At 37.2% G+C, this 112,410-nt stretch overlaps 8 protein-coding genes and 1 non-coding gene across 9 annotated transcripts; 6 read left to right on the forward strand and 3 right to left on the reverse strand.

The window, feature by feature from the left end:
- The first annotated feature begins 2,209 nt into the window (after window positions 1-2,209).
- LOC147555371 (ammonium transporter 1 member 1-like) lies at window positions 2,210-4,067 on the forward strand. The gene has a single exon (XM_086664099.1). It carries the CDS (start codon window positions 2,339-2,341, stop codon window positions 3,887-3,889), a length of 1,551 nt encoding a protein of 516 aa, XP_086520225.1. The 5' UTR covers window positions 2,210-2,338; the 3' UTR covers window positions 3,890-4,067.
- Window positions 4,068-20,683: 16,616 nt separating this feature from the next.
- On the forward strand, window positions 20,684-22,370 carry LOC147555372 (uncharacterized). Its single transcript, XM_086662897.1, has one exon. The coding sequence runs from the start codon at window positions 20,799-20,801 to the stop codon at window positions 22,305-22,307; it is 1,509 nt and encodes a 502-aa protein (XP_086519023.1). The 5' UTR covers window positions 20,684-20,798; the 3' UTR covers window positions 22,308-22,370.
- A 415-nt stretch (window positions 22,371-22,785) lies between these two features.
- LOC147555373 (uncharacterized) lies at window positions 22,786-24,846 on the reverse strand. Its single transcript, XM_086662898.1, has 2 exons — window positions 24,366-24,846; window positions 22,786-23,553 (listed from the first exon to the last, which is right to left on the reverse strand). The coding sequence occupies exons 1-2, from the start codon at window positions 24,759-24,761 to the stop codon at window positions 23,017-23,019; spliced, it is 933 nt and encodes a 310-aa protein (XP_086519024.1). The 5' UTR covers window positions 24,762-24,846; the 3' UTR covers window positions 22,786-23,016.
- A 14,705-nt stretch (window positions 24,847-39,551) lies between these two features.
- On the forward strand, window positions 39,552-40,449 carry LOC147555374 (RmlC-like cupins superfamily protein). The gene is made up of 2 exons (XM_086662900.1): window positions 39,552-39,667; window positions 39,783-40,449. Exons 1-2 carry the CDS (start codon window positions 39,552-39,554, stop codon window positions 39,991-39,993), a joined length of 327 nt encoding a protein of 108 aa, XP_086519026.1. The 3' UTR covers window positions 39,994-40,449.
- Window positions 40,450-46,757: 6,308 nt separating this feature from the next.
- BAM1 (beta-amylase 1) lies at window positions 46,758-51,170 on the forward strand. Its single transcript, XM_086662899.1, has 4 exons — window positions 46,758-47,726; window positions 49,408-49,618; window positions 49,720-49,830; window positions 50,026-51,170. The coding sequence occupies exons 1-4, from the start codon at window positions 47,026-47,028 to the stop codon at window positions 50,836-50,838; spliced, it is 1,836 nt and encodes a 611-aa protein (XP_086519025.1). The 5' UTR covers window positions 46,758-47,025; the 3' UTR covers window positions 50,839-51,170.
- A 663-nt stretch (window positions 51,171-51,833) lies between these two features.
- LOC147555376 (uncharacterized) lies at window positions 51,834-52,634 on the forward strand. The gene is made up of 3 exons (XM_086664086.1): window positions 51,834-52,009; window positions 52,099-52,221; window positions 52,319-52,634. Exons 1-3 carry the CDS (start codon window positions 51,956-51,958, stop codon window positions 52,409-52,411), a joined length of 270 nt encoding a protein of 89 aa, XP_086520212.1. The 5' UTR covers window positions 51,834-51,955; the 3' UTR covers window positions 52,412-52,634.
- Window positions 52,635-59,497: 6,863 nt separating this feature from the next.
- On the forward strand, window positions 59,498-60,290 carry LOC147555377 (uncharacterized). Its single transcript, XM_086663937.1, has 3 exons — window positions 59,498-59,650; window positions 59,741-59,863; window positions 59,964-60,290. The coding sequence occupies exons 1-3, from the start codon at window positions 59,597-59,599 to the stop codon at window positions 60,054-60,056; spliced, it is 270 nt and encodes an 89-aa protein (XP_086520063.1). The 5' UTR covers window positions 59,498-59,596; the 3' UTR covers window positions 60,057-60,290.
- Window positions 60,291-70,488: 10,198 nt separating this feature from the next.
- Window positions 70,489-70,561, reverse strand: TRNAR-UCU (transfer RNA arginine (anticodon UCU)). Its single transcript has one exon. It is a non-coding gene; the product is annotated as a tRNA-Arg (tRNA).
- A 10,265-nt stretch (window positions 70,562-80,826) lies between these two features.
- Window positions 80,827-81,675, reverse strand: LOC147555379 (uncharacterized). The gene has a single exon (XM_086657726.1). It carries the CDS (start codon window positions 81,673-81,675, stop codon window positions 80,827-80,829), a length of 849 nt encoding a protein of 282 aa, XP_086513852.1.
- Window positions 81,676-112,410: the final 30,735 nt, after the last annotated feature.

Here is a 112,410-nt window from a genome sequence, read left to right on the forward strand (position 1 = left end):
AAAAAAATATTACTGGCTACTACAGTTCCGTAGTCGATCCTTAGATATAAGAAACACAACAATCTCTTTCATGGTTGGAAGGACTTCTTGTCAACCGATCTGAATCACAAAATTAATCCACTTTTTTCTCAATTTTCCATTGAGATGAGAAAAATACTATTCAGTTTTTTTTTCTTTTCTAGTTGGTTGAAAGTGAAACACAATTTATTTGCAACTGACAAATCACCCCGACCCTTCAAATATTAGAGGCTTGAAATAAATTGACATTTTGTGTTATCACTTTTTCGTTCATTAGAGGCTTGAAATAAATTGACATTTTGTATTATCACGTTTTTGTTCATAAAATTAGACATTTTCATGGGAAATATGTCTCTCAAATTTTACGGATATCAGATAACTTTTGTTTTTGGACTAAAATGAAATTACATTTTGAAATAAAATTCATTTTGTTTGGACCAAATCCAATCGTGAATTATCCTTAAGGGTAGCACTTAAATTAGAACCTCAGAAGTCTTTTCAAGTCCGGTAATATAGGAAAAAGGTCTACAAAATCCAGACATTGACTTGGGCACAGTGACAATATAACAAAAAACAAATGGCATTGTTATTAATGAAACAAAGGTCCTAGAGTGTCCTACCACGTGTCTTGAAGTCATGGACTCATTGAACTTATAGCGAAGTGAAACTTGTGATAACTAGGACTTCCTCTCCTGTCCTGTCCTGTGTATCTACTTAAAAAAAAAAGATTAGGTATTGGATTTTTAATTCTTAGGTGGAGATAGTAATTTTGTGATTTTGTTGAAATTATGTTATTTAGAGGATAAAGGGTAAACGGCACATACGATAGTTTGTGTGACTTGTGGAGGAAATGCATATTTTCATGAAGTTTATTGTAGTTGTGATTATTTTCATGATGTATTTATTAGCTTTATATTCAATTGTTTGAAGTGATTTCACTAACTTCAAAATATTTATGAAAAACTTAAGTTGTTTGACTAATATTTCGATTGGATCCCAATAGATGAAGGAAGTCAAACTTTTACTTCTATACAGTAAGGAAAAATTGTGCATATGGTTTTAATAAGACATGAAAGTAGCAAGGTATATTTCGTTCCGTTTTATACCGATTTTATTTTTCTTTATAAATTAGAAATATTTAAAATGGCGCATAGGAACATGGAGGAAACCTACATACATATGACTTTTTTTTTGGATGAGATACATACATATGACTTAGACTTTTAGTTCTATGTACCTTAGCGCGACGAGTTTAATGCCTAAACTGTATTGTATGAAACTTGATCTCAAACTCATATACTGAATGCCAGTCTTGCAATAATGGAACTAAATGCCCTGAAATTTGCCGTGGTGGTGATGGAGAGATTCTTATACATATTTGTCAATTTGAAGAACAATATTCATTTCCATAATTGCATGATTCTCATGTACATTTTATATGCATGTTGTTATGTTAGGGAAATTCCTAAACTTGGCCAAGTGCCACCCCAAAATGACATAAATGGACATGAAGAATATATGAGGAAGGCATGAGCAATATTAATTACAGTTATAGTTCACATTAATGTTGATTTAATTAGTCAACTATACTTTCCTTAAAAGGCAAATGTCTAGGGGATATTGTTTTGGATAGGGGAAACGAATGTGGGAGGAAAAATCTATATCAAGTCGGAAGACATTCAAGACGTCAATCACATTCAATCTTCATCTTCTCCACCACCACGCCACTAAGTTTCTCTGTCTCACGTCCTTCTTTCTCTCTCAAAGTGCTCGCAAAGGGAAGTGATTCTTTTCACCGAAACTGTGAGGGAGAGGTTGAGAAGAGAGGAGGAATGGTGATAGTAGGGCGGTCAGAGTGTGTTGGTCGAAATAGCGGTGCTTTTTTTTTTTTTTTTTTTTGTTGAACTTCGAAATAGGGGTGCTGGTACAAAGAAGAAGCAAAATTTTTTATGAAGGGTAATCGGCCAACCATATGTCAATGTCAGTGCCCCTTCTTCGACTGATTTTCCCACCCAAAACTTTGTATACCCCACAACCAAAACAATACTCCTCCAAACAACAACCCCTAAAAATACCTAGTTATTACTTACCATCCACAAACAAAAAGCAAGTCCAATAGACCAACTATTCCACATAATAGTGGATTTGAAAATTCATGTAAGAGAAAGAGTGGTCCCTATAGTCTTGGAATCTCAACTGTCTCCTCTCACTTTCTCTCTCTATAAAACACTCTTAACCATATAACAAATTTCCTCCCAAATCTCCCCCCTTCCTCTGTTTTCTCTCTCTCTCTAAAAAAAACTTCACAACCAATCCAATCATGGCTTCCCTTTCTTGTTCCGCCACCGATTTAGCCCCACTTCTCACCGCCGCAACCAATGCAACCGCCGCAGCAGCTTACATCTGTAACCGATTCGACACAGTTTCAAACAAACTCACTGATGCAACTTACGCTATTGATACAACTTACCTTCTTTTCTCAGCTTACTTAGTTTTCGCTATGCAATTAGGGTTTGCTATGCTTTGTGCTGGTTCAGTACGAGCTAAAAACACCATGAATATAATGCTCACAAATGTCTTGGATGCAGCTGCTGGTGGTCTATTTTACTATCTTTTCGGATTTGCTTTCGCATTTGGTAAACCCTCAAATGGGTTTATTGGTAAACATTTTTTTGGTTTAAGAAATTTCCCATCTTTAGATTTTGATTATAGTTATTTCTTATATCAATGGGCTTTTGCTATAGCTGCTGCTGGAATAACAAGTGGTTCAATTGCTGAAAGAACACAATTTGTTGCTTATTTGATTTATTCATCATTTTTGACTGGTTTTGTTTACCCAATTGTATCTCATTGGTTTTGGTCATCAGATGGTTGGGCAAGCCCTAATAGAACTCATAATTTGTTATTTGATTCTGGGGTTATTGATTTTGCTGGTTCTGGTGTTGTTCATATGGTTGGTGGTATTGCTGGTTTATGGGGTGCCCTAATTGAAGGACCAAGAATTGGTAGGTATGATCATACTGGTAGATCTGTTGCTTTAAGAGGTCATAGTGCTTCTTTAGTTGTTTTAGGTACTTTTTTGCTTTGGTTTGGTTGGTATGGATTTAACCCAGGTTCATTCTTGAATATCTTGAAATCTTACGATAATGGCGGAACCACCGTCGGAACTGCTAATTATTATGGTCAATGGAGTGCTATTGGTAGAACAGCAGTAACAACAACCCTAGCTGGTTGTACGGCTGCTCTTACAACTTTATTTGGGAAGAGATTACTAGTTGGTCATTGGAATGTTACTGATGTTTGTAATGGATTATTGGGTGGTTTTGCTGCCATTACTTCTGGTTGTGCTGTTGTTGAACCTTGGGCAGCTATTATTTGTGGATTTATAGCTTCAGGTGTGTTAATTGGATGTAATAAACTCGCCGAAAAATTCAAATATGATGATCCACTTGAAGCTGCACAATTACATGGAGGTTGTGGAACTTGGGGTATAATTTTTACGGCGTTATTCGCTAAAGAAGCTTATGTTAATGAAGTTTATCCAGGAAGACAAGGTAGACCTTATGGGTTGTTTATGGGTGGTGGTGGAAAATTGTTAGCAGCTCATATTGTGCAGATTTTAGTGATTTTAGGGTTTGTTAGTATAACTATGGGACCTTTGTTTTTTCTTCTTCATAAGTTGAAACTTTTGAGGATTTCAAGTGAAGATGAAATGCAAGGAATGGATTTAACTAGACATGGTGGATTTGCTTATGTTTATCATGAAGATGATGATGATCTTTCATCAAGAAAAGGGTTTATGTTGAGAAAAATTGAACCTGCAACTACAACTCCAACTAGTGAGATTACTAATTCACCATCAGTTGTTTAGTTTGATTTTGACTTTCTTATTGTTGTTTTTTTTTTTTTTGGGTTTGTGGAAATGGTTGTGAATGAAGCTTTTGATCTAGTTGGGTGGTGTAGTTAAAAGATGATCAAAATGTGGACTACAATTTATGAATGTACTCTTGTTTGTTTCCTCTTCTCCAAAGATAATGGTGTTCCACAAACTTTGTTTCTTGTTTTTTTAGTTTTTTTTAATGTATTGATCGAAGATTTAACGAGCTTAAGATCAAACTGTGATGTTTGTCTCAAATAATGACTGCAAATTTTCACACGCGATTTAACAAGACGTGACAATATATAGCGTACAAAGACATAATAATTTAACAAAAATGAGTGATGGAGCAAAAATCCAATCTAAGCCGCCTTTGATTTTGGCCTCATTTTGAGAGAGAGAGAAAGAGGACCAAAATCTAGGCCATTGTGTGAATTCCAGTAAGGATTTTCGACCCTTCGATCATTTTTATTAATTTAAAGTGAAATTGTAATTTTTAGTTCAAATAACAAATCCAAGATAATTTACAGGAGTGTTGTCGTGTGTACGGTGGGTACCACGTACGATAATATAACAAATCCAATTTAAAGTGAAATTGTAATTTACACGTTATATTGTTTGGACATACAATATAACCTTGATTAAAGTAGTAATCAAATTCATGTAGGTCTTAGATTTGAGACACAAATCCATGTAAAATTTTTTAACAAAATAATATCACTTCACATGATAGGGTTGTTAACTTCGACCCAAAACCAACTCCACGACAATCTTTATATCTAGTGAGAAATCTTTATGTACAACGGATGGTCGATCCTTTTCTACATATATATATATATATATATATATATTTTTCTACTTACATGAATAGGCTTAAATGGAGGAAACAAATTGAAGTTTGAAACTTTTAGGAAAAAGAGCTTTTGTGATTTTGTGAATCTAAATCTTTCTAGGAAAGTTGTTTTTTCAATTCAATGGCAAGTACAAGTTTGAAATTCAACCATGAAAATGAGTGAAGTACAAAAAAAAGAACAATTTGATTTTTGTTCTTCCACTAGTTTTCCCAACAGGATTGGCTAAATTTGAGCATATCAATTAGGAGAGAACATAAAATACAACTTGCGTTAATAATAAAGGCCGCGGCTTTGGGGAATAAAGAATAATCTCCGGGGAATAAATTCTCTAGGGAATTCATCTTTTTCTGTATATTCTCGGGAGAATACTTTATTTTAGTCCAAAATCTCACTTGATTAAACATTGATCCCTAATCTTCATCTTCTTTATCACCTTCACCACCACAACTTATGTAAAAAAAAAAGCTTCGAACCACCACCATTCCGACCACCATTGCCACATATTCTCTTTCCTCTGTAACTTATGTTACCGTCTCCCTCTTGTTGTTTTCTCTCTCTCTCTTTAGATCTCTCACTGTCTCTCTCCCGCTCTCACTCTAGATCTCTAGATCTCTCTCTTTCCAATAATCAGAGAACAATCCAAACCCTAAATCAAAACCACACGAACAATATATTAGAAAGATGGATTCACGGATCTAGTACTAGCAATAAGTTTAATTTCAGATTCTGTGTTAGTTGTTAGATTATATAAATGTAACAAATTAGAAACTTTAGATGATTGAAACTCAACCTTCAAAATTGAAAGATTTGGTCATGTTTACTTCTCATGATCTCATCAATGGTATAGAAGGTAATTGTGACAAAGGAGATAAATTGATTGATGTTTTAACATTAAGAAATAAATCTCCATCTTCTTTATCTTCTCCAAAATCCCAGCCACCTACTCTTCCACCTCCAATTCAGTCACCCACGGCTCAACCACCAAATTCATCACCACCCAAAGCTCAACAGCCAAAAACCCACACACCATATCCTTCTTTTCACCATCCCTAATTAGAACCACCCCACCCAAGTCTTATCATAACCTTCTACAACTTAGGAAGAACAGTAAATCAAGTATGAATCAATTAGGGTTTTGCCCTTTTCTTACCTTTGTTGTTTTGGGTTCTTCATGTTTTCAACACCCAGGATATCATATGTACATGTTTTGCTATTGAATATCATATGTTGTTAGACAGAGAGAGAAGAGCAGCATGATAGAGAGAAGAAAATGAAGATTTTGGACCTAAAAACAATGTTGCGAATTCTTGGATTAAAAGAAAACTATGCACCCAGAGTCAAACTTGATCGACTAATTTTTTATTCCCCGGAGATTTTTCTTTATTCCCCAAAGCCGCGGCCATAATAAACTAATCCAAAAAGAATCTTTTCACAACATTGGTCTGGCAGTCATAATCTAAATTGTCACAGAGAATCAAATTGGCAATAAATCTAGTCAATTATTCTAATATAAATTCTCATTGTATTTAGAAAGCAAAGTTTCCCTATCATGTACAAAATTTTTTTTGTAGATGTTCTGTCTGACACTTATCTCGGCTAAATCTTGTATGTGTCCGCTGAGGAAAACAAAGAGACAATTTTCTTAAATTCCTATGGTTCATTACCGAACAATGAACCCATCTCTCTCTGCACATGATATCAAGCTAATCTTTATGTCTTTCATGGCTTATTCAAATTTATCTTCTCAACCAAAATTTGTCTCCAAATGTTTGTATTGTAGTTAATTTCTCAAATTCACCAACCCTCTTAGAAGTATTAAAAATACTATCAAACAAGATTACAGGTACATTATCATATCGTAGACAAATGTAAAGAAAAAGTAAGTATGAGACGAAATTGAAAACAGAGAAAAATGTGATTTTTTTCGAATTTCACATAGAATTCATTACATTTATTATTACTACATTTCTTTTATTAATGTAAAATTGCAAAGCTAGTATGTTAATTTGTACTTTTATTAAGCATCAAATCATTCCTAAAAGCACAAACAAATGCAGACAATTGATAAAAAAAAAAGACTTAGGGCACATGCAAGAAACATGTGTCTTGAGTGGTTAAAATTCAATAGCATCTCCTCCATCCAATATATTTATGTTTAAAAAGAGTTGCTTTTTTACCAATTAGCACGAGATTCCATGAAGTGGATAACAACAATAAAGAGTTAGATCCTGGGAGAAGAGAAGTTTTTTGAGGAGAGAGAAGGTCTGGAGTGACGTCAGCCCTCTTCTCCCCTTTCCACTTCCAGCCGAAACCAATATCCCTTCAAACCCTAATTTCCAAACCCCTATCCTACTTCATTCAAGCCAAGATTACACTCCACTTCTTAATAATCACTCACCAAATCACTCATATCTCCCAATAAATCACGCAATCAGACAATCACTACTTTGCTGTTAGTGATTATACCTCCCCCCAATAGCTTCGGTTCAACTTCCAGGGAAGTCATCAATCTCTGCATGCATGATTACCCTCTTCCCCAAGACATTCAAGCTCGTTGGTGGAGCATCTTGTCGTGAGAGCAATTAAGGCTAGCCGACTGCAACCTCGAGAACAAACCAACCACGCGTAAGCAGCATTCAAGGTGCGTTATCTTCCAACCTTTCACCTTCTTTGACTTACCTCTTTCTATCTCCTTCTCTCTCTTATTTTGATTTGTGTGGGAGTCGTTTCATCTTCGGTGTTTTCGGCGTTTTCTCTCTCTCTTCTCTGTTTTAGTTGTCATTCCGGCATGTCTCTCGTCTTGTCCGACGAGTAGACTGCTCGGTGGTTGGGCTCCAACCAATCCTTGAGCATGCAAGGTGATTATTGGCCGAATTACCGTCTTGGGTTCATCACGGATCTTCCTTTAAATTCTTTAACCAACAGCAGTTTCGGTTCTAAGTCAAGTTCTCTTCTTCACCCCTCAAATACTCTCTCTGCCTTCTTCTTTCTTGTTTTCATTCTCTCAACCTTGAGCCCTCAAACCCTCAACTCTTCCAATCTCCGCATGGCTACTCATTTCGCAATATCACCTAGAGGTCGTCTCTCCCTTCGTTACCAAAAGCCCTCAATCAACCCAGAGCTTCAAGAAACCACTGAGGGTTTTGTAGCAAGGTGGTGCTGCCCTGAGGAAGCATCTCTTGCTCAAATCCGAAGGATGCTATACCCACTATCTGTGTTCTTCAGGGACTGTCACTACTCAACTATCGAGGGTCATAGAAACACCTTTCTCATCAAGCCCAAGAGTCTGTTCGTTTTGAACACCATCAATGCTGGTCGTCCATGGATTCTAAGAGGTCAACTGATGGTCCTCAAACAGGTGGAACTTCCACTCAATGATGAGGTCGATGATCTCTATTTTGAACCAATGAGGTGCACATTGTACAAGCTCCCCCTCGCCATTCAAAATAAGGAGGACCTGGACATTATTTTTGAGCGAATGGGGAAGATCATCGAGATCACCCCCAGGAGTTTAGGTTTCATCAATAACAAAGTGATAAAGGTTCACTTTATGTACGACGTCAGAACCCCTCTCCTTGCAGTCATAAACTTCTTGTTTGCCGATCGTGAATGCACCATTAACATAAGTTACCAGAAGTTCCTGGGTGCCATTTGTCAATCCTGTAGGATTATAGAACACCCAGCCAACCAATGCCCAGACTATGCACCAGCTCTTCATTCGGATGAAGAAGACGATTCCAGCTATGAACCAATGGAGGATATGGAGGAAGACCCTCAAATCCAAACCCCAGACGAACCAATTCTAAGAGCACCCCCCTCATCCCCTGTCCAACCCACGAACCTCCCCAATCTGAGACTCAATTCCTCGGGTAAAAGGGTACGAACCAGCTCGTCCCACCTATCCATCAGCTCATCGGATGAATCCCCCCACTCCCCACCTCTCAGAGCTCGACTTGTTTACGATTTGGAAGCCCAAACCCTGATGGAAGATTCTAACCTCCTCTATCAAAGCCTCAATGTAATCACGGCTCAAGGATCGGAAGGAGCCCATGGACCACTGAATTAGTCTACTTTGGGCTTCTTGCTTTGTTTTTTGCTTTGTTTTTGTCCTGTCTAGTTCGGTCTTGTTGGTTCTTGTTTGTTTTTTTGTATTTTGGTGGAGCTGGTTCACTAGCAAGAGATTTCCCCTTTGGGTTGATTGTAGGGTTTGATCCCACCTTTTTGGATCTCTTGCAAGTGTACCAACCTCTTTAGTTGGTGGCCTGGCCTCTTTGGGCCGTGGTCTTGTGAGGTGCCTTCAGTTGGTGGCTGCCTCCTTTGTTTCCTGGGCTCTGTTAGGGGCGCGTCCTGTTGTTGGGCCCGTTCGGCCCTGTGGTGTTGTTTTGTTTCTTAGTTATTCAGTTACTTCTAGTTGCTTTCTGGTTGTTAGTTCCTGTGTGTTTGTGTTATTTGGTCTTGGGCCGCGATTGTCTTTTTGGGCCCTAGCTATTGACCCCTCGGATGGACAATTCTCGGACTAATACCCTGACCCATGAGACGCTCCCGAGTGACTCGGATCATGTCTCGTTCCAATCAAAGCCCCTATCAATGCTAGCTTGGAATGTGAGGGGGTGTGGAAATTTCCTCAATCGTAAACACCTCTGGACCTTGCTTAAAGAACACAACCCTGATTTAGTCTTTCTCTCCGAGACTAAATGTCTTAATACCAACATCAATAAACTTCTTAACCTTCACAACCTCTACAAGAACTTCACCATCGAACCCATCAATAAAGGAGGGGGGTTAGCTCTCTTTTGGAACCCCAATTTAGATCTCACGGTGATTCAAGCAAACCAAAATTCTATTCACGTCTCCTTGAAAAAAGACAATTCGAGCAAGGAAGTGCTCATAACCTGCTTTTATGGGTGCCCATATTACAATAATAAACTAGGCCCGTGGGAAAACCTCCTAAACTTTAACCCAGGTATTTCGACCCCGTGGCTAGTCATTGGAGACCTGAATACCATCATGAACCCAGCAGATAAAAATGGCCCTCCGAAACCTCTTTCTTCCAAAGCAAAGCAAATTCTTTCCATCACCCATGAGTTAGGGCTCCAGGATCTTGGCTTTAGCGGTAACCCTTACACCTGGTCCAACAAACAATTTCACGGTAAACTTATCCAAGAACGTCTAGATCGAGCCCTTGCCAATTTACCCTGGATGTCCTCCTACCCTCACTCCCGTATTCGGCACCTCCAGGGTGTGGGGTCAGATCACCTGCCCATTATACTCTCCACCAACCCCCCCCTCCCCTCTGGCTCCAAACCTTTCAAATTTCTCAGAACTTGGATGACTCACCCAGACTGCAAAACTTTCATAATCGACAACTGGAACGAAAACCCCAATCACATCCAATATAAACTCAACCAACTCGCAATCAAGTTAGCTCGTTGGAACAAGGAGGTTTTCGGTCATGTGGACCAAAAAATCAAACAAATCACCACGTCCATCCAAAACACTTGTAACCCAGTTACCCTTCAGATCCTCATGACCCAGCTGGAAGAGGTCTACAACCAGCAGGAAAGTATATGGAAAGAAAAATCGAGGGTGGCCAATATCCAGCTTGGGGACAAAAACACCAAATATTTTCATGCTAAAGCCATCACCAGAAACCGGAAAAATAACATCACCTCTATCAAAAGAGAGGACAACTCTTGGAGCACTGATACTACTGAGATTTATAACATTTTCAACACCAACCTCCGTAACATATCTTCCTCCAGCCCCCAACCTTCCAATGGCATTATTAAACAGTTGTTTTCCAACCAGATCTCCCCGTCCCAGAATGCGATCTTATCAGCTGCCCCTTGCGACGAGGAAATTCGCAAAGCCACTCTCTCCCTCAAGCCTGAGGCAGCTCCGGGCCCGGACGGCTACCCTCCTTTCTTCTATCAGTCCAACTGGGACACGGTAAACAAGGACGTGATCAAGATGGTGCGGTCCTTCTTCCTAACCGGCCTTCTCCCACCTTCCACGAACCACACCCATATCTGCCTAATCCCAAAAACCAAAAACCCACAGTCTACGACAGATTACCGTCCCATCAGTCTCCTGAATACCACCTACAAAATCATCACCAAAATTCTGGCTAACCGTCTCAAATCCGTCCTTTCGGATATCATTTCCCCCTTTCAAGCGGCCTATGTCCCAGGTCGTCAAATTACTGACAATATTATCATAAGCCAGGAAATTGCCCACTCTTTCAAAAACAAGAAAGGATCAAAAAGCTTCTTTGGTTTAAAGCTTGATATGTCGAAAGCCTTTGATCGAGTAGAATGGCGATACCTGGAAGACATCATGGAAACCCTGGGTTTTGACAATCACTGGATCAAATTGATCCACACCTGCATTTCATCTTCCTCTCTAGCGGTGCTCATTAATGGTAGACCTGGACCATCTTTCAACGTCTCTAGAGGCTTAAGACAAGGTGACCCACTCTCCCCTTTCCTCTTTACTTTGGCCATGGAAGGTCTTAGTAGACTGCTTGACTCCCCGGAATCCCCTCACCACTTCACTGGCTTTACCATTCCCCGTTCCTCCTTCACTATAAATCACCTTCTGTTTGCAGATGACTGTATTATTTTCGGGCGGAATACCCTTGAAAATATCACCAATCTAATCAACATCCTTACTCTGTTCGGGTCTGAATCGGGCCAGATCATCAACTACAATAAATCCACCATATTCTTCTCCAAAAATACACACCCCAAATTCAAGAGGATGATCACCAAGTCCCTCAAAGTTCACCAAGCCTCCTCCCTTGACAAGTACCTTGGCACCAAGCTATTTATTGGTGCAAAAAAACAAAAAGCTTTTGAGTCCCTGATCGACCAAATCAACAATAAACTTTCCAAGTGGCAAACAAAGCTCCTCTCTCAAGCTGGTCGCACGGTGGTCATTTCGACTATCTCTGCGGCGGTTCCCCGATATCAGATGCAGTGCTTCGCCATCCCAAAAGGCATAAGCGCTCGCATAGAGACTATTCAACGGTCTTTCTGGTGGGGAAAAATCAAAACCATTCACACCATTAATTGGGCGGCCATCTGCCGGCCTCGGAAGGCGGGTGGTCTGGGCCTTCGGAACCCCTTCCTTGATAATGAAGCTTTCCTCTGCAAACTAGGATGGCGTCTGCTTTCAGATCCGCAGACACCCTGGGCTAGACTCCTCAAAGCCAAATATTTTCCCAAGACTCCAAAACCTCTCACCCCGAAAACTCAACTTTCCTGGGTTTGGAAATCATTAGCCACCCCCCTGAGCAAAACTGCCAACCTTACATTCTGGGACGTCAACCAAGGCACCGAAATTAATATTTGGGAGGACTTCTGGATCCCCAATCACAAACCGCCTACCCCAAACCTAAACAATTGTCCTTTTCACACGGTGAACCAACTGATTACGGATAATAAGTGGAACGAAAGCGTGCTGCAACTCTATTTCAATGACGACATTCGCAAAGCCATCCTTAGCATCAACCTGCACATTGGAGCTAAGGATACAATGATATGGTCGCTTACCCAATCAGGCAAGTTCACGGTAAAATCTATGTATACATTTCTGAGTAACGACAGCGAAGCACATGATACAATCGACTGGTCTTTCATATGGACCATCAAAACGATCCCGAGAATCAAACTCTTCCTCTGGAAGTGCTGCACCAACAGCTTACCGGTGAAAGACAAAATTGGAAAATACATCGGTAACAACTATATTTGTGCGTTCTGTGAAGAGCGGGAATCTATGTCACATTTGCTGCTCCACTGCACCTTTGCGCGCTCTATTTGGTTTGCTTTCAATATACGCTCGGATGTAGTACCATCGACTACAGAATGGATTAGGTCATGGCAGCAATGGGACGACTCAACTATGGCGCTTCTCGCAAAAATCATGTGGTTTATCTGGAAAGCGAGATGTGAAAAATGTTTTGGTCGCACAACGAACACGCCACATCAGGTGATCAGACTGATCCAAAGTTTCTCTACTAGCCTCCAGGAAGATCACAAACCCATCAGCATGGTTCGTCCGGAGGACCGGCAGACTCCCCTCGACCACTACACCAAAATCAATGTAGATGCCTCTTTCACCAACTTATCAGATCGGGCAGGTATAGGTTGCATCATTCACAAAGCCAACGGAGAATTTATGATGGCATCAGCAGAACCGGTTCGGGGACAGACGGCAGAGGAATGTGAAGGTTTGGCTATGCTGAAGGCAATCCAATGGGCAAAAGATCTTAACATCCACCACCTGCATATTATGAGTGACAATCAAAACCTCATTCAGTACCTCCAAAAAGGAAACTCATCTATCAACTGGCAATCACTCCATCATATGAAGAGTATTATAGCATGCTGTCCTCACTTCGAGACTATCAAATTTCACTACTGCCCACGCCAAACCAATTCCAAGGCGGATGCATTAGCTAAATGGGAATGAACTCAAGGGATTAGTCGTACGTGGCAGTCGAAGGAAACTATGTTATTTGATTTGAATTTCTAGTTGGTTGTAGTAGGTTTTTGTCAACAAAAAAAAAAAAAAGCACGAGATTCCTTCCCCATTTTTTACTTTTATTTTTCTATTAACCTCAAAAGCGAAATAATTATACCTAATTTCTAGAAATTAAATACTCGTTTAAAATTATTCAAACGTTTAAGGAAGCGAAAAAAGAATGTCATTTTTATTGGGTTCGGTTCTTTTCATGTGAATAAACTCTTACTTAAAAAACGATAAAATGACTCATAAGAGTTACCGAGATTTACAATTCACGTAGTTAAAAACTAACTAGTGAGGCATTGACTAATTGAGGTATCTCCATCACAACACTTAGTATATATCCCCGCTCATCCACTACCGATGTTGCAGTGTTAAATAAAAAGGGTAAAATTGAAAACTAAAAAGAATAATAAATAAAGAACTCGATGCCTAGCCATGGTGGTAATGAATATAAATCAATGGATCAAATTGATGATATGAGCAAAGGAGACTAGATAGAGAGAGACACTGATAAGAGAGAGAGGGAGGGGAGGAGGACCACCAAGTTTGGACAATCATCGAGGGAAGAGGCAAATACCAACCAACCACTCCAAGTGGGACTAAAAGCCAAAACAAAATTTAGAAGATTCCTTGTTTTCAAATTTCCATCAAGTCCTAATTGTCACCCCAAGTCAAAGTCATAGTCCTATAAAGTTGCTTTTATCTTACTAACAACCACAAGCTTTACAATAATGGTGTGTACTTATCTTCTACTTCTTTGTACCCTTGTTTTGTTTTTTGCTATTCATGTCCCCATTTCTATGGAAGTCTTGAGATTTGTGCTCTATAAATTTCATGACTTTTATCACTATAATCTCCGAGGTAATATAATTTTTAGAATTCTAAATGCACCCTCGCCCAAGCGCCTTCGGATTAGGTCGTGTGAGCATCCAACTGAGGTGGGTGCCCATTTCACTAGAATGATATTAGACCTGTCCAAGGCTCACCTAGGCACCTCCTTATGAGCACCCGAGTGAGGTGGACATCCACTTCAAAGGAATTAGTACACACCCGTCGTCAAAGGCACATCGAGCACCTTTTTAGTTTGGTGAGTACCCACGTGAGGTGGGCGCCCACTTCACTAGAATGAGCCTAGCCTCGTCCAAGACACACTATAGTGCCCTTGGCTTGGTCCTCATGAGCCCCCAAGTGAGGCGGGCACCTACTTCACTGGGATGAGCCCTAATCCGTCCAAGGCCCACCAAACGCCTTTAGTTTGGGTTAAGTGAGAACCCAAGTTCAGTGGGAAGACACTTAACTGAGATGAGCCCAAACCCGTCCAAGGCACACACAGGCGCCTTGGCTTAAGCCATGTGATGTGGACGCCCACTTCACCGGAATGAGCCCACACCCGACCTTATTAACAACCTGGTCTAAAAATAAAAAGCACTCTTGTGTATATCTTTTTCTCTATACCTTTCCATGATATATCGGGCTACTCTGCTTATAGTTTATTGATTTACTCTAACAGAGAAATTGATACGAACGGAAGAATGACCACCAACTGGCTCCCTTTTTTTTGGCTTTCAACAAAAAAAAAAACTAGCTCTCTTTTTTCCCTTCAACACACACAAAAAAAAAGACTGGCTCCCTTTTCTACTGCATTGATACAATCCCTTGTTTCATTTGCACTTGATAAACTATTTGGAAAAGATAACTAACACTTCTAAAGCAAGGTCAAGAACGAAAAGAAGACCATTTTCAAGGGCCACGAGAAATGCAACAATGACCGACGAAGAAGAAATAAGTAAAGCGGTGAAGGGTATCACTCATGGGTTGGAACTTGGAACAGATAATTGCGAGGCTATGTCAGTAAGAAAAGCAAAAGAAGAAACCACTTTTGGTGGGTGGGATGAGCTCGATGCGCGAGGTAAGAGTGCTGATAATGCAGCTAGAAAAAGGGCAACTCGAAAACCGGAGGATCACATATAGTAGAGATGAAGGGAAAGTTGAGTAAGAGAGGCAGAAACAAAAGCACACCAATATTACTGTTTCCCCATTTCTAGGTTCATGGACTAAAGTTCTATAACAAATTTACAACTACCTATTTGGTTTAACTCATAGAATCACACAAGTTCATTCCAAGTTTACTTCAAATATGCTTGTTTTTCGGCTCAAAGGGAATTATATTTTTCGTATCTGATATTAATCCTCCAGTTAGTACAAGGCAGAAGATCAATACAGAGATTAGACAACAATGCATTGAAGTTAAAATCAAAACATTAGATATTAAAAGAAAAATGTTTTTCAGTATGATTGAGAGTATATTTCCCCAAGATCGATGATTGTAGTAGACTGCATCATGACTCCATCCTACGAAAGTACTCAATTAGATAGGATGGCGGTTCCACATGGCGAAACACAATATCAGAGTGGAGTTTATGAACTCGTCCAAATTGATGGGGTACCTTCTTTACAGCTACAAAATAACTTGCGTTGTTAATATCAAACCATAGTATCTCGTCATTAATCTTCACGAGAACAATGTCGGTTGTATAATAATCAAGTACTTCAATAAAACATATAGTTTTGTTGCGAAGAACGGGTTCTAAACTAACCCTATAATTCTTCATCCATATTCTACTACTACTACTACTACTAGTAGTAGCAGTAACATTCTTGTCTGCTGCTGTAATAATATTCCTCCTCTTCTTCAAGGCCCATAATTCTAGCCATCTCCTACTTGATGATAAAATCATTAATCCCAAGTCTCCTAGGAAGATAAAACCACTTTTGGTGGATGGGATGAGCTCGATGTACGAGGTAAGAGTGCTGATAATGGAGCTCAAAAAAGGGCAACTCGAAAACCAGGAGGATCACATAGAGTAGAGATGAAGGGAAAGCTGAGTAAGAGAGGGAGAAACAAAAGCACACCATTACTGCTCAGGTTACTGATTGCTGTTTTCCCATTTCTTGGTTCATGGACTAAAGTTTTATAGCCAATTTACTACTACCCATTTGGTTTAACTCCTAGAATCCCACAAATCATTCCAAGTTTACTTCGAAAATGTTTGTTTTTCAGGTCGAAAGGAAATATATTTTTCCGTATCTGATATTAGTCCTCTTGTCAGCATGGCTCATAAATTGTAAAAGAATATTTCCCAATACAAGGTAGAAGATCAATATCTAAAAATGTTATTCACAAGTCACAACGATTGCAGTAGTTATAATGTGTTATTGTATCACCGCTATTAGCTACGAGTCCAAAAGCTTTCCTCATGACTTTAGCACTTCCACTCGGACAATCCGTTGTTTCATTTACACTTGATAAACTATTTGGAAAGATAACTAACACTTCTAAACCAAGATCAAGAACGAAAAGAAAACTATGCCACAAGAAATGCAACAATGACCAAGGAAAAAGAAGAAATAAGTAAAAGCGGCGAAGGGTATGAATCATGGGTTGGAACGGACAATGGCACCTATCACCTATGTCGGTAAGAAAGCAAAGGAATTAGATTCTTTGTATCCGATATTAGTCCTCCAGTTAGTACAAGGCAGAAGATATATCAATACAGAGATTAGACAACAATATATTTAAGTTAAAATCAAAACATTAGATATTAAAAAAAAAAAAAAAGAGTAAAAATGTTATTCACTATGATTACAATAGATATAATGTGTAGAGGGAATATTTATCCTACTAAAGCACTCAATTTGAAAGGATCGCGGTACCACATGACAAGGATCAAAATCGGAGTGGAGTTTATGAACTCGTCCAAATCGAGGGGGTACCTTCTCTACAGCTACTAAATAACTTGCGTTGTTGATATCAAACCATAGTATCTCATCATTAATCTTCACGAGAACAATGTCGGTTGTATAATAATCAAGTACTTCAATAAAACATATAGTTTTGTTGCGAAGAACGGGTTCTAAACTAACCCTATAATTCTTCATCCATATACTGCTACTAGTATTCTTGTCTGCTGCTGTAATAATATTCCTCCTCTTCTTCAAGACCCATAATTCAAGCCATCTCCTACTTGATGATAAAATCATTAATCCCAAGTCTCCTTCACAATCAACCAATTTATTCTTCAAAGAACGCGATTGAATATCATTCATCTCGGTTAGGTCTTCATCTTTGGGTATATCAATAATGTTCCAAGAATAACTATTGACATTTAAAGAACATATATTTTCATCTTCTGTTAACCAGTTAATCGATCCGTGAACTAAAACCCCAGTATCCTCAAGATATGGAAAACCTCTAGGCCTAGGCAAATAGGAGTAATCAACAGTTGTATCCAAAGTAGTCCATTCCCACATCTCGGCATCAAACACATCAAAGGGTGATTCAGAAGAGAAGCGAAAAATCTTGTAATGTAGTAGTACTGGATCACCATTATCGACAACGACAATGACTACCTTGGTATCGAGACAATTTAGGTTAGATTTAGGTAACGGTATAAATCTAAATTCATTTGTTGCTGGTTTGCAAATGAAATAATGTTTAGGGTTGGCATAATTCCCGCAGTACACCAAACAACAAACGAGACCATCAGAAGAATATGAAGAGACAATTCGTAAATGGTACCTATAGTCGTGATGGGTTCGAGCTTTGAAAAAATTTAGGTAATGAAGTAATGATGTAGGAACTAGTGACTCTTCATCTTCTTTATGTTGGAAGAATTTGTTGTTGAAAGTAAAGAAGGGGAAGTAAGTAGTACCACAATTGTGACCAGTGACAAAATGTGACATGGTTTCAATAACATAACCATATAGGGTTAGAGTCCTTTGAGAGTGGAATTGTTTGAAGTTAGAATCGTTACACAGAAAACCTAATTCCTTACTAGACCAATGAAAGTGACTAAAGATCTCGTATATCATATCTCGAGGAAGTTCTTCAATTAGTACTTTCCTAGATGAAGAAGATGAAGAATCAGTACTACTACTACTAGAGGACCACAACGACAAAGGCCATGAAATAATTCGTTTTCTTCTGTCTTCTTCTTTTTCATCAGTTTTTGCTTTATAATATACAAACTCCATTGATTTACCTTCAATGTCTGTCTGTTTTTTTTTTTTGGTCGATTAGGTTATGTAATCACAACAATCTTAGAAACTACCGAAATCACAATTAGAAACTATGAAAAATCAAACAATTTTGGATTCGGAGAGAAAGAGGGATGGACCTGGATTAGAGAAAACCTCGTTTGATTTTTGAACTTGATGAAGAAAGATGACGACGAAGAAGAAGAACCTCACGTCCTTGCTTAATTTGCATGAACAATGATGAAACCCTAGGTGACAAAGGGAATGAATGAGGTGATGAAGGAAGAAATGTCGACCTGCTCTTTCTGATTTGGGTTTAGGGTCCATGGGTTTTAGTTTTACCCCCAAAATTGATTTTCATAAATCCCATATTTTTTTTTATCACTTTCATACTCCGCCAAGTTCCGTCATATTTAACACTATAAACAGTTAAAGTGTTGTACTCTAAATTTTTTTTAAGATCATCAGAAGAATATGAAGAAAGTATTCGTATTTATAAGATCAATTAGGTTAATTGAAACAAAAAATCAATCTGCATTACAATTACTTAATTCAATCTTTAAATCAATTAGACGGACTCTTAAAATCAAATATCATATCATTAGCAAGAAGAACTGCTAACCTATCAAGCTACAAAATGAAGACTACTCGACAAGTCGAAGATATTTTATGCACTTCTTCAATTATGTTATTTTGTTTTACTACTTTACTTACTGTAATTTTTTTTTTTTACTTGGTTTATTGTAATAGACTCTTTATTCCTAAGACCAACGTTTTGGGAATGCAAAATAGTTTACGGGGTGTGAAATTTTAAAGGGCATATGTGAAATTTTAAAGAGAATATGTGAAATTTTGGAATTTTCCGGAAACAAATTATAAGAGGAAATAAAATATTGCTTCTTCTTCTTCTTCATCATCAACTTCGGCCACCATTTCCGACCACCATCTCCGCCCACCACCTCCGACCACAACCACCACCATTTATAAGAGAGATTAGTTAGTTATAGAGAGAAAAAGTTAGGGAGATTTGTTGTTTGGACCCCCTTTCGTATAATTGACTTGCTGTTTGAACTCCCTTTTTTCAGAGTTGCACTTTGGACTCCCTTTTGACGGAATCAAAAAAGAATATTCCGTCTCTGAAGTTATACTTTAACCAATTCTCAGATTATCCTTATATAATTACTATTGCACTTAGGACCCCCTAGTTTATTTAACTGACAAGCTGATGTGGACGGAGATTGGGGTCCAAAGATTCAGTCCATATTAAAGGGGGACCGTCAAAACCCGACTCTTAGCCTGGTTAAAATGGAAGACTTTACTTCTTCTTCCACCTTCCACAGTGAGTTCCCCTTCTTCTCCATTTTCACCATCACAACCCTAATCACCCAATTCACCCAATGAAGAGGATGACTAAAGTTTGTTAATCAAATCAACTGTTCCGTTTATTCTGAATTGCTTCCCAGACTCAGTGAAGTAACAACATATCTACAAGCCCATTAAATTTCAGATGCTAAAGTATTCAAACTTAATCAAACAAGCCCAAAATGCCCAGATATAAAAGCTTTGACTGAAGAAGCTTCTGATATTGATAACGGGTTCATGTCATTCATCGGGTCGGGCCGGTCGGGCTTTTAAACTCTCTGTCCAGTCGGGCTTTCAGGTTTACGGATAAATTAGAAAATCCTCACCCGTCCAATTCCGTCAAACTTTTCGGGTTTCTCGAGTATTGGGCGGTCGAGTATCGGGTTTTCACCAAAATTTCAAAATATCTCGGTCGAAATGACCAAAATATTTCTATTTCGATGGTACCGAAATTTTTATCGAAATTAAAATTTAATTGAGTTTCTCTTACGATGTTGTGTCAAAGACATTCCGCACTTGGACAACAATATATGTATTTATATCTATATCATACACTTCAAATACTTTAAAAATATATTTATATATGTTATACATGCATACGTAAATACACACAAGCAAGCATACATATAATGTGCATAGGTATTATCGTATAAATGGAACACATTATTAAGCGGGTTATGTCGGGTAAAGATTATCGGGCGGGCTCGGGCGGGATGTCGGGCTCGGGTAGCACCTCAAAACCCGTATCCGACCCGTTGATTTCATCGGGTCGGTCGGGCTAAACCCGCCTTTGGGTTTCGGGTACCCGCGGGCTCTAACGGACTCGGGTACCCGTGACGAGTTTCGGGTTTGCGGACTTTTTTCCAACCCTAGTTTAGGTGTAGATTTTTGGACTAGGAATCCAAAAATTATTTTAGTTTTTACTTCACCAAGCCCAACATTACTCTTATAGCCCAACATTACTCTTATATTTGGTCGGTGAAGAGAAATTATTAGTATTATATATACAGTAGATCCTTTCTCAATCGACCGAAAGAGGAGAGAGCGAGTTTATTAATCTTCTTCCCCAATCCAGCCATCGAATTAGGTAACTGTGAATATTTTTCTTCTTCTCCTCCTCCATGGAAGGTAAAGAAATGGAGTTTGTACATAAAGTCTATGCCACTGAAGAAAAAGAAGAGAGAAGAAAACGAATCAGCTGCCAAATTATTCCATGCTCTTGGCCTTCCTCCTCCTTAAAGAAGAAGAAGAAGGTAGAAGACAATAGCTACGTGCCTTCCTCGTCCTCGGATCAATCTAGTAGTAGTACTGATTCTTCTTCTTCTTCTTCATCTAGAAAAGTACTAATTGAAGAATTTCCTCGAGATATGATTTATGAAATCTTTAGTCACTTTCCTTGGTCTAGTAAGGAATTAGGGTTTCTGCATAACGATTCAAACTTCAAACAATTCCACTCTCAAAGCCGAAGGAATCAAACCCTATATGGTTATGTTATTGAAACCATGTCACATTTTGTCACTGGTCACAATTATGCTACTACTTCCTTTGATTTCTTTTCTTTCAAACAAAAAGAAAAAGAGGAAGAAGAAGAGTCACTAGTACTTGAACCTAAATCAACAATTCCTAGACTAATTTTTTTTGAAACTCAAGTCCATTACTACTATAAGTACTACCATTTACGAATAGTTTCTTCATATTCTTCTCATGGTCTCTTTTGTTGTCTGGTGTACCAAGAGAATATTGATGCTCTAATGACCAAACCTACAGATTATTGCATTTGCCAGCCAGGAACAAAGGAATTTAGACTTATACCCTTACCTAAATCTAACCTAAATTGTCTCGATACGAAAGTGGTTATTGTCCATAATGGTGATGATCCAGTACTACTACATTACAAGATTTTTCGCTTCTCTTCTCAATCACCCTTTGATGTGTTTGATGCCGAGTCGTGGGAATGGACTACTTTGGATACAACTGTTGATTACTCTTCTTTGCCTAGGCCTAGAGGTTGTCCGTATCTTGACGATACTGGGGTTTTAGTTCATGGATCAATTAACTGGTTAACAGAAAATGAAAATATATGTTCTTTAAATGTCAATAGTTATTCTTGGAAGGTTATTGATATACCCAAAGATGAAGACCTAACCGAGATGAATGATATTCAATCGCGTTCTTTGAAGAATAAATTGGTTGATTGTGAAGGAGACTTGGGATTAATGATTTTATCATCAAGTAGGAGATGGCTAGAATTATGGGTCTTGAATAAGAGGAGGAATATTATTACAGCAGCAGACAAGAATACTAGTAGCAGTATATGGATGAAGAATTATAGGGTTAGTTTAGAACCCGTTCTTCGCAACAAAACTATATGTTTTATTGAAGTACTTGATTATTATACGACCGACATTGTTCTCGTGAAGATTAATGATGAGATACTATGGTTTGATATCAACAACGCAAGTTATTTAGTAGCTGTAGAGAAGGTACCCCCTCGATTTGGACGAGTTCATAAACTCCACTCCGATTTTGTTCCTCGTCGTCGTGTGGTACGGTCACCCTTTCCAATTGAGTGCTTTCGTAGGATAAATATTCCCTCCACACATTATATCTATTGTAATCATAGTGAATAACATTTTTACTCTTTTTTTTAATATCTAATGTTTTGATTTTAACTTCAATACATTGTTGTCTAATCTCTGTATTGATATTTCTTCTGCCTTGTACTAACTGGAGGACTAATATCAGATACAAAAAATCTAATTCCTTTGGTTTCTTACCGACATAGGTTATAGGTGCCATTGTCCGTTTCAACCTATGATTCATAGTGATAGGTGCCATTGTCGTTCCAACCCATGATTCATACCCTTCGCCGCTTTTACTTATTTCTTCTTCTTTTTCCTTGGTCATTGTTGCATTTCTTGTGGCATGGTTTTCTTTTCGTTCTTGATCTTGGTTTAGAAGTGTTAGTATCTTTCCCAATTGTTTATCAAGTGTAAATGAAACAACGGATTGTCCTGAGTGGAAGTGCTAAAGTCATGAGGAAAGCTTCTGGACTCGTAGCTAATAGCGTTGATACAATAACACATTATAACTACTGCAATCGTTGTAACTTGTGAATAACATTTTTACTTATATAACCCGAATTAATCGATATTGATCTTCTACCTTGTATTGGGAAATATTCTATTACAATTTATGAGCCATGCTGACAAGAGGACTAATATCAAATACGGAAAAATATATTTCCTTTCGACCTGAAAAACAAACATTTTCGAAGTAAACTTGGAATGAATTTTGTGGGATTCTAGGAGTTAAACCAAATGGGTAGTAGTAAATTGGCTATAAAACTGTAGTCCATGAACCAAGAAATGGGAAAACAGCAATCAATAACCTGAGCAGTAATGGTGTGCTTTTGTTTCTCCCTCTCTTACTCAACTTTCCCTTCATCTCTACTCTGTCTGATCCTCCTGGTTTTCGAGTTGCCCTTTTTCGAGCTCCATTATCAGCACTCTTACCTCGTACATCGAGCTCATCCCATCCACCAAAAGTGGTTTTACCTTCTTTTGCTTTCTTACCGACATAGGCGCCATTATCCGTTCCAACCCATGACTGATACCCTTCACCGGTTTTACTTATTTCTTCTTCTTCTTCCTCTGTCATTGTTGCATTTCTTGTGGCTCTTGAAAATGGTTTTCTTTTCGTTCTTGATCTTGATTTAGAAGTGTTATTTATCTTTCCAAATAGTTTATCAAGTGCAAATGAAACTACCGATTGTCCAAGTGGAAGTACTAAAGCCATGAGGAAAGCTTTTGGACCCGTTGCTAATAGAGTTGATACAATAATAGCCGGAAGAAGCCAACCGAATGCACTGAAGACCTGCACTGGTTTAACAATATACGCTATTAGTCACCTTTAAGTTGATTTTTTTCCTATCACTTCATATAAGGACACAATATAGATACGTTAAATGAGCAATTAACAAAGACAAATCATGGATAAACATGAGCAATTAACAAAGACAAATCACAACCTAAAGTATGAAGATTGAACAAGAAGGTTTACTCGGATAAACACACTATTTGACTCAAAACTTAGTCGTTTATAATATGATCCCCAAGGATTAGGATCAAATTGACGAATTTGTTCGCTATTATTAGTAGCTAAAAAGCACATAAACGTAATAGGAAAATGGGGATTTATGATTCATGAAGTTGGTCCGTACTTCTACGTCAAGTGATTATTCTCAATTGCTCACCTTACCGAGTTCCATTACCACTCTCCGCTAATGTTGTTCTTTTCTAAGTTAGATATGAAATCTAACTCAGAGGTCTAAATTGACTCGAGTCAGATATCAGAATGTTTGTCTTTGTTCGACTATGCCTATATCGTTGATTCAAATTTAGACGAGTCACACAATGAGAATAAGAAACCAAAAAATACCACCTTCCTTCCATTTATCATTTTTGTTATTATTGTGTTCAAATTATAGGGTGGAAAGTTCAGAAATTTCATCAATTGGCTATATCAAGTTTTACTTAGAACCCTAATTTTTGAATGTTAAACAATGACAAATTAAAACCACATATCTATCAGAAAACATAACATGTAGTTTAATCAAAACAGGAAACAAGAATTAACCTAACTAATTGTAAAACTAAACTATGAGTAGTAATCAAACTTCAAAATACCTTGATTATCCAAATATTATCAATAGCTTCTTCAAAAATTCCTGAACTTTTTTCACCCATCTCTGAGGAGCCATTATTACCATCCGACCACCAATTCCTTCTTCTTCTTCTTCCAAATCTTGTATCAAAATCATCTCCATCTTCATTGTCTTCGATTGGATCATCTCCTAAATCAAATTTGAACCTATCTGTCCAGGAAGTTTCAGTATTTGAAGTTGAATCCCAGTAGGAACCACTACCAGTACGAGGTCGTTTCTTGGTGGAAAAGCATCGAATTGTCTCAGAAAAATTAGGGTTTCGGTTAATTAAAGAGAAACTAAAGTGGGTTTTGGGTGGTGGAGCTAATGAGGTAGGGATGAAGAAGGTAAAGAATGAGGGGAGACCAGTAGACTCCATTAGAGCCTGTAAAAAGCTCACTCATTTGTTTTCATTTGCTTATCTTCTTTCTTCATAGACCAACCAATCACACAAAAAGAAAAAATTAGTATGGAATTTTGACTTTGCCCCTTATAACAATTGATAATTGAATTGACTCCCATAAATGATTTTGGACATAAGTACCCTCAACACCTTCATTGAACTACAATAATGCCCATTTTATAAATATTGGTTCATACTGTTGTAAATGAATCCCACTTTGGAAGTGAGACGGAGTGTTGTGCTCCTCTTAAGAGGTTAAGTACCGTTCCCTAGTAAGGTCTTTTAAAACCGTGAGGTCCAGAAGTGTCAAAGCGGACCATATCACTAGAAACTCAGAAATCTAGTTTGTACCATTTCATAACTTATACAATAAAATAAACGAATATAACAAGTTTTTTAAAACTCAAATAAATATATTTGAGGTGCGAAGCTCCTTTGGCTAGTCTAGTATGCTCCAACTAAAGTCCACTGCCTTATAACATTTGGGACAAATGAAACAGCTAAAGGTGATTTGCGCTGCAGTTTGTCTTCACAGGAATAGTGAACAAAGAAAACAGAGTTAAGATATAATCTTTTCCATTACGATATCTCTTCACATATATATTGAGAAGAGATGTGATGTACTACAAGACATGATCCTAGTCCTACCTCCAAAGTCTTGTATATATTGAACAATGAAAAAACTCTTCCACTCAAAATTAGTATTCGAAATTCAATTCACACGTAGTTAATGGTCTTCTTAACAAAAAAAAAAGTGCTAAACTACTTCAAAAGAAACTACATTTATTTACTTATATGACCAATGTTCTTTAAACATACGATTCCACTTTGTTCTGTCGTTACAAAATCTTTTCTTACGTTAAAAAAATATCTTTTTCAAGAAGGCGTAATCAGTACGCAACCCTAAACCCTAACTACGTCTATAAAAGCTCCATAATCCAACACTCTCACTCCGAGAGTTGTTTCGTAAATTTGTTGTATGAATAGAATTATTTTTCGAAAGCCATCAAATTAATACCAAGCGGTGCTTACAAAAAATTGACCTAGCCGCACAATCTCTAGATTTAAAAGGTCATATATTTTCCCAATCCCTATGTCAACTTCTTCGGAAAATAATTCCAGTTCTGATTCTTCAAGTGAAGAAGTTTCGCTTTCGTTCGGGAGTAGAGAGGGAGAGTCGAAGAACCCGTTTAGGTTAACAATGAAACCATCACCAGCTTATTTCTTCCCTGATTTTGATGATCAAGTCAGTGTTGCCATGGACGTTGATGATGCTGAACCATTTGATATACTCGGTGAAGCTATTGGTCACCCGGAGAACAAACTCGTTGATGCTGATTTCTTCAACTCTTTTGAAGATGACTTTGATGATTCTGATATCAATTGAATTTGAAGTATCTTTGAAACCCTAGTTTTTTCATGTGAGGTTCGTAATGTAGAAACCTATCTTTTTTTAATTTCGTGTGTTTTGATGGTTGAAACAGTTTTTACTTGATATAATTGAACTTGGTTATGATGGATTTATGTTCTTGATTTTGTTTTAAGATTTGGGTATTAGGGTTTCGTTCTTATATTAGGGTTTGGGGTTATTGATGGTTGATATAGCTATAATTGTTGAAAATATTGCTACTAGGTATAATTGAACTTGATAATGATGGGTTTTTGATGGATTTATGTTCTTGATCTTGTTTTAAGATTTGGGTATTAGGGTTTTGTTCTTACATTAGGGTTTTGGAGTTATTGATGGTTGCTGTGGCTATTATGTTTGAAATAGTTACTACTAGATGTAATTGAAGTTGATGATGATGGGATTTGATGGATTATTGATTTTGTTTTAGGATTTGGGTATTAGGGTTTTGTTCTTATTTCAGGGTTTTGGGGTTATTGATGGTTGCTAGAGACTAGAGTGACATGTTGATGATTGAAACAGTTATTACTTGATACAATCAACGTTGCGAGGGGTTTGTGATGGTTCTGTGTTTCGAATTTCGTTTTAAGATTTGGATGTTAGGGTTTTGTTCTAAGTTTAGGATTTTTGAGCTATTGATGGTTCCTACGGCTCTAGGGTTTCACATTCTAAATGTCATTCCATGTTTACTTTGAATCTGCAACACACATAGGTAAAGCAATTACTTCATTCATAGGATCCTCAGATTATAGCAAGTGATCCGTAAAAGTAAAGTTCTGGCTAACGTTACACGATAGAGAACGCTTGTTCCCCATTGAGGATTAGCTTTTCGTATGGGTGGAGTCGAATAGTGCATAGATGTTAGAATGTTTTGATTAAACTGACATAAATCAGTCTTTTAGGGAAAAGTTAAGACTTGTACAACTCCTTTGTGACAGAGCTAGGAAAGTCGATGTCTAGTTGGTGATAACGAGATGAAGGTGTAGTATTGCTTGCTTATATGTTCATCTCAATCCTTAATGGAAACTATGTCGATCTTCAACCTTATAGTTTGCCAACGTATATGAATTAGTGAAGTAACTTTTAGCAGCTTCGAAGTGGATACTAGAATTTATTTGATAAAAGACCTAAAAGAACATAAAGCTTGAAGGATGTCATGTTTGTCGAGCTAGCAGATGAGGGTTAGTTCTGGATTAGTTTGTAGAAGCACTGAGATGAGCACTTCCATCTATTCTATTGAATCTTAAGATTCATGACCCTCCCAATTTGTGTTTTTCAATTTGTTGTCGGATAGCTCTCCGCCACTTAGAGTTTCTAGTTCACACTGCAGAGAGTACTTTAGGTCTAAGAATTATACCTCTATGAAGAAGGTAAACTTAGAGGGTAATGCCATTAAGGGTTTGCTCGATCCATAGTAAGAGAAGGTCCATGGACTAGAAGTCTAGAACAATGGTCATATGCGATAAGTTATATATGCAAATGTTACTTTGTTTAAGGAATGAGCCATAGCTGCATCAGAGTTTCTTGGACTCTATACTCGATATATATTGACTAGAGAACCGGAAAGTCATTTTGCTCATTGACTGGCCAGTCTGGTTGATGGTAGCAAATGTTGTCATGTGGCAGATTTGACGGACTGGACTGGGTTAGTCTGATCGACGATAGCGATTCTTCGTGGGAGTGAGATATGCCTACTAATTGTGCACTCTTCCTCCAAATATTTGTGTCGTCTCACACACTGTTACTTTGAATATTCGTTTCTTTTCCCCAAGTAATGATTTTTCTAGTTCATAGTTCTGTTTCTTGTTACTGATTTTTGTACTCAAATACTTGGAACAACAATACTAGGGCATGGTATGGGTCTGTATAGTTTTTGTGCTCCTTCCATGTTTGTATCAGCTTCATTAATGATTTAGGCACCACCAATACCTAGTTCCACATAGTCCAAGGTTTTTTTCTTAACATGGGTCGGCCTAGCCCGAGTTATTTCCATTTGAACGTCTAGGTGCCACCGAAAAAGTATTTTGCCCGCGAAGAAAATATCTCTGTTCTCCAAGTTTCGTTTATATTGTTTATCTGTCGATATTTAAAGTCAGGTCGCGGGCCAAATGACAAAATAAAAGTTGATAAAAAATAATAAAAGTGAACTTGAAACAAGTACCTTCTAAACAATAAACCCTAAAAAACTAATTGGGTTTCCTCCGCACAATTTCACCACAAATGGAGTTAATCAAGCAGTTAGAAACAAGTAATCCCTAAAACACAAATTCATCACTATAACCTAAACAAACATAATTCATTAACTTCCCAATTTCATGAAATTCAAAATTGAATTGGAATTGATTGAATTAAACAATCCAGCTTGTTTCTTCTCAGTAGAAGTTCCACTTCTCTGAAGAATTTCAAGTTCAACAAAACCATTACCTAGGGAGGTCTTAGACGAACGTATCGACGGAGCCCCCTACACTACATATTAGTCATTCTCATGATTTACATATTAGTCATTCTCATGATTTTGTTTGTGTCCTTTAAGCTTCCTATTAGTTATGGTGTGCGTAGCACTTTAATTAGTTTCGCTAAACTACATGTTAGTAAAATATTTGTTCTTTTAGGAGGGGTAGTGGTTGGGGACTTTGGGGGACATTTTCATGTCCCTCAATGTCCGTGTTATTGGTTGGGGACATTTGAAATGTCCCCAAATGTCCGTGTTATTGGTTGGGGACATTTCAAATGTCCCCAAATGTCCGTGTTATTGGTTAGGGACATTTCAAATGTCCCCAAATGTCTATGTTATTCGTTCGGGACACGAAATTAGGGACATTTCAAGACAAATTGGTTTTGGGGACATTTGGAGACATTTTAGTGTAAATTTGGAGAGCTTTTGGAGAGAAAATGTCTCTCAAAATATGGAAGACACTTGGGGACATTTGAGTAAGGAAGATAATAAAAATAATTATTATTATCAAATCATATTATAATAATATTATCTTATTATTATATTACTACATTATTATATTATTATATTATTATTATTATTATTATTATTATTATATTATTATTATTATTATTATTATTTTATTTCTATTATTATTATATTATTATTATATATTTGAGTAAAGAAGGTAATAAAAATAATTATTATTATCCAATCATATTATAATAATATTATCTTATTATTATATTACTACATTATTATTATTATTATTATTATTATTATATTATATATTTGAGGAAGGTAATAAAATTTTATTATTATCAAATCATATTATTATAATATTATCTTATTATTATATTACTATATTATTATATTATATTATATTATATTATATTATATTATATTATATTATATTATATTATATTACTATTGTATTATTATTATTATTATATTATATCACTATTATATTATATTGTATTATATTATATTATATTATATTATTATTATATTAATATTTAACTATATTAAATAATAAATATTTACCAATTGTCCATCAATGTCCACAGATATCTACAGATGTCTACGAAAGTCGAAAAATATATATTTAGAAATATTAATTAATTTTTTTTATTTCATATGGTAAGACAGTAATAATATTAAAATAATAAATATCAACTAAATATCTATCAATGTCCACAGATATTCACGGATGTCTACGAAAGTCGAAAAATATATTTTCAAAGTAGTAGGGCAAATTTATTTCGTATGATTAGACAATAATGATTACATTAAAATAATAAATGTCTACCAATTGCCATCAATGTCCTCAGATATCCACAGATGTCCACAAAAGTCGAAAAATATATTATTGAAATATGAGTACAAATATATTATTTCATATGGTTTGACAATAATGATAATATTAAAATAATAAATGTCTACCAATTATCCTTCAATGATGAGATAATAATAATAGTAATAATAATAATAATAATAATAATAATAATAATAATAATAATAATAATAATAATAATAATAATAATAATAATAATAATATCTACTACACATTTTGTCCATGGATTCAATATGTTGAAATGTCCCCAGGACATTTTGTCCATGAACCAAATGTCTTGAAATGTCTCTGAGACATTTTGTCTATGAATCAAATGTCCTGAAATGTCCATAAAGACATTTTGCCTACGGACAAATGTCCCGAAATGTCTTGAAATGTCTCTGGAACATTTTGTCTCCGAGTATCCTCCAATGTCCTGAACCACTACCCCCCCTTAGTGTCCGTTTTGAAAGGAAAAAATTATCTAAAAAATTCTCTAAGCACTTAGTCTACCAACCATACTACCCCAACGAATCTTTTGTGCATAAAAATAAATATAATAATATCATTTAGATATAAATGTTATATAAATTGGGGGCCCTCGGCCGCCTAGGCACAGGGTCGGTCCTGAACAAGACCAAAAGACACATAATTTCAACGAAAAAAACAAGAAAACAAGAAACCCCGGTTAAATAAACCACCATGGATTTCCAAATGGTATCATCTGCTTTAAGAACAAAACTTTTAATCATCATTTGGCTACTGTTAGGGCATTGATCAACAACATTGTTTCTTCCTCTTCTTCTTCAGAATAGAGAGAAAATAACGAGAGAGATGTTCCATTTTCAGAAAGTAGAGAAATAGAGTTGATGTTCGAAAAGAGAAGATGAGGAAGGAAAAGGCATAAAAGACCTAACATTTCTCGCGTGTTGTCAAACATACTTGCGGGCGGACCTTTAACAAGTACTAACGTGCGAATTTAAATGGCAGGTCAATCGACTTCGAGTAGCGGGTAGGTATCGAGCGGGTATGGTGGGTCGAGACTCAGGTACGAGGCCTTACCCGTGTCCCGATCGCTTTCACCCGATATCGAGGCCCAGGTAAACCTGAGCCGAGCTCTTCTCGGTTAACGGTAGGAAACCCAAAACCCGGTCATACCAATTCTTAGCCCTAATAACAACCGTTTGAATTTTGAGTTCCCAGTCCTAAACCCGCCCGTACCAATTCCTAGCCCTAATAACAACGGTAATGCTAACTTGCTAAGTTCACGGAGGTTTGTTCAACAAAAAAAAAAGTGGGAAGTTTTATAAGGCCTCCCCAATTTTGTTAGAAGGCCTCCCCATGAACCATTTTACTTGGTAAATTATCATTGAGGGGGGCCTTTTAACAAAAATGAGGAAGCCCTATAAAATCTACCGGAAAAGGTCACCAATATATGGACAAACAAAAGTTTTATGTGGACAACCATATTGGGTGTAAAAATAACTTTCCCCTTCATCATCTATAACTGTCTTCATCCTCTTCACCCTTTCTCTCTCTAAAAATTTACTGCAAAACTTTCGGGAGGTGAAAGGGAAAGTTGGGATTTCATGGATCTGATTAAAGAATTTCGATTTTGTTTATTTTGTACCCATAGAAAAGGGCGAAGAATCCCAAAGAAACAACTTCAACGGCGTCAACTATAACATTAGTAACGTTTGCTTCAATGGCATACTCATCATCATCACTTGTATCTTCATCCTTCTTAAGAAAACTTAATCTTGGTTGCCAGAAAGTTCAAAATTTCCCTTTCGTCGGATCTGTTGTGTCATATTCCTCCACCAAATTCGACATCTCTTTCAGTTTTAATACCTAAAAATACAGTTCATCACCAGAAAAAAGAAGCAAAACAATCAAATAATAAATCTTCATCACTCATCTGCTCCATTCGATATGTGGATTGTTCGTGGTGAAGATGGAAATCTTAGCTCCATTCAACTCCTCCAGTTGATCTTAATGAGTCATGGATTGCAAAAAGCTACATCTACCATGACCAAGGAGAAGAAAAAAATTCTATGTCCATTTATCTATTTGTCCACGTAAAAATTTCGTTTGTCCCTTAATCAAATTGTTTGTACACCCAATATCATTTGTCCGTATAAGAATTTTGGTTGTCCACCTATTGGTCACCCCGGAAAAAAGTTCACCGAGGTTTTTTACAAAATATTTTGACGAATGACTTGCATGCCCACGTGGCCTAGAGTTGAAATTTGACTGTTATCATGGTCGTCCGAAAATGGACGGTTCAGATTAAACTCACACATATCTCTCGTATAAAATTCTCTTTCTCTCTGGAACCTCTCAAATTCTTCTGCAACTTTCTCTCCAGATCTCTCCCCAGATATCTCTGGGTGCTTCTCAACCCCCAAATCTCTCTCAAACCCTACATCTATATAAGTGTGGTTAAATGCTTCTTCCCCTTGGACAAAAAATAACTAAAATTGGCCAACAAGAAACTGACCCTCCATTAAAACCCAGAAAGAATGAATTTTTTGAATGATCTCAATCGGTGTACAACCCATTCATCTTTCGGCCATTAACAGACATTTGGAAGCTTTAAAATCTCTGCAGTGAAGAGTTAATTTTTCTTGATCTTTCAATCTCTAAAGAGTTCAAGGTAACATTTCTTATTGTTTCTTGAAATTTATATTGATCTGTACAAACCCCAGGATGGAATGCACTCCGTAATACAATTTCACAAGGAAAACAGTTCTTGATAATGGGTCTTTAGCAATTGCTCATTTATTCATGTGAAAGGACCTTTTTATATTGATAGTGATATTGAGATTCTTAGGTTTGGATTCTTGGAGCTAATTGTTTTTGGTATTTAGGAATGTGTCTTAATCATCTTCTTGATTATTTATCATTTTAATTATGATAATTTTAAACATGGTTACCCCTTGAATTCTCTGTTCCCCTCTCTTTTATTACATGAGTTTTTCGATTTAATTCAAAATCTTATAGTCTCTCTGTTTATTGAAGAATGGATCACAACAACTCAGCCTTTTTCGGTTCAAATTCCATGGAGGATGAGCTAAGCTCTTCGATCCGATCTTATAAACTAACGAGTCTAAAAGTGGTCGATCAACCACCACATAATGGGTAGAGGTTAAAGGAAATGGAGATTCTCCATCAAATACTACGAAGACGGGTCAGTTGCGTCTTACCAAGCTATTCTAGATGTCGTGGTTGATGGTGGAATCCTTGAATATGAATCTGAAGGGTCTTTCAGACTCCTCGTTTTACTCGTTTCCCAACACAGTTAGAAACTTCAGCACTTCATTATTCCCAACTTCGGTGGCCGCGAAAGGTTAATGGAGGACAACTATTATATGGTAATGTCCGAAGGCGTATTGGAAAATGAGCCCTCTCGTAGGTGCTGCAAGATAGTCATGTGCATACATGGGTTTGACGAAATTACGACTATATGGTCAGAGAGATTTGAACGTCTCATGGATGATATGGGATTGGTTCGCTCGGTCACAGATGATACTTTCTATATGCATTTAAGTGTGGAAGGCTTTAAAACCATTGCTATGATGCACTTCGACGAGATAATCATTACGGGGATGATAGAACCCTGTAATGATTATCTCGTCGAAGTGTATCATAGCAATGGTTTTAAGACCCTGTACACTTAAATGCATATAGAAAGTACCATATGTGACCGAGCGAACCAATCCCATATCATCCATGAGACGTTCAAATCTCTCTGCCCATATAGTCGTAATTTGGTCAAACCCATGTATGCACATGTCTATCTTGCAGCACCTACGAGAGGGCTCATTTTCCAATACGCCTTCGGGCATTACCATATAATAGTTGTCTTCCATTATCCTTTCGTGGCCACCGAGGTTGGGAATATCGAAGTGCTGAAGTTTCCAACCGTGTTGGTTAGCGAGTGAAACAAGGAGTCTGAAAGGCACTTCAGATGCATATTCAAGGATTCCACCTTCAACCACGACAGCTAGAATAGCTCGGTAAGACGCAACTGACCCGTCTTCGTAGTATTTGATGGAAAATCTCTATTTTCCTTCAGCCTCTACTCCATTATGTGGTGGTTGATCGACCACTTCTAGAGCTCCGTAGTTTTGAAGATAGGTACGGTGTCTGGTGATTGCTTCCTTTCAAGGTGTAGTATTGCTTATATGTTTATCTTAATCCTTAATGGAAACTATGTCGATCTTCAACCTTATAGTTTGGCAACGTATATGAATTTTTGAAGTAACTTTTAGCAGCTTCGAAGTGGATATTAGAATTTATTTGATAAAAGAACATACAGATTGAAGGATGTCATGTTTGTCGAGCTAGCAGATGAGAGTTAGTTCTTGATTAGTTTGTAGAAGCAGTGAGATAAGCACTTCCATCTATTCTATTGGATCTTAAGATTCATAACCTTCCCAATTCGTGTTTTTCTATTTGTTGTCGTGATAGCTCTTGCCATTGCCACTTAAGAGTTTCTAGTTTCACACTACACAGAGTACTTTAGGTCTAAGAATTATACCTCTATGGTCTAGAAGGTAAACTTAGAGGGTAATGCCATTAAGGGTTTGCTCGATTCATAGTAAGAGAAGGTCCATGGACTAGAACAGTGGTTATATACGATAAGTTGTATATGCAAATGTTACTTTGTTCAAGGAATGAGCTAGAGCTGCATCGAAGTTTCTTGGACTCTATACTCTATGTATTTGACTAGAGAACAAGTCATTTTGCTCTGGCTAGTCCGATCGATGGCAGCAAATTTTGTAATGTGGCAGCTTTTGACGGGCTGGACTGGGCTAGTCTGATCGTCGATAGCGATTCTTTCGTGGGAGTGAGATATGCCTAGTAATTGTACACTCTTCCTCCGAATATTTGTGTCTTCTCCCACACTCTTACTTCGAATATTTGTGTCTTTTCCCCAAGTAATGAATATTCTAGTTCATAGTTCTGTTTCTTGTTACTGATTTTTGTATTCAAATACTTGGAACAACAATACTAGGGCATGGTATGGGTCTGTGCAGTTTTTGTGCTCCTTCCATGTTTTTATCAGCTTCATTAATGATTTAGGCACCGCCCATACTTAGTTCCACATGGTACAAGGTTTCTCCTTAGCATGGGTCGGTGTAGCCCTAGAGCCGTTTCCACCTGAACAGTCTAGGTGTCACCGAAAAAGTCTTTCTCCCGCGAAGAAAATATGTGTCCTCCAAGTTTTGTTTTTACTGTTTATCTGTCGATGTCTATAGTCAACACTAGTTTATTTAAACAAAACTGAGATTCTTAGTTTAGCATAAAAAGGAATTTCAATGACTCAAAATAGTCTGAAGAACAAAAGTAGTCGTAATTGTTAACATCACACATATGACTTAAGTATATCAAGCATTGTTTATTAACATAACCATTCATGCTTTGGAGAATAATGAATAGGATGAGTATTGTCAAATGAAATTTTCATAACCCAAACAAGTTTTCTACTCTTTTTTTAGTTTTAAATCCTAAAGAAATGTCTGAGACGTCGGTGAGAGTAAGTATACCAAGTTTTAGCTATCTCTCCAGTCGGAAATGCATCTGTTATGCAATACAGAGATCCCAGGTTCGATCCAATGGAAGTCTAAATTCAAAATCATTTAACTTGGGTATAAATGAAGTAGTTAGATGGGCTTCAAGCTTATAGTTTCATTGGGTTTTAGAGTTGTAGTATCGGCGGGCTTAGGCCAGTAGTTTCTATATAGTTTAAATTCGACAGTAATTGTGTTTATTATATTGTATTGATGTATCAATGTCCGTATAATTCGTATAATCATAGTCAATCCAGAAAAAAAAAAACAAATAGTTATGTCTTGAAATAGAGTAAAAATAATGACATGTACACACTTTATAACTTCATATTTCGAAATATCTTCGGACATTTTGAGAGATTTGGATAATTAGTCGCTTTGAGATACCTACCTTCATGACTCGTGAGTACATTCATATCCTAATCCATGTGCATGCACAGTCTCTCTATATATTGTTTTGAGTTAATTCCTATATGGCCCCCTACTTTGTGACCAGCTTCTTTTATGGCCCCCTTTTTTTCGTAAATTCAAATATGGCCCCCTATTTTCATGGAAATGTCCTAACTACCCTTCCTTTAAATTTTTTTTCAAAATAAAATAAAAAAAAACAAACATAATTCCACCTCACTTCCCTCTCCACCACTTATCTCTCTCCACCTCACCTCTCTTTCCCAATCATCTTTCTCTCTCTCCAACTCACCTTTTTCTCTCTCCACCTCTCCTCTCTCTCACCACCTCACTCTATCTCTCTCCACCTCACTTTATCTCTCTCCACCTCACTCTATCTTCTCCAATGAAGGTCGCCGGCCGGAAAATTTTCCGGCCGGCGACCTTCAACCTAAAAAAAAAATTTTTTTTTTTTATCTCTCATCTCCCTCTCTCTCTAAAAACTCCGGCGAAGGGGGTTCCCTTCGCCGGAGTACGGGTCTGTTGAAGAACCCCCTTCGCCGGAGTTTTTAGAGAGAGAGGGAGATGAGAGATAAAAAAAAAAAAATTTTTTTTTTTTTTTTTTAGATTGAAGGTCGCCGGCCGGAAAATTTTCCGGCCGGCGACCTTCATCGGAGAAGATAGAGTGAGGTGGAGAGAGAGAGAGAGGAGAGGTGGAGAGAGAAAAAGGTGAGTTGGAGAGAGAGAAAGATGATTGGGAAAGAGAGGTGAGGTGGAGAGAGATAAGTGGTGGAGAGGGAAGTGAGGTGGAATTATGTTTGTTTTTTTTTTTTTTTTTTTTGAAAAAAGATTTAAATGAAGGGTAGTTAAGACATTTCCATGAAAATAGGGGGCCATATTTAAATTTACGAAAAAAAGGGGGCCATAAAGGAAGCTGGTCACAAAGTAGGGGGCCATATAGGAATTAACTCTATTGTTTTTTCACTCTCAACTGCCGCGAGTTGTCCTAACATTTTTCTAGAACAAAAGGTAATGTCTGTAATTTAGGTCAAAAGTATTAACCCTAGGGGCCTATCAATTGAACTCAAAAAGAAGTTCCCAAATTAGCTCCAAAGATTGAAACCAAAAAGATAAGGGTTCACCCATCTTGAGTTCATTCATTATTCAACTTACAGTTCTTGGGATTTACATTGACCTACTAAATATTGTAAAATACTAGGATCCCAAAATACTTTATTGTATGGTGCTAGTTTTTTATTTTATTTTTTCATATCTTTACTTCACAAACTAAATTAGTATATAAAGCTTTTCCGTATCGATTTATTATTTGTGAATTTGTTCCTATCAAATTAGTCAGAATTTGCAAAGCAAAGTTGCGTGTCAAGTAATCATATATTTCAAGTAATCATATATTTCACATCTATTTCACATTGAGATATATCTTGGTTTCTGATGGTTAATAAGTAAGATCTCAAATCTTAACGGTTATCAATATTGTAGTTGCACTTAGACGATGTGAGTGTGCAGTTCTATTTTTTGCAAAGGTTCTATGAGCTTAAACAAATAATCTCGACAATTAGTTTGAACGTGCACCAGACCTAGACCTCCAAATGCTCTCTCAAGTGATGTGGACTATTACTATTCCGCACCTTCAAAGACGAGTCATCCTTGACTGTGACACCATTTGTAACATCGTTCACGAAGTGTTTAGACTCTTTGCTACAAGTGCACTTTCAAACTTATTATCTTTTGGGTGGGCTCTTGCGGGCTTGGGCAAGGGTCTCAGAAACGAAGACAATATCGTATACCGTTTATGCTTCGACCGTTAGAGATGATATCAGGGCTAATGATGGCTCTTCGTTGAGGGTGGGGAGATTGTGATACTCCTAAATCGCTCGCGAGAGTGTTCAGTGTCGGGGCTATATGTTTACTTTCAAACTTAGTAAGTGTCAAGGTTTTTAATTTGGGCGGGTTAATAGAGTTTTTGCCAAGAACTAAACCCGTACATGTGTGTTGGGGTGTGGAATGTCAAAAGCGGAGACGTATCATTATCTACTAAGACTTGGGAAGTCGCAAGTGATATTAGAGTTGAGGGCGGCTCTTCATCTAGGGTTTGTGATAGTCTCCCTGACATCTCCTTCACCCCCATCATTCGCGAGAGTGCCTAGAGTCTAGGCTATAGGTGTATGCTCAAACCTAGTAAGTGTCGAGGCTTTTTTGGGGGGCTCGTGGAGCATTGCCAAGAACAAAGCCAGTTACCTGTGGGCAGGGGCAGAACCAGGATTTCATATCAGGCAGGGTAAGTCTAAAGTCTTTATAAAGTAAACTTCTACCTATAATACATGTTTTACAAGATACAAGACAATATACAAATAAACATAACATTAGATAACGCAGACGAGTACCAAAATATCGATAGATCTTTATCAAGTATTCTACATTTTAAACAACAAAAGAGTTTCTCAAGAAAAAAAAAACAACAACAAAAGAGTCACATAATTTTATTAAACATTAATATAAGGTCCTCGACTCCTCCTGTTATAATTATTCAATAACACTTCAAGTAGAAAAAATTACCTATAACAATTGGTCACTTAGTTTGAAAGTGAAATGAAAATTAAAAGAGGAGGCGAGGCAGTTAAAAGGGTTTTGAACTCGTGACCTTGGGTTGGAATCTTAGAGAATCAACCATCAAAGCTAAAGTAATTTATGATCATTAGTAGTAGCTTAGGTTACATATGTGGAGACCAGGTCGGGCAACTGCCTAGCCTGGTCTCCACATAGTTCCGCCCCAGCATGTGGGTTTGGGCATGGGGTGTCAGAAGCAGCCAAGCAGGGCAGTATCGTTAAACTGTTCAGGTTTGGGACGTCATACCATGAATACGAAATTTTGTTCTTGGTGAAAACTCCACGAATTTATCTAAAAGATCTCGACACTTACTAAGTTTGAACGTGCACCTATACTGCATTCATCTCCCAAACAACGTGACATTATTACAAAATATGTCTGATTAGAAAAGTAGAAATGGGATTTCTCCCTCATTTGTTTATAAATTGTTTTCATATTTCAACTAATAAATACTAGAATCACTAAAACTTAATAAAAGGAGTAGATTAGTTACTTTGTTTGAAGTTGGAAGGATTTATAACTTGGCATTTGCTCTTAATACATGTTAAAGAGAACTCATTAAATATATGTAACTTGTATAAAAACAACATTTATTACTTGTGAAAAATTTAGGTCAAATATGTTTGTCACCCATTAAAACAACCTAAAAGTTCAACATTCACAGACCTGAAAATCTCACACCCCTTGTCCCTATAAAATTTGTTCCTTAACACACAAACAACACACCAATCACAACAAACTAAACTTTGTACTCTTTCTACCTTCTTCATTGTATTCTTTCACTACTATCTTCACTTCAACACTACCTACTTCTTCTCAACTAGTACTACTGCCCCCTCTACCACCACCTCCTTCTCCTCCTCCTCCTCCAGGACCCCCACCACCACCTAGCTCCTCCTCCTCCTTGTTCTTCTCCTCCTCCACCACCACCACCACCTCCTCCTCCTCCTCCTCAACAAATACTGCCTTTGTTGCTACCTCTTATATATATTTCATTTCATGGCTTCAGGATCAAGCTCAGATTCTACTACATCAAACCCTAACCTTACTATACTCATCGAACGAAACCCTTCGAGTTCTCGCTTAACCGAATTGGGTATTAAGTCATGGCCAAAGTAAGTATTAACCAAAACACTTCATTATATCTCTTATAAATTTATGTTAAATTTTATGCTTGATTTCTCATACTTTTTCTAACTATATTCTTCTTCTTGTTGAACTTTTTTCAAGGTGGGGTTGTCCTCCAGGAAAATTTCCACTCAAATTCGATGCCGAAGAAACATGTTATTTACTAAGAGGAAAGGTAAAAGCATACACCAAAGGATCCTCACACTTTGTAGAGTTTGGAGCTGGTGATCTTGTCACCATTCCTAAAGGACTTAGTTGTACTTGGGATGTCTCAATCGCTGTCGATAAACACTACAAATTCGATTCTTCATAAACATTTGCAGGGATGCACAACGATGGAGTTATACGCACACGCCAATCTTCTCTCCGAAGTTATAATTCACTTCTCATTTTCTTTTCCATTTAGAGTTTATTTTAATTATTATATTTTTTTAAGTAGAAAATGCTATGGAAGAAGAAAGCTAAGCGGAAATCTCGTGTCGCTTGATACAATTCATGCTTTTGATGTTTCTGATCCACTAAACCACGAATTGCAACAATTCACAAAAAATTTCTACCCATAATTTGCTTAGTTTTTCTTCTTCTCTATCATTACTCTTTCTAGTATAATATTTTATGTAATTTTATAGTTTTTCAAGATAGTTGTTATCGTTTTCTGAAAGTTCCGATAAGTTTTACTCTTTTTGATCGAACGGATGTTGAAGCTGAAAATTGTTGTTGTAATGGAATCTAGTCAAAAGAATGAAACAAAAAAAATATTAGTAGTCAATGCATATCCTATTCAAAGTAATCTTATTTACTTTCTTTTCAATGAGCTTTTAATGTTTCTTTGACCAGTCAGATTTTAGGTCATACTCTTTATCTTGCACATATAGCCATGTAAAGTAACTAAAAGTTTTATCTAGGGTTTATCTGTTGCTAATAAGTTTTTTCATTGGAACAAAAAAAGAAAAGTTTTTTCAACTTTTTGATCGTACCCATATTTCTAGGGTTGATGAATCAATGAGTTTGCACCATTCATATCAAAATGGATGGCAGGATATGTGTTATTAGCCAAAATGCAATTTAGCCCGAATTCAATCTGACTTCATGCCGAACGGTAGTGTGGCATGTTCTAATTGGTCAGGCGGTGCGGAGAGAAAAACAAACTGACCAATTGGATCCCGGACACACACCACCATTCAGTCTGTGGTCGGCTCCACACACACCACCATTCAGTCTGTAGTCGGCTCCAAAATTTGGGTCAATTAGCATTACGCATCTATTAGATACTCTTTTTGATAGAATATACTATAAAAAGCTGCAGGAATCCAAGTTCTAGGGTAAGTAAAAAATGTTATTACTATTGTACTTGAATATGTGGTATCTTTTTCTAGGGTTTATCTTGATTGATCAGGTAGATTTATATTGTGTGTGTGAATGTGATTAGGTTGACTGACATTCTTGTGTTTGTTTGCCCCAAAAGATGAACTATTCTTTACTATTGTATCTATTGATTTTCTCTTATCTTAATGCCCAAAAGGATGGAACATTGAACTTACCACTACTATATAAAATGATACTTATTAAATGAAAAAATTTGTTCAAACTAAATTTAGTGTTAATTAGGTTAAGATATTGTGTTTAGAGTAATTTTAGTTTAAAATGAATGTCAGTGATTGAAGACTTTTTCGTATCGAATTTTGACATTGAGGTCGTAAAGAGCGAAATTATAACCGAGTTCCGACTTAGAGAGAGTAACCCATGTGATCAAGTAAGGATTTTTTAGCTTAGTTTATACAAATATTTCTTTGGGATAATACTTTTTTTCCAAAGGATTGGATTATGTTAAACATATAATTAACCTATAGAGGTGAGTCTAATCATTTCTTAATGATAAGCAATTAAAACATATTAAGAATGATGTATTTTAGGTCTATTTATTGGTTAATAAGCCTATGAGGTTCCAAAGCAACCTTGAACTAGTTTCATGGTTAAAGCATCAAATTTATATGACATTTGATTCTTTGATGCTAATACATTTAAGATAAATTTCTATGTTTTTACGTTTTAATGGTGACGGTGTGATTCATAAGTTTGATTCTTTGGTGCAACCCAATTTTGTCATAGGCTCCCTTTCTCTATTAGCACCCCTCGGATAGGGTAGTTTGAGGCCACTCAGGACTATTCCTTGTTAGGTTTGAAGAACCTGGACTCGAACCAGTCCGACTGCCTTCTATGTGGGTAGTGGGCTTCGAATTGCTCAGTCTGAGACCTACAGAGAGTGTTAAGAGAGGAGGGGGCCAATGCCAAAGTTTGGGGGCGCCAGTGGACTCTCAAAATTCTATGAGGTGTATTTAAGAAAAGGAAAAATAAAAAGGTGGCAACCTCAGAACTTCCCTAGCAGTAAACATGTATAAGCCCAAGTTTAGATACATCTTCAAAGGTGGAAGTTTTAAAGGCAGAACAGTTTCAATAATCAATATGCTCTATGAGCACCTTTGTCAATGACTTGGAAACCAAAAAAAAGAAGGGAGATTTTATAGGCCCCTCATTTTTGTTAAAAGTCCCCCCATGATTATTTCTCAAGTGAAATGGTTCATGGGGAGGCCTATTAACAAAAATGGGGAGGCCCTATAAAACTTCCCAAAAAAGAAACTAAACTTTAACAGAGTTATTTGAGTCTAACATTAGGTTATTTTTAAACAGTTTTTATGTGAATCCTACAAGTGTTCCTCATATAAACAATTTCTCGACATCTTTTTATTTAGGTATTGCACTACACCGTGGTGGTTTTTTCGACCCACGAGAGCTGAACTTCTGAAAGGGTAACGCGACAGTTCATACTTTTCTTTAGTCGATTCTACCATGTATTCTGGAGAAATTAGCCATAAAATATATGTATGTAATTATATAACTTTTATATTGTGAATTTATAGTTTTACCCAAGGACAGATAAAATATTCACATGATAAGATTTCAATCAGGAACTAACTTATATACTTCTATGTTAAGTCAAATTCATTTGACTAGCTTATAGTATAAGAAAAGGTTAAGCTTACCTTTTAATTTACTTTTACGTGTTTTGAAAGCACTTTCGGTTTACTTTGTTGTTACAAAATTCACCCCGTGAACCCAATTGTTGCTTCAATTGATTTAGTTGCCCAACTTTTTGTGTTAAATGAGATCGAAAGATCGAAAGTTAAATCCAAATTATCCAATGATTTAATTTCACGTGATTTGTTGAGAGAAACGAAGTGTGGATCTGAATTTTGGTATAATTTCGCGACAAATAAGGGTAGCAACCTTTTATTTTGGTCGCGATTTTGGGGCATAATGAATAATCTCCGGAGAATAAATTCTCTAGGGAATCTATGTTTTTCTGTACATTCTCGAGAGAATATTATTTTTTAACCCAAAAATTTACTTGATCAAATATTGCCCCTCTAATTTTCATCATTTTCATCATTTCCATCACCATCACCACCACAACTTTTCACTACAATCATTTTGAGTACCATTTCCTCTTCTCTCTCCTTTCTTCTCCTCTCTCACTTATTGTTACCCTCTCTCTCTCGGTCTCTCCTTCTCTCTCCCTATCTCTCTCTATTGATCTCTCTATCTATGTCTCTCGATCTCTCACTATTTCTCTCTCAATCTTTCATTGTTTCTTGATCGATCTCTCATTGTTTTCTTTTCTCCCTCTCTCACATAAATACACTGTTCCAGCGAAGGGAAGTGTTTCCTTCGCCAGAACAAAACCTCGAAGAGGGTTTTTGTCGAAACCCTTCGAGTATTTTGTGGCCACGAAATTTTTGCTGGACACAAAACGTTTTGAGACCTGACCATTTCGTGGCTGCAGAACGTTTCGTGGCTGCAAAACGTTTCGTGGCTACAAAATGTTTCGTGGCCACTGACTCTGTGATCTCCACAGAGAGATCTATTACATACTGCAAGAGAGAGAGAGAGAAAACAAGATAGAGGTTGCGAGAAAGAGAGATAAAACTGCGACAGGAAAAAAAATTAACCTACAAAGAGATATGTCTACATCGAGAGGGATGAGAGTGATCTACAATGAAAGAGAGAAAGATCTAGGGTGTGAACGACAAAGAGATAGTCAATGAGAGTGAAAGAGATGGTGAGAGGGAGAGAGGACGAAAGGGAGAGAGAGAGAGAAAATGAAGATTATGGATCAATGTTTGACGAAGTCAATTTTTAAATTTAAAGAAGAATATGCCCTCTAAATCAATTTTTATTGACTTATTTTTTATTCCCGTATAATTTTCTTTATTCTCCAAAACCGCGACTTATTTTCATTGTTATGAGCATTAAATATTGCTTTTCATTCCTTGGTCAGGGTGAAGTCCGTGACAGGGCAAAGTCTGTGACAGGAGTACATTTTAGGAAACACTGATTTTGTCCATGAAGCAAAATATTCATGGTCTACCATTTTTCACTTTAAAAAAAAAAATAAAGTGAAGTTTTGAATGAGAGGGTGGAAAAAAAAGTATACTTGGGTGAGAAAGAGATGTTAATAGGTATCTAGACTGTCCTAAAGTTTAGGCGAGACAAATCAATGACAATGCAACTATATGTCTATGTCATGACAGGTACGTAAGATTAGAAAAATGTTCCGCTTTAAGAATTTTTTTATTTAGTTGAAATCTTTGAGAAATATTATTGCTCTTGATATATTGAATGATATATACTGTTGAAACTTGTTTAGATCATCTGCGTCATATTAAGGTGACGTTTAGTTCGGTTGTGTGAATGTAACTTGTGGTAGTGTGACTAGTCTAAATCTGAACACTTTACTTATTTATGTGGTCAAGGGCATAAAGTCTTGTTAGGTCATTCAAGACAATAATTTTTAATTCAACCGATTTTCATGTGTTTCAAATCTGACTTGAAAACGAACACAAATCAAACATTCAAACAAATCGAGAACACAAATTATGTGATTCTAGGTCATAGTTTAGTTGTGTTTTAGGCTTGTTCTTGTTAAATTTGACAATATCGTATTTATCACATCTTTGGTGAATCACATCTTTGTATGACTTGTATTTATTCCGTCTAAACTGATGTCATAAATCTGAATCATTTTGCTCTAGAATACAACAGTCGTTTTAAATTATAGTACATTAGAGTATACTCTTAATCCAAGTTTATTTCATCTCTTACTCAAACAAAACCAAAATTAACATAAATCGTAATCTCACACTATCATAAAGGAAATAGAGACTCCTTAACTATTGTGTGACACAACCATTTGGGACCCTTCAACAAGAAAAGAAAAAAAAAACCATTTGAGACCATTCAAATGATTCATTAGACATAAATGTGAGAGAGAAAGAGACAAACACTTCCTTGATGAGGTTGTAGTCTCATCAATTTGCCCTAGTTTTTTCCACTTTTCATGACCACAAATAATCGCGTGGACTACAAAGGCGTGGTGTCCAATAATACTTCCATGAAACTTTCACCCCAATCCATTTCTCATCCACACTTTCAGGAAACCGACAAAATCTCTTATAACAATGAACCGACACGTAATCTAACTCTGAAGTAACAATATGATCCGACACGTGCCACCGACCTTATCGCCCACTCTCATATCAAGATACACGTAAACCCGTGCCTTGAATTATCAAACGAGAACTTTGGACGGGCGCAATAGGGCTTTAGACGTTGCCACGCTGGTTCAAAGTTGACACTTGGCTCTAAGACACTCGATAGATAATATCAGGGCGAGGGGTGAATGGTTGATGTGTTGTCGCATCGTATTGAAATTCTAGTTGTATTGCATTGGAGATGCTCTTAGTAGGACACCATCTCTCCCATTCAAGCGCGTTTAGCATTTCTTTTTTTTTTTTGTTAAGAGCGCGTTTAGCATTTCTTACTCCACTCATGTGTTTCTTTTGTTGAATAGGGGTGGTAATTTGGTCCAACCAGACGAATTTTAGCACAAACACAAACCTAGTGTGATGACTTTTACTCATCTATTTATTAAACGGATCGGAGATGGGATGCAGATAAAAAGAATTATTGAATTCGAAGATTAAGTAGTAAAAGGCTAAAAGCCACTTCATTCCGATTAAGTATATTATATATCATAAGTTATATATTATTATTATTATGTCTTTAAATTTGTGTTCTAAATTATTTATATTATGTAATTAGTTGTATGGCTTATAAATTTACTTTCACCATAATATAATACTCCTAGTTTTAATTAAAATAACTTTTAATTGAATAGGATGGAGCAATAATAGTTTCCAATCGGTGTATATGATAGTTAAATATCCACCTCCCTGATTATTAGGACGAATATGACTCTTTACTAACTGGATATAGTTGAGAAAAAGATGAGACATCCCAAACTCAACTTGTTGACATCATTATCCTTGAAGTTTTGATTAGGTGCTTAATTCATTATCTTCCATTAGAATTTTTATTGAGTTTTTTTATTTAGGGTCGACGTTCTTTTTCTTCGTTACCCTATCTAAAAGTCTTATAGGCACATTTTGTAAGTGTTATAGGTGCATCTTTCCGTCACCCTCAAATTTATCTTGGCGTGTCTATAACACTTATGAGAGGCGTCTACAAAACTTCCCTTGTATCTATATTTTGATTTTTCTTTCATGTGATCAATACTTTTCTTTTTTGTTTAACAAACATATAATTTTGTTGAAGTAAAAAATAACCAATCTGAACTATCATCTACATTTGAGTTTTATCACGGTAACAAAAATAACCACTTTCGTTTTGGACTGTCAACGATATTGTTGAAGTAAAAAACAACTCATGTATAGAGCTTTGAGGTGAAGTTATAAAGAAATTCTCAACTTTTTTTAACAATAAAATTCGAACTGAGATGTTCTAAGTATATATATACTCTAATGTTACCACCAAGGCACCACCTAAATATGTTTCACCACATTTTGGTTTTTGTCAAGAAATGAAAAAAGTTTGCACCAAAAGAAAAAAAAAATGAAAAAAGTTATTTGACTTTTGTCAATGGGGTTGAATTTTATAGGCCCCTCCGGTTATTGACCTTATCACTTTTATTAATGACACGTGAAATCCGACTGTTGAGCTATTGACAAGTGGCAAATAGAGAAAGCATGATAAATAAAAAAATGGATTAAGAGATAAACTAATCCGAAAACTAATGCTTATATATAGTAAGTAAACTCATCCACCACTTATTTCTTCCTATATCCAAATTCCAAACCCAAATCCAAAAACACAACACAAGAACACATCTTGATTACAGTAACACAACAACAAACAAACCCTAGAAATCATCTTCTCTCTCTCTTCAATCTTCAAACTCTTCACTTTCTCTCTCTCTAGAAATCAACTAATGGCGTTGAGTTTATCTCATCAGCTTGGATCTCTCGCCGGTACACCAATTCAAACGAACGATTCCGGTATCGGATCTAGTAATAACACTGATTCATCATCATCATCATCAACGGGACTGATAAACGCATCAGCAATTTGGAAATCACAACCGACGAATCTAACGAATTTAAAGTGTAGAATCACAAATCAATCAGGTCAAGAGATCGACGGTGGTTTATTATCATCAACATCACCACATGGTTTATCTCCTCCTTTAAGTCCGTGTAGATCTCCGGTTATGAACGGAATGATGAGACCAGATTTATCAGTAGCTTGTCAAGCATTTGCGACGACGGAGATGATGTCGTCGCCGGTGATCGAATCAGAAAAGATGAGGAAGTTTAGAGAAGGAGGTGAGAGTGCGCAGGTTAAGGGAAAAGGAGTGCCGGTTTACGTGATGATGCCGTTAGATAGTGTGACGATGGGGAATAGTGTGAATAGAAAGAAAGCGATGAATGCGAGTTTAATGGCGTTGAAGAGCGCCGGAGTTGAAGGAGTGATGATTGATGTGTGGTGGGGATTGGTCGAGAGGGAGTCACCTAGGGTTTATAATTGGGGAGGATATAAAGAGTTCATGGAGATGGCGAAGAAACATGGACTCAAAGTTCAGGCGGTTATGTCTTTTCATCAGTGTGGTGGTAACGTTGGTGATTCTTGCACGTGCGTATTTTAGCATCTTCTTCTTCCCTTTTTATCCTGCGCACTCCTTTTATATATTTGTTGCTGTGTTTTTCTTGACATGCGTATGCTAGCTTATACTCCTGCGTAGTTTAGCATGTTCACCCTTTTTATCTGCCTAAAATTTCTGTGGTTACATCATTGCTCTTTTGCTTGGGTATTCAAATGCATATGTTTGCATTTAGTGTACATGTTAGCATATTCTTCTGAAGTGGTGATGCTTTGCTCTAAAAAGTCGGTCAGAATCAGAGGTGGACAACCGGATCTCACCCAAACCATCAAGAAAGAAAATTGGGCGAAATTTGTCTGTATATGTCAGATTTCGACCGACATTTTTGTGGGGAGGAACATTTTTGCGGTTGATTTGGTTTTCCTGTCAAATCTGCCTGAATTTCGGTGGTTGTGTTATCGATCTTTTGCCTGGGTATTTTTCACATGCTGATGCTAGCGTTTATTGCACATGTTAGCGTATTCTTCTTCTTCAATGGTGATGCTCTGCTCTAAAAAGTCGGTCGGAATCCGACGTGGACGACTGGATTTCACCCATACTATCAAAAGAGAAAATTGGGCGAAATTCGGCCGTCCACGTCGGATTTCGACCGGCATTTTGGAGCAGTGTGACATTTTTCTCTTTGAGTAAAGAGACACTGGACTGAAAAGTCTAAATGAAATAAGCCGAAAAAAGATCTTGGGTCCAAATTATCGGCTCGACTCACACTTTTTGGCCGTTCCAAATTGTTGTCGTTGATGGTAATTTCCTGCTGATTCCGCCCCACTCTTTTCGGCATATTATCATTTTTGTTTTTCTTTCCTAGTGTTTTTAACATGTGCATGTTAGCATTGTAGTTTTATGTTGTTGCACTTTTTTCTCTTTCCACAATAGGGATTAAGTCTTAGAAAAATATTGGGTAGGATATATAAATTGAATTAGAAAAGGAGTGATGATCTGGGATTTTTGTGGTTAGTTGAGCTCCTTTTGCGTGACGCTTTTATCTGCTAACTTTTAGGTTGTTGTCTAGTACATTGAATACAAGTTTGGCTAAATTTTTTTGTCCTTCAATGGATTTAAGTTTTATTATAAAGTTTTATGAGGTTCAATTTTCTATGTTCCATACTTCTATGTGAGATCATGTGTAGATATGTCGATTCAATTTTTCATTAGGTACTTATATCTGATATCATGTGAATCTTGTGCATGTCACAATCGTAGTTTGTCAAAAAAAAAAAATACATATATAGGCCATACACCTTATATTGGTAAGACTTATCTTGGATCTATGTTCGTGTTAAACTTTTCTTATTGTGCATTAAAAAGTCACGATCTTTATGTGTTCTTTTCTTCTTTTTCTTTCTTTTGATTTGGGTGGTTGTTGTTTCTTGAACTTTTGGTTATCTTTTGCTTAGGTTGATAGGGACCTTTGCTAGTTGTAGAAGTCAGAGTTTGGTTATTTGGTTAACCAGTGATTGCTTTGTAGCTTTTTGTATTGATATGAAAACCCTGTAGAGACAGTTTTATATTTATCTTTACTGTAGGAAAAATATCTAGATCCCTAATTGCTTTTCACGTGTATAAATTTGTATTCGTTAGACGTTACGCCCTTAATTAAAGTTGTGGACACTTGCTTTAATTCTGATAGTTTTCCTTTTCGCTTTCATTGTTTAGTATACCGCTACCCAAGTGGGTGACCGAAGAGATTGATCAAGACCCTGATTTAGCTTATACGGATCAATGGGGAAGAAGGAATTACGAGTACTTATCACTTGGTTGTGATAACATTCCAGCACTCAAGGGTAGAACACCTATTCAATGTTATGCTGATTTCATGCGATCTTTCAGAGACAATTTCCAACATCTTCTTGGTGACACCATTGTCGTAAGTATTAATTTAATTTTGAGCCTCAACTCCTTGATAGTTCATTCTATCCAATATTTGTTATCATATGTAGTTGACTTGCTGCTTTGCGATTCATTCAGGAAATTCAAGTAGGAATGGGGCCAGCAGGAGAGCTTCGATACCCTTCATACCCAGAGCAGAATGGTACATGGAGATTCCCTGGAATAGGAGCTTTTCAATGTTACGACAAGGTATTCATAGTTTCTTAAGTTTGTAAGCATCTAACTCGAAACCATTGGCAATAACTGGAGACATCTCTGATGTCCATGTGGGACTATGCTCACATTGTTAATCTTCTGAGTATGACTCTATGTCGGACTATAATTTCCTTCGTTTCGCAATTTCGCTTTAGTTAGTGCTGTATTGACTTGCTTAAATTTATGCAGTACATGATAAGTAGCCTTCAAGCAGCGGCTGAAGCTGCTGGAAAACCAGAATGGGGAAGCACAGGTCCAAGAGATGCCGGTGAATATAACAACTGGCCAGAAGACACGCCATTTTTCCGCCGTGAAGGTGGTGGTTGGGATAGTCAATATGGTGAATTCTTCCTGGGTTGGTACTCTCAAATGCTCTTAGACCACGGCGAGCGAATATTATCGTCGGCACAATCTGCATTCCAAGAAACAGGCGTTAAGATCTCAGTAAAAGTTGCAGGAATCCACTGGCATTATGGAACCCGATCTCATGCTCCAGAGCTTACCGCTGGTTATTACAACACCCGATATCGTGATGGATACCTACCCATCGCTCAAATGTTGGCCCGTCACGGAGCTGTCTTCAACTTTACGTGTGTAGAAATGCGTGATCACGAACAACCCCAAGATGCACAATGTGCTCCAGAGAAGCTTGTAAAACAAGTAGCATTGGCAACTAAAGAAGCCGGAGTTCCCCTAGCAGGTGAAAACGCATTGCCGCGATACGACGAAACAGCACACGAGCAAATACTCAACGCCTCGTCATTGAAGTTTGACGAATCTAGCACAGAAGAAGAGAGAGAAATGTGTGCATTCACTTACTTGAGGATGAACCCAGATCTATTCCAACCAGAGAACTGGAGAAAATTCGTGTCGTTTGTGAAGAAGATGAAGGAAGGGAAAGAAAGTAAAAAGTGTTGGGAAGAGGTAGAAAGAGAAGCAGAACATTTTGTTCATGTAACTCAACCATTGGTTCAGGAAGCTGCTGTTGCTCTGATGCACTAAACCAAAAAATGGATCAAATCTTTAAACCGATATCGGTTTTTGCCTATATTTAGTAAGGCAGAGATCGTATACGTAATGTGGTTTAGGGTTTATGTTTTAGGCAAAATAAAAGGTGGTGTGGAGTCATGTGGTCTAGGGTTTTTCGCTCTTCATCCTCACGTCCCCTTCTTCGGTTGTTGTGTTATGTGTTCATATATTAACGAAAAGTGTAGGCAAAGTTCAGTTCTTGGAATGTTTCAGGGTGTTGAAACAGAAAAAAGAGAGATGGTTTTAGGTTGCAACTTTGTATGCCATTGTAATATCAAGTGAAACGGGATGCTTTTTTGCTTTCATATTTTTGCCGTCTATGATTATTGATGTTTTAAAATTATAAATTGGTAACACAACTGCTCCGTGTTCATCTTGATAAGCACGATAACTGCCGACATACTATACGACAAAAATAGCCTAAACGAAATTAAATGTCTAAATTCAACATAAACTACTTTATTTATATCTAAATTCAATATTCTTGGATTTGTATTTCCATGAGATCGGACTTGGGACTTTTAAATTACAAAGTATATGCACTTACCAACTGGACTATTGTTGACAATTGTCATAACTGCTGTAAGAACAAGTCATGCATCTTAAAAGGCCACACAAACGATGGTAAAGGCCATTCAAGATTAATTTACTTTTCATAATACATGTGTTATTACTATTTAGGCCTATCAAACCAACAAATAATATTTGCATTGTCAAGGTCTATCAAACCAACAAATCAGATGGTTTATATGCAATCCAACGGCTGAGATGAGACAGCTTAGATTTGTGTATAAGTTGTATTTCTCTATGAACAAAATTTTGGCCTTGGTTTTAGCCAAAGATAGAGCGCCACTCAAAACACAACACATGGAATAAATCCGCATATTTTGAGGTCAAAGTCACCTTTCCGCACTTAACATGTGGCACTTAAAATAATAGAAAAGAAACCACTTGGCACACATATAGCTATCCATGAAGCACTATTAATACTCATAGCACAAAGAGTTAGAAAGGAAGAAGAAATTAAGAAAACCTAACTCAAAATCCATCTCCAATTTCTAGTTCCATTTTTTATTTGTAAGAGAGAAAGATGTCAAACCCTCAACAGAGCTTCAATGCTGGTTCAACCAAGGGCCATGCACAGGTTAGAATAGTTATTGTCTATCTTACCCTTCACTTTGATTTGATTTTACATCATCTTAGTATGTTTTGCCATTTATATCTATAATATAGGCCAAGACTGAGGAGTGGACCCAATCGGCTAAGGATACAGCCAATGCAGCCATTGACAAGACAGCATCGAGCGGTGGCTCGGCCCAACAGAAAAAAGAAGAGGCTCATGGCTTCCTCCAGCAGGTAAATTATATAAATATATAGAAGAAATAACTATAAATAAATCATAAACTAGCATTTCATTGATATATAATTTGTGATATTTGTGCTTATTGTGTAGACCGGAGAGCAGATGGTACATATGGCACAAGGTGCAGTAGAAGGGGTAAAGAACACACTTGGTGTTGGTACTGGCAATTCCCACAAAAAATAGATGAAAAATAATCTACTTTTTTGTTGTTAGGTTCTTTTTGTTATCCATTTAGGTTTCCTTTTATAAGGGAGCTTCTACATTTGTTTTGGGTAGAGGTCTCTGTGTTTATGATATTTCTTTATGTTCTTTTTTTTCCCTGTGAGATCTCACTTGTTGAGGTTGTAACAAGGGCAAGGCCCTAATAATCCACTATGGAATGCAAAAGTCTTTCGTTTCGGGCTTACATTGAACTTCTTCGATTTCTAGTTTAGCTTTCGGTATACTTTTACAAAAATGTGATTTGAAGAATAGAATTGTAGCGCCCCAAATCCCAAATTTCAAGCTAACCGCCTTGAAATCGAAGATTTGAGACCTTCAAACTGGATCCACGAGCAACACCTATCATGAGTGCACAATCAATACCTGAAAAACAAAATAGTTGGGTTAAAACCCGACCGCAGTAGATTTCCTCAAACCTAAGTCTTGGGTAGGCAAGCTCAATCCCCAATCAAGGAAGCATTGCATTCATATTCATTATTGGCATTATCTGAAATTTAACGGTGACTACTAACATAATATATCAGATTTATCCAATCCCCCTCGAAACTAATAATTTATGTCCTTTGATTAATTATTAGGTTTTCCGGTTCTCGTATTTTAATCTAATACTAACCCTGATAATACAACGATCTTTTTTTTTCAGCAGATAGAAAATATCATGCCTTTAACTAAGGTAAACCTTTATAGCCACAAACTTGACATGTACGTCGACAAACACATTATGTCGAAAGACACAATCATCAAACTCTCGTTCAGGTATCTCAGACCAATACACAACAAACATTGACTCTTATCAAGAATTACAAACAAGCTCACCAAACAATTCAAGTCAACAACACATGACAAGTCAGAAGCGATGATGCTCATAGTAGATCCTCACGTGCATCGCAATCTCAAACAAGCAAATAAAAATAATAATTAACAAACATAGACTCACCACTAGAAGGTATCTACCTAGGAGATACATTGCCTAAAGAACAGAAACCATGTGAATTATCTCAATAAATTCGTCCATCGGAGATTGTTCTGACACCTTGTACGAAAACAATTGTAACTCTTCACTCGGAACTCGGATTAACGAACCGTTTGAACTACTAAAAAGTAGACGAACAGACCTTTACAACCATATAAGAATCACACTTAGATTCATTATATATCTACACCAGATTCAATTTTAATATAAACCGACGTGCAGTAGACACTGTTCTGACACCTTGTACGAAAACTATCGTAACTCTTCACTCGGAACTCGTATTAACAAACCGTTTGAACTAATAGAAAGTAGACAAAGAGAACTTTCCAACCATATAAAAATCACACTTAGATTCGTTATATATCTGCACCAGATTCAATTTTAATGTAAACCGACGTGCAGTAGACACTGTTCTGACACCTTGTACAAAAACTATCGTAACTCTTCACTCGGAACTCGGATTAACGAACCGTTTGAACTACTAGAAAGTAGACAAACAGAAATTTCCAAACATATAAGAATCACACCGAGATTCTTCATATATCATCACCAGATGTAAGTTGAATTTAGATCGAAATACTGTCCTGTCTATATGTTTTATGAAATTCTAGATAAAACTAATCTGTAAGCCATTTAATCGTTATTTCATGTGATTAACAATACTATACCTATCATGGAATAAATTGAAAGAGCCTACAAAAAAATTAGGAGATAGGAAATCTACCTCTTTTCGCCTTAGATGACTTTAAGACCACAACCATGGCTTGTTCTCTCACTAGAGAACTCTATTTCCATCACTTTTCTTCTTTATTCCTCCTTCCTTCACTAAGGAGCGGCTGCACCCTCTTTCTTTTCTATAGGGTTTCCTCAAAAGTGAAGAGAAATAGGGTTTTTAAACCCACTAGTATTTCATCTAAACAAAACTGACCTAGACTTTTATTATTTCCACCCAATTCGGTATGTCATGAAAATAGGGGTGTTACAAGAATACTACGGTTTCTTATAATAAGCATGACATTAACGTTAAAATAGAATCCACATATCAATTTTCTTGCAACAAAAAGAAAATGAAAAGAAAAAACGAAAACCCATCAACGGAAAAATGAACTCAAATCTTATAATATATAAAAGATGTTGGTTCAATGAGAGGCCTTCATCCCACATGGCAAATAGAAATAAGTAATCAATTCATTTAAAAGAGATCTTGTCGTGTTAGTGTGCCAAATAGACTTTCCATTTAAAAGAGATCTTGTCGTGTTATTGTGCCAAATAGACTAAAAGTAAGCACACCCGGTGAGACTCGAACCCACAAGTCAGACGCCTTATCCATTAGGCCACGGGCAGGGACGGATCCATGGGGGTGCGAGGGGGTGCGACCGCACCCCCTAGATCCTCCCAAAAAAATAAAATAGTAGTAGCAGTAATTCTTTTTTAATATGTATATTGGTATATCCGATATATTACATCTGATGTAACAAGATGACCAGTAATCTATCTGCATTTGTTATGTTTTTTTTATATTTATGCGTTTACACCTTATATATACACCGACCGTGTCTGTTGTTGACATGAAGTAGAACTTGGCTCAACGATTGAGGCCTTGTGTTCTTGCTTGTGGGAGCAGTTGGTGCTATGTTCGAACCCTACTACTTGTAGTATTTTTAACTTTTAATATTTCAACTATGTTTAAATTCTTATAAAATTCAATTCATCTACCATAAATTCCTACAAACTTCAATTCATCACCCTAAACCCTATAAGATTCAATTCAACTACCCTAAATTTATGTAAAATCCAATTCAACTACCGTAAACCCTATAAATTTCAATTCATCTATCATAAACTCCTACAAACTTTAATTCACCTAACATAAGCAAATGAACTAGGAGAGCTTGTATCAGGACAAGGTTTAAAATCAAGAAACAAGTCTTAGGTGATCTGGAGCTACTTGTTGGGGTTCACACTATAAAAGTTTGACATCTTTGCTAGAACACTTCATGTTCAGTTCTGTGATAGATGTCCTTGAAGTTATTGCTAAATATTCTATTAAAGCAGATCAAAAGAGGGAATCAATAGATTTGCTATCCAAGATGCAAACTTTTGAGTTCGTATTTTGTTTACATTTGATGAAGCTTTTGTTGGAAATAACAAATGAATTTTCACAAGTAGTACAAAGAAAAGACCAAGATATTGTGACATCCATGGATTTTGTTGAATCATCCAAAGCTAGAATCCAAAATGTAAGACACCATGAGTGGCCATCATTGGTTTGGAGTGATTCCACTTTTTGTGAAAAACATAATATTGAAGTTGTTGATCTTAATGGTTCGTACATAGTTCAAGGGAGAAGCAGGAGGAATGCACAACAAATTACAAACTTTTAACACTATCAAGTGGAGATTTTCTATAACGTTATTGATATGCAACTTCAAGAATTAAATGGTCGTTTCACTATAAGAAGAATACCGAGTTGCTCCGTTTATGGCTTGTTTGAGTCCATCTAGAGATTTTACCTTTTTCGACAAAAGTAAGTTGATGCGTTTTGCTGAATTTTATCCGTCAGATTTCAGTAGTCTTCACACAATGCATCTTAGTTCTCAGCTTGATAATTACATTTACGATATGAGGCAGAATGATTATTTCTCAAATTTAGATGGGATTGGAGCTCTTGCTAAAACATTGGTGGAAACTACGAGAGATAAAGCATATCATTTAGTTTATTTGCTTATCACTTTAGCACTCACTTTGCCTGTTGCAACTGCCTCCGTTTGAAAGAGCATTTTCAGCTATGAAGCTAGTTAAAACACGCTTAAGAAACAAGATGAGTGATCCGTAGCGGAATGATAGTTTAGTAGTCTTTATTGAAAAAGAAGTTTTTAGTGAAATTAATAATGAGTCGATTATGTGAACATTTCAAAATATGAACTCTCGTAGAGGTCAATTGCGTTTGTAATCGTTGTGAATTAATATAATTAATGAGTATAAGTATTTTGTTAATTACTCTGTTTGAAAAAAAAAAGTATATGAATCCGCACCCCCTAAGTGAAAATCCTGGATCCGTCCCTGGCCACGGGTGCTTCATTGATATTTACATAGTAAGGGAGGAAGCTAGGTTTGTGTTTAGAATACATCTTCTTCTTTAATAGCTCAGATTACACTTTCTAAACCTATCTCGAAAGATTGAGATTACACCTCTTAGACTTATCTCTAAGAGTTAAGATTAAACTTCCCCAATTTATCTCCAATGACTAAGTTTACACTTCCGAAACTTATCTCATGTTTGTGTCTATTAGACACGGACTATACCCTGTTAATTTATAATGAACAAATTAGTCGAAAGGCGAACTTAAAGTTGTATTTCAAACATTGGATTTTGTCTTGTCCTAATGACTGATAGGATTGATTTTAGTCCTATTCGTGTCACAGATTCAAAAATCAAACGAGTCAGTTTCCGATTCAAACCAGTGAGACTCAAACAATGAGAAATAAACCACGATATGAGTTTACTTTAGTAAATCATTTATAACTCTTAAACATGAAGATTCAAAAAAATTATATATCACTCTCGTGAAAGTTTGATAAATTATCTAAAGGTGTATCAGAGTATGTGTCATTAATATAACCCTCTCCTTTCAACAAAAAAACAAAAAAAAACAAAAAAAAACAAAAAACCAAAAACGAAAAGAAAAGTAACTCTCTCAAATAAACTTCTCAGTTGCTCGCACCCCACGAAGGTTGAAACACACCCGATTGTTTCATAATACACAAGATAGCTCTATATGATCGTGTCAAAACCATATTAACTAGTATTACATTTTTTTGCTTAGAAATATACGAGTCATCATTAATATGCATTCATACGTTATGAAGAGATAATACAAAGATACATCGAGATTGATGAATTGAATACGCACTGAAACTGTCTGATTTGAACCCTAAAAGGCGTATATATGATATATATGTCCTTAAATGTCACCTTAAGGCGTATATATGATATATATTTCGTTTGTACTTTAATTCAATAAAGGGTTAATTATGTTTTGGTCCCCAATTCGTAACCAACTCGCCAATTAGATCCCAATAAGTATCCGACAATTCATTTTGGCCTCAAAAGAGCAAAAAGTTTTCAACTTTTTCAGTAATCTCCCTTAGGCGCGAAAAAGAATGAATTTCTATAGGTCGCGGCTTTGGGGAATAAAGAATAGTCTCTGGCGAATAAATTCTCTAGGGAATCCATGTTTTTTTGTTCATTCTCGGGGGCATATTCTATTTTAATCCAAAAACTCACTTGATCAAACATTGACCCCTAATCTTCATCTTCTTTATCACCTTCACCATCACAACTTCCCACCACCACCATTCCAACCACAATTGCCATCTCTTATCCTTTTTAACTCACAGGTACCCTCTCTCTATTGTTGCTTTCATTCTCTCCCTATCTCCCTCCCTCTCTCTCGCTCTCACTCTAGATCTCTCTATCTCCCTCTCTTCCCCTCTATCTCTCCCCCTCTCTTTTTCTCTCTCTCTCTCCCGATCTCTCTTTCTCTCTCTCCCTCTCTCTCTAGTAATTTTTGAAATTATGTGTACTCCCTCTTCCTTGTTCTCGAATTGCTTTCTATAAAAATTCTTCTTTTTCACCTATTGGAATTAGGGTTTCGATTGTATTCAGACTGGTGTTCTTGTTCGATCCGACGAACTACTTTGTCCACAACCTAAAATACTTTGATTTGCTATGTTTGATCGATTTAATGCTTCTAATCTAACTTTAAGAAGTTTAACTTCATGTGAATTTTGTAGACTTGAATGTATTTTTTTATTTCTTTCAATTCTTCTTTAACACTTTCAACATCCTCGAAGAATGATTAACGTTTGTAGGTCAACGAAGTAATCTAGAGAGAGAAAGTGGTGAGAAGCAGGTAATGACTTTCCTTTATGAAGAGAGAGATAGAGAGAGAGATAGAGATAGAGAGAGAGAGAGAAAATGAAGATTAGGGAACAATGTTTGATCAAGTTAATTTTTGGATTAAAACATAAATATGCCCCTGAATCAATATTTATTGACTAAACCTTTATTCCCTAGAGAATTTTTTATTCCCCAAAGCTGTGGCCTTTCTATAAAACTTAAAAACAAATTAGATACACCTCATCTCTCCCTCAAATCTGACAAATAAGTGCTGCAGAATGAGTACTTTTCAATCACTGCATTAAGAGGTGTACATATTCAGTAATAGCAATTCTACCTTCTTTTCTTCAACAAAAAAAAACATGGTATGTATATATATATATATATATATATATATATATACAGATTTATGTGCCAATCTAAAGGTCTATCACCAGGGGCGTGTTTGAGGGGGTGCGACCGGTGCGGTCGCACCGGGCCCCCTTAAACCACCAATTTTTGTGAAAGAGATAGGGCCCCTAAATATGGATAGTATTATAGTTTGGCAGTCAATAATTATCTCAAAAGTAACGCAGCCTTGTTGGTTAACCTCTTGTGCAACAACCTTGAGGTCTCTTGTTCAAAACTCCTTGTTGGCAATTTTTATTCATTTTATAAACTCGTTATTGCCTTGAAGTTTACTAACAACAACTACTATTAGTGAAGGTAATCAATTAGTTTTAGTTAAGTTAAATACTTGTTTTTCTATTTTTTCATAGGTATGTGGTAAAAAAAATTTATCTACCTTTGTTCATTTGTGATATTTACTAAATGTATTATGTGCAAAAAAGTTACGTTCTAATATTATCAGAGAAAGGGCCCCAAAATTTTTTTTCGCACCGGCCCCCAAATTCTCAGCCACGCCACTGTCTATCACCAATAAATCAGATGTTTTACATGCAGTCCAAGGGCTGTTTGTGGATAGGTGTAACTTTGTGCCTTCTTTTTAGTAAAAGATAGAGAGCAACTCAAAACACAACACATGGAAGAAATTAGCGTATTTTGAGGTCAAAATCACCTTTCAATAGTCGACATGTGGCATTTAAAATAGCGGAAAATAAGCCACTTGGCACACATAGAGCTATGGATGAAGCACTATTAATACCCAAGACATTGAGAACCATAAGGCACAGAGAGTCAGAGAGGAAGAAAGAAAGAAAGAAACCTTAACCCTAAACTCATCTGCCATCTCAAATTTCTAGTTTCACTTTTTGTTGTGTGGGAGAGAAAGATGTCAAATCCTCAACAAACCTTCAATGCTGGTTCAACCAAGGGCCATGCACAGGTTAGATTAATTATTGTCTATTTTACCCTTTCATTTGATTTGATTTTACATCATCTTAGTTGATTTTTGCCATTTGTATGTATAATATAGGCCAAGACCGAGGAGTGGACCCAGTCGGCTAAAGATACAGCTAATGCAGCCATTGACAAGACTGCATCGAGCGGTGGCTCGGCCCAACAAAAAAAAGAAGAGGCTCATGGCTTCCTCCAGCAGGTAAATTATATATAAATATATAGAAGAAATAACAAAAAGTATATCATAGACTAGCATTTTACCGATATATAATTTCGCGATATTTGTGTTTATTGTGTAGACCGGAGAGCAAATGGTACATATGGCACAAGGTGCAGTAGAAGGCGTAAAGAACACACTTGGTGTTGGCACTGACAGTTCCCACAAGAAATAAATGAAAAATGAATCTATTTTTGTTGTTAGATTCCTCTTTGTTATCCATTTAGGTTTTTTTTCGAAAGTGAGCTTCTATGTTTGTTTTGGATAGAGCTCAATCTGTTAATGATATTTCTTTGTGTTGTTTTTTTTTCCAATGAAATCTCACTTGTTAAGGTTTTAACAAGGGAAATGCCCTAATAATGCACTATGAAAATATGAAATGCAATGTCAAATAATTTTTCTATTCAAAGATTGTCTCATATATAAGAATTGCATTCATCTTTTTTGGTTACATTATATAACATAGATGCACTATGATAATTATGTTACTTTTTAAATAACATAATTTTCCAGCAAAAACAATTAGGAATTAGACACTTAATTACTTGAACTTAATATGACTTGGTTTACTCCCAAAGTGAGAGGTTTATATAGGTAAACAACATAAAGATTGGACTTATTACTAAATTATAACCAAGAAGACCAAGAGAAAAGACTAACACAAAAGTATGTTAATTTTTCTTTATTTTTCTACCCTTAATTCTAAATTTTTTTTCACCTATATCATTTCTTGTCTTCGTCAGAGTTAAGGCCACGGACGGCATCCGACTGACTGTTGGGTGGTCTTGGGCCTCCCTCACCCCAAAAGCTAACTCAAGAGGTAAGACTTTTCCCACACTTATTAACACACACCATGCCCCTTCTACAACTGATGTGGGATTATCTTAACTATCTCCTCTTCGCACATTGACTTTTAACTTCAATAGTTATTGGTCAGAGACTTGTTATTGAAAGTTAATATTTCTCTGATGCTTGATAAGGCATCTAGAGATCTCTTTATATAATTTTTCAAAACAAAATTACAACTATCAGATTTACAAAGATTTGATGCTTATCCTATATAACAAATATTCAAAATTTAAAATACATTCGAATGAGTTAATAACCGAATGGGTGAATGCTCTATCATTAATTACTCGAGCTCTGATATCAGTGTTGCGTGGTCTCGGGCCTCTCTCGCCCCAACTCAAGATGTAAGACTTGTCTCGCACTAATTAACACACCCCCTGCCTTCCACAACTAATGTGGGATTATCCTAACACTGACGTTCTTGAACGAACCTCCTCTCTAGATCTGATTAGAGAGAGAGGAGAAAAAAAAAGAGAAAAAAAATTTAGAGAGAAAGAGGAGAGAAAAAAATGAAAGTTTGAAGGTCGCCAGTCGGAAAATTTGTCGGCCGGCGACTCTCGTCGGTGAAGACGATGAGGTGGCCAGAAGATGAGGTGGCAGAGAGAGAAGATGAGATGGAGGAGAGAAGGTGACGACTAGTTAACGGTGTGCTAACGGTAACTGAAAAAAGAAGGCATATGGGAATATTTGATAAAGTTAGGAGCTAGGCAGGAAGTTGGTCACAAAGTTAGGGGAAATAACCCTTTAATTTACACAGATATGATTTTATACAAGCCGTGATCTTTATCAAAATCCTAATAAAAATGAACGGCGAGACTTATACCTCACATAAACGACTGAGCTGTTTTAATATATAGGATAAATTTCTCTTCACCGACAAAACATGGGTTATGTATGTACTCATCAACCTTGAGTTCGTGCAACATAAAGAGAAGTACGATTAAGGCAATTAATTTCTCATGTTGTGTTCTCAGACATACTAATTTTATTAATTTCTTGTAGAACATTGACTTATAACAAGGGTAATTAAACTTTGTATTTGACACTCCAAATAAGGGACTTAAATCATTTGATTTGCTAAGAACAATCACGATCTCGTAGAACATTCCCTTAGAACAAAAGAGGCGAAAGTATCCTGAATTTTGCAAAAAAATTTGTGCCATGACCTCCATAGGGATCTATATCTTATATCCCTATCGAGGTCGATCACATCTGAGGTTATTTCTTTGGCTACAAGTCTGCATCAATATCTTATATATTATACCTTTGGAGATGCAAACAACGTTGTCTTGCTTTTTTGTGTATTTTCTTGTCAGAAACATAGTATTATGAGTGCAAAGGCGAAGGTATCACATTAAGCTATAATTGGTAGAAGCAAACTACCTATACGTACTTCAGAACTTGACTACTTTTTCTTCATCCATGACCTACTCAAGAACTCAGTAAAAATACCATTCTATTTGTCTGCTACAAGAGCATTAAGACCAAGTTGTGTCCTTTGTAAGAAGGCCGAAAGTATGTGGCTCAAGAACTCACGACGGCGTTCATATAGAAATTTGATGCAATGTTTACAATATGTACATGTAATATTAGTAATTAGATTATCATCCCTCTCAGAATATGTAGCGTGGGAATATGCCTATCGAAAGTATGTGGCTCCTACGTAATATGAGGTAGTGTTTTTTTTTTCTTCTGCTTACAGGTCACAAACACACACAAACACAAACACACACGCACACGCACACAATGTCTATAGTTCTTGTGTTCATCTTTACATATAGATATTCATAAATTATGAACGGGAGGTAATATTACAAGTTTGGAAGTGCTCCTGATGTAGATTGTTGCGGAAGCGTAAAAGTAATAGAATCCACCATTATAACAATGATAAAATACGTAAATAAACTGATAAAATACGTAAATAAACTGATAAAGTAAAGAAAAAAACGATAAACTTGAGTAATAATAAACTCGATTGATAATATTCTCTGATCTGAATGACCAAGACAAACTGGACTTCCTTTTACAGGAACTAAGACACTTCTAGATAGACTCAAACTAGGATTCCTAAATAACAAAGATACTCAAACATAGAAACTTCTAAACCTGAAACTCTCAAATCTAACCCTAATGGACTCGGCCGTGAGGCCCAATGACTTGAACGTGAGGCCCATGATGATGGCATCCATCAATCTCCCCGTCCGAGAACGAACTTGCCCTCAAGTAAGACTTAATTCCCACTTTGCACGAAAGTTGGTGAAAATCTGAAGAAGACAATGATGGACCAAATCACTGACATAAATCTCATATTGCAAAGAATCTCGCAAAAACAAATGTAGGAAAGCAACTTCTAACAAATTGCGACATCTCCCGTCGTCTTTTAGTTTGATGAAGAAGACCACGAACACCACATAATTCACTATGGAAAAATTAACTATGAATTTCATCATCCACTTCATCACTTTCTCTGTTTCGTCCTTCTCAATAATAACTTGAATTATCTTCCCTCGTTCATCTTCGTGAAGTTTATAAACTCTAAGAAACCTAATATCGAACGGGTGATGGGCATAAACTTCTACACCTATGTTCATTGTTTCTTTGAGAAAAGAGACTCCTACAAGAGGGAGCATGAACTTCTTGGTACTAATGTCTCGTGAAGGAAAATCACTTTCGTCTTCTTCCTCGGTCATTGATAGAATTTTTTTCCGTTTGTCAAGAACTTCAATATCATCGATCCCGGTGACCAAAGTAACGTTGGAGAACTGTCTACTTGATTCAATCATTGTTTCAGCATATGACAAATATTCATCCAAGGGTAGAAAAACATACCTGAAGATACTTTTCAATGTCGTCCAATCGTTTATGAATTTTTTTCCTTCGTCAATGAGTCTCCATTGCATTGAATTGTTTATAGATTCTTTCGGACATATGTTGTTCCACGACAAAAACCTTATCTTCGAAATGTACATCTTGATTTATGAACCAATCCTCCATCTGTTGAACCAAAAATCTATATGGTATTGACCGTCGAAGAGAGGAATTTTGGAAACGTTATTAATTTTTTCTTAATCTTTTCGATCAACGTAGAATTGTTTAGAATCTCGAAAGGGATCCCAACCTAAACGTGGAAAAAATTTCCAGCATTCAAGGAGAGATGTATCCATGAAAAAAAATTCATCTGTTCCCAGAAACTTCAGGCTCTGAATACAAGCTGATGTAGATTGTTGCGGAAGCGTAAAAGTAATGGAATCCACCATTATAACAATGATAAAATACGTAAATAAACTGATAAAATACGCAAATAAACTGATAAAGTAAAGAACAAAACGATAAACCTGATTAATAATAAACTCGATTGATAATATTCTCTGATCTGAATGACCAAGACAAACTGGACTTCCTTTTATAGGAACTAAGACACTTCTAGATAGATTCAAACTAGGATTCCTAAATATCAAAGATACTCAAACATAGAAACTTCTAAACCTGAAACTCTCAAATCTAACCCTAATGGACTCGGCCGTGAGGCCCAATGACTTGAACGTGAGGCCCATGATGATGACCTCCATCAGCTCCGCAGAACCGTATTCTTCCTAGAGAGAGAAAGAGAGTTCGAGATCCAGTTTGTCCGGCGAAGGGTTTTCCTTCGCCGGATTTTCCTCTTTTATGCTTTCTTTTAGCGTTTTCTTGCTCTCTTTAATCGTTTGTTTCGTTGTGGCTGTGGTGGTGATTAAGCGGGATGCTGGGATTAAGATCGGTGGTGTTTTAGTGGAAGTGTTTTATGAGATTGACGAGTTCGTTAGAACTCACTTATTTGTCGTCAACTTTCGATTGTTAGTTGTTAACTTTTAATAAAACTAATTGAGTTAAACTGTTTTTCAGGAATCGTCTGAAGTAGTGAAAAATTCAATAACCATGAGAAGTTGATAGTCTAGTACAACTTAATTTAGTCTTGTGGATGATTTGCACTAAGAGCAACTCCAGCCCCAGCCGGGCGGAGGCTGGAGCCTCCCCTTCAGTCGCCCCTAATGTTAGGGGCGACTGAAGGGAGTCCCCAAGTGACCGTTGGGGTCCTAAACGGTCACTTGGGGACTGTCCCTAGCCGTTGGTGCAAATCCAACAGCTGGAAATGGGTCCAACCCCTATAAATAGGGGTTGGACACATTATTCATCTCCCACACTCTTCAGCTCTATTTCTTTCTCTCATTCTTGCAAATTTTTTTCTCTCCATTTCATTTCTATCTCTCTTTCTTTCAATTTTTTTTGATCTTTTCATTTGTTCACCCATGGATCCATTAGACGTCACGAATTCGAGAACCAAAGTTATATGGAAATGTTGTCCCCTAATTCTACTTACCCGTCGGCTCAATTAGGAGTTGATGATTATGAAGTATGTGAGGATTCTTGCGTGCAAGGAGGGAACAAAGATAACTAAACGGGAATCGTATAAGAAAAATCATGTCAGGAAAATCACCAAGGAAAAGGGTTTCCTACATGTCTACAAAATTTTGATGACACACAACAAGTGGATGGCAGACATGTCGGGAGAGGTCTTCTACATTTGTTTTGGGTAAAGGTCTTCGTGTTTATCTTTTTCTTTTTGTTGAAAGATCTCCCTGATTATCTTATTTCTTTATGTTTCTCTTTTTTCCTGTGAGATATCACTTGCTGAGGTTGTAACAAGGACAAGGCCCTAATAATCCATTATGAAATGCAAAATTCTGTAGTTTCCGTGCTTACATCTTATTCTAAAGAATAGACATTACAGTTTCATACCGGGGAACAAGGTGTAAGAGGTAATGAGCTGAACCGAGAAGAAGATGATAGATGGAAGATGAAGTTAACTACTTTAACTACCAACAGTTGATATCGGCACTTGATCACTTAGAGAAAGGCGCCCCAAGAGTTAGAGAACAGAAGTACTAGATGAGGGTGCGTTTAGCATCTACCTTATTAAACTAATATTCTAATTAGTTGTTAGTTAATACTGTTTCACTCTTTCTCTCTCTATAACTAACTCTCTTCTAATCTCTTCTTATATAAAGAGATGATGTAATAATTGAACAACTACTATTGATTTTGAGAAGTTTAATTCAAGAGAAACTTCAAGAAAACTCATAGCTTTCATGGTATCAGAGCCAAACCCTAGATTAGATGGATCAAATTTCCTTGTGTGGAAAGATCAAGTCGAGAATGCCTTGATAGGAAATGACCTAGTGTGCTACATTGATGGCACCTATAGTGAACCCCCTCAGCTAATTATAGAGGAAGGAAGAGATATAGCTAACCCAGCTTATCTTCAATGGCGGAAAACTGATAGTTTTGTGAAATCTTGCATAAAAGCAACGATTACACACTCTATAGCTTCGGATATTTTAGGTTTAAAAACATCTAGAGAGATTTGGTGTTATTTAGAAATGGTTTTCCTTCAAGAATTTGAAGCACAGAAGTCATCATTAAGAAATAAGCTTCAAAATATTAAGAAAGGAACAAGATTCAATAGATGATTCAAGTGAAATGTTTTTTGTCAAGAAATTTCAAAACAAGAATACTCCTAGACCATCATCAATGAGGTTTTCAAACCAAAATCAAAACTCAGAGTATATCCCAAAGTCTCAATTCAGACCAAATCAGAGACAACCTACTGTTCAATCAAGAAACCCAAATACATTTTTTGACTTCTCCACTGTGCCTTGTGGCATATGTTATAAGTGGGGACATACTGCTAGACAATGTAGGATGAGGTTCAAAGACTTCTCCTCAGAATCTTCAAGGTCTTCAACAAGGAACTTTGCAAATTTACATCTTCAAGAAATTGAAGAAGAAGAAGAAGATGAGGAGGAAATGGATTCACAAGAGAATGATGAGGAACAGGTTCATTTTGGTCTAGCACTTGATGATGAGGAAATCACTCATGAACATGCTCATTTAGCTGAAGATATGAAAGATAAAAGATAGATAGCAGACACAGGAGCTACTAGCCATATGACACATACAAAGGAAAACCTAAAATCAAGGACTCCTTATGAAGGTTCAAGTGGAGTCATGATTGGAGATGGTAAGTGTCTGAATATTGCAAATACAGGTGAGACAACTTTGGTCACTGGACCAAACACCTTTCAGCTTAAAAAGGTACTCCATGTCCCTTCTATTAAGACGAACCTGTTATCAATTTCAAAATTTACAAAAGAAAACTTTTGTAGTGTGGAATTCCTTCCATGGGGTTTCCTTATAAGAGATCTTTGGTCAAAAGACACTCTAGTAGAGGGACCCATGATAAACAATCTATATAGCATAGATTTTCAATTGGACCCTAGTACAGTACCTAAGGAAGAAGGAGAAATGGCTTGCATAGCCAAGGCAACTGCTGAGATATGGCATAATAGGCTGGGACATGCTTCTCAAGAAGTCATTTCATGTTTAGAGAAAGATAATTTGATCAAAATCACTTGTAAGAATTTTAAAAGTGTTTGCTCATCATGTCAAATGGGAAAGAGCCAGAGATTACCTTTTCCTACATCAGATAGTTCAGCCACTGCTCCTCTTGAGCTAGTACACTGTGACATTTGGGGTCCAGCACCTGCCACTACTAAGTCTGGAATTCGATATTGTATCCTCTTTCTTGATGATTACAGTAGGTTCTTTTGGGTGTATCCTATGAAGCTAAGGTCTGACAGCTTAAAGTGCTTTCAACACTTTCAGACACATAATGAGAAATTATTTTCTTTACCTATTAAGAGGTTTCAAAGTGATGGTGCTCCTGAATTGAGCAAAGGAGAGTTTCAATCTCACTTGGCAAAACATGGAATTGGGTTTCAAAGCTCTTGTCCTTATACACCAGAACAGAATGGTCGAGCTGAGAGAAAGAATAGGCAAATAACTTCAGTGGGTAATACATTATTGTTTCAGGCTTCTATGCCAAAGGAGTTTTGGTTCTATGCTTATGCTGCAGCTACCTACATTATTAACAGAACACCAAGTAAGATTCTTGCCTATAAAACTCCATATGAAATTCTTTTTCATAGAATTCCTGATTTTGGTATGATTAAGGTATTTGGGTCTCTTTGCTATCCCTATTTGGGAAATATAAAGGATGATAAGCTGAGCCCAAAATCCTCTAAATGTGTTTTCCTTGGGTATAGCCCTTCTCATAAGGGTTATAAGTGTTTGGACATTGAGTCTCAAAAAGAGTATGTGTCCAGACATGTCATATTTGATGAGTTTAGTTTTCCTTTTGCCTCAAATAAGTCATTGAATCAAATGAGCACATCTGGATCCCAAGACCTTAATCCAACTTATGAAGTCCTTTCTCTACCACCATTACCACCAAATTTGGACATTACAACTCCATCATATCATACAACCTATTCTCTAGATGATCAGACTTATCCATCTCCTATACACTCTACCTCAGAAAGTTCTGCTGTACCATCAACTTCCTCTAGTACTTTACATTTTGAGGAACCTAGAACTGAGGAGCCTTCTATCTCCATTGACACTCCTTCTCCTTCTGATGTAAACACACATCCCATGAAAACTAGACTTAAGAGTGGTGTTGTCAAACCTAAAACTATCCCTGATCATGTTGCTCACTTCTCTATCCCTCATGCTCTCTCATTTCTATCACATACTTCAGTACCCTCAATTATAGAGCCTACAAGTTATAAAGAGGCTAGTAAAAGCAAGCAGTGGCAACAAGCAATGCAGGAAGAGTTCAATGCTCTATTGAAAAACAAAACATGGTCTTTAGTCCCTAAGACATCTGATATGAATGTCCTAGGCTGCAAGTGGGTTTTTAGAGTTAAATACAATTCAGATGGCTCCTTACAGAGATATAAGGCAAGGTTAGTAGCACAAGGTTTCAACCAACAAGAAGGCATTGATTATTTAGAAACCTTTAGTCCAGTGGTTAAGATTCAATCAGTAAGAGTTGTTCTTGCTCTAGCAGTTGCTCAACACTGGCCTATTCATCAGCTGGATGTCTCAAATGCCTTCCTTCATGGGCTATTGACTGAGACAGTCTTTATGAAGCAGCCTCAAGGATTTGCTGATTCTCAGCATCCTGACTTTGTGTGTCAGTTACACAAAGCTCTTTATGGCCTTAAGCAGGCTCCAAGAGCTTGGTTCAATCGAATTGCCACATATCTTCAAAATTGGGGATTTCTCAAAAGTGCTTCAGACACTTCTATGTTCATTTTTCAACAAGATAATCATATGATGGTACTTCTTCTCTATGTGGATGATATTATCCTCACTGGTACATCACTTTCTCTCCTAGATCAACTCTTTACTGACTTAGCTGCAGAATTTGCTATGAAGAGACTTGGTGATCTACACTATTTTTTGGGTATTGAAGTGAATCGAGTATCATCTTCTCTAGTACTTTCTCAGACCAAATATATTTGTGAATTACTGGAGAAAGCAGGCTTATCTGATTCTAAACCTAGTCTTGTGCCAGTTCCTGTGGGTAAAAGACTTTCTAAACATGATGGTGAGCTAATTACGAATGCTGTCTTCTATAGGAGTATGGTGGGTGGTCTCCAATATGCTACTATGACTCGACCTGATCTGACTTTTAGTGTCAACTACTTATCTCAATTTATGCAAGAGCCAAGGACATCCCATCTTATTCTTCTAAAGAAGGTCCTAAGGTATCTCAAAGGGACACTTGGAGCAGGCATCACTATTCAACCAGGAGATTGTTCTAATTTGACTGCCTTCTCAGACTCAGATTGGGGAGGATGTCCGGATACTCGAAGGTCAACAAGTGGCTATTGTGTCTTTTTGGGTTCCACATTGGTCTCTTGGTCGTCTAAGAAGCAAGCTACTGTCTCTAGGAGCTCTACTGAAGCTGAGTATCGTGCCCTATCTTTGGCTACCTCTGAATTACTATGGCTTTCATATTTGCTTGAAGATTTGGGTGTCTCAGTTCATACTCCATTTCCACTGTCCTGTGATAATATGGGTGCTCGGTTTCTTGCTTCAAATCCAGTTTTTCATGCCAGGACCAAACATATAGAGATAGATTATCACTTCATTCGAGATTTGGTTCTCAACTCCACTTTGAGGATTTGCTTTGTGTCTTCTGAGCATAATCTTGCTGATATCTTTACAAAAGGTCTTCTCTTCTCCCAATTCGATTTTATAAGAAGCAAACTAATGCTTCTTCCACCTCTGAAACATTAGTTTGAGGGGGGATGTAAGAGGTAATGAGCTGAACCGAGAAGAAGATGATAGATGGAAGATGAAGTTAACTACTTTAACTACCAACAGTTGATATCGGCACTTGATCACTTAGAGAAAGGCGCCCCAAGAGTTAGAGAACAGAAGTACTAGATGAGGGTGCGTTTAGCATCTACCTTATTAAACTAATATTCTAATTAGTTGTTAGTTAATACTGTTTCACTCTTTCTCTCTCTATAACTAACTCTCTTCTAATCTCTTCTTATATAAAGAGATGATGTAATAATTGAACAACTACTATTGATTTTGAGAAGTTTAATTCAAGAGAAACTTCAAGAAAACTCATAGCTTTCACAAGGCAACAAACGTTCAAACCTATTCATTTAGAGGGTGCAATGTCATGGAAACCCAAAGATTATACTCCGTAATGAGCAAGAAATTAACGTTAAATTTCCACATTAATGTTTTTATAATATATCTAAAAAGAAAAATGCAAAAGCAACAACCGAAAAATTAACTCAATTCTTTGGGAGGAAATCTTGTCTTTACTGTGCCAAATAGAATAAAAAAAAAGACACACCCGGTGGGACTCGAACCCACAATCGCCTGATTAGAAGTCAGACGCCTTATCCATTAGGCCACGGGTGCTCAATGGCTTTTACATAGTAAAGAAGAACCTAGTTTTGTGTTTAGAATAAATCCTCATCTTTAGTAGTTAAATTACACTTTCTTAACTTATTTTCAAAGAGTGAGATCATACCTCTCTAATTTATGTTCAGTGACTAAGATTACACATACGAAACTTATCTCATGTTCGTGTCTATTGGACACAGACTATACCCTGTAAATTTATAATAAACAAATTAGTCGAAAGCTGTACTTTTTAAAATTATATTTCAAACATTTGATTTTGTCTTGTCCTAACAACTGATTGGATTGGTTTTAGTCCTATTCGAGTCACAGATTCAAAATCGAACGAGTCAGTTTCCGATTCAAACCAGTGAGACTCAAACAATGAGAAATAGACGACGATATGAGTTTACTTGAGTAAATCATATATAACTCTTAATCATGAGGATTACAAAAGTACAATAAAAATTATATATCACTCTCGTGAAAGTTTGATAAATTATCTAAAGGTGTATCACAGTATGTGTCATTAATATAAGCCATCTCCTCTCAACAAGAAAAAGAAGAAAAAAAAGTAACTCTTTGAAATAAACTTCTCAATTGCTCACACCCAACGAAGGTTAAAACACACCCCATCGTTTCATAATACTCAAACAGCTCTATATTGACCGTGTCAAAACCATATTCAGTAGTAGTACATTTTTTTTTGCTTAGACGAGACTCAGACTATACAGGCTACGAGAATAATACAGGCTACGATGTTTTTCTTAGACGAGACTCAGACTATACTTATTCACGAATTGCAAGGAGTAGAATTGGGTTTACAACTAGTAGCAAGTCTGAGTGCAATCCATCTTGATCTTGGGCTTGGGCTTGGGCTTGACACAATGAACATCAAACCTTTGCTACCAAGTCGGCACATGTTTTACCCTGGACAACGAAAAGGCTATAGACGTAAGTGAAGAGACTACGGGAAGGATTTAGAGATTGATGTTTATTTCTTATCTCTTTAAAATTAAATTTTCCTCATTTTTGATAGTTTTCCATTGATTTGTTTTCATATATTCTGTGTACTGGGAATTTAGTTATGTACTAGAAAATTTTCTTGCTTTTTGGAAATTGTCTTGTGTACCGGGTATTGTTCTGTGTACTCGGAATTTGGTTATGCACTAAACATTTTTGTACTGGAAAATTTCTTGTTTTCTGGAAATTGTCTTGTGTACCGGAAATTGTTCAGTTTACTGGGAATCTAGTTATGTACTAGATACTGGGAACTTTTCTTGTGTACTGGAAATTGTTTTGTTTACGGGAAATTTGTTTTTTTTTTTTTTGTTGAACTAGATATTCATATATTAAATAACAAAGTTATTACAATAAATATTAACTAACATACAAGGGACATTCCTCCACAGTTTACTAGCTTCCTTCTTTCTCGCCCATTTAGCTAATTTATCGGCGCTGGAGTTACATTCTCTCTTTGTGTACTTGAATTTCACCGCTTTGAATTTGTTTCTACTATCTCGAATTTTCCGGATATGAATTAGAGATTGCCAGTGAATCGAGTGATTTTTATTGTGAAGATGCTTGATGAGATTGATATTGTCGTTTTCTATAATGATATTCTTGTGGTTGTTCTCTTTCGCCCATTCAATTCCGAATAATATCGCCATAGCCTCTCCTTCTTCCTATTTCTGGCTCTGGTAGTTTTTTACTTGCGCTGCTATAAATTTTGATTCTGCATTGTGAACAATCAAGCTAATTCCAATATTGGATGTTAAGTTAAGAAAAGATGCATCAACGTTAATCTTTATAAAGTTTTGAGTTGGGGGTTGCCATTTCTCCTTAGTTTTTTGTTTGATTTTCTCTCGTATTTTCTTGATTTTTGGAAAGTTTTCAATCATTCTGATGATTTTATTGAGATCATTGATTTCGTGCTGGAAACAGTGATCGCATCTCACTTTCCGTATGATCCATAATATGTTCGCAAAGTGAATATTCTCATTGGTATAGCACATGTTACCATTCACTTCCCATGAGAATATCCAGTCTGAAATAGATGTAACATTTTCAGAGATGATATTGTAGTGGAACCATATGTTTTTTGCCAAAACGCAATGTAATAGAGCGTGCTCAGTAGATTCTGTATACGTGCAATTAGGACAAGAAGTGTTATTGTCAATGTATTTTCCTATTCTTTCTCTAACTGGAAGAGCTTTGGTACAGATTTTCCAGATGAACAAATTAATACGCGGTATTGTCGGGAGAGACCAGATGAAGTTCCAGTTCTGATTGCTCGTATTAGGATTGTTATTATTGGAGCTGAGGTGCTGGTACATAGAGGCTACTGTGAATTTTCCGGAATTGGTAAGCTTCCATCTGAGATGGTCTTTTCCTTCTGTGTTAAGCGGGATGGCTCTGATAAGATTCTGAGTAGTAGTATCAAAATTTTCTCTGAGAATATCAATATTCCAGTTGTTGTTCAAGATAAGCTGAGATACTTTGGTAAGGTCGGATTGGTTGTTGTTCGGGATTATACCATTGATATCTGGGATCCAATTGTCAGTCTATATGTTGATCTCATTTTCGGATTGCACTTCTCATGTGGATAATTCTTCAATGTGGTTGTAGTGCTTCTTGATCGTTTTCCAGTTCCATGAGTGATGTGCTTTAGCTGGGCCAGGGGTTTGGGAGTGAGGAAAATACTTCGCTTTGAGGAGTTTAACCCAAGCCGCCTCCGGCTCTTTCTTGAGCCTCCACGCCATCTTAGAAAGTAAAGCGGTATTAATCAAGGTCTGGCAGGTGGAGCCCTAGGCCTCCAAGATTCTTAGGTCTACATATATCAGACCAGGCTTTGGTGCATATTCCTTTAAACTTACCCCACCAGAAGTTCCGTTGAACGACCTTGATACTTTTGTTTATTCCTTTAGGAATAGCAAAGCACTGCATCTGGTATCGGGGTACGGCCGCCGCTATGGCTGAGATGATCACAGTACGACCAGCTTGGGATAAGAACGAGTGGTTCCACTTGCTGTTTATTCTTGATGTGCTCGAGGATATCCTTGAAAACTTTAGTTGTTTGGGCTCCTATGAAAAGTTGGGCCCCCAGGTATTTCTCCGAGGCGGAGGCATATTTGACTTTAAGGGCTCGCATTATGAGTTTCTTGAACTTGGGATGCGAGTTCTTGGAGTAGAAGATGTTCGATTTCGCATAATTGATCATTTGCTCTGAATAATTGCAGAAGTCCTGAAGAATCTTCTTTAGGTTGTGGATGTTCTCAATCGTGTTCTTACCGAAGATGATGTAATCGTCAGCAAAAAGGAGGTGTGTAATCTCAAAGTCAGCATGGTTAGTCGGAAAGCCCAAAATCTATCTTGACTGTTGTTAATCATAAGCTTGCGGCTAAGACCTTCCATAGCAAGAGTGAAGAGAAACGGTGAGAGTGGATTTCCTTGTCTAATACCATGAGACGGATAGAAGGCTTTACCTGGACGACCATTGATAAGAACTGACATAGAAGAAGTGTTGATGAAAGTATGTATCATCTTGATCCAATGGTCGGCGTAGCCTAATTTCCTCATGATGTCTGTAAGAAAGTTCCATTCTATTCTGTCGAGTGCTTTAGACATGTCTAACTTGAGCCCAAAGTATCCTGTGGGACCTTTCATCTTCTTGAAGGAGTGAATGATCTCTTGGCCCATAATAATGTTATCTGTGATTTGTCTACCGGGGATGTAAGCTGCTTAAAAAGGGGTGATAATCGGGTTTAAGGTGTGTTTGAATCTATCTGCTAGCAGCTTGGTAATGATCTTGTAAATGGTGTTCAGGAGGCTTATAGGGCGATAGTCTGCAGGGGTTTGAGGTACTTTAGTTTTGGGGATGAGACAGATATGAGTATGATTGATATCTGGCGGAAGCTCGGCTGTTTTGAAGAAGTTCTGCACCAGGTCATAAATATCTGCATTGACAGTTTCCCAATTAGATTGGGAAAAAAAGGGGGGTATCCGTCTGGGCCCGGGGCTGCTTCTTTTTTTGCGACTTTGAATAGCCCAATCAATATCATCTTTTCCTGGTATAGTGAGCAAGTCTACGTTTTGATTCTGGGAGATAATGGGATTGAAAAGGTTGAGAGTATCTTGATCCTCTTCCGGATTAATAGTTGTGCTAATGTTGAGGAGATGGGAAGTGAAGGTGTCTTGAATGCCTTTTAGGTCTTCCTGCCAATCTCCATTATTGTCTTTTATAGCATTAATCTTGTTGGTTCTATTACGGTGAATCGCTTGGGAGTGAAAATACTTAGTGTTTTTGTCGCCCAAGGTGATAAAGTTATTTCTCGATTTTTCCTTCCATAAACTCTCTTGCTGATTGTAGAGCTCTTCTAGTGCAAGGTTGAGTTTGTGGTATTCTTCTTTAGATGTACTATTTTGAAGACTCTTTGTAATCCGGTTGATGTTGTTCTCAATGTTTCTGAAGACCGTTTTGTTCCAATTAGAAAGCTGCTTGCTAAGCTTAGTAAGGTCCTGTTGGATATTATTAGGGTTATGGTGCTTCTTGATGTGGTTCCAGTTGTCTGCAATGAAGTTGAAGCAGTCAGGGTGGGTCATCCACGTCTTGATAAACTTGAAGGGTTTCGGGTTAACCTGACTAGGATCCTTGTTGTCAAGTAGGATAGGCAAATGGTTGGACCCAACCGCTTCAAGGTGAGTGACGCCATAAGATTTGAATTGTTGAAGCCAATTAAGATTAGCCATAGCCCTATCCAGTCTATCTTGAATCAATTGCTCCCCTAGTTGCTTATTACTCCAAGTGAAAGGAGTACCCTGATATCCCAATCTAAAAGTCCTAGTCTGTTAATCATATCTATGATCTTCGGGGCAATAGAATTGGAACCTTTGGATCCACCACTCTTCTCCTTAGGATCGAGGATACAGTTAAGGTCCCCAATGATTATCCAAGGGTTGTCTCGGTCATGATTCAGTTGACTCAGCATCTTCCAAGGCTTGAGCTTGTTTTTGTGGTAGGGGGACCTATAGAAGCCTGTTATCGTGATGGGGGAGGGCCACCTGGCATCCTTTCAATCGGCTTGAATAATATTGTTGTCCGAATAATATACTAGACATTTTATTATTGGGAATTTTTTTTGTGTTTTTGGAAATTGTCTTGTGTACCGGGTATTGTTCTGTGTACTCGAAATTTGGTTATGTACTAGACATTTTTGTACTTGGAAATTTTCTTGTTTTCCGGAAATTGTCTTGTGTACCGGAAATTGTTCAGTTTACTGGGAATCTGGTTATGTTCTGGACATTTTTATACTGGGAAATTTTCTTGTGTACTGGAAATTGTTTTGTTTACTGGAAATTTGGTTCTGTACTAGACATTTTTGTAGTGGAAATTTTCTTGTGTACCGGGAATTGTTCTGTGTACTGGTCAACTTTAAACCAATTTTTTTTTTTTTTTGTAACCAAATCTTTCCAAAATGTGAAACAAAATAAGAATGTGAAACAAATCTTTCCAAAACGTGAAACAAAATAAGAATGATGAAGAAAATCTTGGATGTACTGGTCAACTTTAAACCAAATATTTCCAAAATGTGAAACAAAATAAGAATGATGAAGAAGATCTTGGATGTATAAATCTGGAAAGATTTGGAAACAAAATAAATTAAAAAAAGATAGAGATGAAGAAATAAATAAATCGATTGAAAGAGGTGAAGAAGATAAATAAGAACATAAAACTTAAAGAGAGAAAGAACTGAAAACTTTGATGTTTTTAGAGATTGAAAGAGATGAAGAAATAAATAAATCGATTGAAAGAGATGAAGGAGATAAATAAGAACATAAAACTTTTAGAGAGAGAAAGAACGAGAAACTTTGATGTTTTTAGAGATTGAAAAAGATGGAGAAGATAAAATGTGAAACAAAATAAGAATGATGAAGAAGATCTTTGGATGTATGAATAGGAACAAGGAAGGAATTGAAACAGAATACAATGGACGGGATCCAAAAAAAATGGTCGAAATTTCGTCAAAAATTGCGCCATCTTTGAAATTTTAAAAAATTTGAATGTCTTTTTGTTGTGTCGTCATGTACGGGAAACTAATTAATTCGATGTCTCGCGCCAGAGTGTCAGAAAACTGGGAAATATCCCGTCCAAGGGCAAGAAGGGGAGGAAACAAAAATAAAACCAGAAAAAGTACTGTTTTCTGACATTTGGACCTGCTTCACATTTTTGGCCGAAAATGGATTGGGCTCTCATTTACCTCCCAAATTTGGATCTATCACTCATTTTTTGAAAAATTTATTTATGAAATAAATAAATCATGAATAGCCAGAAAAAGCTGGTCCATTAGCCACAACCCGCCTTAGCAATGGCCGGAAACGTCACGACTATGGCCCGACAACATCTTGGTTATTGCCATGGGAAGTTTTCGTGCCCAGACCTTTGTGGTCTGGGCACGACAAGGGTCAAAGTCGTGTCTGTCGTGGTCAATGATCAGTGAAGAGACTACGTGCAGGATTTGTTTTTGAAAATGAATAACCAGTGCATAGGCTTCACTCAATGAACATCTTTACCGTGGACAATGAATAGGCTATGGACGTAAGTGAAGAGACTACGGGAAGGATTGAGAAGCTTACGACTGTTCCATATTTATAAGAAACTAACCAAACAACACACTACCTACAGGACCGGCCCTGACTTTTAGGTGGCCCGAAGCGAAGTCCAGAAATGAGGCCCCTTGTATTATATGTAAATTTTACATTAGGCCCTCATGAACTTGCGTCGCCCCGAGCCCATCATGCATAATCTATGTCGAAACTAAACATCTTTCTCATCATTAAAAAATGCATACATTTTTACCAATTTCATCCTGGTTGGATTCATCGCAATAGTTTTGTCTTTGGTTTTCAAGATTTTAGTAGCTTTAGTAATATGTTTATTATTCTCCTGGAATGACTTCTTAAAACATTGAGTTTGAGATCTCATATTACATTTGAAGGAGATGTCTCACAAGATGGTCATTTAGATTCGTCTAAGATAGCATAAAGTTCATCTAATTAGATTATTTTGAACTTTCATTAATTACATTATGTATAATAACAGTTTTGCGTTTTTCATTATTTGAAAAAAGACCACAAAATTGTTCGACACACAGACAAAATTTCCGACCTCCGTTGATGAGAAGAAACCGAATATTTTTCTAAAGAGGTGGAGGATTTGGAAGGTTGAAAAATCCGAGTTTTTTTGTAACTCTTATTTGACGTAACTTTAGTAGGACAGCAAAAATGATGGAAACCATCCAAAATAAATACTTAAATTAATTGTACTTTACATATATGAAAAAATTAATAAGAGAAATTCGAACTATAATAACCATATTATTTTTTAACATTACACTATTGAAATAATCCAGTGATGAAGTCAAAAAATAAAAGTAAAGCTTGGTGTACTCGAAATAATTATATTTATTTTTTGTACTAAATCCAAAAATAATAACTAATATTGCTGCCAATAATAATTCAAATACAAATAAAAATAAAATGTAGAAAGATGAGAGATAAGAAGCGGGTATGGGTTATGGAGTGGAGACTCACAGACTACCTGTTAAGTATAGACATGTGTCAAAACTCAAAAAAGGTTTCCATTAATTATTGAAGGGAAGTTTTATAAGGCCTCCCCAATTTTGTTAAAAGGCCTCCCCATGAACCATTTTACTTGCTAAATTATCACTGAGGGGGGGCCATTTAACAAAAATGAGGGGGCCCTATAAAATCTCCCATTATTGAAAAAGTTGTATAATTTTGGTGGGCCCATTTGTTGAAAGAACAAGAAGAGTACGGTGAGTGCAATTTGAATGCTTACACTCATGCTAGCTACGGGCTGGGCCAATTTGAAAACATTAATCAAGTAAGAACTCTTATAGGCGCCCTCACAGATGTGGCCCCAAAATTGTGGTGGCCCAAAGCGAGGCATTGCTCGCTTTGGGCCAGGGCCGGGCCTGACTACCTATCTAAGATGAAATGGAATACGGCGAAACCATTCTAGATGTTCACAATGAAGAGTTGAACCACATAGTTTGCATGAACTTGAGAGAGACAACCGGGGTTAGGGAAAGGTGGGGTTAATGAAAAGGCCTCCGAGCCAATTTGGTTTTCTTTCGTTTGGTTTGTTATTTTCTGATTTTTGTTTTTGGCTGGGCCTTGCACTGCTTATTCATTTTCAAAAACAAATAATTACGTTTACAACACAGAGACGAAAAATAGCTTCGATATACAAACTCGTTAGAACCTTAGCCGTACGAATGCTTCATCAAATAACAATAAACGATTTCAAAGCATCTTAAAAGATTTAGAGCCAAACAGTTTCTCATTTAATTATGTTTCCGACTTGTAAATTGTTTCCCTTGCTAAAAGATTAAAAACTCACAATCAATTGGATTAAGATGTACATGTCTATATATACTTATAATCATTCATCAAAAAATAAGACCCAATGAACTATAAGGTTTGTTAGAGCTTTATTCTAGTCCACCCACCATTTCCAACAAATTCACATACAAAGGCCGTGTAATAAAACATCACTATGGATTGGATTCGGCCATAATTATAATTACATAATTAAATGAATCCGGTCCATAGGAAAAATAATAAAGGGCATCGAGTCAATAAAGACTGAGTAGATGTAAGTTTACTCCAAAAAAAAGAGGGATTGAGCCCTTGGTCCAAAAAGGGGGCCAAAATGAAAATTTCACCCAAAGTTGCCTAAAAATGAAAGGGAGGTCCAATGTGTCAGTTTGGGGGTCAAAATTACGTAAAGGGCCCTTAGAAAATAAAGTATTTACCGTTCATGCCATCGAAAATTCTCGGGAAACGATTTTTTTTTCTGAAAATTATTTTATTTACTGGTAAAAAAATTTGAAAATTTGGGCGGGAATTTGAAATTTCGTTTGAAAATTTCAAAACTTCGAAAAAAAAAATTTGTGACCGGGAAATTATTTTATTTACTGGAAATTTTTTTCTGTACTAGACACTTTTGCTGGGCGGGAATTTAAAATGTTCAAAAAAATTTCAAAATTTGCCCTTTCAAAAAATTTTGAAATTTTGGGCGGGAATTTGAAATTTCGTAAAAAAAATTTGGGCGGGAATTTGAAATTTCGCTTGAAAATTTTAAAACTTCGAAAAAAAAAATTTGAGACCGGGAAATTATTTTATTTACTGGAAATTTTTTTCTGTACAAGACACTTTTGCTGGGCGGGAATTTAAAATTTTCAAAAAAATTTCAAAATTTGCCCGGGAATTTAAAATTTTCAAAAAAATTTGATATTTTGGCCGGAAATTTGAAATTTCGTTTAAAAATTTGAAAATTTCGAAAAAAAGATTTCGTTTGAAAATTTCAAAATTGGAATTTTTTGTGTAAGGGAAATTATTTTATTTACCGGGAAGAGATGGTTTGCTGGGCGGGAATTTGAAATTTCGTTTTCAAATTTTCAAAAAATTTTGAAACTTTGAATTTTTCGTATACTGGTAAATTATTTTATTTACCAGACATTTTTTTTTTTTCAGGGAAACGTCAGCATGTCCCGTCCAAGGGCAAGAGGGGAATAAAAAAAAAAATCTGACATTTGGACCTGCAACTAATTTTTGGGCAAGAGTGGATTTTTTTTGGGTTTACCCCCCACTTTTTGGACCCCTGGCTCAAAAATCCCAAAAAAAATTACTATTTTTGTAAAAAATATCAAAAATACAGTTTTGGAAATAGAATGTACTTCAATTTTATTTGTTTTTTTAAAAACAGTTTTTACAAAAGCAATAATTTTGTAGAAAAAAATAATAATTTCAAGCAAACATTATTTTTTGTTAATTTTAAGATTGAAGTTTGGATATAGTAATCTAAAATCATAACAAATCTTAGAGATATATAGGATAGATTTTGGTTCAATATAAATTGAAAACTTAGAAATCTTTAAGATTCAAGAATCCTAATATTTTTTACTTCCAAGCAAATTAGTGGTGGCCAATTGGTCGTTCGGTTCGAAAACGAATCGACACAACACGTTTATAAGGCAGCACGACTTGTGCTGACCCGTTATCAGGGCCACCCTAGGCCCAAAGCCACTAAAGCAATCTTTGGAATACACAAGAGGGCCCCGAGAAAAATATATATGGAACTAAACACACAACATAGGTAACTTGTTAACATTCAGCTCAATTGGTAGACCCTTCTTTTAGTAACTCAAAAGGTTTTGAGTTTTTTTTTTCTGATGAAACGAGGCCAATGCCTAAATTTATTAGCTACTTGAGCGAGAAATTATATTGGTTACATCTGCCGCCAACTGGCTTACAAGATAAGAAGGAGAATCATAGATCTCCAATGCTTGCTCTAAACTGGAATTAAAATATTGTTTCGCCAATAAGTGAGCTACAAAATTTGCACTCCTAATACAGTGGTTGAACTTTATGTCCCGAAGTTTTTCCTTTGCCTTATGTATTTCTCTCATAATAGTTCGAATTTGCCAAGGAAATTCTTCTAAATTCTTCGAATACGCACTTATGACCGTTTGTGAGTCTCCTTCAACTATACACACATACTCTGGTAACCTGTTTGCTGTCTCAATGGCCAATTTAACTGCTTGAGCTTCAGCTTCAACTGCTGTCGAGATGGAGCACTTTCTGACAAAGGCCATAACTAATTCTTCTTGTGCATTTCGACATACTGCTGCTACCGACGCCCTTCCATCGGCAAACGCTGCATCACAATTTATCTTAAGTTCTGTATCTCCTGGTGGGACCCAATAGGAGCTATGCTCCAATGCTTCTACAGTTGTGTGTTCAATATTCAAGAGAGTGCCCGAGTACTCCTTTTGTAATGTAACAGCTTCCTGTAAAATTCGATAAGGATTTGGAATAACATGCTCGAACACACATTTATTTCGTGATTTCCATAGACACCAAGCTACATAAAACCGAAGCTCTGTGGCTTCTCCATTTCCAATATCCATAATCCATTTGCAGAGTAATTTTGTAAAATCCTCTTCTCCATCCACCCTAAGATGTAATGGGTAGTTCATCCATGTTTCTCTTGCAACTCTACAAGTTCTAAATAAGTGATCAATATCTTCATTCTCTTCTTTACACATATCGCATATTTTCGGAACATGTAGATTAAACTTTAGTGATTTTACCTTTGTTGGTAATGCATCATGCAATATTCTCCAAACAAAGGTTTTGACTCTTGGCATGAGATTATATTTTTTCCATATCTTTGTCCAAGATAAGCCATTCGGTAGCTCCATATGACTGGACGAGCCCGGTTGTTCCTTCTAGATAGTGGTATAAAGCGACTTAGTGGAGAAATTTCATTTTTCCGTGCAACCTCCCATTCCATCTTCCATCTTCCTCCATAAGATCTTTCACTAAGAAAATATTTGGTACTTCTTCTTCCAAGTCTTTCTTATGAGGTTTGAAACCCCTTATGTTTGGCACCCACGGGTCCTCCCAAAGGTTTTGAGTGCAACTCCCTCTATCTTCATATTTTTGATCATGTATATATATTTTTTTAAATCTCTCGATCAACACATCAAATTAAATTTGATTTATAGCAAATATTTTTGTTATTCATAAGTTTTTTTCCATTTATATGTTATATGTATATCAACATTGGCTTGTCGCATTTTAAGTTATTGTTGTGTCTATCATTAGATGAGATTTTAAGTGAACTAAATATTTACGAATGGTAATGTGCTACATAATTGCAAATAAAAGAGTATTACCAAATTTATTGAGTTAATTCCTATATGGCCCCCTACTTTGTGACCAGCTTCCTTTATGGCCCCCTTTTTTTCGTAAATTCAAATATGACCCCCTATTTTCAGGTAAATGTCATTACTACCCTTCCTAATTCTAAATTTAAAACATTAAAACAAAATTATTTCCACCTCACCCCCCTCTCTCCCTCCACCTCATCTCACCCTACACCTCACCCCTCTCTCTCTCCAACTCACCTCTCTCTCTCTCTCCAACTCACCTCTCTCTCTCTCTCCAACTCACCTCTCTCTCTCTCTCCAACTCACCTCTCTCTCTCTCTCCAACTCACCTCTCTCTCTCCAACTCACCCTTCTTCTCCGGTGAGGTGGCCGGCCGGAAAATTTTCCGGCCGGCCACCTTCAAATTAAAAAAAAAAAAAAATTCTCTCTCCTCTCTCTCTCTCATTTTTTTTTTTTTTTTTTAATCTCTCACCTCTCTCTCTCTCTAAAACTCCGGCGAAGGGGGTTTCCCTTCGCCGGAGGATCTGTTCACGAACAGATCTGTTCGTGAACAGATCTGCTGTTCACGAACAGAGATCTGTTCGTGAACAGAGAACAGCTCTCTGTTCACGAACAGCTCTGTTCGTGAACAGAGAGCTGTTCACGAACAGAGCTGTTCGTGAACAGAGAGCTGTTCACGAACAGATCTGTTCGTGAACAGAGAGCTGTTCACGAACAGATCTGTTCGTGAACAGCAAGTCTGTTCACGAACAGATCTGTTCGTGAACAGATCCTCCGGCGAAGGGAAACCCCCTTCGCCGGAGTTTTAGAGAGAGAGAGAGGTGAGAGATTAAAAAAAAAAAAAAATGAGAGAGAGAGAGGAAAGAGAATTTTTTTTTTTTTTTTTAAATTTGAAGGTGGCCGGCCGGAAAATTTTCCGGCCGGCCACCTCACCGGAGAAGAAGGGTGAGTTGGAGAGAGAGAGGTGAGTTGGAGAGAGAGAGAGAGGTGAGTTGGAGAGAGAGAGGGGTGAGGTGTAGGGTGAGATGAGGTGGAGGGAGAGAGGGGGGTGAGGTGGAAATAATTTTGTTTTAATGTTTTAAATTTAGAATTAGGAAGGGTAGTAATGACATTTACCTGAAAATAGGGGGTCATATTTGAATTTACGAAAAAAAGGGGGCCATAAAGGAAGCTGGTCACAAAGTAGGGGGCCATATAGGAATTAACTCAAATTTATTTCATATGACATCTTTGTGGTAGTTACATATTATCATACATGATTAGACCAAACTCTATTATCTATAGTAAAAAATTGCTCCTTCTTAAAAAAAGAAAAAATTGCCATACATAGTACGTACCATAATAATGATCTCTCGTTCTTAAAAAATAATTTTTAAGAAGGTGAATTTGGCCAAAACTCCCTTAGAAATTATGACTTTGGTTAAAAAGGATTCATCAAAGTTTTTTAGGCTTCACCTCCCTGATGGCAATTATGTAATTTTCAATTTCAGTAAAAAGACCAACCTAACCCTAGTCTAAAAAAATACCTTGCAAACACCTTGCACTGCCTTGCAAACACTTTGCACTGCCTTGCAAAGCCTTGCAAACACCTTGCAGAGCCTTGCAAACACCTTGCAGAGCCTTGCAAACACCTTGCAGAGCCTTGCAAACACCTTGCAGAGCCTTGCAAAAACTTTGCAGAGCCTTGCGAACACCTTGCATGACTTTTGCGAACACCTTGCATGACTTTGCGAACACCTTGCAAAGTTTGCAAATACCTTGCAGAGCCTTGCAAACACCTTGTAGAGCCTTGCAAACACCTTGCAATGCCATGCAAATGGTTTGCAAATTAGTTTTTGAATTGATTTAACATGAAATTTGTTACAAATTATTATATATTGTCTAATAGAATGTTGTAACGAAAAACTAGCTAAAACCCCTACAAATTCATAATAGTCATTTTATAAGCTCTAGCACCATCATTTTACATTTCTTCGAAAAACTTCCAAAACTTTCATGAAATTCTCAATTTGAACATAAATACCAATCATGATTGTCCAAGAAAAAGTATTTCTCACAGGCATTTCATCTAACAACTTTATAGCTATTTCAACCAACCTAAGTCTTGTATAACCAACTAACGTTGCATTCCAAGCAACAACATCTCTTTCAAGAATTTTATTAAACACATTGTTTGCATCAACTATACTTTCACAACTTCCATATAAATCCAACAAATAAGTTTCAACATAAACATCAAAAGTAACAAATTGTCATCCATCATTCATAACTCAATGAAAATAAAGCAATGAAGAAGTTGGATTATACCTTGAAACACTATCAAATTCTCCTTCCATTGAAAGTATATAAATTTTTCTCTCTCTAGAATTTAGAACCAAAAACTAAATCAAACCCCTTAAAAGCCTCTTCAAACAACAAGCAAATAGATTAAATCACCAAAACCTAAAAACATCAACCTATCTTATAGCCAAAATCGATTCAAACCCCAGAAATTCTAATCGGCGTCGACAATCCAACTCGGTTCGTTCATGAGAAAAACACAAGTTCATGATTTATTAGTTAGGTTATTACTAGGTATTTCTAATTGAATGAAGGGTATTTTTGACTCTTAAAAAGTTGGTGCTTTTAAAAATGTCCTTCAAGCCTATTTTATAACTTACTTGGGGCCTAGCTAGTTAAAAAATGAGTTGTCTTTTTAACAAAAAAATACAAGAAATTGGGTCTCCGGCCCAATTTCCTGTTTTAAGAATATTTGAAATTAATATGCATTTCATATTAAAATTGACTCAAAATTTATATTTTTATTCAACCAAAAACAGTTTTAAAGTTAATCGAAATTGTCTAGAAAAACTTACTCACATATATGCACAGTTTAACTTAAAAACAAGTACACCGTATTAATAGGAATTAGGTAACAAAATAATAAAAATTTTGCTTAAATTTTTTAAAATAGGTACTTAATAAGAATAAGGTAACAAAATTTATAAAAAGAAAATTTAAATAATTTAAAAAGCCTCAATTCAGAGTTCTCTTTAGGCTCATCGCGGCATAGAGCTGGCCCTGCCTGTCATGGGTCAAATTGGTCGTGGCGCGTCTGGGATTTTAAGCTCCCAAACCCGTCAACCACGACCTGTTAAGAACGGGATACACGACTCACCACGACCCGTCGTACCACGCCACGTTAACTAGTTAGAAACGGGTATTTAATTTACAAATATTGTTGTCATTTCATTGAAAGTAGATATTAATTAATAAAATTAACTAATTTAATTAATAAAAGAAACATAGATTCTAAAATTTAAACAAAGATCACAACGTTTGACTTAAAAAATATTTAGTTTTGTTACTTTTTTTGTTTCCAAATCATGAATAGCCGGGAACAACTGGCCCATTACTCAGGACCCGCTTCAACAATGGCCGAAACTACCAGGACAATGGCCCAATAACAGCTTGGTTGCTGCCATGAGAAGTTTCCGGGCCCAGAACTTTGTGGTCTGTGCACCACAAGGCTCCAAGTCGTGTCTATCGTGGTTTTGGCTTATCTAACACGCGCACGACCCGCTTGCCACCACTAAAACGTATTAAAGAATTTTGGTTTGTGCTCAATTCCAAATTTTCCAGTCTTTTTGTGTCATAGTGACTGTTGCTTATGTTTAAATTGAACTTTTTAGACCACTATAGTTCTATAAATGACACTTGAAGTTCATAAGGACTATTGGATTACAATGAAAGTGTTACACTTACCGTACTTGATCAAGTTTTGTGTGGTTGAGACAAAAAGAAAAAGTAGTGTGGACATAAGTACACCAAGAAAGCAAATATTTAACCACAAAACCAACTCAGGCCATAAAAAAATTAAAATTTTCAATAGTGCTATATAAAGATTGCTCTTAAACTTCACATCTAAGTTACTTGATATTTTTCTGAAATAGGCAAAGGACCCTACTAAAGACTGACTTGATACAATAGATATAAGGGTCCTCTAAAGACTAGAGTATTGATTTTACGTATACACAAAAGGTCACCTAAAGACTTAGGTATTGAGTCTATTGACATTATATGTACACAAAGAACCACTTAGACATTTGTCTGCGTTTTGTTTGACAAATAAAGATTCAATTGTATGATCTTTAAAATGAAAATAACATTATTTGAAACGGTCTCACATCCTTTGGCAGTGTCAAGAGCTTAAGCTATATGTGTGAGCTCAAATTAGTAATTGTAGGGGTGAACATCAGTTGGATAACCGAACTTTTGAAACTATCCAAACTGAAGGAGCCATTTAAGTTTTCCTTAGAGCATATATATCTTTGTTAGAGATATACTTAAACATTTTTAGTGCTTTGTGAATGTGTACTGTAAGCGAAACTTTTGTTGTGATACTTCATATATGAATTGAACATGAAGTGTTTCCAACAATCATGTGTTCGGGTTCAATGAAAGGCTCAATAAGCTTATTTTACAAAGTTGATTCAATGTCACACTAAGCAAACAGGAAATTGCTTTGGGAAATAGCTATTTTATTCAACAATGCTGAAAATATCCAGAGCAATTATGGGTTTGCTATTCTTCGTTCAAATAATTTAGAGATGTGTTGTATATTGTCAATATGTAATGTGAAAGCAATTTTTGGATGAAACTTAATATATGGAGAACAAATAATGTTGAAAACATAGATTAGTTCTGTACACAACAGGAAATTATGTATTAATCACAAAAGCTTTGTGTCATTTACAAATGATAAAATGTCTATAACAAAATGTAACTGTCGAGACCAATCATAAATTGTACATAGCAAAATGCATGTTTTCTACTACAGTTGCGCTCAACATGTAATATTGTTGTGATAAACTGGTCGGTTGCACCCACAAGGCCACAACATATCATATTTCTCCTCGTTATGTTGCTGGAACTCTCCAACCGAATTGTACGTGGTCGCCCGAGACCTATTCTTGTTAACGGAGGAAGAGTCTTCGTTAATTCGTCGAACATATCAGGTTCGTCAAAATATGGAACCAGATTTATATTCTTTGTAGGTATTTCAGTATGCCTCGGTGGTCCAAACCAAATAAACAAACACAAGTAACGTCTCCATCCCCTTCTTTGATACATACCATGGCATGTTCGCACGACAAATAATCGACTTACCAACAACGACAAGAGCAAGTAAGAGCTCCAAGATCAACAAATAATAGAATACGTGATATAAGACGGATCGAAACTAGGTGATCCGACGGTCAAGATGAGCTCCAGAAATAATATACGTGTGTAACACGTGTGTGCGTAACGGATCGAGAAGACGAGATCCGACGATCAAGAAGAATTCAGAATATATTTGAAGATATGTGAAGATATTTTAAGATATGTAATATTTATTATAATATATTCTGAATATCTCTTCTAACTATCTAATGGCAAATATTAGATAAATTTTATATTATTTCCTAGTTTAGTAATCAGAATCTAGGAAACCCTAAACCCGAAGTTATCTATAAATAGAAGAGGGTTCTAGGAATCAAACTCATCGTGTTATGTCTGACTAATGTAACCAATCAAACCCATATACAATTGTATGTGGTGATTATTAATAAAGAGTTATTGCTGAATTTGAAATAGGAGAGAATATTGCTGAATTTGAAAGATAGTACATCAGCCATATTTAAGGAAATAACAAGAAACAAATTTGTAGAAGAAATAGGAGAGAATATTGCTGAATTTGAAAGAGATACTAATACCAAACAACTACAAAAAGATAAGGAGATGAAAGAAAAGGAAAGTGAGCTTGATAAGGGAATAGAGATGTTGGACATTGGCCAAGAGGCAAATGAATTGGGCCAAACAGAAAAGGTACAGAATAGAAACAAAACAGGGGTAAGTGATAATAGCATGGAGTATAGGCACCAAAAAAATATTGAAACAATGCTAATAGATAGCAATGAGTGGAATTCTAACAGTAACAAATGGAATGCCAATAAAAAAGATGATAAAATCAGTGTTGAACAAAACATAGAAACAAGAAGTCGTAAGCCAGGTTGGAAGAGATTGGCTAGAATTACAGCACCATGTTGTAATTCGAGAGGAAAAGATAAACAAGAAACAGAGAAAAGGTCGAGAGAACCAGGTACTGGTGGGACTGAGATGGCGGAGAGAAAGAAAGCAAGGAAGACTTCATCCACCTCAGTGGATCAAAAGGCAGTGGCGGCCTGTGAGAACTATCTCTTCGATAGTCCGAATGTTAGTCGAACAATGAAAGATAATAACTTAATGGTAAAGAAGAAGCTATGTAGAGATTAATGTTTCTCTTATGTATTGATAACAATATAGGTTACAAGTATTTATAGACTTATGGGATACAGTATTAGGGTAAATTTAGGATAGAGATTACAAAGATTGATGTTAATCATAAAATACAATAAGAGTCTTCTAGGGTTTTCCACCGGGTGGGGCCGGTTCCCCTTGCCCGACCGGGTCGGTCGGTCGTGTATATGGATCGGGTGGCCGATCCATATTGTTGACTCTAATACTCCCCCTCAAGTTGGAGCAGGGATGTCAATGATGCCCAACTTGCCAATTATAGTTTTGAACGCTTCTGCACCAAGCGGCTTCGTAAATATGTCTGCGAGTTGTTCCGAGGAGGGGGTGAATTGTGGAGAAATCAGATTGCTTTTAATTTTTTCACGAACCAAATGGCAGTCGATTTCTATGTGTTTTATTCTTTCATGAAAGACCGGGTTCTCTGCAATGTGAATTGCAGCGCGATTATCACAGTGGATGGGCATCGGAGATGAGTGATTAATACCCAAATCGAGAAGGAGAGATTTGAGGCATTGAAGTTCACAAGTGAGGGTGGCAAATGCCCTGTACTCAGCTTCAGCGGAGGAGCGAGCGATAGTATGTTGTTTCTTGGATTTCCAAGAGAGTGGGCTGGAACCAAGCATTGTGATATAGCCCGTGATAGATCTTCTGGTTGTGGGGCAGCCGACCCAGTCGGAATCACAAGAACCAGAGACCAGGAGACGACTGGAGGATGATAGCAAAATTGCCTTACCAATGGAGCCTTTTAGGTATCGTAAGACCCGATGAGCAGCATCCATGTGAGGAGTTCGAGGGTCTTGCATAAACTGGCTAAGACTGTTGACTGCGAATGTGATGTCCGGGCGAGTCACCGTGAGATAAATGAGGCGTCCTATAAGACGATGATACACTGTGGGATCAGGAAGTGGAGGACCATCCGTCGAACTGAGTTTTGATTTTTGATCAATAGGAAAAGAAGAAGTTTTGGAAGCTGTGAGTCCAGAATCTTTGAGAATGTCAACAATATATTTGCGTTGACATAAGAAAATTCCTTTCGAAGATCGAGAGACTTCAATTCCTAAAAAGTATTGAAGGCGGCCAAGATCTTTAAGGGAGAAAGCGGAGCTAAGAAATGATTTAAGGGAAGCAATTGCCGCATTGTTATTTCCTGTGATAATAATATCGTCGACGTATACTAATACATAGACGGAGTGTTTCCCTTTTTATATGTGAACAGAGAATAATCGGAGAGTGATTGAACAAATCCTCGTTTGAGAAGAACAGAAGAGAATTTAGAAAACCACTGACGGGAGGCCTGTTTGAGGCCGTAAAGTGATTTGTGGAGACGTCAAACACGTGTCTCCCCCTTAGATCAAAAACCAGGAGGTAATTTCATAAATACTTCTTCATCCCGATCTCCCTGGAGGAAAGCATTGTTGACGTCAAGTTGGTGGAGTGTCCAACCTTTGACAGCTGCAATGGAGAGGAGGACCCGAACAGTGACCAATTTTGCAACAGGGGCAAAAGTGTCATTATAATCGAGTCCTTCGATCTGAGTGTAGCCTTTTGCCACAAGACGAGCTTTGTAACGCTCGATCGATCCATTAGCGTTGAACTTAATTTTGTAGACCCATTTGCAACCAACGGGTTTCTTCCCATTCGGAAGATGGGTTAATGTCCAGGTATGGTTGGATTCAAGTGCCTTGATTTCGGCAACCATGGCTTCTCTCCAGTGAGGAGAGGTCATTGCCTCTTTGAAAGAGGTTGGCTCGGAATGAGACAACACTGATGTCAAGAAAATTTGATGTTCTGGGGTGAAGGAAGTAACTGAAAGATAATCCGTTAAAGGATAGGAAACATCGGAATATGTATTTGAATAAGGGATGGAAATGTTGTTACAATCATAATCCGCTAAGTGAGAGGGAGGACGGCGATGCCGTATTGGTCGTCCGTTAGGGGAAAGAGTGCCTAAATCTGGATGAGCGGGAGACGGATCTGATTGGTTAGACGAATTGGGTGTGGATAACTCCTCCGAAGTAAAGTGATCAACCAATTCATCGTGTACCTGGACGGTTGGTACCGAAGAAGGAGAGACCGAGACGGAGGGTGCCCGCAGAGGTGTATCAATAGCCTGCTGATCGGTGGGTGCCTGCAGTGACCGATCAACAGGCTGTTGATCGGTGGGTGCCTGCAGAGACAGATCAGCAGGTTGCTTGTTCGGGCCTCCTGGAATTGAGCCCAGGAGTGTTTGTAGAGATCGACCAAGGGACTGCGGGTGTTGTCCAGTAAGCGGTGGAGGGAAAGAGAATGAACCGTCGTCCGGAATGTTCATGAACGGTGTGTGGACAGGAGACGTCGGCCGTTCGATGGTCAGAAACGGAAATCGCGTTTCTTGGAACGTGACATTTCGAGATGTATAAATCTTATGGCTTTTCAAATCGTAGATTCGATAGCCTTTTTGGGCGTAGGGATAGCCAATGAACATTCCGGGAGAAGCACGAGCGTCCATTTTATGACGGATATTTGTGTTGTGTGCATAGCAAAGACAACCAAATACTCGGAGGTGATCGAGTGAGGGGGGAACCAATGAGGACTTCATGTGGGGATCGACCATTGAGGGTGGGAGTCGGAATTTTATTAATTAAATATACGGCCGTGAGGACGCATTCTCCCCAAAATTTAAGTGGTAAATGGGCTTGAAAACGAAGTGCCCTAGCCACATCGAGGATGTGTCGATGTTTTCTCTCGACAACCCCATTTTGTTGGGGAGTGTAAACACAACTCCTTTGATGTATAATTTCTTTATCGTTAAAAAAAGTTTGGATTTCATGGGATAGAAATTCGGAACCGTTATCGGATCGTAACGTTTGTAAAGAGGGAGAAAGAAGAGTACCATTACCCGAACACATATTAGTAATGTTAGTGTTGAATTGATTTATTGTGTAATTGACAAATTTGGAAATTAATTTGAAAGTTTCCGATTTCGAGTGCATGAGATAAAGCCAAATACATCTAGAAAAATCATCTACTAATGTCAAAAAGTACCGACAACCGGAAGTAGATGGTATATTAAATGGGCCCCATATGTCGGCATGTACTAATTCAAAAGGACGTGAAGATATAGACGAACGAGTAGAAAAGGAAAGTCGAGGTTGTTTAGAGATAGGACACACATCACACGAAACTTTATTTATTAATCCACTCTTAATACATGGATATTTAGTAGAAATAAAAGATAAACGCTCTAAAGAGGGATGGCCAAGTCGCCAATGCCATAAATTAAAACAACTAGAACTACTAGAAGGAAAAGAAGATACAATCCTAGGTTCCGTGCGTAAGTAGTAGAGTCCATCTTGAAGATCACCAAGTCCAATCGTCCTTGTTGTCAACGGATCCTGAAAGACACAAGATGATTTTGTAAATAAAACATTACAATCGAGAGATTTTGTGGTTTGTGAAACCGAACTAAGATTAAACTTAAAAGTCGGTATATGTAAGACATTAACAAGAGAGAAATCCTTAGTAAAAGGAATTGATCCAATATGAAGAACGCGTGAACGTGAACCATCCGGTAAACGAACATAATAATTAGATGGTGCTGTAGTATAAGAAGTAAAAGATGATATAGTAGCACATATATTCCTAGCGGCGCCGGAATCCACGATCCATGGAAGGAGATAAGGGGTTATACCTGTTAGGTTGACAAGTGGGTCGGAGGTGCCTGTAGAGGCAGAACCAACAACTGGATTGTTGTGCTCGAATAACCTCACGAGATGGTGGTACTGATCCTGTGTCATAGACGTTGCTGCAGGCACCCCCTGTGACGGGTCAGAGACCGATCCAGTTATGACCGAACGCGCGAGCTGATTGGGACGGTTACGTGGGGGATACCCATGCAACTTGTAGCATGTGTCCTTCACGTGCCCGAGCTGATGGCAGTTCTCGCAATATGGCCGAGTTCGCTTCGGCCTAGGGCGATCTTGCCGATCATAACGATCAGATCGATTGCCGACGGCGAGTGTGGCGGCGTCAGATACGGCGAGATCCGAGTTGGTAAGATTCTGTTGGATCTCTTCCTGTTTAACCATACTGTGAATCTTAAGAACCGATGGGAAGGGATCCATTAGAAGAATCTGGCTACGGATCGCAGCAAAATGATCATGGAGTCCTTGAAGAAACTCCGTGGCCCGATCTTGATTCAATCGGTCAATCATAGCTTTACCGTGACCACATAAACACGGTTCTACAGTGAGAAGAGATTCGAGCTCATCTTGGTGAGACTTGAGATGAGTGAAATAAGTAGAGACGTCAGGACCGTCTTGTCTCATTGTAGAGATTGCACGTTTTAATTGAAAAATCTTAGGTGCATTGGTTTGATGAAATCTGTCGTAAAGATATCAGGAGAAACCGAGTTGACTATCCAACTGGATACGAGATCATTACATCTCTCCCAGGTATGTAAATCAATGGGAGTCGTCGGTTTAGAAATTGAACCATCGACGAAACCAAGCTTATCTTTAGCTCGTAGAGCCCTTTTCATTCTTCTTGACCAGGAGGCATAGTTATCTCCGGAAAGAAGAAGAGTGATCAGAATAGTGGTAGGTGAATCACTATGATGAATGTCAAAAATTGCTGAAGAATGCGGAGGAGTGGTGGGAGTGTAATCCGAAGCAGATTCGGTAGGTGCAGACATGATGAACAAAGAGAGAAAGAAAAGAGAAAAAAAATCGTTTTTGTAAAAAAAACGTGTGGCTCTTATACCATGTGAGAACTATCTCTTCGATAGTTCGAATGTTAGTCGAACAATGAAAGATAATAACTTAATGGTAAAGAAGAAGCTACGTAGGGATTAATGTTTCTCTTATGTATTGATAACAATATAGGTTACAAGTATTTATAGACTTACGGGATACAGTATTAGGGTAAATCTAGGATAGAGATTACAAAGATTGATGTTAATAAAAAATACAATAAGAGTCTTCTAGGATTTTCCACCCGGTGGGGCCGGTTCCCCTTGCCCGACCGGGTCGGTCGGTCGTGTATATGGATCGGGTGGCTGATCCATATTGTTGACTCTAATACGGCCAGCCTAATAAGGCCGCAGACTCAATGATAGTTTTCAATTGGAATTGTCGAGGAGTGGGGAATGACTCGACAACCCAAACGCTCAATTTATTCCTCCAGGCAGTCAAGCCAATCATTGTGTTTCTGTCTGAAACGAAACTATCTCAAAAATCATCTGAAAAGTGGATTCTTAAAGTGAAGTGTAAAAACTATCATATTGTGCCAGCAGAAGGATTAAGTAGTGGGTTATGGATGCTATGAGACGATGGACATAGATATACGAAGTAGTTCGATAAACCATATTCACTGTCAAATCAATGAACAAGGCGCATTGCAACCATGGAGTCTTTTGGGAGTGTATGGACCTCCAAACACTAATGAAAGAGTTAAATTTTTGGATTTTATGAGGGCGTTCTATACACAAACGAACGACCCATGTTGTGCAATAGGGGATTTCAATGCAGTTAGAAACAGTAAAGAAAAATGGGGCGGAAATGGATTTAGCATGAAAGCAGCAAACCTGTTTAGTGACATGATCTTGGACTGCGATCTTATGGATTTGGGATACTCAGGGCCCGCATACACATGGGTCAATGGAAGAGAAGAGAATACACACATTCGGGAAAGGTTGGATAGAGTATTAGTTACATCAGATTGGCGAGTCCGGTTTTCAGATGCACATGTCAAACTTTTACCTAGATTCAATAGCGATCATGCACCAATTATCTTACGACTAAAGAAAAGCAGACCCAAAGGGAAGCCCCCATTCCGCTTTGAATCATTCTGGCTTGAACACTCTGAATTCGATGAAGTAATTAAGAATGAATGGGGGAAAATTGAAGGGGAAGTAGTAGAAAAATTACCAATACTCGCCGGTAAACTAAAAGCATGGAGCAAGAAATCTGTGGGTCAACTATTTCATCAGATAGAAGAGAATAAGAGAATATTGTTACAAATACAAGAAAGGATGCCATCAAATGAGTCTATCGAGGAAGAGAATGCAGTACAAGCAAAGCTCAGGGAGTTGTATAAAATGGAGGAAAAGTTCTAGAGTCAGAGAGCGAAGTAACATTAGATACAAGACAACGACCGTAACACTAAATTCTTTCACCTTTGAGTACTGAGCCGAAGAAAGAAAAATATCATATTTGCTATCAGAATAGAAAATCAAACATGGACAACGGATCAAGAAAAAATAGCTAACAGATTTATTGATTACTTTTGCAGGTTTTCAAGGGATGAAGCAGTAACTAATCTCCCAATATCCATGAGTTTATCCGAGCACCCATTATTAGAAGAACAGAGTACAAACCTAAGTCGAGCACCATCTCAGGAAGAAATCTACAACATTTTTAGAAATATGAAGTCGTACAAAGCCCCAGGTCCGGACGGATACTCAGCCCTATTTTATAAGAAGTGTTGGGATGTTATTGGAGATGAGGTAACAAGACAAATCAAATATATATTTGAGACAGGGAAATTACCAGGTACAATAAACCACACCCATATTTTTCTTGTACCGAAGATTCAAAACCCAGAGAACCCAATTGATTTTAGACCAATAGCTATGTGTAATGTGTTGTATAGAGTTGTTACCAAAATTTTAACTAACCGAATCAGTCCATTATTATCTGGTCTAGTATCTCCGGTTCAGAATGCATTTGTGCCTGGTAGACAGATTACAGATAACATTATTATAGCACAAGAGATGTTCCACTTCTTGAGAAATACATCAGTAAATCAAGGAGCTTTTGCACTCAAAGTTGACATGGCAAAAGCGTTTGATCGGGTAAATTGGAAATTCTTGAGCGAAGTATTAATCAAATTCGGAATAATAGGCAAAACTCACGAGCTCATTATGAACTGTGTCACTACAACATCCTACTCTATATTGATTAATGGCAGGCCGAAAGGAAATTTCAGAAGTGGAAGAGGGCTTAGACAAGGCTGCCCCCTTAGCCCATACTTGTTTATTCTATGTTCGGAATCGCTAACAAGATTAGTAAATCAAGATGAAGAAGCAGGACTATATAATGGGTTGCGAGTGAATCGACATGCCCCTAGTGTGATCCATCTCATGTTTGCCGATGATCTATTCTTCTTCGGAAAGGGTACGGAGATAAATATAAACCAACTGAAGGCACTTCTGGAGCAGTATGCTAATTTCACTGGGCAGCAAATCAATTATAACAAGTCATCGATTCAGTTTAGTCGTAATTGCTCCGTGGGAAGAAAAGGAACCATTATGCAAACGATGGGGGTCAAGGAGATGAAAATAGATGACAAATATCTGGGTAATTACCTTCTGAAGCCTAAATACAAATGCAATTCGTACGAGTTCTTGGTACAAAAGATGTCATCAAAATTGTCAGGGTGGAAGAGGAATTCGTTGTCGCATGCAGGTAGAACAATACTCCTAAAGAACGAATTAGCATCTCTGCCTACCTTCTTCTTGTCTACAAATTTGGTTCCGAAAAAAGTTTTGAACGATACCAAAGGAACTTTTTGGTGGGGGCATGAAGTAAATACAAAGAAAGCTCACTATATAGGGTGGCAGAAATTACAGAAAGATATGAAACAAGGAGGATTAGGCATCAGAGACATGAACCTAGTGAACCAGTCATTAATTGGAAAGCTTGTTTGGCGATTTCAGTATGAAAAAGAAGCATTATGGCTGCGTGTACTGGTGGCCAAATATGTGAAACACAAAGATTTCTGGACACACAACAACAATGGTCCAGCTACAGCAACTTGGAAGTGTATGCTAGAGATGAGAAGATTCATTGAAAAAGGTAGATGTTACTCCGTTGGAAATGGCAAAAAAATTCGAATCTGGGAAGACCCTTGGGTCCCCTCCATTAGAGGATTCCGACCAGCAAAGAAACAAGAAGTGGAGAAGTACCAGTTGTATCGGGTATGCGAACTAATTGACCAAAATAGGAAACAGTGGAAGAGTGACTTAATAATGGAAGTGTTTGACGAACTTTCTGCGTGGGAGATTCAAAAAATTCAGTTTGGAGGCATGAGAGACGAAGACGAAATGATTTGGATCTAGAAGTTATAAACCATCTATTTAAAGACTGTAGGTTTGCTAAAGAAGTATGGGTACGATCTCCACTTGGCTTCAGAGTGTAGTCAGGAAATACGATTGTTGAGTTAATTAGAGATTGGATCGTAGAAAAGGCTGAAGATGAAGGAGTTTGGTTAAGCTTCTACTTGCTCCGGTACATATGGAAGACTAGGACCCTTCAAGTATTTGAAAACACATCCCCTGACAGTTTGAAGGTGATAAAAGGAGCGATTGATATGTGGTCGAATTTCCATCCAAACAAAGGCACTGAAAACAATAGAGTGGATCAAACACATTGTAATAGACAAAGTGAGAATTGGAGTCCACCACCTCCTGGTAAGTATAAAATAAATGTTGATGGCTCACATATCGATAATAGGGGAGCTGCCGCTGCTGTTATGAGAAACGAAAATGGGGATTATATCGCAGCAATATCTGAATGCTTCAACACTAATAGCCCAATAGTTACTGAAGCAAAAGCAGTATTACTAGGAATACGACTAGCAACTAAACTTAACAACAGTGATATTGGAGGGAGATGCAATGAATGTGATGCAAGCTTGTGAGAAAAAGAACACAATTCCATGGAGAATCAAGAACATAATATCTGAGATTCGAAATGAATCGGCAAAACTGAACTCAGTTGAATTTCGGCATGTATGCAGAAAAGCAAATGGTGTTGCACACAAATTAGTGAAAACTGCTATAGAATCGAAGCTTTGTAAACAATGGGGCGGAGTGTTAAATACCACCTTGCATTGGTAGTCTTTTAATTTCAGAAAAAGAAATTCATGTAATTCCTAATTCGAATGGTCAATAATAGGCGAAAGCCGAATTTCATCAAAAAAAATAACGAGTCATTTCTCCGTGGAGGTAGGTCTTGAGTTATTTCATGAAGATCATGAAGATTAACCGGCGTCCGACCTTACCAAGACCGCCCTTGCTCTAACGAAACCAAGGGCTCCTTGTTTCTTTAGGATCACCAATTTTCTCTCTCTACAAACCGAACCATCATTGTCGATTCTTTGCTGAAATTGATTTAGGACCATAACATTCATCGATTGGGGACTTCCACACACACTACAAACAATTTTTTTTTATTTCATCCCAAATTGAGTTTGCAGAAAACCCTAATTTCTTGTTAGAGATTTCAAATTCCACAAGTTATTTATTTGTGACAGCTTCTCTTACCACTATTTTGTGACAGTCTTTTGCCACAGTTTCTTGCTGTTGGAATATTTTTCTTTGCGACAGAGTGTGAGTGTCACCTTATATCCACCTATTTCTGTTGTGACAATTTTTCTCTCACTTTCCATTCTATATGTGACACCAAGATAGATTAATTTCATCTATTTTTCTTTCCGAATTCATCCATGACATATCCAAAGTCATACCTTGTTTATGACGACTTTACCTCTCTACCAAAGTTTTAGATTTTCCCTTCAACGGAGAAAGAATTCCTATTTTGGCTTTTAATTCGGGGACCCAACCCGCGAAATAAAATATATTATGATGATTTTCTTTCTTACATACCAATTATATTTTGGACTTTCCTTATCATAAATAGAATATATCTATTTTGATCTTTAATTCGGATTCACCCGACAAATTTTCAAAACCATACTTTCTGTATGATGACTTCTCTTTCTTACCAATTATATTTTGGACTTTTTCCACGACAAATAGAATATTTTCTATTTTGATTTTTAATTACGGATTCACCCGTAATAATTTCAATATCATACTTTGTTTATGATAACTATGTTGAGGCATGATTCATTGAGCTCGAGCTCACACGGTGGTTTGTGAGCTCAAGCTCCACGACCGTCCATCTCCAGATGCTCTTAAAAAGAGCCGTCCATCTCCACATGCCCTTAAAAAGCCAGTTGTATATTCCTTAAAACAAGGGGTTGTTAAAGCCAATAACAAATAACCCCTAGTTCATATTTATAATTACAAAAATACAATACAAAGATAAATCTTCGTCGGCCTAATTAACGAGTTCTAGGGTTTTCTTTTGCCCGTCTTCTTCAACCAAATTAACTATTCAATCAACACTGCCGTCTTCTTCCTTCTTCCCCATATGCATAAGCACAATCTTTTACTTTCTCTATAGGGTTTGTGCTTCAACAATTTTTTCTCTCTCAATCGCTTTCTTGATGCTTGGGTTTGTTATTTTTTTGTTTAATCTGATCAATGTCAAAATTCATGAATGAAAAGAATTAGCTTTCGCGGCTCAAATCCAACAAAAAAAAAAACCACCTTTTTGCCGAATCTGATAAGGTTTTTATTAATCAATCTTTGTTTGAAATACGGGAAAGAATTCGTCTATTGTAAACTTTTCACACTTATCTCCAAGTTTCAGTTTCACAGCCTCACCAAAGGTGTTGATATTTTTGAGTTTTAGATAAAGAAGATTTAGAGAGAGTTTTAGATAAAGGGACTGAGGTTAGCAAAGAACCATTCACACAGAAGAGTGGTGATAGAAGGAGATTCGAAATCGATTATAACAGCTTGTGAGTCGAAGAATACTAATATTCCTTGGCAAATTCGAAATATAATCAATGATATACATGATGAAGCACAACTGTTTGATGAGGTGAAATTTTATGCCATTCCTAGAGAACACAATGAGATTGCTCATTATCTAGTAAAAGAGGCTTTCATGCTTAAACTATGTAAACAATGGGAGGAATTCAATCCCCCATAATGCATTGTAAGAGTGTTAGAATTGGAGCTACTCTCATGTAGCTGAATATTGGAATGAATAAATAAGGCCAACGCCAAATTTTATCAAAAAACAGAGAGAGAGAGAGAGAGAGAGAGAGAGAGAGAGAGAAAGAGAAGACAGTCGAATAATACCAGCACTAAAATCAGAGGACATTTGCGTCTTTAAAAATATGTCAATATTACACTTCCTTATATTAAGGAAAATTACAACCGTGGGGTCAATCTATGGAGATGGACGGCTGTGGAGCTCGAGCTCACAAATCACCGTGTGAGCTCGAGCTCACTAAATCATGCCTCTAACTTTTATTTCTTTCCAAGTTCTATTTTTTGAAATTCCTTTCACCTAATAGAATCTCTTCAACGAATAGATTATCTCTTCAACGAATAGAATATCTCTATTTTTAATTCCGGCATTATATCCGTGATGTTGCATTTTTTTGGCAATGAAATTCATGTCGACCATTGTTTTGGTTGTTCCTTCTCCAACATTTTTTGGCATTACGACAATGATTTCTTGTCGATTTTAAACAAAACAATATTATTTTGTTACTCATTAGGTCACTTCTTGACCATTTTCACCCGACAATGATTCTCTTGTCGACATTCACCTTCACAACATTTTTGTTGACATTTTCTTTCCCATTGTTCCTACAATGACCAATTTTATATACATGATAATAATACATGTAATTCGTTGTCATTGATATTCGTTCAATCTTTGACCGCATTTACAAACATTTTAGTTGTGACTTAATCCGTCAATTATCTTCACAACGCATCCACAATATGAGAATTGCAAGAAGACGAATACAAAGAATCAACAAGTATTTTTCTCTCTCCAAGTCGGACACAGATCGAAAATAAGAGATCTGACGGTCAAAATGAGTTTCAGAAATAATATATGTGTGTAACACGTGTATGTACGTAACGGATCGAGAATACGAGATTCCAGATCAAGAAGAATTCAGAATATATTTGAAGATATGTAATATTTAGTATAATATATTAAGAATATCTCTTGTAACTATCTAATGGTAATAGGAGAGGGTTCTAGGAATCAAACTCATCGAGTTCTGTCTGACCGATGTAACCGATCAAAGCCACATACAATTGTATGTGGTGATTATTAATAAAGAGTTATTTCTCCGTGGATGTAGGTCTTGAGTATCCGACCGAACCGCGTTAAATTATCATGTCTTTACTTAATGTCCATATCTCCGATTATTATATAATCGTGAATTTAACAACAAAATGACGTGGATCTGAATAAACTTCATAAATTGATGGAACACCCTCGACGTACCTCCCGGTTTAATATTTTGAATTTTGCATCTTATTCGTCGCTAATGGATGGACAAATAAAGGTGGTCTATCCTGTAGTTATTTTCATATGCTTTCTCATCTTGTGCATAATCTATTTTTTGAATGACGTCTAACATTGTCGTAATTGGAAGTTTCCGGACCTTTTTAATCATTCAATGAAGCTTTCAGAAAGTTAAGAAGAAATATTTTCGTACCTATTAGATAAAGAATTTAAGTACAGATAGTTAGCAAAATTATAATCTTGACAACATCGATTTGACTTATGTGAAAACTTTTACAGAAAATTAGTTGCAAAATATAATTTGTTGTTTGTAAGAGAATATTATATGTAACATTAAATGAAGTGAATTACATTTAAATCTGTTTGCACGGTAAAATATGTTAACATCACAAAATGTATATGATGGCGAACTATAGTGACTTGCAAGAAAAATGATGTCGAAACGCAGCGGAATTAAAAGATACGAATAATTAAATAAGAACAATGAAACTAAAGATCAAATAACTCTAAATACTAAACTTTATTAAAACTTCAATGGGGGTTTTCTCTCAAATCTGAGAATAATAGACAAACTAGACATCCTTTTATAGGATTCTGGACTTTCCTAGATAGACTTGAATTAAACTTCCTAAATAATTAAATACTGCAACTGCCTAAATAACTTGGACTCAAATATGAACCTTTCCAATTATTGGAAATATTAAAATAGCATAATTCCTAAACCTAAATTAATTAATAATCATACTAAAATAAGGACTTCCTAATTATACTCTCTTTGGCCGGTTGGTCCATGACCGGATCCGGTCATGGAAATAGTCTCCACGCCGGGTGCCCCTGCATCAACATCCCCTTCCCTCAAGAGGTTCGTCCCGAACCGTTTGTGAAGAGAATGTAGTTCTTCCGATCCATCTTCAATTGGCAATAACGTCACAATCTTCTTCTTCCACGGAAATTCATAAACATTCAAACGACCACGGTGAGGTGGCCGGCCGGAAAATTTTCCGGCCGGCCACCTTCAAATTAAAAAAAAAAAAAAAATTCTCTCTCCTCTCTCTCTCTCATTTTTTTTTTTTTTTTAATCTCTCACCTCTCTCTCTCTCTAAAACTCCGGCGAAGGGGGTTTCCCTTCGCCGGAGGATCTGTTCACGAACAGATCTGTTCGTGAACAGACTTGCTGTTCACGAACAGATCTGTTCGTGAACAGATCTGCTGTTCACGAACAGAGATCTGTTCGTGAACAGCTCTCTGTTCACGAACAGCTCTGTTCGTGAACAGAGAACAGCTCTCTGTTCACGAACAGCTCTGTTCGTGAACAGAGAACAACTCTCTGTTCACGAACAGAGCTGTTCGTGAACAGCAAGTCTGTTCACGAACAGATCTGTTCGTGAACAGATCCTCCGGCGAAGGGAAACCCCCTTCGCCGGAGTTTTAGAGAGAGAGAGAGGTGAGAGATTAAAAAAAAAAAAAAATGAGAGAGAGAGAGGAGAGAGAATTTTTTTTTTTAAAAAAAATTTGAAGGTGGCCGGCCGGAAAATTTTCCGGCCGGCCACCTCACCGGAGAAGAAGGGTGAGTTGGAGAGAGAGAGGTGAGTTGGAGAGAGAGAGAGAGGTGAGTTGGAGAGAGAGAGGGGTGAGGTGTAGGGTGAGATGAGGTGGAGGGAGAGAGGGGGGTGAGGTGGAAATAATTTTGTTTTAATGTTTTAAATTTAGAATTAGGAAGGGTAGTAATGACATTTACTTGAAAATAAGGGGTCATATTTGAATTTACGAAAAAAAGGGGGCCATAAAGGAAGCTGGTCACAAAGTAGGGGGCCATATAGGAATTAACTCAAATTTATTTCATATGACATCTTTGTGGTAGTTACATATTATCATACATGATTAGACCAAACTCTATTATCTATAGTAAAAAATTGCTCCTTCTTAAAAAAAGAAAAAATTGCCATACATAGTACGTACCATAATAATGATCTCTCGTTCTTAAAAAATAATTTTTAAGAAGGTGAATTTGGCCAAAACTCCCTTAGAAATTATGACTTTGGTTAAAAAGGATTCATCAAAGTTTTTTAGGCTTCACCTCCCTGATGGCAATTATGTAATTTTCAATTTCAGTAAAAAGACCAACCTAACCCTAGTCTAAAAAAATACCTTGCAAACACCTTGCACTGCCTTGCAAACACTTTGCACTGCCTTGCAAAGCCTTGCAAACACCTTGCAGAGCCTTGCAAACACCTTGCAGAGCCTTGCAAACACCTTGCAGAGCCTTGCAAACACCTTGCAGAGCCTTGCAAACACCTTGCAGAGCCTTGCAAAAACTTTGCAGAGCCTTGCGAACACCTTGCATGACTTTTGCGAACACCTTGCATGACTTTGCGAACACCTTGCAAAGTTTGCAAATACCTTGCAGAGCCTTGCAAACACCTTGTAGAGCCTTGCAAACACCTTGCAATGCCATGCAAATGGTTTGCAAATTAGTTTTTGAATTGATTTAACATGAAATTTGTTACAAATTATTATATATTGTCTAATAGAATGTTGTAACGAAAAACTAGCTAAAACCCCTACAAATTCATAATAGTCATTTTATAAGCTCTAGCACCATCATTTTACATTTCTTCGAAAAACTTCCAAAACTTTCATGAAATTCTCAATTTGAACATAAATACCAATCATGATTGTCCAAGAAAAAGTATTTCTCACAGACATTTCATCTAACAACTTTATAGCTATTTCAACCAACCTAAGTCATGTATAACCAACTAACGTTGCATTCCAAGCAACAACATCTCTTTCAAGAATTTTATTAAACACATTGTTTGCATCAACTATACTTTCACAACTTCCATATAAATCCAACAAATAAGTTTCAACATAAACATCAAAAGTAACAAATTGTCATCCATCATTCATAACTCAATGAAAATAAAGCAATGAAGAAGTTGGATTATACCTTGAAACACTATCAAATTCTCCTTTCATTGAAAGTATATAAATTTTTCTCTCTCTAGAATTTAGAACCAAAAACTAAATCAAACCCCTTAAAAGCCTCTTCAAACAACAAGCAAATAGATTAAATCACCAAAACCTAAAAACATCAACCTATCTTATAGCCAAAATCGATTCAAACCCCAGAAATTCTAATCGGCGTCGACAATCCAACTCGGTTCGTTCATGAGAAAAACACAAGTTCATGATTTATTAGTTAGGTTATTACTAGGTATTTCTAATTGAATGAAGGGTATTTTTGACTCTTAAAAAGTTGGTGCTTTTAAAAATGTCCTTCAAGCCTATTTTATAACTTACTTGGGGCCTAGCTAGTTAAAAAGATGAGTTGTCTTTTTAACAAAAAAATACAAGAAATTGGGTCTCCGGCCCAATTTCCTGTTTTAAGAATATTTGAAATTAATATGCATTTCATATTAAAATTGACTCAAAATTTATATTTTTATTCAACCAAAAACAGTTTTAAAGTTAATCGAAATTGTCTAGAAAAACTTACTCACATATATGCACAGTTTAACTTAAAAACAAGTACACCGTATTAATAGGAATTAGGTAACAAAATAATAAAAATTTTGCTTAAATTTTTTAAAATAGGTACTTAATAAGAATAAGGTAACAAAATTTATAAAAAGAAAATTTAAATAATTTAAAAAGCCTCAATTCAGAGTTCTCTTTAGGCTCATCGCGGCATAGAGCTGGCCCTGCCTGTCATGGGTCAAATTGGTCGTGGCGCGTCTGGGATTTTAAGCTCCCAAACCCGTCAACCACGACCTGTTAAGAACGGGATACACGACTCACCACGACCCGTCGTACCACGCCACGTTAACTAGTTAGAAACGGGTATTTAATTTACAAATATTGTTGTCATTTCGTTGAAAGTAGATATTAATTAATAAAATTAACTAATTTAATTAATAAAAGAAACATAGATTCTAAAATTTAAACAAAGATCACAACGTTTGACTTAAAAAATATTTAGTTTTGTTACTTTTTTTGTTTCCAAATCATGAATAGCCAGGAACAACTGGCCCATTACTCAGGACCCGCTTCAACAATGGCCGAAACTACCAGGACAATGGCCCAATAACAGCTTGGTTGCTGCCATGAGAAGTTTCCGGGCCCAGAACTTTGTGGTCTGTGCACCACAAGGCTCCAAGTCGTGTCTATCGTGGTTTTGGCTTATCTAACACGCGCACGACCCGCTTGCCACCACTAAAACGTATTAAAGAATTTTGGTTTGTGCTCAATTCCAAATTTTCCAGTCTTTTTGTGTCATAGTGACTGTTGCTTATGTTTAAATTGAACTTTTTAGACCACTATAGTTCTATAAATGACACTTGAAGTTCATAAGGACTATTGGATTACAATGAAAGTGTTACACTTACCGTACTTGATCAAGTTTTGTGTGGTTGAGACAAAAAGAAAAAGTAGTGTGGACATAAGTACACCAAGAAAGCAAATATTTAACCACAAAACCAACTCAGGCCATAAAAAAATTAAAATTTTCAATAGTGCTATATAAAGATTGCTCTTAAACTTCACATCTAAGTTACTTGATATTTTTCTGAAATAGGCAAAGGACCCTACTAAAGACTGACTTGATACAATAGATATAAGGGTCCTCTAAAGACTAGAGTATTGATTTTACGTATACACAAAAGGTCACCTAAAGACTTAGGTATTGAGTCTATTGACATTATATGTACACAAAGAACCACTTAGACATTTGTCTGCGTTTTGTTTGACAAATAAAGATTCAATTGTATGATCTTTAAAATGAAAATAACATTATTTGAAACGGTCTCACATCCTTTGGCAGTGTCAAGAGCTTAAGCTATATGTGTGAGCTCAAATTAGTAATTGTAGGGGTGAACATCAGTTGGATAACCGAACTTTTGAAACTATCCAAACTGAAGGAGCCATTTAAGTTTTCCTTAGAGCATATATATCTTTGTTAGAGATATACTTAAACATTTTTAGTGCTTTGTGAATGTGTACTGTAAGCGAAACTTTTGTTGTGATACTTCATATATGAATTGAACATGAAGTGTTTCCAACAATCATGTGTTCGGGTTCAATGAAAGGCTCAATAAGCTTATTTTACAAAGTTGATTCAATGTCACACTAAGCAAACAGGAAATTGCTTTGGGAAATAGCTATTTTATTCAACAATTCTGAAAATATCCAGAGCAATTATGGGTTTGCTATTCTTCGTTCAAATAATTTAGAGATGTGTTGTATATTGTCAATATGTAATGTGAAAGCAATTTTTGGATGAAACTTAATATATGGAGAACAAATAATGTTGAAAACATAGATTAGTTCTGTACACAACAGGAAATTATGTATTAATCACAAAAGCTTTGTGTCATTTACAAATGATAAAATGTCTATAACAAAATGTAACTGTCGAGACCAATCATAAATTGTACATAGCAAAATGCATGTTTTCTACTACAGTTGCGCTCAACATGTAATATTGTTGTGATAAACTGGTCGGTTGCACCCACAAGGCCACAACATATCATATTTCTCCTCGTTATGTTGCTGGAACTCTCCAACCGAATTGTACGTGGTCGCCCGAGACCTATTCTTGTTAACGGAGGAAGAGTCTTCGTTAATTCGTCGAACATATCAGGTTCGTCAAAATATGGAACCAGATTTATATTCTTTGTAGGTATTTCAGTATGCCTCGGTGGTCCAAACCAAATAAACAAACACAAGTAACGTCTCCATCCCCTTCTTTGATACATACCATGGCATGTTCGCACGACAAATAATCGACTTACCAACAACGACAAGAGCAAGTAAGAGCTCCAAGATCAACAAATAATAGAATACGTGATATAAGACGGATCGAAACTAGGTGATCCGACGGTCAAGATGAGCTCCAGAAATAATATACGTGTGTAACACGTGTGTGCGTAACGGATCGAGAAGACGAGATCCGACGATCAAGAAGAATTCAGAATATATTTGAAGATATGTGAAGATATTTTAAGATATGTAATATTTATTATAATATATTCTGAATATCTCTTCTAACTATCTAATGGCAAATATTAGATAAATTTTATATTATTTCCTAGTTTAGTAATCAGAATCTAGGAAACCCTAAACCCGAAGTTATCTATAAATAGAAGAGGGTTCTAGGAATCAAACTCATCGTGTTATGTCTGACTAATGTAACCAATCAAACCCATATACAATTGTATGTGGTGATTATTAATAAAGAGTTATTGCTGAATTTGAAATAGGAGAGAATATTGCTGAATTTGAAAGATAGTACATCAGCCATATTTAAGGAAATAACAAGAAACAAATTTGTAGAAGAAATAGGAGAGAATATTGCTGAATTTGAAAGAGATACTAATACCAAACAACTACAAAAAGATAAGGAGATGAAAGAAAAGGAAAGTGAGCTTGATAAGGGAATAGAGATGTTGGACATTGGCCAAGAGGCAAATGAATTGGGCCAAACAGAAAAGGTACAGAATAGAAACAAAACAGGGGTAAGTGATAATAGCATGGAGTATAGGCACCAAAAAAATATTGAAACAATGCTAATAGATAGCAATGAGTGGAATTCTAACAGTAACAAATGGAATGCCAATAAAAAAGATGATAAAATCAGTGTTGAACAAAACATAGAAACAAGAAGTCGTAAGCCAGGTTGGAAGAGATTGGCTAGAATTACAGCACCATGTTGTAATTCGAGAGGAAAAGATAAACAAGAAACAGAGAAAAGGTCGAGAGAACCAGGTACTGGTGGGACTGAGATGGCGGAGAGAAAGAAAGCAAGGAAGACTTCATCCACCTCAGTGGATCAAAAGGCAGTGGCGGCCTGTGAGAACTATCTCTTCGATAGTCCGAATGTTAGTCGAACAATGAAAGATAATAACTTAATGGTAAAGAAGAAGCTATGTAGAGATTAATGTTTCTCTTATGTATTGATAACAATATAGGTTACAAGTATTTATAGACTTATGGGATACAGTATTAGGGTAAATTTAGGATAGAGATTACAAAGATTGATGTTAATCATAAAATACAATAAGAGTCTTCTAGGGTTTTCCACCGGGTGGGGCCGGTTCCCCTTGCCCGACCGGGTCGGTCGGTCGTGTATATGGATCGGGTGGCCGATCCATATTGTTGACTCTAATACTCCCCCTCAAGTTGGAGCAGGGATGTCAATGATGCCCAACTTGCCAATTATAGTTTTGAACGCTTCTGCACCAAGCGGCTTCGTAAATATGTCTGCGAGTTGTTCCGAGGAGGGGGTGAATTGTGGAGAAATCAGATTGCTTTTAATTTTTTCACGAACCAAATGGCAGTCGATTTCTATGTGTTTTATTCTTTCATGAAAGACCGGGTTCTCTGCAATGTGAATTGCAGCGCGATTATCACAGTGGATGGGCATCGGAGATGAGTGATTAATACCCAAATCGAGAAGGAGAGATTTGAGGCATTGAAGTTCACAAGTGAGGGTGGCAAATGCCCTGTACTCAGCTTCAGCGGAGGAGCGAGCGATAGTATGTTGTTTCTTGGATTTCCAAGAGAGTGGGCTGGAACCAAGCATTGTGATATAGCCCGTGATAGATCTTCTGGTTGTGGGGCAGCCGACCCAGTCGGAATCACAAGAACCAGAGACCAGGAGACGACTGGAGGATGATAGCAAAATTGCCTTACCAATGGAGCCTTTTAGGTATCGTAAGACCCGATGAGCAGCATCCATGTGAGGAGTTCGAGGGTCTTGCATAAACTGGCTAAGACTGTTGACTGCGAATGTGATGTCCGGGCGAGTCACCGTGAGATAAATGAGGCGTCCTATAAGACGATGATACACTGTGGGATCAGGAAGTGGAGGACCATCCGTCGAACTGAGTTTTGATTTTTGATCAATAGGAAAAGAAGAAGTTTTGGAAGCTGTGAGTCCAGAATCTTTGAGAATGTCAACAATATATTTGCGTTGACATAAGAAAATTCCTTTCGAAGATCGAGAGACTTCAATTCCTAAAAAGTATTGAAGGCGGCCAAGATCTTTAAGGGAGAAAGCGGAGCTAAGAAATGATTTAAGGGAAGCAATTGCCGCATTGTTATTTCCTGTGATAATAATATCGTCGACGTATACTAATACATAGACGGAGTGTTTCCCTTTTTATATGTGAACAGAGAATAATCGGAGAGTGATTGAACAAATCCTCGTTTGAGAAGAACAGAAGAGAATTTAGAAAACCACTGACGGGAGGCCTGTTTGAGGCCGTAAAGTGATTTGTGGAGACGTCAAACACGTGTCTCCCCCTTAGATCAAAAACCAGGAGGTAATTTCATAAATACTTCTTCATCCCGATCTCCCTGGAGGAAAGCATTGTTGACGTCAAGTTGGTGGAGTGTCCAACCTTTGACAGCTGCAATGGAGAGGAGGACCCGAACAGTGACCAATTTTGCAACAGGGGCAAAAGTGTCATTATAATCGAGTCCTTCGATCTGAGTGTAGCCTTTTGCCACAAGACGAGCTTTGTAACGCTCGATCGATCCATTAGCGTTGAACTTAATTTTGTAGACCCATTTGCAACCAACGGGTTTCTTCCCATTCGGAAGATGGGTTAATGTCCAGGTATGGTTGGATTCAAGTGCCTTGATTTCGGCAACCATGGCTTCTCTCCAGTGAGGAGAGGTCATTGCCTCTGTGAAAGAGGTTGGCTCGGAATGAGACAACACTGATGTCAAGAAAATTTGATTTTCTGGGGTGAAGGAAGTAACTGAAAGATAATCCGTTAAAGGATAGGAAACATCGGAATATGTATTTGAATAAGGGATGGAAATGTTGTTACAATCATAATCCGCTAAGTGAGAGGGAGGACGGCGATGCCGTATTGGTCGTCCGTTAGGGGAAAGAGTGCCTAAATCTGGATGAGCGGGAGACGGATCTGATTGGTTAGACGAATTGGGTGTGGATAACTCCTCCGAAGTAAAGTGATCAACCAATTCATCGTGTACCTGGACGGTTGGTACCGAAGAAGGAGAGACCGAGACGGAGGGTGCCCGCAGAGGTGTATCAATAGCCTGCTGATCGGTGGGTGCTGCAGTGACCGATCAACAGGCTGTTGATCGGTGGGTGCCTGCAGAGACAGATCAGCAGGTTGCTTGTTCGGGCCTCCTGGAATTGAGCCCAGGAGTGTTTGTAGAGATCGACCAAGGGACTGCGGGTGTTGTCCAGTAAGCGGTGGAGGGAAAGAGAATGAACCGTCGTCCGGAATGTTCATGAACGGTGTGTGGACAGGAGACGTCGGCCGTTCGATGGTCAGAAACGGAAATCGCGTTTCTTGGAACGTGACATTTCGAGATGTATAAATCTTATGGCTTTTCAAATCGTAGATTCGATAGCCTTTTTGGGCGTAGGGATAGCCAATGAACATTCCGGGAGAAGCACGAGCGTCCATTTTATGACGGATATTTGTGTTGTGTGCATAGCAAAGACAACCAAATACTCGGAGGTGATCGAGTGAGGGGGGAACCAATGAGGACTTCATGTGGGGATCGACCATTGAGGGTGGGAGTCGGAATTTTATTAATTAAATATACGGCCGTGAGGACGCATTCTCCCCAAAATTTAAGTGGTAAATGGGCTTGAAAACGAAGTGCCCTAGCCACATCGAGGATGTGTCGATGTTTTCTCTCGACAACCCCATTTTGTTGGGGAGTGTAAACACAACTCCTTTGATGTATAATTTCTTTATCGTTAAAAAAAGTTTGGATTTCATGGGATAGAAATTCGGAACCGTTATCGGATCGTAACGTTTGTAAAGAGGGAGAAAGAAGAGTACCATTACCCGAACACATATTAGTAATGTTAGTGTTGAATTGATTTATTGTGTAATTGACAAATTTGGAAATTAATTTGAAAGTTTCCGATTTCGAGTGCATGAGATAAAGCCAAATACATCTAGAAAAATCATCTACTAATGTCAAAAAGTACCGACAACCGGAAGTAGATGGTATATTAAATGGGCCCCATATGTCGGCATGTACTAATTCAAAAGGACGTGAAGATATAGACGAACGAGTAGAAAAGGAAAGTCGAGGTTGTTTAGAGATAGGACACACATCACACGAAACTTTATTTATTAATCCACTCTTAATACATGGATATTTAGTAGAAATAAAAGATAAACGCTCTAAAGAGGGATGGCCAAGTCGCCAATGCCATAAATTAAAACAACTAGAACTACTAGAAGGAAAAGAAGATACAATCCTAGGTTCCGTGCGTAAGTAGTAGAGTCCATCTTGAAGATCACCAAGTCCAATCGTCCTTGTTGTCAACGGATCCTGAAAGACACAAGATGATTTTGTAAATAAAACATTACAATCGAGAGATTTTGTGGTTTGTGAAACCGAACTAAGATTAAACTTAAAAGTCGGTATATGTAAGACATTAACAAGAGAGAAATCCTTAGTAAAAGGAATTGATCCAATATGAAGAACGCGTGAACGTGAACCATCCGGTAAACGAACATAATAATTAGATGGTGCTGTAGTATAAGAAGTAAAAGATGATATAGTAGCACATATATTCCTAGCGGCGCCGGAATCGACGATCCATGGAAGGAGATAAGGGGTTATACCTGTTAGGTTGACAAGTGGGTCGGAGGTGCCTGTAGAGGCAGAACCAACAACTGGATTGTTGTGCTCGAATAACCTCACGAGATGGTGGTACTGATCCTGTGTCATAGACGTTGCTGCAGGCACCCCCTGTGACGGGTCAGAGACCGATCCAGTTATGACCGAACGCGCGAGCTGATTGGGACGGTTACGTGGGGGATACCCATGCAACTTGTAGCATGTGTCCTTCACGTGCCCGAGCTGATGGCAGTTCTCGCAATATGGCCGAGTTCGCTTCGGCCTAGGGCGATCTTGCCGATCATAACGATCAGATCGATTGCCGACGGCGAGTGTGGCGGCGTCAGATACGGCGAGATCCGAGTTGGTAAGATTCTGTTGGATCTCTTCCTGTTTAACCATACTGTGAATCTTAAGAACCGATGGGAAGGGATCCATTAGAAGAATCTGGCTACGGATCGCAGCAAAATGATCATGGAGTCCTTGAAGAAACTCCGTGGCCCGATCTTGATTCAATCGGTCAATCATAGCTTTACCGTGACCACATAAACACGGTTCTATAGTGAGAAGAGATTCGAGCTCATCTTGGTGAGACTTGAGATGAGTGAAATAAGTAGAGACGTCAGGACCGTCTTGTCTCATTGTAGAGATTGCACGTTTTAATTGAAAAATCTTAGGTGCATTGGTTTGATGAAATCTGTCGTAAAGATATCAGGAGAAACCGAGTTGACTATCCAACTGGATACGAGATCATTACATCTCTCCCAGGTATGTAAATCAATGGGAGTCGTCGGTTTAGAAATTGAACCATCGACGAAACCAAGCTTATCTTTAGCTCGTAGAGCCCTTTTCATTCTTCTTGACCAGGAGGCATAGTTATCTCCGGAAAGAAGAAGAGTGATCAGAATAGTGGTAGGTGAATCACTATGATGAATGTCAAAAATTGCTGAAGAATGCGGAGGAGTGGTGGGAGTGTAATCCGAAGCAGATTCGGTAGGTGCAG

Source organism: Eschscholzia californica, unplaced genomic scaffold, assembly GCF_041429995.1.
Source record: "Eschscholzia californica isolate CP2 unplaced genomic scaffold, dmEscCali1.0.p SCAF_2, whole genome shotgun sequence".
Lineage (NCBI taxonomy): Eukaryota > Viridiplantae > Streptophyta > Magnoliopsida > Ranunculales > Papaveraceae > Eschscholzia > Eschscholzia californica.

Bases quoted from the DNA above. Each gene is read 5' to 3' on its own strand.
- LOC147555371 (XM_086664099.1), top strand. From the start codon at position 2,339: ATGGCTTCCCTTTCTTGTTCCGCCACCGATTTAGCCCCACTTCTCACC.
- LOC147555372 (XM_086662897.1), top strand. From the start codon at position 20,799: ATGGAAGGTAAAGAAATGGAGTTTGTACATAAAGTCTATGCCACTGAA.
- LOC147555373 (XM_086662898.1), bottom strand. From the start codon at position 24,761: ATGGAGTCTACTGGTCTCCCCTCATTCTTTACCTTCTTCATCCCTACC. The intron at 23,554-24,365 runs GTATTTTGAAGT...AAACCAGTGCAG, and splicing joins ATAATATTTGGATAATCAAG to GTCTTCAGTGCATTCGGTTG.
- LOC147555374 (XM_086662900.1), top strand. From the start codon at position 39,552: ATGGCTTCAGGATCAAGCTCAGATTCTACTACATCAAACCCTAACCTT. The intron at 39,668-39,782 runs GTAAGTATTAAC...ACTTTTTTCAAG, and splicing joins GGTATTAAGTCATGGCCAAA to GTGGGGTTGTCCTCCAGGAA.
- BAM1 (XM_086662899.1), top strand. From the start codon at position 47,026: ATGGCGTTGAGTTTATCTCATCAGCTTGGATCTCTCGCCGGTACACCA. The intron at 47,727-49,407 runs GTGCGTATTTTA...TTCATTGTTTAG, and splicing joins AACGTTGGTGATTCTTGCAC to TATACCGCTACCCAAGTGGG. The intron at 49,619-49,719 runs GTAAGTATTAAT...CGATTCATTCAG, and splicing joins TTCTTGGTGACACCATTGTC to GAAATTCAAGTAGGAATGGG.
- LOC147555376 (XM_086664086.1), top strand. From the start codon at position 51,956: ATGTCAAACCCTCAACAGAGCTTCAATGCTGGTTCAACCAAGGGCCAT. The intron at 52,010-52,098 runs GTTAGAATAGTT...TCTATAATATAG, and splicing joins CAACCAAGGGCCATGCACAG to GCCAAGACTGAGGAGTGGAC. The intron at 52,222-52,318 runs GTAAATTATATA...CTTATTGTGTAG, and splicing joins CTCATGGCTTCCTCCAGCAG to ACCGGAGAGCAGATGGTACA.
- LOC147555377 (XM_086663937.1), top strand. From the start codon at position 59,597: ATGTCAAATCCTCAACAAACCTTCAATGCTGGTTCAACCAAGGGCCAT. The intron at 59,651-59,740 runs GTTAGATTAATT...TGTATAATATAG, and splicing joins CAACCAAGGGCCATGCACAG to GCCAAGACCGAGGAGTGGAC. The intron at 59,864-59,963 runs GTAAATTATATA...TTTATTGTGTAG, and splicing joins CTCATGGCTTCCTCCAGCAG to ACCGGAGAGCAAATGGTACA.
- LOC147555379 (XM_086657726.1), bottom strand. From the start codon at position 81,675: ATGTGTAAAGAAGAGAATGAAGATATTGATCACTTATTTAGAACTTGT.